At 41.6% G+C, this 127,090-nt stretch overlaps 6 protein-coding genes across 14 annotated transcripts in view; all 6 read right to left on the bottom strand.

Annotated features, from left to right (window-relative positions):
• LOC138624719 (ATP-dependent RNA helicase DHX15-like) overlaps window positions 1-14,009 on the bottom strand; it is a 24,588-nt gene extending 10,579 nt beyond the window's left edge. The window contains exons 1-6 of the mRNA XM_069705156.1: window positions 13,867-14,009; window positions 11,934-12,258; window positions 10,579-10,772; window positions 9,957-10,116; window positions 8,484-8,702; window positions 4,873-5,040 (exon numbers count right to left, since the gene is read on the bottom strand). Of these exons, the coding sequence (XP_069561257.1) occupies window positions 4,873-5,040; window positions 8,484-8,702; window positions 9,957-10,116; window positions 10,579-10,772; window positions 11,934-12,258; window positions 13,867-13,934 (1,134 nt within the window). The 5' untranslated portion in view covers window positions 13,935-14,009. The remainder of the gene's footprint in view (window positions 1-4,872; window positions 5,041-8,483; window positions 8,703-9,956; window positions 10,117-10,578; window positions 10,773-11,933; window positions 12,259-13,866) is intronic.
• Window positions 14,010-21,208: 7,199 nt separating this feature from the next.
• ccdc149a (coiled-coil domain containing 149a) lies at window positions 21,209-35,193 on the bottom strand. Of its 2 annotated transcripts, XM_069705157.1 has the most exons (13): window positions 34,989-35,193; window positions 33,917-34,078; window positions 33,646-33,684; window positions 32,840-32,947; window positions 32,573-32,689; window positions 30,523-30,695; window positions 28,588-28,660; window positions 28,345-28,429; window positions 27,469-27,613; window positions 27,107-27,183; window positions 26,420-26,452; window positions 23,390-23,494; window positions 21,209-22,429 (listed from the first exon to the last, which is right to left on the bottom strand). In XM_069705157.1, exons 1-13 carry the CDS (start codon window positions 35,037-35,039, stop codon window positions 21,870-21,872), a joined length of 1,728 nt encoding a protein of 575 aa, XP_069561258.1. In that variant the 5' UTR covers window positions 35,040-35,193; the 3' UTR covers window positions 21,209-21,869. The 2 variants fall into 2 exon arrangements, with proteins under 2 accessions (XP_069561258.1, XP_069561259.1); XM_069705158.1 differs by lacking the exon at window positions 26,420-26,452.
• Window positions 35,194-36,055: 862 nt separating this feature from the next.
• Window positions 36,056-41,084, bottom strand: LOC138624721 (uncharacterized). Of its 2 annotated transcripts, none has more exons than XM_069705159.1 (7): window positions 40,982-41,084; window positions 38,316-40,228; window positions 38,047-38,210; window positions 37,744-37,964; window positions 37,279-37,408; window positions 37,104-37,204; window positions 36,056-36,942 (listed from the first exon to the last, which is right to left on the bottom strand). In XM_069705159.1, exons 2-7 carry the CDS (start codon window positions 40,207-40,209, stop codon window positions 36,711-36,713), a joined length of 2,742 nt encoding a protein of 913 aa, XP_069561260.1. In that variant the 5' UTR covers window positions 40,210-40,228; window positions 40,982-41,084; the 3' UTR covers window positions 36,056-36,710. The 2 variants fall into 2 exon arrangements, with proteins under 2 accessions (XP_069561260.1, XP_069561262.1); XM_069705161.1 differs by having other exon boundaries at window positions 40,973-40,998.
• A 1,599-nt stretch (window positions 41,085-42,683) lies between these two features.
• lgi2a (leucine-rich repeat LGI family, member 2a) lies at window positions 42,684-48,324 on the bottom strand. Its single transcript, XM_069705162.1, has 8 exons — window positions 48,079-48,324; window positions 47,795-47,866; window positions 46,679-46,750; window positions 45,936-46,007; window positions 45,731-45,802; window positions 45,400-45,569; window positions 45,071-45,235; window positions 42,684-44,985 (listed from the first exon to the last, which is right to left on the bottom strand). The coding sequence occupies exons 1-8, from the start codon at window positions 48,255-48,257 to the stop codon at window positions 44,168-44,170; spliced, it is 1,620 nt and encodes a 539-aa protein (XP_069561263.1). The 5' UTR covers window positions 48,258-48,324; the 3' UTR covers window positions 42,684-44,167.
• A 3,815-nt stretch (window positions 48,325-52,139) lies between these two features.
• On the bottom strand, window positions 52,140-63,312 carry sepsecs (Sep (O-phosphoserine) tRNA:Sec (selenocysteine) tRNA synthase). 2 transcript variants are annotated; one of them, XM_069705163.1, is made up of 12 exons: window positions 63,049-63,312; window positions 62,101-62,216; window positions 61,848-62,002; window positions 60,505-60,623; window positions 60,008-60,166; window positions 59,565-59,718; window positions 59,296-59,398; window positions 58,975-59,104; window positions 57,994-58,085; window positions 55,923-56,016; window positions 55,692-55,782; window positions 52,140-53,144 (listed from the first exon to the last, which is right to left on the bottom strand). In XM_069705163.1, exons 2-12 carry the CDS (start codon window positions 62,212-62,214, stop codon window positions 52,898-52,900), a joined length of 1,458 nt encoding a protein of 485 aa, XP_069561264.1. In that variant the 5' UTR covers window positions 62,215-62,216; window positions 63,049-63,312; the 3' UTR covers window positions 52,140-52,897. The 2 variants fall into 2 exon arrangements, with proteins under 2 accessions (XP_069561264.1, XP_069561265.1); XM_069705164.1 differs by lacking the exon at window positions 63,049-63,312 and adding an exon at window positions 62,861-63,042.
• A 10,132-nt stretch (window positions 63,313-73,444) lies between these two features.
• Window positions 73,445-119,898, bottom strand: LOC138624725 (sodium/potassium/calcium exchanger 2-like). 6 transcript variants are annotated; one of them, XM_069705166.1, is made up of 12 exons: window positions 119,459-119,898; window positions 117,234-118,314; window positions 100,308-100,354; window positions 99,034-99,142; window positions 96,039-96,053; window positions 90,692-90,742; window positions 87,538-87,636; window positions 84,572-84,654; window positions 79,721-79,855; window positions 79,527-79,616; window positions 78,959-79,125; window positions 73,445-77,054 (listed from the first exon to the last, which is right to left on the bottom strand). In XM_069705166.1, the coding sequence occupies exons 2-12, from the start codon at window positions 118,135-118,137 to the stop codon at window positions 76,805-76,807; spliced, it is 1,950 nt and encodes a 649-aa protein (XP_069561267.1). In that variant the 5' UTR covers window positions 118,138-118,314; window positions 119,459-119,898; the 3' UTR covers window positions 73,445-76,804. The 6 variants fall into 6 exon arrangements, with proteins under 6 accessions (XP_069561267.1, XP_069561268.1, XP_069561266.1 ...); XM_069705167.1 differs by having other exon boundaries at window positions 100,308-100,346; window positions 117,235-118,317; XM_069705165.1 differs by having other exon boundaries at window positions 117,234-118,317.
• Between the last annotated feature and the right edge of the window lie 7,192 nt (window positions 119,899-127,090).

Raw genomic sequence — 127,090 nt, forward strand, 5'->3', positions numbered from 1 at the left:
ATAGTATTTCCATGGTTAGCCAGTCAATTATTAAGAGGAAGGCTGTGGCTCAGACGGTAGAGTGGGTTGCACACTAATCGGAAGGTTGGTGGTTCGATCCCCAGCTCCTCCTGTCCACATGCCTAAGTGTCCTTGAGCAAGACACTGAACCCTAAGTTGCTACCGATGGTGTACCATCGGTGTGTGAATGTGCTCCTGATGGCAGCACCTTGCATGGTGATCTGTCTCATTAGTGGGTGAATGGAAAAACTATGTAAAAGCACTTTGAGACCGAAAGGTGATAAAGCGCTATACAAGTACGGACCATTTATTGTGCAGCAGATTTGATTTGAAGTCACTGGCTTAGAGTTAAGGCATATTTAATGTGATAAAACTGTAATTAAGTAGCGAAACAACCACCACATCACAAGATGGATATATCATGTGTGATCAGGCTGTACTGTTCAATCATTATATTTCCAGAAATAGTGCACAGAGGAGTGTTGCAGTAAACCTTTTTCTAAGACCAGTGGGGGGGGGGGGAGACTGTGAACCGGCACCATATCCAACTCTCAGATCTTATTCTATCACAATTATCCCTGATGGCAAGTACGTCCATGAGAAATGACAGCTGAATCAAAGCAACAAAGATCTTAAAAAAATCAAATGAGTCACATCACCCTATGGGATTCTCGCTGTCAGCATGTACACAAACGGGGGCGAGGAGGGTAAGACAGATTTGCAGCTGCTCTCATGCGAACCTTGACCGCCGTTAGGGTGAGTTCTCCTTATATAACAGTGGAAAATGACTGCACAGAGAAACCCTTTAGATAAATCAAGGCACTTGAGACTGTGGCAGCTGGGTCGTGGCCCACTCTACTGGCAACTGCTACTCCAGTGTCATAGCTTAATATGTAAGTGGGTGTTTGGAAAAAATTACTCTCCACACTTTGAAATCTTTTTACTTGCTCAACATGTACCAAGACAGGAACAAGCTGGAGGCTGACCTGAGCAGTCGTGTGGTGGCGGCCGTCTGCTTTCTTGGTAAGTCGTTATCATAAAATGGCACGCACAAAACCAAACGGTTCTCTGTAGTCTTTGCTGATACAGGTCCACAGAACCAATTTTGCACACTTGACACACTTCTTTTGGAGCCATGCCTCTTCAGCTGTCTTCAAGCTGTGAGCCTTAGAGACTTTTAAATCCCACCTTTTAAGCGAGGATTTCTCTGCAGCCTGAGAATGCCTGGCTGTTTAGTTATTAATGTCAAAGAGCGCCTTTTTTCCCTCCCATTCAGCCGTTGACCTCAAGTAATTCACCTGTCCAGAGGCACATTCGCCTTTGTATTCATAGTCAAATGAAGAGGTGGCAATAAACGCAGGCATGAAACTGATCAGACAGCAGTATCTGGAAAATGTTTGGTTTGCTACACATGTAGTTCCTGGCTATTTTCATGTGACTGACATGTGTTACTTAATCGTGATAGACAACTAATAACAAAAGAGGCCCTCTAACTAACGGACCAACTGCCTAGTTTAAAAGGTAGAAAGTGCACTCGTAGTCTATTTGCGCGGCTGGAATTCAACACAACGTGACTATAATTTGTGACCACTATCATGGACTTGTTTGGTTTTCCAGTGTCTCCCTGCTTTGTAGATGCTAAATTTTAATTTCTAATAAATCCAAAGTTGAGGATATTTTGGGTCGACACTGCCAGTGGCGTCAAACATGAGTGGTCAAGTGGATGTGTCGCCGCATCAATGGAAAGATGATGATAACATGCGCAATGATAACCATTATTGTCTCATTTTATCTGTTACAAACAGGACAATTGGGGGCATTGGAATGAGTGGTTGGAAATGACCATGTGTACCAGAAGTGGAGGATATAACATAAGAACAAAAAGTGCAAGAAAGGATTTTGCAAATGAAACAACATCTATTCATCCTTTCATTATCTATACCCACTTTGCCCTGAACAGGGTCACAGGGGTGTTGGAGCCTATCCCAGCTGACCATGGGTGGAGGTGGGGTACATTTATACTAAAATAAATGATCACAATGCACATAGTTGAACAAACTGAAGTGACTTCACATTCTGGACAGAGCTTACATGATTTATAAAGCCATATATCTGAAACATCCCTGAAGAACCTCGTACCAAAGACGACGAGGTTGCTAAAAGTTAAGCTAATGGGAGGCCCCAGGTAATAACTCTGCTCAAGCAGTGGAAAAAGACAATCAGTGGCCTAAAGTTTTACAGGAGTCGCATCACTGTGAAACCAATTACCTACCGTGGCAGCCTGGAATTAAAGTAGCTGGCCGACAAAAGACCGATCAGGCCATCAGACTGTCTCATGACAGACACTGTATGCCAGCGACCAACATCCGAGCAAGGAATGAAAGGCATCGAATGCTTCAAAGTCCGGTTAAAAAAAATGGACCTGGGGAGGTTGCCATCGTCCTGCATGTTGAGACACAGTCAGTGCTCCAGCAGATGCCACACATGACACCCTCTCACATTTCATGATCATATGGGTGGCCTCATTGACTGCATTGATTCTGAAGGATTATCCGGGCTAGGGCCATTACACTGAACGCAGGCTGGCTCCTTCCAGTCTGTTGCTGCACTGGATAATCCTGGCTTCTTCATCAGTAATATCATTAGGGCATCATCTCTGCATGTTATTTCTGGGTTATTACCTGCAGGAGAGCAAGTACTATAGCTAACACAGGCCATCTTTTACATTCCCTGCCGGGGAAGCAAAGCCTTGTTGACAAAAAAAAAAAGCCTTCCCTTGACTGGGGAAAAGAACAACGTGCCGAAAGCGGCGTCGACGCAGCCACATACAAAGCTCGTTGAAATGGATACGCGGCAGGATCATAAGTGACATTTGAGGGAATATTCCAAACATGACAATGGTAACAACAATCCTAACACTCATCACAGCACATTTATTAAGAGACCATCTTCAAGACGCTGGAAAGCAGAGTGAGATTATTGTCTGCGTTTGCAATTAGTCAATTCCTGCCTTAGTTTTAAATGATGAAACTGTTCAAAAATGGAAGATCAGTGGCTTTTCTGCAGAAATAGAGCAATGACGAGCTAGTGCTTTATGTTAATTGAGCGGTACCTAATGCAGTCGTTAGCATGCATAGAGGCAGATGTGGCGAACTTTAATTCTTTTTCACTACTTCCTCTTGGGCTGCCTTTGATGACATCTCCACATTTTTCATTTGATGAGTCGTTCAGTCAGCCACTGAGGAGAAGCACATTTACTTCCAGCACGGCAACTTTAGATGCCACCTCAACCAATTCAACAAGCACCTGACAAATAGATCCGGAGGAAAAAGGGACATGAACTGTGTTGGTTTGAAGTTAAACGTGATTACCGGGTTAGCAGTTCAGACATCCACATCCACATTCACTACATACATACATATGTGTATGTGTGTGTATATATATATATATATATATACATATGTATATATATATATATATATATATATATATATATATATATATATACACACACACGCAGCCAAACAGGTGCCTTTGCTCAAATAATATTAAAGCCGCTCCCTTAGCAACCAGGGGCCTGTTTCATGTAAACATCTCTTTGAACAGCAGAGGCTAACACTGCCAATGATATTAGACCTTTTGAATCTTTTGATCTTATCCAACACTGAGTAATCACAATACTAAGAATGTTGAGCCTCTTAAGTCCATGCAGCACACATAGAGAGCCTGAAGAAAATATTACGCTTAAAGGAGCCGGATGTAGGATTTAGTGGCATCCAGTGGTGAGGTTGCAGATTGCGACCGTTTGGTTTGTCCTTTCTGGGCTACTGTATAAAAGACAGCACAAACAAAATGGCGTGCTTGGTGGAAGAGCACCCGCTCCCTGCGTAGATATGAAGGACTCACTCTATGAAAACGAAAACATAATGATTCTTAGTTTGATCCATGGAAATACAAACTTGAAGAGAGACCCACGTGGTGTGTCAAATATCACAAACAAAAACTAGGATCAAAAGCGTACGTATTCACATTCCAAGGATTCACCAAATCCCGGTTGAACCGAGCGTTTTCAAAAGTATCACGATATGTTTAACAGCCCATAAATATTTTCACTGCTCATATGTCAGCCTGATCTGCCTCAATTGGAGGGGTTGTAGCGACAAGTCATTCATCAACACCGTCCCCTATCAGATGTTCGGGGTGAATGTTTGCTCATTCACTGGCGTGATGATATTCTGATGTTCTGTCAGATCCCTGGCCAACAGTGTGACAGTGCAGGTGGTGCTGCTACTCTGCTGATGAGCCAGTCTGTATAAAAAAAACTGTCACACAAAGGAGAGTAACTCTTTCGCTTCTTTATCAAGAAGAAGATCATCCACTCCTTAAGAGATGAAGTGACTGAAGAAGATTGGACTATGTGTAGCAAGAAAAGTCCTGTATTTTTTGTTTTGGTCAGCTCATATTAAGTGCACCTTTTTCCCCATGGTTTCAGACAGAAGAGGTCTGAGGCCTCCTCTTTGAGTAGCGGAAGGGGCCTGTGCAAATGCAGTGGCGAGATAAAAAACGACTGAGAATCCAGTACTTTTCCTCAGGCTCAGAGGGCGTGAGTAATACCCCAGTTATAATTTAGAGCAGAGAATCACATGCTGACAAAAGCAGCATATGTTGTGTGAGTCAGTTCTGCACTAAAGCTGAGAAAGGGGAAAAAAGTTTCAGTCCCTACCTTCCAGCTCTCCTACTTCACCCACCTTATTCCCCATCTGGCCTTTCTGCACCAACCGCACTCAATTTCTCTTCACTTACCCTATCCCTCAAAGTCCCCGCTTCGACCCCCACCCCCTGAGTGTTTTTATAGCAAGCGGGCAGCTATACCTTCCTTCCGATGGCTCCGTTTGGTTTATTGGGCGGTGGTGGCTCAAAGATCCTCTGCTGCTGCTGCGGAGGCAGCGTGGAGTACAGTGGGATGATTTTGATGTCGCCGACATCCGGTCCCAGGTCGTCGACCTCCCTCTTGATTCGCTTGCAGGCTTCGTCGATTTCCTGCAAGATGGAAGCACGACAGTTAACCCGCAAACACGGAAATTCAAACGGGTTCCGAACAACATCTGGACAAACAATGGTGGCGAATCTGGATGATAGGGGAAGGCAAGAGGAGGCAGCCGGGGAAACCGTGGTTCCCTGCTACAGTACATTTGTTCTAACTATCGCTCCATCTGACGGAGGAAATTAAACCTGGACTGCAGTATGCTTTGCTGAGCTCCCTGTGGCTCTGTTGTCAAATGCAGCAATCATGGAAAACATGGACGCGCACGCTCGGAAGACAGACACACCGACACACACACACACACACGCAGCCAGACAGACTCAAACAGGGTTCATTATTCCACAGTGCAGTATTGTAGAGGGGAATGTGATATGAGACTGCAGCACTGATGCATAACCAGCGGCAAATCATGGCAGATCAGTTTAGTGAAGCTGAACATTCTAGAGCCGTCGGGCTGGCAGACAGACAAGACACAGGCGCTGAGCAGCGCCAGGAATAAGAAAGCACGATAGTGAGCACAGGGTTCGGGCTTATTCTCTAAAGGCCCATGAGAATACAACGTTAAATGTACTAAATATGCCTACATATTCCACAGGCCGGAGCGACACAGGGAAACTTGATTTATTTTCCACACTCTAAACATCTTCATTTCTTCCTCTATCTTGAAAGTTTGAAGTAGTTTGCGGTGTGGACCAAAACAACATACAAATGCTTTTCATTTGTAAGCAACTCCCATTTTCAGATTTTTCCTAACAATCATTTAATCTTTATGAAGCTGCAGTTACTATGTGTGTCACAGCCTGTGCTGTTGCACCACCTGCAGGCCCATGGGAGCAATGCAGAGACTTCTCAAAGTGTCACAATGAATGCCGCGATGAACAAGGCTCTCCGATTCCAAAACATTACTGTACGGCTGCTTACAGACATGAAATGAGCTCCACTGAGCTCTTCATGCATTCTTTTTTATCTTTGAGCCGGCCAACAAAATGGCTCATTGAACATTTTTGTTTACTTTAAAACATACTGGGCTTTGATTCGTTAAAGCATGACTAAAAGGGACTTAATATGAACCACTGTGTGAGGCCACACTTGCTTTGACATGAGAAGTACCACAGTGATGTTTCCTGTTTTCCTTCTGGACTGCAAATGCGCTATTAGCCCTGTTTGTCCCCTTGTTCATCGCATTAAGTCAAACCCTGCTGATGGCCATGTGCCTCTTAATCAACACACTGACAAGTGGAAAACGGTAAATCTGAATGGATTGGTAAAATTAGCCTCAGTATTAATAGCCTATCAAGCCTCTGGATGCAGCAGCTGCCATGGAGGAAAAAAATGGACCTCTTTGCCAAAGCGCTGGAAGCAAGCTGGCTGTCTGTCCCTTAGGGACATGAAGACAAAGTGTGTGTGTGTGTGTGTGTGTGTGTGTGTGTGTGTGTGTGTGTGTGTGTGTGTGTGTGTGTGTGTGTGTGTGTGTGTGTGTGTGTGTGTGCGTGCACACACATGGGGGCAGTTGGCCAGTGTTGGGAAACTGTCCACCACCTGCGACCCCAGAAGCAACAATCTACAGCCAAGCTAATAACCGACACATTTAGGCACTCCTCTTGACTAGCAAACAACCCCCCCCCCCCCCCCCCGCCAATCCTCATGTTTTGATGTTAGCTGCTGAGGGGGAAGCTTAAATATTAGGACTTATCTTTACTCGGCAGCTGTGATAAGTTTCGACTTTCTTGTTTGGAGTTGGTGCTTCAGTTCTATTTGTTTGTGGAAGCAAAATATCTTATGGAAGAACTGTGGAAGAGAGAGGAACACAGTCCTTCGCATTTACTTTCTTCTGTTCTAAATGAAACAGTCAGATAAAACGAGTCCATGGCTTTGCCATGCATCTGCCTCCCAATCATTAGTCTACATCAAAGTTGCTGGTAGACGGAAGAGGTTAAGAAGCGCTCGAGGGGCGTGCTGCTGCACCCTTTGAACAGACATCTTTGCCAGACCTACCACACATTACCTTCTTTAACCCAATTAGGAGGGGGTGATAATGAACTCACGGTGGGAGTGCTCTCAGTAATGCCTTAGCTTGACACAGTGCGGGGCGGGGGGTAGAATATAAATCAACAAATTACATCTAACTGCAAAAACACGTTGCCTGCAAAAAATCCCTGACTTTTTTTTACTTATTCACCGGATTGACTATCGGTGTTTCTGGCCATCCGAGCGGCTGGGATACCACTAAATCTAAAAATCAATTACTAGTCCTCATAGGAGACCACTTCAAACAGCATGCCCCCCCCCCATGACTTTATCCTGTTTGTAACAAGCTGCAGATCGATCCTGCTTTGGCAAATGAAAACTGACGTAGGTGGACCACAGTTAAGCTGGTGTCGAGTGACAAATAATTACTGCTAATAACCGACCCCGTCGCACGACATGATTGAGGAAGCCACAGTAACATGAGCTTATTGGTGTAATTGGTCGTGTGCAACAAAGGTGCGAATACTAAAATGAAGTTACATTTAGTTTACGAACACAAGTCATCACATGGGCTCCGGCACCATTTTGTCAAAGTGCCGAGAGAATAATCATAGCAGCACATGCACTCCTGGGTCCGACAGGCTTCTCCTGTCCAGTGATCAGGAGATTGAAACATTTGTTGGTGCTTTTCTGCGTGTGTCCACCCAGCTGTGACCGAATTCATCACTTTGGGCATGGACCCTGACCTCCATTACACATCAGTGGACAACATTTGCAGCGAGGGGGGAAAAAAATAATAAATGACTTAATTTCAGAGATTTGTGGGAAGGGCAGAATCTGGGTCACTCCACGTATTTTTTTTTTTTTTTTCCCCCTTTCCTCCCCCACTCGCTGTACAAATCCTGGTGGTTCCCCAACAGGCGCAGTCACGGCGTTACCATCTATCAACGTGAGGATTAATCATTTCCTGTGCAGAGAGTGCACGTGTGTGTCCTCATGACACTGCATGTGAGTAACTCATCTATGTAATTAGATTAATATACACAGTCTTAACTTTGGAGATGTAGAAACGATGAAATCAATTATTTGATCATTTACATTTTTATGGAGCACAAATACTAAACAGATTCATTGCTCTTCTCTGTTTCATTTAATAGTAAATTGACTGGATTTGTGTTTTGCACCGTTAGTGATAAAAAAAAAAAAAAACCTGACAATTTTCAGAAATTTTTAAGTCTAGACGATCAATAGAATAAATGACCAACGGATAAACAAAACAATAATTAGCTGCAGTGCCGCACAGCGCTGATGAATGTATCTCCAGAAATGATACAACCGTTTAAAAACATCAGCAAAGTTTCTGTTTACAACATCATGAACGTCGCTTTTTTCGAACACAAATAATCCTTTAAAAAAAAAAAAAAAAAAAAAAAAAAAAAAACATGCTCATTGTAAATCTGTGGAGTCGTACCTCTTGTCCGGTGAGGAAGAGCAAAGCGTCCCCTTCATCCTCCTCACACATGTGGATCTGCATCACAGTGCGGATGGCTGCCTCCAGATAGTCCCGCTCTGGTTCTGGCGTGTAGAAAATCTCCACGGGGTGCGTGCGTCCGGGGATGGTTAGCAGCGGGCAGCTGTCAAAGTACACCTGGAACTTCCCGGCGTCGAGCGTGGCGCTCATGACGATGACCTGAACGGAGAAGGGCACAGGAGAGGGAGTGAGGCGGAACAAGTCTGCGAGCTACAATGTGGTTGTAACAGAGGTGAACGGAAAGATAAAAAAATAAATAAAAGGAAAAAAAAAACCAGCAGCGTGTAAATGACCAGCTATTATGGGAGTGAGCACTCGAGTGAAGAAACAGTTAACATTTGATATGGCTTGATGATGATCGGGGATAAGGACACATGCTGAGTAAACAAGAGTGAAGAGTGCAAAACCCAACACAGGACGGATATTGCTATGAATTAGACTTCAGGACGAGGGCGCTGGCCAAAAACCCAAGATGGTGTCTATAATGCAGAACTTGGCATCCCGATCCGAGTCACTGACCTACACAAAGCTATGACAGTCCTTGTTCCTGATGTTGGGTACACAATGTTCTCTCCAGAGCCATTAGATAGAGTGCATTAGGATTCTGATGGGAAACACGTCTCCCATTTTCAATCGCAAACATTTTCAAGGGCCAGCGTCTCTGCATTTCGCTTTATGCTCTGCGAGACATCATAATTGCTCTTAATCAAGGCAAATTAAACTTTCAAATTTGGTAGGCGATAGGGATGAAGGAGATAGAGGAGTGTGGGTGGATGATCATTCCCAATAACCTAGACCTCATTTAACAGTCCGTGAACAACAATCTAACCTTTGATTCCACACTGACAAACAACTAGTTATTATCCATCTGCTTTATGAAAATGATGTCTGTCACACTCCAGCCTATAAAACTTCTGCCTGCCTGCCTGCCTGGTTCTCCCATCCACACCGACACGTTGCCGTTCTCCTCCTGGGTGACTGGCTTAAAATTGGGGATGACTTTGGGTGCAATCTCCACTGTCGCTGCGGTGCAGAATCGATGCGCATTTCGGAGCCTAACAGCAATATTTCTCTTCCCTCAACACATACACAGTTGTCAGACTTGGAGACACTGTCAGAAAAAAAAGTGACAGAAGAGAGGAGTGACAGAAGAGGAACACAAGCACTGGCTGTCACTAGATTTACCCTCAGGGAAAGTAATCTTTAGGGCTTGAACATTTGTTAAACAGGTATTTTGAGGAAACCAATGCAACTGCTAAAAAAGTGGCTCTGGACAGATAAAAACCATTTACATTTGCAAACTTACACTCCCTGTAAAATTAATCTACCCGCCGTCGACAGGATTGCGGGAGCTGATCTGGAAAGTAAGGCCACAAACGGTACTGAATCAACTCCCCACATTTCTTTTTTTACCTTCAGGTCAGACCTTTGGCGGACCACCTCCTTGAGGACCCCCATGAGAATGTCTGTGGCTAATGTGCGTTCGTGGGCCTCATCCAGGATGATGACACCGTAGCGCTCTAGGAGAGGATCGTTCATGGCCTCCCGCAGCAGCATTCCATCTGTCATGTACCTGGGTGAACCGAAGAGATGCAGACAACACTGTGAGAACAGGGATTCAGTATTTTTTTTTTTATCATCATGCACAATCGCATTATCTGAATAAAACCTCAAATTAAAGTACAAAATTCCCCCTAGAGGCATTTCCCTTTTCAAAGTGATCTGGGCAGGATTTTCTAAATACATTACTCTTACCCACCTGTAAGTCAGAATAAGAGCGAGATGAATTTCTAAAAATTCAAACACTCAATCACCAAGAATAAAACAATTTATTATTTACCCACCTCTGCAAACTGTTAATCAATGTCAGCTATTAAATATTACGTGTTATTTATTGCAAACACTGTCTATTATAACTTGTCCAAGGCTTGTTATCAACTTCTCTAAAGACAGGTGTAGGCTTTTATTAACTAAGTAAGGACCAACTTTGATTTAAAAAAAATAAAATTAAAAAATAAATAAATCTCCTTCTTACTTGAGCACAGTCTTGGCAGAGCTGCAGTCCTCAAACCTGATGGAGTAGCCCACCTCTTGGCCCAGCATGACATCCATCTCGTCCGCAACTCTCTGGGCGACGCTCATGGCCGCCACCCTCCTGGGCTGCGTGCAGGCCACTGCTCTCTTCGGGCCTGAAATTGCCCGCACCATGTCCACACACCACTGAGGGATCTGGAGGTCAGAAGCAGAAAAGGTCGGGCTTTGTTTGAACCAAAGAGTCACTATATATGTAGATTAACTAAAGTACCTGGTGCACAAGTCACATGCAGATATTCTACACACAATACGCTTTGCTGCGTCCTGTCAAACAATCATCGATAAAAGTCCAAATTTTCTTGCTCAAAAACAGAAGCAGCTTGAGAGTCTTACTTCCACTCTATTAATCTTACAGTCCGGATGACTGCCCTTTAGAGATGATTCAAATCTTACCAGTCGGTGAAATGTCAGCCAATCAGGAAGTACAAAAACAGCAGTGGCAGGTAAGGCTGAGATGAATATTTCAGAGACAGTAGTCAAATCTGTGATTAGTACTCGCAAGACCTGGCCCTAATCATCCCAACGCACTGGGTGGGATGCTCAGTCGGACTGCATGATTATCAGAATTAGGATTTGTATCAAGTCAATGCAAATGCAACATTCTTGATTAAAATTATGAAAAAACTCTCGTTCTTAATTGAAAATGAGAAAAAGCAATTCTTAAAAGATTATTATTAGTATGTCCTTTTTTTTTTTTTTTGCAGACATTTTTTGAAATACCATTAATCATTGAAGATGCATCACTGATTCCCTCAGAAGGCTATCTTTAAATATACATAAACAATAACCCTTTATCTCATTAAGCATGTGCTGTGTGTTTATGTAATGCTGACCACATATTGTTTATGTAGAAGTTAAAAAAAAAGAATAATGAATATAAGAAAATGCACTTGTTTTATTGGATCCTCATGGCAGAAAACACTGACGAGATTACACCACTTGATTTAAGAAGTATTTGGGAGATAGTGTATATTCATCTCAGAAGGAAGCCAAGCCTCAACCAGTGATTTACTGTAATCTTCTCTAATGCTAATTTAAAAAGGACAACCCAGCTCTTTCAAGGACTTCAAATAAACCCAACAAGGTTGATAACTGGGAATCAACTCCAGGAAAAAAACTGCTTAAAATGCATCAACTGTTCATTCCACCCTGCTTTTGAATGATATAATTACACCAATTTGAATCACTGAATTTTTAAGCTTTTATTCAGGTCGAAACATGTATTTTTTTTGGGGGGGGGGGGGGGCAAGCGTTCGCTGCTGTATTGCCAAATTGTGAAATACTCTGTCTTTCTACCTGCGTGGTCTTTCCAGAGCCCGTCTCTCCCACCAGCACAAAAGACTGGTTCCGCATCAGGATGTCGTTGAAGGTGTCTTTGTATTCCCAGACAGGCAGCTGCAGCCGCTTCTTCAGGATCTCGTAGAAGCGTGGCGTGTGGGGCAGGTTGGTGAAGGGGTTGATCTGCTGCTGTACGTGGGGTTGCTTAAGGAAGCCTAAACTGCCCACAGCTGGGTTGGTGGCCACCCCGGATGACCTTACATCTCGCTCCCTGTCACGGTCTCGATCCCGTTCACGGTCCCTGTCCCGCGACCGTTCATCACGGTCTCTGTCCCTGTCGCGCCTGCGAGAGAAAGACACGCGAGGTGAAGATTTGATGAGGCGCTGTCACGCGGAGTAAACCAATTTAGTTTCCAATGAGGCCGCAAAACACCATCAAGTGGATGCGGGCACAAAACTGGACAGGAAAGCCACAACATGGAACAAACCGTGCACAAAAGTTTGGCCGTGTCGAGTTCTTTTCTTAAAATCGCATGAAAAGGTTACTGCACATTTCTTTTTTTCACGGCAGCAAAACGCAGTCTAATCAAGTGTGGCATGCAAAGGTCGTGAATAAACTAATTGTCTGCCGCAATTTATTTTCTCCTAACGCAGAAAGATATATCCAGTGGCTTCAGAGCTGAATGTGAAGCATTTACGTCCCCGCATTAGCTGCAAAACGTTGCGCATAGTGCTGCCTATAATACATCCTCGAACTCGGGACTTTGCAGCCAACTATTGCATCGATGCTGGCGGCACGCGAGCCAAATGTATTAGACGGTGTGGGTTCATGACAAGGTGTGAAGGTCTCACTTTGGTACTACTACTGAAGTTGACTCCACATTAACAAGCCGGTGCAAACCCGCTTCTCCAAAGTCCAGAGCATTGACAAAACCAAACCAACGCAGTCAACCAGACATCTAGAGTCCCAAACCTAAATAGGCTCTTTTCTCCTGTCTCAGCCAAGGGCCAAGGACCCTGCATAATCTTGCAGCACCATTACTGATCAAAACTTTCGCTGCCCTATTCCAGCTCTGGGCTGCTCAGATCACTAAACCAGGATCCTTCGCAAATCCAAACAAGATTGCACAGGGCCTCATCCTTTTGGTATACTCTCCCTGAGTCTGTGATCAGCTTTAAAAATAAATAAATAAAAACAAAACTACTTTTTTCCCCCCATACTTGCCTTCCCTGCAACGGGGCTGTGAATATTTCATTTTATATTGCTATGTGTTGCGTAATTTTCTGCTTGTACACCCTGTGCAGTACTTTGTAACTTTAAAGAGGCGCTGTATAATTAAACTGTATTTATTTACTGATAAAAAAAATGGTTTAAATTACGCATGTGCGGCACAACTACAGGCAAAAAAAAAAAAAAAAAAAAATGTAGGTCTGAGACTGATGTTGTCAGATCTGTCAACGCAATCAACTCGTCCTTCCGGGTGCAAAATACACTTGCGCGCAAGCTTTGACTTTAAAAATCAAATATACATTTCCATGCGTATTTATTTCTCTCCGTGAGATCTTTTTTTTTTGCTTGTTTTTGTTTGTTTTTGTGTGTGTTGCTTGTGAAACGCTTCGACGCAGCAGCGTGTCGCGTTAGCCACGTGCAGCCCCCCGGAGTAGGCCGGTGGCGGAATAACTGTTTGCTCAAAAAGGGGGAGGTGGGGGCTCACCAAATTGCACAGCTTTTAACGTCTAACAGAAACCACGTGTAGCTTTAAATCAAATTATTAAAAAAAAAAAAAAACAAACGAGGGATCGGCGGGCGGTGTTGAACCTTAGCGGCGTGGCTGCGTGTAGCACGGCTAGCCTAGCATCGGGACAAAAACAAACAGCCAGTTACGGCAACCGAAAGCACCCGTAAAAACAGCTTCACGCTGCCGGGCGGGAGGAGGCCAACGTTACGTACCCGTCAGATGACCGCTTTTTACTCGACGAATAATCGTCACCCAAGTCTAAACGATGTCGCTTGGACATCTTGCCGCAAGTTATCTGTCCAAACGGGCAAGCTAATTAGTCCATGCGAGAGATCCTGCCCAAACCGTTAAAACACCGGGCAAAATGGCGACCGGAAGCTCTTACCTCATCGTCGTTATCCTTGACGACAAAAAAAAAAAAAAAAAAAAAAAAAACAATGGCTCGAAAGCCGCGATTTTTACAGCGAGAACCCGGCGAGCACGCTGCGCAGAAAAAAAAACCCGTCCCGACCTCAGTGGTGCCTGCACATACTGTCCGCCCGTGGAAGCCTGTAGCAATGGCTGCAAGACAGACACAATGCAGTGGTTTTCGGAGGAGGAGGAAGGAGGAAGGAGGGTGCAGGAGGTCCGCTGCGTCTCAGTCGAGTCGGGATGATGTGCCCGCCAAACAACACGCACACTCACTCACTGACACGCACACACACACCCCTTCAGCCTCGCCCCCTTCAGTCCTCCGAGCTTCTCCAGCTGCAGGGTCTGTGTTTACTCTCAAGCAATGAGCAACCCAGCTGACATTATTCAGTTGTTTAAAAAAAAAAAAAAAAAAAAAAATGCTAATAAGTGTGAACAGATCGGATATTCAGAGCATAAAGTTCTGTTTTGATGGTCCGTGTAGTGATGCTGAGACCCTAAATAACCCCGGTTAGTAGTGAAACTGCAGTATAAAGGTATTTGTACTTTACTTGAGTATTTCCATTTTATGCCAATTTATACTTCTGCTTCACTGAATCGTAGAGATAAATATTGTACCTTTTACTCCACTTACATTTGTTTGACAGGTTGAGTTAGTTTTTCATCCCCTTTCCGTCCAGTGAAAGCCACTCATCTTCAAATCTGCAGATTTTGAATTTGAATCTTTCTGATAAACTGAAGGATCAGATGCTCCTTTAAGGGTTGAAGGATGTTTTAGGCTACCGTAGCTCAAACTAACCATCAGTAAATGAAGTAGTTAAAAAAATAAGCACAACCTCAAGGAACAACAGCACTATAATGCACATTAAAGCAGCGGTAGCTTAATATAAATTCAAAAACATCATACGTAATGGTAAAACACTGACAGGGAGCATTTTACTGCATCGTGTCATCACATCACTTTTTTCTAAGTATCTCAGTTTAAATGTGATGAGTTTAACCTGCAATGTAAGCATACGCAATAAATACGGCAAACGCTGAATTGTTCTCTTCAAAATCCACAAATACATGCAAAATTATAATAACACTCGACATTAAATTGTTCAGGCCTTGATGAGGTTTCCGCGGTCGTATTCATTTGCTGCTCTCCCTCTTCACAATTTCATTTAATTTGAGAACTGCCTCCATCAGGATGTGTGTTGCCATATTGTCGCCCATGCTTTACCAAACAACTGATTGGCCTCATCAATATCCTGCTTCATCGGCCGCATACTACGAAACTAAACGGGTTGAATGAGTGTCTTTAACTACTTGTACTGGAGAGAAAAAGACAAGAAATTTAGGTTTAACTTCGAGGGTGAGCGGGCATGATGTCACACTTCAATATTTCTTACATTGTTTGAACGCCAAATGAGAGAAACAAGTCTTAGGTATTTTGTATTTATTGCATCTTCATATCTTATTTCAGTGCAAAGTTGTAGACGGGTAAATAGAGAGGACTTCCTCTGGCAGCGGTTAAGTTGTTACACTTGATTATCAACAAATAAAAACACAACTACTTTATTATAAATATAGATTTTTTTTTTTTTAGAAAATTGAAAACTAAATTCAACATCAGTGAAGAGCTCAAAACAACAAAAATGAATCTGTAAACAACTACAAACAACATCCATGATTGACTAACCAGACTCATCTCTGGAGTTTCCCACTTTCTTCCCTTTCTTCTGAATCAGACTTTTGCTAAATTGTGCCTTATTCTTTTCCATTTCTGGTAGCTGCTTCTCGAGCGTGTCAATTAGAATTACGGTTTTGTAACCGCTATCAGTGATGAGCATGGAAATGTTTTACTTACAGACGAGTCTAAGATCCTTCTTTCAACCTCTAGAATTATAAAGTGATGAATAATCTGTCACAGAAGACAATCATCGCCATTGACACAGGTAATTACACAGCCTGGACGTTGCTAACAAGCTGCATAATAGCGAATGGTTCATTGCTTATAGCTGCAGATTGATGGTGGTGGTTAAGAAAAAAAATCAGCGTTACAACAAAGTATTAATTCTCTAATATTCGAGGATAATTCAAACTACTTGGAATTTTCCACCTTGTTGTCGGTCTACCTTTCACAGGCCGTTAAAGAACCAGCCAGCTGTGTATGAAATAGCTCTGGCAAACAGAGCTGGCAGCGAGAGTACGGGGACAGAATTGAAAATATGACCTAGAAAGGATGTTTTTATGCACCTATTTTATAAAATATTGGAAATGAGGTGGATTAATGGGAACAGCGCCAGGGGTCCCAGGGGTCATGAGGCCCTCGGGTCAGATTTGAGCCTCTGTTTGAAGGGACTGTTAATATTTCCAATTAGAAAGTCACAAAGTTCAGTTAAAAGAGGTAGTGATTTACATGTTTGCTGCCTGATAAGAGACTTTTAATATCGTGTATCTGGCAACCAAATCCAATCCGATATTTTCTTTTTAAATTACCTTCATATCAGAGCTGAACAGAATACCGACGCTACCGTTACTTTCCATCCAAACACAGAAGCTGACGCACAAAATGACCACAGAGACTCAAAATGAAGACAAAAACATGCAAAGCAACTCCAAAGAGGTGGTTGAAGAACTATAAAAAGAATACACAGAGGCCAGCCCAACCTGAAGAGACACCAAACAACTATACATAAAATGACTACAAAAGACTACAAAGACATGCAAATTAATAATTTGTATCTTAATTAATTATTGTGTTGTGCCTTTAAATTTTACGTTTGTTTTTTTTCTATTTAAATTTGAGTTACTGCTTCCCTGTGCCTCTCAGGTCATGTGGTTCCACTGCATTAGTATGTATCTGGAGTAAGCGCACACATTTTCGCTGCAGTTTGTGGGTTTGCATAATGTGCTAATATTGTATTACCAAGAAGTTTTAACAAGTCTCTTGGCTATCATTGAAATGGTATAAGGGTACGGCATTTCATAAACTTGGACAACAGTGAATTAAGTGTGCTTGGCATGGACGCTGGGGGGGTGGTTGAAGGAAAATATGCAAATGATTTGGAAAACTTTCAAATGATTCAAAATCATAGATGTGGAGCTGAGAGAATTTAATGGCAAAAGCCACCTATTTAGACAGTTACAACCTGAGGAACTGGTCTGGATATTGATATTGGAAGCGGGACATTTTGAAAGTTATTTGCAAAGTTAATGTTTACTGTAATAATACAGCGTTTTTAAAGTTATTTTTTTTACTGGTTACTGGTTGGTCATTTTAATCATAGACTGCTTAGAAGCTGCTCCCCTGAAACACTATAATAAAACCCAGACATCTACAGACAAGTGCTTTATAAACAGGTTGAACCAGGTGGTTATCTACAGTGGGTGATAGTAGAGGGTAACAATGTATGACAAAAAACTGCCTGTCACTCGAACTTTGATGAAATACCTTCCTTCCCTGAATAAATGTGTTCAATATTATACCAGTGTACTCTTTTTAGTTTGTAGCAGTTTGCCAGGAAAATGCTCTTTAAAACTGAATGAAATTAAGATAGAAACATGACAATTCTGTCGAACAGAACTATGATGAAATGCTGTAAAGTGTACATACCTCCCACACTAATGTAACCAAAATAAAGGAAGTTGGTTCAGAAAGTACGCAGACCCTTTTCTTTTTGTACACTTTGTGTTGTAGAATGAATTTTAAATGACCATAATGTATGTTTTTGCATTTGGATCTAAAGGTTTAAAACTTTTCAACTATCCACTGAGGATATATTTATATGTACATCAGGGAATTTAATATTTTTTAAGACAGAAACTTTCTGACTTTAATGTCAAAATATTGCCATGCTGAATGTTTTTTTGGAATTGCCAAATTACTGTGAAATTTGAGTCAACATAATTAAGGATTACCTCAACAGCCTGACGTCCAGAACAAGTTCAGTCCAACCCCGATGCCCCTGCTGGTTAGGAACAGTCGCATCTGCAGCTGGTGCCCCATCACTGATATCACATCACTGGGTCCTGTCAGCTCTTATCACACTGGCCCACCATCTCCTATCTTAATAGCGATCTGACTGTATGGTGTGGCTACGTGCTGACCCCCAGCGTAGCCTTTCTGCTTATCGGAGGTCCACAAGCTCTCGCTCCTCCAACATCCTGCGAGTTTGCCTGCCTTGCTTCCCAGCGGGACCTTGGGAGCCATGTTGTTGTTGTTGTTGTTGTTGTTGCTGCTGCTGCTACTGCTGCTGCTGCAGTCAGTTTCAGTTTTGCCATGAGGAAATCTGAAAACTACAGAGGTTGATCGCAGGGAGCAAAGAACTACAGGCAGCAGGGCAGGCAGTACTGTAATGAAATTTCTAAATTAATATGAGGACTGATGGGAGTTGAGGCATTTTTTTTTTAAAAAAAATCTTTGCTTACATAATTTGATTGACTATTAAAGCACAAGCCAGGTTTAAGTTTCAATCAAGGAGCAGTATGGAAAACAATTATTTACTTTATTACAGACATTTTGATGAGAAGATTGATAACACTCTCATACTTGCCAAGTAAAAATGTTAGAATTAACTCCACATGAAACAAGTAGGAAAAAGATGACTGACATATTTGTCCTGTCCTTTTTTTTTCCTTTCTTTCTTCTTTTATCTCAGATAATAACAGCCTTGTCAGCAACAGAGCAGAAAGTTGCACTCCTCAAATCGCAGCAGCGGGGGAGCAAACCTGCCTGGCTCTGCGAACTTGAGTGTCTCAGAGGCCCAATGTGATATAAAACTCAGGTAAGCGTAAACAACAAAAAAAAAAGAGAGGTGAGTGAACGGCGCGTGGATCATGAGGGCACTGATCATCACTGGTAGGGGGTAACTGGTTGGTATAGTAATTAACCCTGCTGAGTGGTTGTCCTGGAAACTGCTGGCTGCAAATGCCCCCATCCATCAAACTTCTGCAGGACCTAGAGATGATGGGGTGTCAAACTCCCCTACATCCAGCGGCCCCTTGGCTCCCTGCTCACACTTATTAGAGGTGGTGAGCACCGCTGTGTCCCGGCTGGCGTCTCCAACCATTCATGCTCCGGTGTGTGGGATAAGTGGGGGGGGGGGGGGGGGCCTCGGGAACAGAACAAAGCCAGTAAATACTCAGATAGGATTAGCGCCATATATAATATGATACAACCCAATCTCAACGTCTAAAAACATGAAAGGGTAGCAGATAAGTACAAAGCTACAAACATCACAGGCAGCCATGCACCCACATACAAATGATTCCTCCCTTGATCTTTCTTTCAGACACAAATATACAAATGCAAACACACACCTGAGTGATTCAGGCATCACGGGGCCAATCCACACTTCGCCACGCGCATATTTTTGCTTGCCCTCCAGTGGGGGATGTCGCTGTCACAGATAAGGGGCTAAGATTCGTTTTTTTGGCAAGGGCTAGGTGCTGGTACAGTAGCCCCATTTTTATCTGTAGTGGTGACGATTGGCTACGACAACTCTCAGCAAAAACAGGCCAATGAAATCCTGACGGGTAACGGTCAAAGGGGCGACGTCGCTGCTGAATCTTGACGTGTCGATGGTTTGTGCGGTTATGTGAGGTTAATCCCAGTCATCATAAGTGAACCATCAATACACTTGCAGACTATTTTGTCCTGAATACCAGCACCCGATCCTTAAACCTGAAAATCTGTTATGACCTGCCCAGGCAGGGTTTTGAAGGCAGATATCTCAGTATTTGAGTATGTAGGACACCAATAATACATAAAATGCCTCATAAATATTGATCAGGATCCCATATTTAATATTTAGTTGAAAGTGACATTTCATGAAGAATATGTCAGTCTATTTTACACGTCTACCCTGCCGAACCAGCTCACATCTGCATTCTTTCTTTTCCAACACGTGCAAAGCTAAAAGCTCTTTTCCTTAAGGCATTCATATGCATGCAAACAATCAAAAAGTGGTCAACGACTTTATGGCGAACTTAACGGCAAGCTCGCATCATCTTGTAAATTCATTAGTTCCGTTTCCATCTGGTTAATGAACTTAAAACAACAACTAAAAAAGGCCTGCTGCAGTGTGCCAGATCAGCTGGCTGGCACCGGGCCGACTCTGGGTACACATCATGGATCCCGAGCTCGAATTCTTTCTCTCTTCTCGCCTCTATTTCGTATCAGAGATTAAAAATAGCAAGTGGCCTTCTGCAGAATAAGCAGTTCATGGATTCTGGCTTTGACGCTGTGTTTGCCTGGAGAGGCCAGCTGTCACCTGCATGCAGGAAGAGTCGGCCTCACCACTGATTCTCAATACACACTGGGATCTGGACTTTGGCTGCAAGACAAAACGGGTGTGTTTGCGCATCCATTTTATAGTGCTGGAAAACTTCTGGTTTCTACAACTTTGTTTTTTAAGTTATAAAATCACAGAGACGCTTGCTGTGCACATGTTGGGATACTTAGCTGGAAAGAAAATACTTTGGACACAAAAAAACCAATATAAAGTCACAGGCAGACATCCAATATATAAATGTGACGAATTGGTAATGCGATTGATACGTAAATATGAATATTTCTATCATTTTAAACACCTCAGGTAAGATTTGAAATGCCACAACAATTCCCACACGTCAAATCTATCAATCAGAAAAATATTAGAGCTGCTGCATTTACAATCAATAAGAACCTTGTTAGTATCAAAATTAATATCAAAAAACTGAATGTGTGGAAGCTGTTCCACCAAGTTCATGGAGTCAGTGGTTCCCAACCTGAAGTCAGAGCTATCTGAAGCCCTGCCACATGAACTCAAGAACTCCTTCATCATCACAACCCAAACATTTCAACTGACATTAAGCTTTTTTTTTTTTTTTTAAACATTCTTAATTGCATTAAACTGAATATCGTCAGTCGTGTTCTCGTACAATGTTGAAGTTGGTTTGGTCAAGTTTTAATTTGTACGACAGCTACTTGGACTGGCATGAGCTGCATTTTTATCTACAGCGTAATAGTTTGTCCATGACTGTTAGCCATCTTTTAAGACACTATATGGATACATAGTGGAATATTTTCGGATTTTTCAAATAAGCTAAACTACTGCGTACTCTTCCCCGGTCCGATTATCCTGGCTGTGGAAGATAAGTGATGACCAACAATGCTGCAGGTTTATGCATCTATATTTATAAATATCAGTAAGTATTTCCACATACAGCATAAGGCACATGTAGTCCCATACAAATATTAACTGTTAAATTAGGAAGAAGAAAAAAAAAATTGACTGATTAGTAAAATTCAGCCATCGCTGAATAGACATCAAAAGAACTTCGGCTATGAAGGTTATTAATTCACAAGTATTTACAACACATTCATTACAAGCCAATTTAGAATCCCTTTAAGAGTCCCAATATTATGCAGCACTGAGTTTATTGGCATCCCTCAGGAAGAAGAAGAAAGCAAACAATTGGGATTATCTTATCGCGGGGGAGAAGAAGGGAATATGGGGCACAGGAATTGATGTTGCCCATATGTGTTATTTTCCGAGCTGAATTCTTCCTGTAGGGCATGCGACGCCATTGATTTCAAGATTTTTCTGTTCCTGCGTAGCAACAACCTTGTCTCGATTCAAAATGCACCTCGGGCTTTGTCAACAGTGGCTGAAAAAGTGTTTTCGCTCCGTTTTATTGACAAGAACAGAGCTGCTCGGTGGAGAAGACGGCCGGCGAGAAGTGGCGATGTAGAGGGATGATTAATGCAATCATCAATAACAACGACAAGGACCAGGATTCAAATAAGCTTCTCAAATCTTTCATTGACGTTACATCATGCCAAATTGTCACTCTGACAGGTGTCACTCGGTGCAGATCGACAATGAATGTCCCACTCGCCTGTGCTCGACACCTCCAAGGCCTGGCTCTTTGGAATGGACACCGAGGCTTCTTCGTGTTCAGATACATGATTAGACTCATCGTCCTGGGACTCACAAGGCAGGTGACCCACCTCTAAATGACTGACACAGGCTCGTTCAATTGAAAGCCATTGAAGGTCTGATTCAGTGGGCGGGACATCCAGCGCCAGGACCGCCTCTTCTCCTTCCTCCACCGTGGAACCCAGTTCTTCATCCTCAACCCCTTCGACCTCTTGCCCCGCCTCTTCCACCGGACTCCGCCCCTCCTCCGGCTCTACGGCGGCGGAATCGTCCGACGGGGTCACCGTTTCTCCCGCTCTCCTGTCAATCCCATTTGTCTCGACCCCGTCAAGAGGCTCCAGGCTGTCGAGCGGTGCAGGTGTGTCGTCCCTGCTGACGCCATCTGTGCCAAGGTCACTGCCAACGGCGCGGCGTTCCCAAGATGATTCATGTGAACTTCTGTCGCCTGACCGAACTGGGAGAGGGAAGATGAGATGAACGGTCATTTTAATTTCTCACTTGAAAATATTTTTGCCTCATTCTGCTCTGGCGGTGTAGTGCGATAAGACAGACGCCTGGAAGACCAAAACAAGTCTTCTGCAATTCCTGCAGCAATGATTCCTAGGACGGCTGGTTAGGGCTGCAACAAACCAGTATTTTCACAATTATTATTTTCATAAATTAATAACTAATAATGAAATTCAAATACAGGCTGTTAAAGCCTGTCTTCAATGCAAGCAAAACCAAAATAACAGTATGTAAGGAATGAACACAGCCTTGTTGATCCTCCCAGAAAAACTTTCCTCTTTTAGAGTTGGATCCCTGTGTCAACGTAGAAAGTTATTTCAATTACTTATGTGACTGAAGTGCTTCCATGGCAACAGGCTAAATATAGCAGCAGTGCCCCAGACAAGGGGACGCAAGACAAGTGTGACGCCCTGCATCTCGGCAATAGCAACAGCTTAGTTCTGCTTCTTCGCCAAAATATGCTCTCACTTTGGGGATTACTGACCCATATTTGTGGATGTGCAGGCAAAAAGGTTAAAGACTGCACACAGAGTCCCAGCCACCTATCCACACACACACACACGCAAAAAACACGCAAGAAGAAAGCAACATTACTTGAAGTGGCATCCATATTTATAGTCCCCCGCCACCCCCCCCCAACCCTCTTTCAAAGAGAACACGGCAGAAGTTTCTGAATGTCAGTGGGCGAGAATTTGCTTCACATTTACAAAATGCCATGGCATTTGGGCAGCTTGCACCAATGAGAAGCAGAGAGGAGTGGAAGCGGGAAGGGGAAGGACTTGGGTTAAACATGGAAGATAGAAAGGAGCGTTTCGCACGTCGTGGCTAATTGCAGTGTTTATGCCGTTAGCGGTGGGGGCTCTTATCAATGGCTGGAGAAGCCAGCTACACACAATTGCACACTCACCTTTGGGCGGCCGCACTTTGGGCTGCATGTTTAGCCGGGATGTGGCGCGTGTTGGATGGAGCTCCGGTTGCAGGTTGTCATTCGGTGCGATACCGTCTCGTGTCCCTGGAAGACCAGCAACAGGGAAGAGACGCTCCCGGTTACTTTCACGTCCAAACGACAAGAAAAAAAACAAAGTAAGTGGTGAAAGGAGTTTTTTTTTTTTTTTTTTTTTTTTTTTGGAGGGGGGGTGTTGGTTTCGGATGGAGCACATGGACGGTGGCGCGCTGCGTGTGCTTTCACACGGCGCACAAACATCCATGCACGTATGCGTTGCAGTGCTCACAGGAAGAGGCTTCAGCTCCCTGTCATCTGTCTTCATTAGTGATGGCTGCACGCCTCTTAGGCTGACACCATATGCTACTTGTAGGAGACTGTGCACTATAAACCAGACATCACAAATATAAACACACACACACACACACACACACACACACACACACACACACACACACACACACACACACACACACACACTATATGCACATGAGCACAGAAGCCTCAAAGTGTGCAGCCTTTGCCTTCACAGAGAGCCTGTGGATAGGCAAAACTTGGCATGTTTCGCCGACCATTCAAGTGTGCGGCACGAAAACAAACAGAAGAATGAGAAAATGGATGACTGGCTGACACAATGCATGAGAATCATGAATGGTGAACGGGGACCATATTGTTAGGAATGCAGTCCATATTGTTATGGATGCTCAGTGTTTACACTGATGGGAGAGTGATGGGGGGGGGGGGTTCGGGGCTGATGAAAGTCTGCAGCTTCTACACGGCAGCTGGGTGAATCAAGAGAAGTAAACTGTTGTCTAAAAAGTTCCTTTAATTATTTCACAGGTATAGAGCTTTCAATCATTATGTTTGCTTTCGTCTCAAATCCTGTTAAGAGTTTTTTTAACGGCGTGACTGAACGTCACCGCTTTGGTCCAAACTGAAATACCTCAACAACGCTGGGTTGGATTTCCATCAAACTTAACACAAACATTCACGGGGCACGATTGAGTTCAGCTAAACCAATTTGTTTTTTTTTTTAGCTCAGAAAGACAATAATGTCCACAACAACCCAAAACAATGATCAGCTGTGAATGGATATGACTGATGATTGTCAAGTCTGTCAAGATGATATGTATTTTGTTATTTCTTTAAAAGTTGTGTTATCAGACAGCTGTCAAACGACGAGGCAGTCAGCGGTTCCGGAGCTTTAAGACTGTGCTACTTAATTTAAACACACTATTCTTGTGCCGAGTTTTGCAGACTGCCTTTTTTAAGATCAATAATAGGGTGTTGCTGGTTATCACATATGCAGAGGACCCAGACTGAGCACAGCAGTTGTGTCTCCAGGAGTCAGCCGGCACTCGGGAGGTACCGGCATCTTGTTTTAAACCTTACTGAGGGCCTTCTCCCTGTCTCTCTGAAGCACATACAACATGCTGTACACGCACATACGCAGGAATAATAACAGACTATTCTACATGATGTGACACCCCAACACAGCAGATCGTAAACTCTACATCACAAATAAGGAGACAAAAACATACATATCTGTCAAACCTACACTGGGATGCAGCGCTGACAGGAAATGCCTTCCTCTAAACTGGAAAAAAGTCTGTCAACACACCAAATCAGAGCTATAAGGGAGCACGCTGTATCCACCTCTGTCTTTTTCAATAGCTGATGCACACTGACAGCCTTTCACTTGTAATGTAACATTTCAGCTTGCACTCGTTCAGCGTGAGGGTTGGGGGTGGGGGTTGGGGTGGGGGGTGGACCGGCGGAACGTGGAGATCCATCAATCACAACTTTATCTGACTCACTGCATCGATGTCATTGTTATTGTTTTTGGCTCTCTCTCATCCGTAGACAATGTAGTCACCTCCAGTGTTCTCCGGGCCTCAAGTAGGCAGCCAAGGCCCTCCATCCTATCCTGTTTGCCTTTAATATCCATCAGCCCAACTTCATATCACATCAAGGCCACAGACGCTCACATCTCTCTCTATATCTCTGTCTCCCTAACTGTGGTGGACAGCGTGGTCGTCAGGCACTCTGGGCCCTCGCCTACAAATTCCCTAATAACGGCACATTCCCCTAAATGTGTTTGTAATGTGGGCAATCATTTTCAGTAATGGATGCTTGTCAGTTTTATGGCGGAGAGAATGACGGTCTCATGACAGGGCACCTCCATCCAGCCGCAGCCCCACCACCTTTCGGTCTGGTTCATAGACGGCACAACATCTCCCTCCAGTGGGGATCAGGGGGAACTGTTTTCTGGTTGAACTGCCCTGTCTCCTGGTTCCAGACTGTAAATATAGTTTTGGGATACTAGCCTTGATTACATTTTGGTGAAAGAAAATTGTGTTGTGTTTTTTGGAGTAAAATTTGGCTTAATTTTAAGGAGCATTTCTACACTGTCTGACATAATGAAAATAGGATCTTTGAGAGCATATTTTACTCGTCATATTCCCCTTCTGCTCCCATTTTCACCCTCATCCTGAAATAAAGCTTTAATTCAACCCAGGTTCCTCAAAAATGAGAAGAAAGCCAATTTTCTTCGGTGTCTTCAGTTTACGACATACAGGATATCAGTCTATAATAAGACAGCCTTCAGTCTTCTTATGATTTGAATTCTTTCCAGTGAGAATCAGAACATAATTTTAAATTGTCAAATTAGCAGTAATCTGCTGCCCTAAAAAGCTCTCTGCTGTCCTTGAAACATGCCTCAAAGTCAACATGGAGAAGAAAAAAAAAAAAAAAAATCTTTTAAAATCTAAGACAGGCCCACTGCATCAAACGGATCATCAGTGTGTGATACTCAGGCAACCTGATTCAGTCAATGGTATCATGAACAGACACATGAGCTGGTGGTCAATGGAGTCGACACATTGTAAACTGTGGGCATGAGGTGACATGTTTTCTGGGCTTCTGCCCAGATTTGTCCTGGCATGACACAGTACAGGGCATGGATGGGCTAAGTGGGGCAGAAGGAATACATACTCCCAATTCCCACGGATACGTGGTAGGTCAAGCCTGAGACGCAGCCAGAGAGGAGAGAAAGACACACCGTTATGAACAGAAAACCTCATTAATGTGTTAAAAATGTGTTACCAAATTACCAGATGACTACCAAAATAAATTACAGATCTCCTGGTAAGATTTTTCACTTATAAAGATACGCAATTTCTGTGTTAGTTTTATTTTGAAACATATAACATTGACTGTATGCGCGCACACGCAGACACGCATACGGTCATGTTTGCTCATGGTGTGGTGCAGATTCCAGGTTCTCTGTTGAGGCCTTTTACAGTTGTGTTAACACCAACAGGTCATGTTCAGTTGGATGCATACAGAGGTTGAGACTGATGCATTATTTTTCACTCTAACATTGGGAAGTTATTGATCACGTGTAATTATTTGTGGGTTAGTAACTACCTGAAAACAAATGGTGGGTATAAAATGTAACCCCTTTACGCTAATTCTGCATTTACATTTAGAAATTATGCACAGAAAAAAAACGTATTTAATCTAAAGATAAAAATTGTGAATGACTGTTGCTGTACTACTCTGGTATTGTTTAATAACTGAACTGAGCTTGATATTTGATTAAATAATGGAGAGATCAGTTTAGGACGTCAGGAAGGAGACTGCAATGTGGAACAGTTAAGCCGTTTTGTTTCGACTCACCTGGAAGACTCCATAATCCTGAAACCTCCAAGGTCTTCAGCTTCCGTTCCAAATCTGCAACTCTGTTTCCCAGGATCCTGCAGACCAAGTAAGAAAGTCAAGTTTTTTCAGACTTGCGTGTGTGTGTGTGTGTGTGTGTGTGTGTGTGTGTGTGTGTGTGTGTGTGTGTGTGTGTGTGTGTGTGTGTGTGTGTTCATGTGTCACAGTTCAGTGTTTGCCTTTGAGGAGGAGGACTCTAACAACAGGTAGACAAACATTCAAAGTGTGTCAGGTGTTTGAAGTTCGGAGGTGAAACAGGAGTTGATGCAGTCCGTGGAGGAGCAGGCGAGGGCTCCTCTCACATCACTGTACCCTCTCATTACCTGTTGGTGTGCCTCTGGTGCTGGATGACCAGATTCTTCTCATGGATGGTCTCCAGCAGAGCAGTTGCCAGGGACTTGAGGTCAGAGATGGACTGAGGCGTGGCCGGCAGGCTGCAGCCCTGCTCTTCCAGAAGCATCTCCTGGACTAAAAAGGAGAAGAAAAGAAGGGTGGGGAGGAGAAAAAGACGAGTGAAGCAGACAAATGACAGAGCGGTACTAAGAGAATAGATGGACAAAATGACAAAAAAAAAAGTGGGAGAAAGATATATTTACTAGAAGCAAGATGTGTGTGATGAAAATGTGACCTCGTATTACTAAAGATATGTAGGTGCTAACCCACAGCCTGCCAATAACGCATCACTAAAATGTACACAAAAGTTAAAAATAGATCCCAGCGAACAGGGTGTTATAACAGGAGAGGGGGAAAACAGCATGACAAGAGCACGACAGAGATGGAGAGTTAGAAACAGCTGTCTACTAGGTGACACTCGCCTAACTTTAACTCCAGAACCCACTGTGCTGCTTCTGCCAGCTACTGTCAGTCATCATGGCAGGCTCATTTCCCTGCCAGTGGTGCTTTCTACCACTCAGAATACAATTAGGAACCCAGCTGGTGTCCGGGCGCTGGCTTGAAGGATCGGCAAAAAACAGAAATCATTAAATAATGCAGTGAGTCACGGCCAGAAACTAAGAAGCTGATTTGTTATACTGAAGACAGACAATCGGTTATCGAGTGCATCTGATCACAAAGCATTTGCAATCTAAAGAACCGAGGCGACAGACAGTATTTTACTGTCTTTCTTCAGTTGCCAGATCAGCTGCTCAGACATCTATTTCGTTTAAAGCGAATTCAAAGTGATCAATTTGTGTTTTCACCTTGTTTGGCTGAGAGGACTCCAGTCAGGGGACTGCTGTTTAATTTCCCATATGTGCTAGAGTTTTTCCGCCTCTCCAGGGCCGTCTGTGGGGAGAGAAAAACAAGAGACTGAAGCTCATCCTACCAGGCTTGATGGGCATTGTGATTAAAAGCAGCTTCCTTTACTTCAAGTGCATTTATAATGAAAGTGCACTATGAAATACAATTACATCAAAGCCTCAAAATCAGTTTTACATTTATACCTTGTACTTCATGATGTTTGATTTCAGCAGGTTCACCTCCTCTTGTAGTTGGCTGAAACGGTCATGCAAATACCTACAGTGACAGTGATTAAAACGCAACCAGTGGATGAAGCACGTCGGACATGATAGAGGAGGTGAACATTACATGCAAAACATGACGCTTTGTTTTAAGCTGAAGCTCAGAGAATGGTTAGTCGGAGTGAGACACATTGAATCAACTTTAAAATAAGTGGACATGTGCAACAGTCACACATTTGAGTATTTATTTAATGTTTATTTGGACAGAGGCAAGTATGTAGCATAAACCAATGCACACACACTGCAGCATTTATAGCCTGAGCTAATTTGCAATGCACGCCTCGTGTTCATATTAAGGCAGAAAATATCAATTACCGAAGTTATTTGTTTAGAAAATTCCTCCACCACTAAAACACCGTACTGAGCTTTATTTACGAGTTTGTAATCTTAGTAAATGTCCAAAATTGTTAAAACACGATTTCACTTTCTTACCTAGCACCAGCAAAATGTACACGTCTGGAGGTGACGTTCCATTGTCAAACTCGGATAACTTATCATGCAACCAGTCCACAAACGATAGTGGACTTACTGTAAATGAGCCTTTAGTATGTTCAGATTTTTTTAATGCATTAAAAAATGTGCAAACATTGTGAACGTTAAAGTTCATATAAACAGCAACTGTTAAAAATAAACCTTTGAAATGATTTCAGCCGAGCTATGTTATTCCCATGTGAATAAATATGTATGGCTCTGTTTTCCCAAATGTCCCTTAATCATAATTTATCAATTTCGTTTGTCCTTGATGAGAGCTCTGCACATTCAGGTCAATATCTTTACCAGCTTCCATGTGGTCGTCACATGGGTGGTTTTCAGTCAACAGGTGAGATTGGTCAGAGGTTCCTTGCCTTATCAATGCAGATGGGTCCATTAGTAGTGTAGTAGTAGTAGTAGTAGTAGTGAATAGCTGTATTCAATTACTGTACAAGAGCATATTATGGCAATAACTGCTTAATTAAGTAAAGAGAAATGACAGTCCATCATTACTATAAGACACGAAGGTCAGTCGGTCTGAAAAATTTCAAGAACTTTGAAAGTTTCTTTAAGTGCATTTGCAAAAACCATCAAACGCTGGGATGAAACTGGCTCTCATGAGGACCGCCCCAGGAAAGGAAGAGTTACCTCTGCTGCAGAGAAGTTCATTAGAGCTCCCAGCCACAGAAATGGCCAATTAACGGCACCTCAGATTAGAGCCCACATCAGTGCTTCCCAGAGTTCAACGAGCAGTGTTCAGGGCAGAGTGGAGACAGACTCGGGCCCTCATAGTCTAATTGCTGCACAATAACTCCTACTGAGGGAGAAAAGTAATAAGAAAAGAATTGCTTAGGCCACACACAAAAAAAGGAATGGACACTAGATCAGGGAAACCTGTACTTTGGTCTCATCCTGCTGCAACATCTGATTTGCGTTTTCTCAACGGCACGATGAGCCAAAAAACACACCTCCTGGCTATTTAAGGGCTGTGTGAGAAGAACAGTGATGGAGTGCTGCCTCAGATGAACTCCACAATCACTCGACTAAAACTCAGCAAAGATAGTTTGAGTTGGACCGCAGAGTAAAGGAAAAGCAGCCTACAAGTGTTCTGAATGTGTGGGAACGTCTTCCTGACGGAGGCGACGACTTCATGAATCTGGCTGAGAAAATGAGAACTGTGCAAAGCTGTTATCAAAGCAAATTCTGAATGTATTTACTTCCTAAATATCAAATGTGTTCTAGTATTGTTCAAAACTGCGAAACACAATTCTGCAGGCGAGCTTGTAGCCCGGAGAGACGGAGAACTAGAGGTAGATTATGTTTGAAATAATGTGTCAAATGACGGTGATTCGGTCCACTAGATTTCTCCCTCTGCAGCGCACTCACCTGTTCTCCATGCAAAGTGCGTCCACATCAATGATGCGTGCCTCGCGGTTCCCCAAAATGTGGTTGAGCTCCACATTCAGCCTGTCAGCTTTCTCTTTGAACACGTTGCGTTCCGCCTTCACGTCCTGCAGCTCGTCTGTCAGGGCCTTCACGTTGTGCTCCATCTCCTCCATCTAGCGAAACAAAACAAAAAGCCACCCGGGTAAAAAAAAAAAAAAATGCTTGTATTAAAAGCCGCTAAAAGGTTTGAGTGGCAGAGATATTTTAAAGCTTTGTTCACTGAATTCGCATTTGCTGAGAGTGCACACACTGTTTTTAGCCATCAGCAATTTCGGAGCTCGAAACTGTGACGCGCCGTGTGCTGTTTTCAACTGAGTAGCTCCCGGTGTAGAGGACACAAGTGAAGTGCCTTCCTCAAGAACTCCCTCAACTTCAACGTTAATCTCCTCAGTCTCCGTAAAAAGCAGGTTGACATGATCAACCTCATGATGGCAGTATTTACTGCTCTGTACACTAAATATGCAAGTAAAATGCAAGTTTTAGGCATTTAAGGTAAAGGGAGGATTTCTTCAAAAACATTAGTTTTGTATTCATCAAGTAATTTCATACAAAATGTAGTCAACTGAAAAAGTACTGAAGGGGAAGGAAGTGACAGTTGTCGTGGTTTGAGAGTATTTGCGTTTTCTGTTTGGTGCAGTGGGTTTGAGAGTAAAGTAAGACGTGCCCCTGATGCACAATGTGAATTAACTGTATAATCAGCTACTGACGGTACTTTTTTTTTTTTTTTTTTTAAGATGATGAATTTATCTCTGTATCATTAGTCTCTCTTTGACCAACTAGCACCGGGAACTATGGAGACACAGGAAAGCTTCATTTGCCCACTCATTTTATAGTTTCTGCCACATTTGAAAAACTCTGAAGACGAATACAATCATTTAAAAAAGATGAATTTACATATATGCGTAAACAACAACAGTCACCGCATTGTTCTTTCTATTTACTATCGCATGACTAATGTTTGGATGGATGCAATGAGCGGATATAAAAAAAAAAAAAAAAAAAAAAAAGGCTGACAAGTGGAAAGTGAGACGAAACTGAATGAAATCTCAAGAGTGTCTCTAAATTAGTGACAATCTGCTGCTCGTTACTGGTTTCTGCTGAAGAATATAAAAGAAATGAAACAAAACACGTTTTGTCTTTTTGAATCACCAGCTACGAGTTTAAATCGCCACTCCTCCTTTTTTGTTGTTCCTGCTTTCAGTTCATTCACAACACGTCTTCTGCTTATCCCGCTCCTTTTGTTCTAGTCGGGAGTAACATGTCACCCTTATTGCCAACTAGTGTTTGCTTCTTGTGTGAATGAAGCTGTGTACGAGTTGCAGCACCGACCAGGTTTGTGTCTGTGGTGTTCAGTGAGTTGAGGAACAACGGAAACTTAAAAAAAAAGACTGTGTTTTTGATTCTCTATGAATCAAGTAGACTAGTAAATAAAATAAAAATGCAACCACCACAGTATTAATTTAACAATTGAAGGCTTGTGCAAGATGTCCCATGTCGTGCACACGGTGACCATTCTTGGATTATGTTTCTGGACCAATTAGTCGTCTGCAGTGTTTTTAGTTTTCTAGTATCTGTTTAGCTCACTTGGAACCTGGACAATGGAGATACCAAAAAAAACTTTCCAGGTACTATCCTCAACTTTTGCCTGATGAAAAACCAAAAAGTAGAGTAGAATCTAGTCGAGTTGAGCAGGATCAAGCAATGGAAAAGCAAGCTTTTGTGACAGTAGTTCCTCTGTCAGAGGAACTCGATTTAGTCGAGGGTTTCTTCAGGTGAAGTGTCGATTTAGTTCCTAGAATCCTTCCTTTCCTGAAAAGTTGCAGTATTCTAGTACAAACATGGTGAATCTGGAAAATCTTTTTGTCTTTGGTTCTGAGAGGCTAAAATAAAAAATTAACATAGCTGAAAGCTGAAATAAACGGAAGATTCACTGTCAATAGCAGGTGTGTAAACAGTGATAAAAGTGTTTTAAGGTAAGAAATGCGTCAACCTGTAGTCCTGCTCTCTCTAGCTGGCAAACCAGATCCTCACGTTCATGTGCAGCGAAGTGACGCACCCCGACCTCTTCATCCCCCAGCCTCTGTCGAGTAATGGTCATCCTCAGGAGCTGCAAGAAAGACGTGTTAAATTCACTGCTCCTCCCAAACATATTTAGTCATGAACTGGATTAAGTACCGCCACACTAAATCTGTTATAGGAGTGGTATTTAAACTATGTATAAGCGTGTGTGTGGTGCTGCTGGTGGTGGTAACAGTACCTTGTTATCTCCGTGGGCCTCTGAAAGCCTCTGACTGAGCTCCTTCATCTCCTCAGCAAGCTGCCTCGCTCGTTCTCTGGAGTCCCTCAACAGCTGAGCCAGGTTCACCTGAGGAGCAAGTGGAGCAGAAGTGTGAATGAGTGACTGACAAACAGCTTGTGCCGGGACACTTGATCACAGAGAAGGTCCAAATCCCTTCTTTGACAATGGGTGCCAGTGGAAACTTGAAAGTCTTAACAAAACGGATACAAAAATAAAGTATAATACGGTCATTTATTATATAATCAGGGACACATAAGAGCTGTCAGAAAATACAATTCTAAATTAAAACAGCATTACAAAAACCTCTGTTTTTCCAATCCTAATCATATTCCTTGCACATTAGTGTGCATGTCAACATTATCCTTTTCACAACACTGCTGTTTTGCTGATGTTTGACTTCTTTTTACAGCAGCTAGATGCTCAGTTCTGACTGTCGCAGTGTCCCTGGAAGCACCACCAAGCAGAACTTAGAGGAAGGATACAAGACACATCCGCCGTAGCTATGATTATCTGCTATTCTCAACTAACAAACTAAAAAAAATGGGGGGGGGGGGGGGGGGGGGGGGGGGGGGGGGGGGGGGGGGGGGGGGGGGGGGGGGGGGGGGGGGGGGGGGGGGGGGGGGGGGGGGGGGGGGGGGGGGGGGGGGGGGGGGGGAGAGACAAGCGCAACCATGAAATCATGAAATTTACACTAACAAAACACAGGTAGACACTTGTAGTATTAGTGGCAGAAAGAAAAGTCCTTAAAATCAACATCTGCTTACTTGATTGCGTTTTTCTGGAGGCAGAGAGGGGTCACCATCCTGAAACATCAAGGAAAGACATGATTAATACGTGCTTTATCCTCAAATGCAACTGTACTGTGCATCAGAGTACAAATAGCACACGTTGTTTGAAAAATGATTCCAACATGTTGGAGCAGGCCTCCACTTTTTTTTTTTTTTCCGTAATTATTCTTTTGTTGGTGCCTGTAAAATAGATAATACTACCCATATTCACAAGAAAGGTATCACCTTGAAGGTGTGAACCACTCACAATGAGCTCCCGGTACTTCTTCTTGAGTCCCTGGTGGCGCTCTCGCAGCTGGTTGGCCATCAACTTGTACTGGTCTCGCTCCTGCTGACAGGTGTCCAGCTCTTTAGACAGAATGAGCAGGGCCTCTTTCTTACTCTCCAGCTTGCGTTTACAAACCAGAAACTACAACAAACAAAGCACAGAAGACAGCGGGTGTTAGGAGATGCATTGCTGTGGACAGAGTTGACTGCAGGTCATGCAGCTCTCTGTGTGTCAATAAAACATCCTTCTATCATAAAATCTGCTGCACTGTGAAGCTTTTTTTTTTTTTCCCCTGTATTTATGATCTATTCTGTGAAATTACTTGACTGTACAAATGACCACCAAACCTGTCCAGTTGCTTGCAGGTGGAAAAACACACAAGAACTAAGTGTAGATAAGGCACAGCAGAAGGAACAGCCTTAACAGCTGTCACACCAGCTCATAACCAAATCAAACAGCAGCTGCTGTCATGGAGCTGAATGTGCATTAATAGAGTTGTAAAGTTAATGTGTGGTCTGCAGCTGAGGCAAATAACGATTATTTTCACTGTCGATGAATATGAATTACTTTCTCGTGTGTTTGCCTTTAATATGTCTGACATTTTGAGTAATTTCACGAGGCATTAATGTTGCATTTCTGCAAAATCCAAAGGCTGTTTGTTAGAAATGTTCCGCACACAGTGCTAATTACATTAAGCTTCGAGGCTTGCATGACGTCAACTCCAAAATAAAGCCATATCGAGGAAAACTTTAAATGCATTTCTCAAATAATGTTAACAGGTAAATGCGGGCCCACAGGTGGGTCACACCTTCGCCGGGCGGAGTACCACCGGAGGGAGGAGGGCACGCGCATTTCCAACCCGAGTCGGATGACATCGGCCCGAGCAAATGAGCCAACTTAACGTCGTCAATGAGGTGGTATTAATATATATTTTGAAGTCGACTTTGAAACGGCTCCTGGTTCCCGAAGCTCGTTCCATATGGACCGGGGAAGCGTCATAAAACCCCTCCGTCTCTGCAGCAGCTCCTCGCGGTCTTCGCCTCTCACTTACCTCGCTGACGAGCCCCTGCCAGTCCCCCTCGCTCCTCTTGGAAGGCTGCATTATTCGAAATATTTGATTAAAATGTCAGGATACAGCCTTCCCACTCCGCCTCCGCCTGAGCTCTCCCTCTCCCTCTCCTCCTCCTCCTCCTCCGTTTGTTTATACTGCAACGTCACTTTAGTTTTTTTGGTTTTTTTTTTGGCCTCTGATGTCAAGTCGCGTGGACGGAAAATAGAAACAGGAAACAACTTCCGGTACATCATCGAAAATATATATATCTTTTTTTTGTTATAGAAAATAAACCTTGAGCACGTATTGTCCTTGAAATTTTAAAAGATTATATATATATGAAACGCTTGGCAGCGTATATAATTCGGAGATAAAAAACCTGCAGTGTCACTGGAATAACACCGAGCAAAACGGAAATCGGTTCCTTCACAATAAAAGCGCAGTCTGTGACTAAATGTGACGACGTGGGCATATTTTTAGAGAATAAACCAGACATTTAAATAAAATGCAAATTTCATCAAAATATGCTCTTTCTACTTTTACTTTAGTTTGTTTAGCTTTAACATAAATATACTACCCTCATTTGTCACTTTGTATGAGCAAAGAGCTTTTCTTACTATCTTATTTTTACAGATGTATTTAGATATTTAAGATTAAACATATCATGTATTAAGAACATAAAACACAAAAAAGATAATCTGGAGAAAAAAATATGTATTCAATAATATATTGCAAATTTGCAATACTATTAACTGATATTAATTCATTAATTATTAATGTAATTAAATGCTAGAGGCTTGTAACGCCATTCCAATCTTTACACCTCTTACAATTTAGTGCAAAGATCTTTTATGATTTCTGTGTGATGAAGAGGTTTGTAAAGTTTGCATTCAACAGAAAATAAGTTATATATTTAGGTATATTTAATTCCTTTGCAATCTTTCTGTAAGGTCATGACAGGTAATGGAACATGAGAAGAACCAGCTCTGTTTTCTGAGAAAGAAATCACCATAAGATTTATTTTATTTCTTTTCCTTTTCATATAATGTAGTGATATCATTGAATAATAATGGAACATAAAACATTTTACTATGATGAAATAACTCTAGTGGTAAATGATAACAGCAGTAAAAATGAACACAATCAAAAGCAGGAGAAATTATCCTTAATTCTTGTTAATGTCAGCATATTTTTAGGTAACCTAATATCAATGGACCAGTGTGTGAAAAGATTACAATTTTGTCACAGACAGTGGTACAGTTGTTCAGCTGTGCATGATAATGTTTGTTTTTATCATATGCCCTGTGAGTAATAATGAGTCCTCCGGTATACATCTTTACCTACTTAAATCTAATACAGCAGGCAAACATGATTGAGCACCCGGTGACAGTGGTTTCACCCAGTACGACTGTAACATTGCCTCACTCAGAGGAGTGCACCATTGGACTTAAATGGCAGAGATGCGCACTCCCCAAATGCACTTCAAGTTATTGTGTACAACACATTTCAAACTTTATAGGCTTATTTCACAGAAGACACTTTGATATCATAGAAGGAAAAACACAGATGTAAAGCATAAAAGATGGCTGAGCTCCATTTAGCTGCTTTGGCGCCAAAGTCCTGGTATTGTAAGTGCTTAAATATAAAAAAGGCATGGTTAATATTATTGTTAACTTCAGCACTACAGCTGCTTGTTCCCTGACTTCTTTTAAGACTCTGCTATTATTTCATAGGTCCCTTCAAGTCAGTGGGTTGAGACTCTTGAACTGGGACACCCAGATCCTCCTCAGCATTTGTTGATAGCATTGCAAAGGTGCTGCTGATGTCTTCTCTTTGAAACATTTCCTTCAACGGCGTCTCTAAATTCCACCCTCGGGTTTTGGCAAACTTGTAAATACATCCAAAGAGATCAGGAAATAATGCCATTACATCAACTTGGGCTGCATCCTTAAGACTGCAAACGAGAGGGAAACATTTTTTACTGAATAGCAAGTTAGTGCTTTGCACAGTAAGTGATCAGAAAATTACAATTCAACTTTCAAGTCCTAGATACACGATTTAAATCATATTATCTGCTCTTTGTACCAGTTAGAGAGATTTTTGATTTAAACTTACTAGTGTTCATGTAGGTTGCGTATAAAGCGCAGTAATCCCAGTGTGTTTTCAGGGTAGGCTTTTTTCTTTCCATCCATCCTCTGGACCAACTCTGCTGGAAACTGCAACACAACGAAAAACCTTTGTCACAAAATGGAATTGACGAATACATAAATTACTGGGATGATGCAGTCACCTTATTTTTCCATTGCTGGAAGGATCCATCTCCGGCACATTTTTCTAGCGAGCTGATCAGTTCCTCGTCAGCCTTTCGACAGTTTACAATCTCCTCCTTCTTTCCAACATTTTTCAAGTATTCAACTTGCCTGAAAAAATTTACAAAATAAACTGAATTTTTGTTTTTGTTTTTTGTGAAACTAAATTAAAAATGATTTCTCAGCATGATAAAGCAGTATGAGTGTTACTAATGCAGACAAGTTTAAAAGCTCAAGAAATGAATATAAAAGTGTTATCAACGTCGCAAATGTTAGCACGCCTGGTTCGTCCTGGATGATATCTGAGTTCCAGTCAGCATTAGCAGCCCTCACAATGCTTTATACAGAGCTGAATTGAAACCAGAGCTTCCAGATTCTGTTCTAGTGGTAAGAAAAGCAATCAATCAATCAATCAATCAATAATAAATCAAGTGTGTCTTTCTTACTTTCGACAAGACCAGAAGAAGGGATGACTCAAGCATTGTTCGACTGTAGGTCTGCTCCTGGGTTCTTGATTGATCATCCACTCGACGAGATCCTTTGCCACCACATCTTGAATGTGATCCAAACGGTACTTCCCAAAGTGAATGTTGTACTCACATTCAAAGGATTTGCCGAAGGGATGTTGTCCTCCAGACAGGATATAATAAATCAGCATCCCTGCCACCTTAAAAATGAACACACCAATTTGATTAGTTTACGTGTTTTCACCAACATATCAATTCAGTTTGAGTGGCAGAATAACTAACCTGGATATCCGTGTTTGACTTGTACGGTATAACAGAGTCTGATTCTAAAGTCTCTCTGGCCATCCAGCATTTCGTTCCTGCGCCGGCAGTGCGCAAAGTTGTTTGTCCTTTGAGTAACCGCCTACTTATGCCAAAATCAGATAATCTTGCCTTCCCGTTAACACCTGCAAGACAAAACATGTAGAACATCTCATGAAACAATGTTTGGCCCTTTACTGAATTTCAGAGAATAAATTCAGTCGTTTCAAAGTATTTGTAAGTTGTCTTACCAATCAAAACGTTCTGTGGTTTGAGATCTCGGTGAAGAATCTGAGGGTTTCTACAGTGAAGCACCTTTAAACTGTCAAGGACTTGGAAGACGAGATTCTTCATCATCTGTGGATCGCAATCATTCTTGCTGATGTATTCTTCCAAGGTGTATTCGCAAAGTTCAAGACAAAGATATCCAAAGTTTTTATCTTCTGCGGCGTCAACATATCGAACAATAGATGGATGGTAAAGCTCTGGAAGTCGCAAGATTCCTTCCTCGTTCTTCAGCTCTTTATAGTTGCTTTGAGACATTCTCTTGATTGCAACTTCCGTGCCATCATCTCTCAGCCCCAAGAAGACTTCAGTGCCATCGCTTCCCTTCGCAATGCGGAATTCTGCATCATTCACATAAATAATGCTTTTAATTCTGGTTTTTTTACTTTCATCGGTGCCAACAAGCTTCTCGAGTTTTTCCTTCCACCTCTTGCTGATTTGTAGCCAAGTCTGCATTCCTGTTGATTTGATGCTGTTGAATGGCTTCACATTTGAAGTTGATTCCACAACAGGAAGTGTTGTGGAAACTTCATCATTTGGATCTTCCTGCGACTCTGACTTTTTCTTCTTCTTCTTGCTGGATTCAGGTACGGTCGTAGTTCTCTCACTTTCTGAGCTCGGCTTGCTGAAATAATCTTTCAGATGTCCGAGCGTGTCTTTCAGCTTTTCATTCATTTTCATACCTGCAAACATCAGTATGTCCTCGGGCACTGAACTTATCCCGAATACTGGAAAGAGGTAAGCTGCATGTTCTACTGAGACCAAGTTTCCAAATATGCCGTATGTGTAGACCCTGATGTCAGAGGAGTACAGCTCATTCACAAAAGGACCAACTGTTATGTAGAACTTCTCCATAAAGTTGGAGTCCCATTCATTTTTGCCTTTTGTCTTCTGCGTTATGACATACAGTGTTTGCAGAACTGCTAACACAATATCAGGTCTCTCTTTTGAGCAAAGCCGTTTCAGAAGTGGAGGAATTATAGCCAGAGCTTGATCATTTGGTATGTCTCCCATTGTGCAGAAAACTGCATTTAAACTATCGACTGTCCTTTTTACTTCCGCCTCAGGAATGTGTGGAAAGCGACTGACTGCACCCGCAATGTAGGTTTTCAAATTCTCGTCTTCCTTTAGCCATTTAATGCTTCCCTGTCTGTATTTTTCTTCATCTGGTCCAGCAACAGTAAAAAAAATTTCAATCATGGTCAGATGGGTTTGAGGATCCTCCAGTAACATGTGACTGTTAAAAATTCTGAACACTTCTTCAGATGATTTTTTGCAAATAGCAATTTCCAAATCTAAGAAATATTGGAGTTTGGAGCAGTGTTCATCTCCTTTGGATGCAAAGTTATGAATCATCTGAGCTATTTTTTCATTGTAAAATGAATGCTCAGGATGATTTGGAGGTAACAATGTTACCAGTGCACCAGCAGAGAGGAGCATTTTCACGATATCCTCCCTGTCATTGACGGCTGCAGTTTGCACCGGTGTGACTATTTGTGCTTCCATGGGAATCGATCCATTTGGATCAGCTTTTGCTTCGAGCAGTTTCTCCACAAAACTAACTGGTGCTTTGGACAGTGTGGCATAATGCAAAGGTGAAAGCCCTTTTTGGGAAAAAAAATTTGGGTCCACTCCCTGACTCAGAAGGTACGTAAAAATAACACTGTTGTGATTTACAACAGCAGCAATCAGAGGGGTTATATAATCACCCCACTTTCTGCAGGGGTAAACTGCATTAATGTTGCTATCTTTTAATAATATCTTGAGCTTCTTGAAGTTTTTGTTAACTATACACAGTATTACAGGATGTGTCTCTGTCGGTGGGGAGAATTTCAGTTCAAACCTTGTGATGATATTCATTTTCTCTTCTTCAAATTACCTGTCAGGAGACAAAGTTATGATGTTATTGTTACAGAGTTTGGAGCCATTTTAAACTTTAGACAACTAATCCAAAATCTATTATTGGAGTTGAAGCTGAAGGGTTAATTGTGTTTATTTTGTTTTCAATACACATTCAATAGTTACTATGTACAACTCCAGTAATTTACATCCCCCACAGCCAAATACTGGCATGTATGTATAAATGAAAACATAAAAACTCTCCATTATTTATTGTATTTGCTGAGAAGAGTCTCAAGGAGTTGAACAATTTAATTTGGACACAAAAACAGTCAAGTGAACAACTGGTTGCAAACACTAACGTCATGTTTTTCTATGATTTGCCACACCTTGCCCTCGACGTTAGAATTTCAACTTCCTGGTTTATGCAGGTTACCCAACATCAAGCGGTTCATACTTGTGCTACAAAAAGACATAAAACCCAGTGCCGTTTTCTGTACGACGCTGATAAAACCGAACCCAAATCGCGAGAAATGGGAAACTCTTTCTAAAAATGGAGACAAAATATGACGCAACACCAGCTGATCCAAGATTTCAAACTTCAAACGTCGATTATGGATTTGGATGATTGGCGGGCGAAACCGTGTTCCATTAAATCGGTTAAAAATTAGAATAAAGTATCAGAAAGTCTCCATGCGTGTGCTTTTCCTCAGAAAGCACATCGATTATTTTCCAATCCAGTTGTAAGGGAAATGTTCTATGGTAGGATATTAAAAGAAATCACCGAACTCACAGCACCGAAGTTGAGTCTCCGCTGCATCATAAACTCATGAAAACTCAGCTGTGCTTCTTCCGTATGTCTGTCACTGCCTCTTCTCTTTCTTTCTTTGTCAATTCTTCATGCTCCTCCCATTTACATGTCCCGTACACTCCTATTGTGGACCGTCAAGTGTCTTTCGATACCATTTTGCCCTCAGTTTTGCTTTCCAGGCTACCTGCAGTAGAGACTACCTTCCCTTGTGTTGTGTGTACGCAACCTGAAAAGAATGGGAAGTGTAGTAATGGTCTTTCACCAACTCTGTTCTGTTGGGAGAAAAAAACAAAAACATTCAGTCTTATCAACTTAAAATGAACAACAGTCAGATATAAGACAGAAAAGTACAAAGTGCTCTGTCGTCAAGACAACAGGAGCTAGTAAAAGATAATATTATGTATATTAATAGAAGACTATAAACAATTTTATGTAGAGTTAATAAATTAATAGTTTAATAATTAAGGTTTAGGCTACATATAATTTGTTTTTTGTTTTTGTACCTTGTAGAAAGCACCACAAGCAATTTGATGTGTATAAATGCAAATAACCTGCAAATGATTTTATGATATAATAATGGACTTGTCTCTATAGTTGTATTGCTGTATCTCACAAGATTGTATTATTGAGATTAGAAAATGACATTCAGATAAAAGGAACTGCACTGGGTTGGTTTAAATTCCATCTATCAGATCGATTTAAATTTGTTTATTTCCACAATGACTGGTCCAGGCATCTAAAAGTTAGACGTGCAATGGCACAAAGTTCAGTGCTAGGTACGATCCTGGGGTGAAACATTTTGCTCAGTGTCAGAAAGCTCTATTAATCGCAGGTCATAGGTCCTACAGCAGGACGATAACCCAAAACATAGCTGCTAAAATCATCCAAGAATGGTCAAGAACAAAACATTGGACTTCTCTGAAATGGCCTTCCATGCGCCCTCATCTGAATCCTATCAAACCTCGATGGAAGGGGTTGAAATATGCAGTCTGGAGAAGTCATCCTTCAAACTTGAGACAGCTGGAACAATTTGCTTGGGAAGAGTGGACCAAACTACCTGCTGACAGGTGCAGAAGTCTCACTGACACAAACAGAAGTCCCTTGTTTGGAGTGATTGCCTCTGAAGTTGGTGCAACCAAATATTAAAGGTCCTATCATTTTCATGGGGTGGAGGAAGGAGGAAGGTGGAAAATGGGGGGAGGAAGAGGGCTACTGCGGTCCAGCCGCTTCCTCTTTGTCGCTCTTGTCGTCGTTGTACTTCCTCCTGCACATCCAGCCAAAGATGCACAGCATGTTCTCCCCTGTTCTTTCTTCTTCTGCTTTGCTGCTTTCGTTTCTTTCTCCTTCTCCTCTTTGACCTTCTTTTTAAGTTCCCATTGAATCCCATCATCAACATCTAAAGAGCTGAAACATGCAGTTTGGAGAAGGTACCATTCAAACTTGAGGCAGCAGGATCAGTTTGCTTGGGAAGAGTGGACCAAACTACCTTCTGACAGGTGCAGAAGTCTCACTGAGAACATGCAGAAATCATTTGTTTCCAGTGATTGCCTCTGAAGTTTGTGCAACAAAATATTAAAGGTCGCATAATTTTCATTTGTTTTCATTAGCAAATGTTAACATGTTAAAACAAGTGATTATTAGAGGGAGAAAAATTATGTTTGACATAGAACAATAATCCTTCTCATGAATTTTTACACATTTATTTTGATACTCAACTGATAAAACTTACAGGATATTTTAAGAGTAACATTCAATATGCTTCAAACTAAATCATACAAAAGAATTGTAAAGCTTGCATATACCATTGGTTTTTTTTTAAATTTATTTATTTGCAATGCCATTCACTTAATAGAAGCACTTTTAGACTTCTTTTGGTTTTTCTAAAAAGAATTTGGCAAACAGCCTTTTTTTATGTCATGCTCTTGCAAGCTGCATTAACATTGGATTTTTGTAAGTAAGTGCAAAGATCAGGTTCAGAACAGGTAGTGGCATTGCAATCCTTGTTTTATGTACATTTTGTAGCTCGTTGTCAACATTCAGTATTTTCCAAAGAACAGAATGAAAGACTGAAAAAGCCTCTCAACTAGAGTAAGTATATTTACAGACACATTTAGTTTCCTTCATTTTTTTGGACAAACAAATGATGCCCTCTTATCAAATGTATTTATTTGAGGCCAACTGTGAGGAGCCTATTTAGTAAAGAAAAGTTGAATGATGTCATGAGCCCAACAACTGTGGTTTTTTTTTTTTTTTTTTTTTCAAACTTGAAAGTAGGTTAAATTTCCCTGACATTACCTAAAGACAGGTCCTTTCCATTAAATCGATAAAGAGAGCTTGTACGTACTTTGCCACTTAAAGTACCTCTAATCTAAAAGATGTATCTAAATGGGGATTCTCCATTCATGTGGGTTTGTCAAATATCCAGTCCTGAATATTTCTGTTCCAGCAACAACAAACTTTTTTTTCACTGTATGCTTTGTAATCTAGAGCACCTACGGTAACATTTTCCACTAAACAACTACACTCTAACCCAGAAAGTTGAATCAGTTCTTCTGGACCCAAACTACACTCTACGATCTCAGCTATGATAGTTAAAGGTTTGTGCTTTCAAGACATTCCCTGTATTGAAAAAGCAGAGGGGTGCGATACTTTATCACGACCAGACGGAGGCACTGTGGGCCCACCAGAACACAAAACCCCAGCGCTGATAAGGCAACTTACTGTACATTACCAGAGGGTCTGAGGACAAGAGGTAAGTGGCAAACAAACCTGCTGCATCCTCAGTCGCCCCCACGAGAGTCCTAATGAATTAGTTTGGGGGTATAAAACTAGTAGCACAGGGGTATTAAACAGAAAAGCTACATATCCAAATAGATCAAATCATATATTTTTAATTTTACCTTCAGGAATGTCAGTTTGATTTTTTTTTTGGAGAATACCAGCAGTCTTTGTGAAATGGTTGTACCTCTGAAAGTGTGAGAACCCATGAGAACAGGTAGTAGGACAAGGCCATTGAGAAATAGACAAAACACTACTTGAACCAACTCTAAACTATGTTGGACTTGATATTTAACAGTTCATAAAGTCTGGTCCTTTCTTTTCCCTTCACAAATGTATCTTTGTAGTGGAAGACATTTGATTGCAAGAGGGACAATAAGGCACAGCCCCTCACAAGCTCAGATCAATGATGATGTGCTCAAAGATCTGTGTGTTACCCTTGAAACTAGAGGAAAAAATGAAGTCCCTGCGGTCAGTGGAAACCACGGTGAAGGAGCGCGGCGCTTGGATGTACACCTCCTTGAAGCGTTCAAAGAGTTTGTTCTCATCGTCCCACAGGTAGATCTGTGAGAAGGTGTAATCACTTCCCAGAGCCAGGTAGTAACGGTCTTTGAAAGAGAACGGCTGGAGAATCATGGAGCCTCTTGAGGGCAAAGCCTGGATCTCTGCAAACTGTTTGGCACCCCAACGTAGAACTTTGGAGTCCCCAATATAGCGAGTCATAGCCAGGTAGAGTTCCTCCTTGATCCGGAAGTGTTTCACAGCTACTACATCCTCCATGTTGGGGATCTCGCCCTGCAGGACGAACTTCTGGTTGCTCCGACTCCACTGGTAAATCACAGGAACCTGTGAGCGGCTCGCCAAAATCAGGTGGGCCTTCCCGTCCAAGTCCAAGAACTCTGCATCCGTGTCGCGGTACCACTCATGCAGCGACTGGTAGGAGTAGAAGCCGTTATCGTTCCATTTGTAGAGGGTGGACAGGCCGGCTTTCGAGCTGTCAGCAATCACAAAAAACCAGTCCGAGCCAATCTGGAACACCTCAATGTCGTTGGGCTTGGAGATCTTGGACACCTCGATGTCCTGGAACTTACTGAACCTGCTTTGGTCCTCATCAAACTTGTAAATGTGGGAACCACCAAAGAGTTGAGCCACAATGACAAACACTTCGTTCTGGATGACAACGGACTTGCACCCTACAATGGACTGACCTGGGGAGCAGGGAAACAAACCAATGACATGAGAGTGAAACTCAACCAGGGTATTATGAGAAGGTTTGTTCAGACATTGCCTTACCTGTGATATTATCATAAGTCCTGAAGTTCATTTCTATGTGGTCCCATTGGAAAACCATACAGCTCTCTGTGCTGGGAGCAGCAATCGTCACATACACATCATTCTTATAGCTGAATGTGTCAACGGACAAAGACTCGGATGCCACAGACTGATGGATGGTGAAATCTGTTGAAAGGTACATCATGAATTTCACAGACTGATAAAATTCTCAAAAATAAAGCCACATCAGCAGAACAACCTTTACACTTCCTAGAAGGACCCAGCTGAGTTTCCTGCTACTGACGTCAGCTCGACTTGAGATAAGGCCAGCTGGCTCAGGCGTTTCTCACCCGTTGACATGCACTCGTTGTGCAGGCTGGTCATATCATTGAGTCGCTTGTCCTTCATGTCCTCCGGTCCAACACACACGACATCCGACACTGTGGCATTGGTGCTCTTCAACCACATCATAAGCCACTTGGCTCTGCAGTCGCACTCAAAGGCATTACCGCGCAGGTCCCTGCAGAGAAGGAGCACTGTATGTCACTGCTAGAAAACAGAGTAGGCAAACTAAAAAGCACTTGAGGAGGAAAAAAAAAGAAGCGGTTAGTTCTTGATAAAGAAGAAGAAAACAAGGAACATTCAATTATTTTCCCAATGCTTTAACAGCGACAAACTTACAGCTCAATCAGTGAGTCCAGGTCGATGAAGAGGTCCCTGGGCAAGGCTTTGATGTTGTTGTTTGCCAAAGACCTCGAAACAACCACAGTGAATGAACACAGCAAACATTACCGAGCAAGATAATTATAATTCCAATGCAAAAAAAATTTTTAAACGGTGATTCATGTGAAGAGGTAATATATATTTTGCTGTTTTTGGAACTTACAAGTGAGTCAAGTCCCTGAGTCCTCTGAAGGAATATTTAGAAGCAATCTCTATCTTATTACTCTCAATGAACCTGTAGAAGAAAAAAAACAGTGAATTTTGTGATATTTTGCCAACTTGTGTATGAACTAAAAGAATGCAAAAAAAGTAACTGCAGATTTGATAATCAACTTCTATATTTTAATAATTAGACATTATAATAAACATTTTTTTTAACATAAATAGGGCTTCACAATCCTACAGTGCCTCTCAGAAGCTATTAGACAAATAGTCATACACATACTATGAACTTAAAAAGTACCAGTTTACGTCAATGGGGAAGGAAAATGATCAAGCCACCCTCTCTGTTCATGATACTAATCAGTAAGCTTTGTGAGGTTGTTTTTGTAACAACAATGTAACTGCTGCCACATCTTCACATCAGTTTTGGCACAATTACTTCAAGATTGGTTTGCTCTTTGTTTGTAGTGTTATTTACAAGGTTTTGGTCAGAATATGTGTATATACTGTGCTGGTGAGTGAAAAGATGAGCCAAGATTCTTTGCTGGTAGATATGGAACCACTAGAGGGCATGTGGTCGAGACTTCCCTGCCACATTCACTTTCTCAAAGTGTCAGCATGCAACCACATAACCTCATGGTCAGAGGACTATTCTGTTATGTTAGAAAGCAATAATTAATACTTCACCCACGCTGTCATAAACATATTTGTCTTTGTACTACTTTTATAAAAAAAAAAACTTACAGGTACTCCAGATGTGGAAGGCCTGAAAATGCATCATCCTTTATAGTTGTGAGAGAATTGGAATTCAAAAGCCTGCAATGAATATGAAAACATATATGAACAAAACTGCTCGCCTCAACGATTTAAACACCATTTAATGCTTCAATCTGAAAGATAGAACAGATTCAATTTCTCAGATTGCGATTTAGGTTAGTACACAGAAAACACAATCACTTTAGTGACCAAAAAAAGAGACAAATGCTCTGAGCTCAACTCCTGTTCAAATCCAGAGTTGAATTAGTTATTATATCACCATATTTTATGGCCTCTACTGTCATTTCAATGAACTGTCCAACTGAAAAATGCCAATAAAAGCACATCTTACTAAATAAACTTTAGTGAAAAATAGTGTTCCCTGTCAAACAGTGGAGGAAACCATGGAGTCCTCAACTGTACCGAGATATAACAGCTCAGATATCAAGATATAACACATGTATAAGACAACTGTAAAAAGTCTATTTTAAGGGTACTGGCCCCAAAAAAGGGACCAAAATACTGTATATATCTAACTGTAAATCTTTGTGGGGTATGACATTGGTGAAATGCTCTGCATGTCTGCCACGCCTTTGTTTATGCTGACATCACAGCTGTCACTGGTGGAGTAACAAAGTAGATTGATGGCCTCTGGTCAGGACAGTGTGGGGCAGCACTGAACGTTCATTTCCATTATTTATTTCCAGGTGTCCAAGCCATTTTAAAGCCTTCCCTGCTATACAGCTTTAACATGCACTAACACATGAAGAAGGTGCATTACTGTATGCGTATGATGCACAACAAAAAGTTAGTCACTAGACATGCAAGCTTTCTGCTATTGTATACCCACAGCACAGCTTATCATTTATGTATAGCCTAATAAGTGTTTTGTTCTGTAACTGTCAGATCTCTGCCACTATCAGGCTGCAGACTGATGCATCTGTCATTAACATTAAAGACCAATTTAAGTTTTGAAAGTCGCCATTTTAAAATATGTTATGAAATCTGTCTGCATGTATTTTTTTTTCCCTAATCAGAGCCTTTACAATAAGGTGACGTCAAACCATTACATATAATCAGAAGAGGCAGTTAAAGTGTTCTTACAGTAGCTGGAGAGATGGCATGTGAGAAAACATTGCCTCTTTGACTTCAGTGAAAGTCCCATTGACGATACTCCTGAAAGAACCAAGCAGAAAAAAATAATATGCTGAAAAGTGATCAATCAGGGAACGCAGCACAAAATAACGACTGCATTGCCTTTGAATATCAGCTCTTATTTGGCCATTATAAAAGACTGAAACTTAAGAAGCCATAGTGCTGCATATGAGACGTGCATGCAGTGGGTAAAACATATTGTTCCTTAAAAAAACATCATACAGGGTACTCACAAGGAATTGATGTCGTTGGGGGTAATCCTCGGGATATAGGAGTACCCGACGCAAATTATAGACTCCTTGGAGCAGCTGCATGCTGAAGGACATCGGAAAATCTTTTTCAAATGAGCCGGTTGAGACAGGCAGCACAGCGACACAGAAAACAATGCCCAAATCTTGAGAGTTGGCAGCATCTTTCCTGCCGGGCTTGCATGTGTGAGGTTTGCGGAGAGCACCGATCGAGGCAGATGGCACCGCGCGTTTACACCCTGCACCATGAAATGCTGCACTGGCTCCCTGACATCAGCAAATCAGCTGCAGCTCCCCTCCGTCCACTTTAATTATTTATTAAGTCCGGGCTCCAGTCGGATAACTGTTGGTTAAACAACCATGCACCACACATCGAAAAAGAAACACGACATTTTTACGTAGCTCGAGGCTGCCACGGCCAATCTGGTGACCCGTACGTTTCATATACACTTAAGTGTTGCTTTCAAAGAAGCACTTCAAATCACGAACACGGTAATTTTTGGACATAGGTGGCATATATCGTTATGTAATGTCATACTGTTGGCATATTAACAGCATGTTGTTAATAACGCGTTTATAGATTACAAAAAAAAACAAAAAAACATGTCGAATGCAAGTTATACACACGCCTTGATATTTCTGGCAGTGTTTTACGATTCTGGGCTGTTCAGGCGATTTAGAATCAAATAGGCTACATCATATGAAAGTGCCTTTGTGCAGTCAAAGCGTTTGACTGAGACGTGGGAAGTTATATAATGTCACACTTGAATTTCTGACACGCACTCGAGCTATAGATTACCCCTCCTTCGTACAGGAGCTCACAGGCGCATAACTGCAGCACCATGGACAGCGCCTCTGTGCTGCTCACACCGCAGACAGAGCGCCTGAATATGCAGACGAACTCCACAGCGTCCAGTGATGTGGAAAAGTGAGCACATCACAGGGAAATGGTCCGGCCGTTTCGACATGTTGAGGCAAGCAAACGATCGATCCTCTCCGATGCAGTGCCTATTAATGACAGCGATAGATTATGCTCAAACAAATGACGCATACCATTTACATTTGGAAGTCATTATCATATTTTAGATACATAAAAAAATACAGATCGGCCACATGAAAAAAGTAATTTATCACAAGGTCATGTCCATAAAATCAGAATCATGGATTCCACATTAGATGCCAATGATCAGAACCTCCTTAGGGAGTAACAGGTGGAACCCATCTTATCTAAACCTCTAACATCTAAAGCCTGCTCGTCTCTTTGCGATTTAAGTGTGTGGTGTCATCATGCCAAGTTCTAAAGCGCGCTCTCTCAGGCCTTTAGAACAAAGGTTGATGATGCCTGTGAGTCTGGCGAGGGATCATGAATTATTCCACTGCAAGGAAAATCATCTACAAGTGGTGTAGATTTAAAACAACTGCCAATCTGTCCAGGATTGGCTGCCCTATCAAATTAAAGACCAAGAGCAGATCGTCGAGTGCTAAAGGAAGTCTCAAAAAACCCTCAAATTTCATCACGAGAACTCAAGGCAACACTTTGGTGTCAAAGTGCCCGAGTCTACAATCAGAAAGCAACGACACAAATTTGACCTGCATAGAGCCAAACTATAGTTTTCCAAGTAACATATTCCTTTTGGAATAATGTGGTCCGGACAATCAAAGACAGAGTTGTTTGGCCACAGTAGCAGTAAACATGTTGGACGCAGTCTAATGACAGATTTTCACGGGGTGAATGTCATAAAGCACAGTGGTGGAAGTGTCATGATTTGGAGCTACTTCGCTGCCTTGGGGACCGTGAATTCTACAACATTTATGGGAGTTCTTGAAGATCATGTGAGGCCACCTGTCCGAAAGTTGACTGGAGTGGACCTGTCAACAGGATAATGACGCAAAGCACACAGTAAATCCTCCAAAGAATGTCTCAAAGAGAAGAAATGGAGGGTTATTGAACTGCCTAGTCAAAACCAAGATTTGAATCATGTTCAAATGTTGGTGAAACAGGCAGCACATGCAAGGAAACCCTTAAAAATCTTGCACCTGAATGAATTCTGCAAACTGATGTCAGAGACTGTTGGACAATTATGCAAATTGTCTACACTGAGCTGTATCTGCAATATTAAGCTTCCAAGGCCAAGAAGCTACTTAGCTTTTCACTGATTAATATTATATCTGCTGATATTTTTGTTGAATATAAACCAATGTGACCCTTTTTGTGCCACTCTGGCACTCAATCATCACCGAGCTCTTCTTGGCAGTTGCTGAGAGCCCAAATTGAAGGACCATTTGTCATGCAGCAACATCCCTAGGGTACTTATACTTATGATTGAGTGTGTGGAGTACAGATTCAGGTGGAATACTTTTCAAAAGAGTCTATTTTGGTAAAGACGGATGAAGGTAAACAATCATTTGAGTCGAAGGGAAACAAGAAATCATTTTGCACTGATTATTTAGTTGGTTTCAGCAAAAAAAGACAATCTACTGCCTTATGTAAGGTTCTCCATTGAAGCCCTTGTCTGATTTACACACTGCTGCAGACTTGGTCAATAGAAGGGGTCCTTTATAACTGTCCAATACAAAAAAAAAAGTCAGACGCTCTTGATTTCCCACGGCAACTCTGCAACATCAGCAAAAGATGGGAAACACAAAAAACTGGTGACAAGTGAAGGAGAGAGGAGAAAAAGAATAAAGAAAGGACAGGAAAACATTTCATTAACGGTTCAGCATACTGTTCATAAATCAAATGTACCGTACCACATTCAGAAAAAGTCATTACAACCATTACCAGCCGATCAGTTCTTAATTCTGGCTGAAGCTGATGAGGTGCAACATTTGCTGCACTCAAAAGAAAACAGCAGTGATAAAATAGCTCTTTTGTGAAAGCCACCTCTGCTTTTCAGAGTGCTGCATTGTACCGGCGCTGTCACAGTGCACAGTGTTTTTCCACTATGTTTTGTTAATGGTTCAGTACAGCTGGGGAACAGTGAAAGTGTGCTGATACAGCATCCCCATCCGAGTCCAGCCCACATTCAAAGGCTGCTGGGTGGATTGGTTCTGCTCTTACTTATTTTTTATTTTTTTTAAACACATGTATTCTGACCTGCATTACTAATTGCAGTTGAAAAACCAACATGTGCTGACTATTCATTACTGGACCCAAGCACACCTGGACCCAAGCACAGACGCTTTCAGTTCTGATCCATGCTTAGATGTTTGAATGTCAGAAAGATGCTCCACGCTTTTCAAAGAGCAATCAACCTTGATAATGCACAGAAGATGAAGCGGTGGGCGCAGGATGAAATTGGACAGTGCAATATCGAAATATAGATTAGTCATCAGTCAGAGGCCTTAGTAGGAGTCCATTTTATGCCTTAGGGCACTACCTGCACTGCTTCTTAATGACTGAGATAGGAGAGCAAAGGGAATAAGACAAAAGACTTTAAAAAAAAAACTAAAAAAAAAAACTGCTTAAATGTGCCAAAAAGACTTGTGATTAAAATTGAATTCCCCGGTGAAGCCCTGACTGTAATTCAAATTCATCCAATGCTGTACAGCAAAAACACAGTATAACTACAGATATCTTAATCTGTTAATGCTGCATGCGGTACTGGTTTCCATCGAGAAAGATGGTGAAAGTTTCCTTCACGAACCACAGGAGTGATCTATGTTCGGTGTACTTCATTGATCATCCGCTCCTTGTGTTCTGTTACAGAGCCTGAAAATAAATGAGCTGATGCAATATACAAGGGTTCACGTGGAGTAAATGGCTCGGCAGCATTCGGATCACATTGCAACACACTGCAGAAGACATGGTACAACATACTACATCATGAAGCTATATTGTTTCATATAGCAATGATTGGTATGCCGCATGTACTCCAAAAACAGAAAGCACATTCGGACTGTATGTCTACCTCATTTGGGCCATAAAGAGGAATCAATAGGGGTTTTCAAACTGTGATTGGCTAGTATATCCAGTATTTCATCCTGTGATTGCCCTGTGAAGGTATTAGGTGGCTTTAATTGAGAAAGATGACGCTCCAAAAGAATTATGTAAATGGTTATCCATTATTTATTTTGCAAAAAGGCCTTCAAACCATACAACAATTTGTTTGTTCCTCCCTTTAAATACGACACACAGGAATGTTTCCTGAATTAGCCCCCGTCATTAGGTTCAGGCACGAAATCCACTTGGTTAGAAATAGATCATAATTTGGGTTAATATTGACTGAAACCATTAAAATGACTTCTTTAAAGTTTTGCAACCTTTATTGTCATGGCAACAGCAAATGCGGTTTTAAAACCCCGTCTCAAGTCCACTGTTGTATAAAACCATCCGCCAGACCCTCCTCTTCCAAATAAGGACACACTCAAAATAAACAGAAGTCATTTGAATTAGATTGTTGCTATTTAAACATTAACACAACTTTTTCAACATATATATTGAACAAAGCATCAACGGTTTTTTCAGACACTTTGGTCTAACTCGAGATGAGTGGTTAATAACCACATGTGCCTTAGAATAATATATGCAGGTTTTCACCTTTCAATATTTACTAATTAGCATTTGACAGAAGAAGGAATTAATTCGTGGCATCCGTTTGTGTCATTTCGGTTTGTAATGAACACCTGCACACAGTTTCAACGCCACCTGGCACCAGTCATTGGCCTTCTTACGGTGTCTGGATTAATAATCTACCAGAAAGTGCCATCAAAACACGTACCCACAGTCCAAACCAGGTAAGAAGCAAGTGCAGAAGGCAGCGGGTCAACCTTTGCCTGTTTAAACTTCCATATTCCAGGTCAGTCATTCTCCAGCAGCGATCTCCTGGTTTGACGGAGGTACCGGGGAGCTACTTTTCTGCGCACTCCCCTCTTTCTTCAGCATCTTCAGGCATTTGTCGAGCCTTTTGATGCACAGAGTCACATCGTCTCGAGTGATTCCCACAGCTGAGGCAGCATTGAGGTAAGGCCACGGGTACGACTCGGAATGTGACATGAATCCGCGGAAGGTGTGTCCGCCTATGGTCTGCTCCTTGTCCAGCGGTATTACCCTGGAAACACGGGTGAAAACAAGGATAATGTTGTATAATAATGGGTTTCAAATGTGCCGGAGAGAAAATGGAATGAATTATTTCACAATTGTAAGCTGGCTGAGACACAAGATATTCACTTGACAAACAAGGACTTACTTTGTACTTTCAGGTAGCAATGAGAAGTTATTTGTGATAAAGGCAGGACTCTGCTAGTTTATTTAAAAGGATTTATTAGCTGCCTTATTTACTCAATGTAACAACGTAAAACTAAGTATTAAGAAATAAGTTCTCCATTAATTAGCACATACCCATTTTTTTTTTCATGTAGAAGCAGCCCCATAGCCACAACTCTGCCCCTCTGTAACAGTCTACTCCACCATTGTGGTTCATATTAAAGCGTTACATGCATATATTTTTTCAGGAACACATAAAATAATGTCTAATTTCACTGTAAATATTACGTTTGTTTTTTTTAAAACACACAACTTGTTAGCATCAAATATTTACCACATCAAGCAGTCAAGTCCAACATTCATGTCTTTTAGCTCTGTTTTAGTCTTTGGTTCCTATGAGAGCTCCTGCAATCTGCCGGGTAGATTGCGATCTCCCGGTTGGTCCGCACCATCTCCTGGGGAGCTAATGTCCTTAGCTGCTAAACGCTCGAACTACATTCACCAGGTAGTTGCTGACTTTGTTTTTCAGTGGGTTCATCCCTGAGCACCCTGTTATATACATACAAGTAGTCATAGGATTCATTGTTAACATTATTGATTATAACAGCTTTAAAAGGGCAACTTCCAATTATTTTCTAAATAAAAGATCATGTGAGATACCTACATTTTTAATAGCCTATTCTTTTCTATTGGTCCATGTCCAAGATCACCTGACAGTCCAACAAAGCCTGCTGGTGTCTCAGACAAAAGGTGTTAACAAACTGAACACAGCTCTTCTGGTTGTAAGACCTCCCACGTGGACACTTTAATCTTTCTGCTGCCTCACATAACTTCCCTTTTCAACAAACCACTCTCAATGTAGGAATCTCACAAATTCACAAATGTAGAGCTGTGATTGTGAAAGTAATGTTTCGCGCAGTGGACCAACATAACTATTACACACTTTGTTGTGAGACTGGGCTATGTAATCCAACCAGGTAATCAGATCTGTCACAACAACACTTAGAAACATGTTTACTGCAGCATTTCACTTTCACAGATCCTTAGAGGAAAGGTACACCTTGTAAGTGAGCTGCTGCTGTTTCTTGGGTTCCCAAAGTTAAAAGCTTAATTCTGCAGTGTACTGTAAATTGTGTTTATTAAAGCCTTTAGCTCAGAGAGTAGAGAAGACCAACATGAGGCAGTGCCACACTATCAATATACTGCAACCTGAAAGTGTTTCAGAGGTGGATCCGAAGGGAAAAACTGGTTTTAAAAGGGTCAATCTCTGCAGTGCTGTAAACAACCCTCAGGCCTATCAAATTTGGCAAATTTTACAGCTGTCAGCAGCGTTTAGACTCACTTTAATGTGAAATCAATGACTGGCTACCTACAAGGACTACGTGTATGAGAGGGACCATTATGGAAGAGAGATACATAGTAATAAGATGGAGATATCTATTCATCTGTTCTGCTGCGAAAGAGAATAGCTCGTTGCTGATGTGAAGAAGAAAAAAAGCCAGCTTCGTTGCACAGTACTCATGTTTAGCACTGAGAATCCTTCAATTAATAAAAGTGCAATGTACACTGCAGCAAATTATGAAGATTAATGCGTGTCTTTGAAGCGTAAACTGTAGAAGTCAATGCCTCTCATCAAGTATGCCACAGAGATAACAGAGTAAATCATCTGAGCAAGTGCTACGTTCTGACCTTGGAGAAATGTTCACTTGGAAGAACGAAAGGGGAAGGGAGGCAGGAAGCTGTTTCTTTTATGCGTTTTTTTTTAATTAATTAATTTTAAAAAAAAAAAATTTTTTTATGCAATTGAAGCAGGAGTGCATTCAAATCTGAACAAAAAAATAATCCTGACAGAATGACCCAAATAAATCATTCATTCTGAATATTTTAAATATTTAGATGGGTTTGCATGCTTGGTTGAAAACTATTAAAGGGAAAAACAGAAAAACAAAAGAAAAATTCTGTATTTACGTGGACATGAGCACCCGACGCAGAAGGCTAAAGATCAAAATTGACCAATCCTCCTCCTGCTACTGCTGAGAAAGAAAAAGACTTCCAGTGGGAGATAAAACATGATGGTCAAGGCTACGTCAGAGTTTGTCCCTGCTGTCCTGCTTTTAAATTAGGAGGTGGCTCCGATAAGATGAGCTGTCTAATCTTCTTAAGTAGTTTCCGCTCCACCGTATTCAGCACATCCATCTGCCCGATTGCTGATTTCCACCAGATATTTTGTTTAGTAAATCACAGCACGTGCTCTCATATCAGAGGATGTGGACAAACCCATTTTTGACTTTTGCCCTCATCTTTCCACCTACACAGACACACTCCCTGTTATTTTCCCTCTCGATCCATTTCCAGGCCAGATTATCGCCACGCCCTTTCAACGGTTTCATACCTCGCTCCTGACACTTGTCGGGTGAACAACATGGAGCCGAGCTGAGTCACGGCCTTGTCACTCCCGGCCTGGAGACCATCTAAGGACATGGCTGTAGGAGAGGGGAGCCACACCCAACACACAGAAAGGAACAAATTCAAGGTCATAAAGATGACTTTTGCCACATGAAATGAACGAAAATACTCCTTAGTGTGAGGACATGCTGGTTTGTAATCATCACTTTGATCTTACCCAGTGAAATGGGGTTGTGTGGAGTGTGAAGCAATTTCTCCCCGTGTGCAGACGCCAGACTCTTCAGCTCCTGAGCCAGGAACAAATAAATCTCCTGCAGGCCACGCAGACACAGACAAGAGGCATGAGGAGACAGAACAAGAAAGGGCAGGGGGCCATACAGAGGAGCTATAAATAGCAGCACAATGCTCCTATTGCACACTGCCACAGTCTTATTTTAACAGCAGCCTTGGTTTTATTGCTAATCAAGCAAATCTACCCACAAGCAGCACCCCCCTCCCCCTCCCAACACACACACACACACACACACACACACACACACACACACACACACACACACACACACACACACACACACACACACACACACACAGCACGAGTGTGTTTCCCTCCGAGCTTCATTTCAAGCAAAATGCTGGCTTCCTGTTGCTCTCCGGCTCAGATCTTTGTTTGGCTAATGCCAAACAAAGATCCACCTCTGGGATCAATTAGAGAGGCAGGGGAAGAGGAAGTCATGCTTTTAAGATGAGATTTTGACATCCACGTGTTTCAAATATGCTGACAAAGCGTTTAGCTCAGAGTCTCAAAGCAGTGTGTGGAGGACTGAGTCAGGGCGAAGGGGGTTCAGGAGGCAGATGTTATGAGCTCAGGTCAGCCGGGCAAGCTGCACAGCAACAACAAATCGCAGGGTCTTTGTTGCTGGCTACTAGTGCAAGATTCCCCAGTGAAACGCTGCAAATTAAAGGATCTGCTCTCTGCAACAGTGGGTGGGTTTGTTGTGTGTGTGTGTGTGTGTGTGTGTGTCAGCATACTCTGCTGACTCATACTTTCCCAGTTTGAAAGCATCAATAAGGAAAATATCTTCTCTGTCAAGAGTCAAACACAAACAGCATTTCAATGATGTCAAGTGTCTCTAAGTGTCCCTTGTTCTCTAATAACAAAGGGGAACTCTACCAGCCCACACGAGGAGGGCTGCAGTTGGTGGGGCGAGTGCGTGGCTACGACACTGCAGACAATAAGTTAGTGTGTGTGATGAGTAGAAGAAAACAAAATCACATCATCCATTGCTGCTTTTCAATATATAGATATTTTAAACTGGATGGTATATGAGGCTGGAAATGAACCTCAACAGATGAAATGTCTGAATTATTGAAAGCTTGTGACCCCAGGAGAGATGTGAGCAACTCAGTTTTGCAGACACTATGGAAAAACAGGTACTGTACATTAATTATGCATATAGGTGGACCAAGAGAAATCAATAAGCACTGATGGTGTCGGGTCATGCGGGAGGTCACAGGAATTTCCTCGATGTATATTTCTGCAACAGAATGGGTTTTAGGCTGACAGCATTTTGGGCATTGCGCAGCATCTCCATTTTTAGACACGAGCTCTTTACGTCGTTTCTAATATGTGACTACAGCCTCACAAATACAGAATGTAGGAAACCAAGATGTAATCCATCCGAGGTCATTTCTGAAAATAAAACCCCCTTCTCTGCTTTTGACATTTTGCTTATTTTTCAGTCTTCCCGTGGTTTAAACAGCAAGAGAAAAACAGATTTAGTCCTGTACATTTATGGTACAGCAGTTCAGAGGTGTGGGAATGCTGCAGTGCCTACCATCTAAAGAGGGGGATGCTGCATTGTGAGCAACGCAGCCTTTAAAGCAGGGAGCCACCAGGGGATGTTTTCTCAAACTTCTGGATCAATTTGATCTTCCTGGAGCTACACTCCTCCCTCCACAAAGCTCATCGCTCGCTCAAATCCAAAGACCCCATCCTCAGGTGAAGCACAGGGCTACGCACACACAAGCACAACGCGAGACCCACTGCAACTCAACACAACTTATATAAGGTGCTCTTGCCATTTTTAGGAGGAAGATGTTGATATAGCACGCATGAGAGACATATTCAGACCGACTCTAAAGCGTTACGGACACTGCTGCAGTGCTTTTCTACTGATCCATGTTGTTCTAATCACATCACTCCGAGAACATCCAGCACATATCACAAACCTACCTCCAGTACGTGACTATTTTTAGCCTCATAAAAGGTGACGTGTGCATGCTCTCACCTTTCTTTCTGACAGATATTTCTTATAGCCGCTGGCTCCCAGAGTGAGAAGGGTGATGAGGACGTCAAGGGAAGGCGAAGCCGATGCTCGCCCTGGACACAGAAGGCAAGAAGTGACTTTGTTATGCAGCTTAAAAAAAAAAAAACAGTCTGCTACGTTTAAACTGAATTAGAGGTGAATATCCACTGCATATTTATACAACAATAAAATAAGGGAGTGTTTTATCATCTGTAAAGGGGAAGCCTTTACTGGTATCAGATTTCTCTGAGTGTGTATGATGACTTCAGCTCAGAAATGGCCTGACCATAAAGAAACTTTGAAACTGTATAGCCATAGATGACGGCAAGGAGATCAAATTTGAGCCCAGTGAAGTATCAAAAGATGGCTCGGATTTCTTGGTGTCAGATTCTCCGTTTTGTTTACTCATTCATTCAGATCGTTCTTGATTTAAAGGATCAGTCTGATATGTTACATATTTGTTTTTCTATTGTCATTAGCTTGCATTAAAAGACCAAACACTTGATTCTACTAATGAATATTAAGCCTGATACAGTGTCATCAGCAGTGTTGGCGCTAAATTGTTATTAAAAATGTTTTAAATCACATCAGTGTGACACACAGTGATTACTGAGTGACATTTTCCTTCATTAGTAGTCACCACAAAAAAACACCTTATTTTTTTTGTTTTGTTTGACCAACGATGGCTGACCAGGACTGGTGAACATACTGTCGGTGTATCGTTACAACATGTTTATTCTTTATTGCTTTCCGTCATTCTGTCAAAAATGTGTTGCTAGAATACAGTGAAGCCCAGTAAACATTTACAGTGGTTACATTTATATATCAGGAAACACAGGAAAGATGCATTTATGCACACATACAAAATCTGTACATGTACACCAATCCAACTGACCACTATTTTATCAGTCACCTCTTAAATGTCATTTTACATCACTCGGCTTCAGCACTGTAAACTCTCACCTGGGTACATCTTGCTTATCTCCTCTATGAAGGACTCTTCAAAACCTGCAATTATGGCACCACCTACTGGAACCATGAAGTTCTTGTCCAAGCTCTGCACAAAGGCATCGATTCTTCCCACACGAGCCCCCTGACGAAAGACGGTCCAAGAAAAGATTTAAGTCTCCAGCATGTCCGTCACCAGGGACAAAATGAAGCCGCTTATACATCATATGTTTGTATTCAGAGGGGAGCTCCAGTTCAAACTAGTTCAAACTACCACATGCAACTGCAAGTGAAAAAGTGAAAGTACTCTACTACTATGGGATGAGTGGCAGCTACCTGTTGTATAAGGTGCATGCATTTGGACGACTGTACTCCGTATGCATTGTTAACGATGTGGGGGATGTTATATTTGGCACACATGACTGCCAGCTCCTCAAGTCTGCAAGACAGTACAACAAATACATTTAAAAATGGAGCCAAAGTAAGCAGCTTACATCATCTCTATTTTAAAAGAAATGTAAAAGTAATTTAAATCACTGCCATGATTGATAATCCTCATGTGACATCGAGTGAAGTCTGAGGACACGAATGAAAGCTCCCGTTACCTGTCGGGGACCCGCGGGGCGAAGCAGGACGTCGTCGAATGAACACACAGGATGTTCTCAGCTCCGAGCTCCTCGATCTTGTGTTCAACTGCTTCCAGGTCCGTCCTCAACTCATCGCCCTCGAGAACATTCTCCACCACCACAGGTTCAAAGCCTGATGAAACAGTCAGTTGGTTTCTATGAGGAAGGAACACACCTCGAACAAGCACAGCGACGCTGCATGGGTGGATTCATTTGCAAAGGACAACAGGAAGTGAAAAAGATTCCGTCCGTCAGTTCATAATTAAATCTGATCAATAAAGACACTTCACATGGTTCTATTGAAAACTTCTGAGTGAAACATTCCCATCAATACTGAGGCTCTAGTGTTTCAAAACACCAGTCTGGTCTGTGAACAGGAAGCACGGCTGACAGGACACTGGATATTTTTGTCACATCATCACCTGCTGTGATCATAGATTTGAAACAGGACTTCTGGTCGATGCGAGGCCAAATGATGTAGCGAGCCTTGGGTCTCCTGTGACGGAGGGTCAGGAAGCACAGAGTCAAGCTCATTCCCGTTGCCATGGGAACCACGAAGCAGCTCGCCACGCTCCGGACACCTGTAATCCAGAAGGAACAGAGAATGCCGAGAGTTTAGGGAGGGTACCGCATGAGCACAAACGCCCTCGGCAGGCGAGTCCTGGTGAGGTGGCTGGCTGGTCCCACTTTTGTCGCTCGTCATTCCCCTGCTCTTTCCCCAAAATGGCTTTTTGTCTACACTGTACTTGTTTAATAAAGGTAAAGGCCCCCAAATCCTTGAGATTCCTATTTTTTTGTTTTTCTTCTATTTCTTCAACAGTTTAGTAGCTACAAAGTAAACATTACAACATAATTTTGCACAAATACAGAACGTTCTTGGGAAGTGAAAACCCCGGTTGACTGAGAAAAACGTACACACCTGCAAGCTTCAGGATGTCCAGCACCACGGAGTTGGTGAGCTTGTTCAGCAGACTGGATCCAGCAGCTTTAGGCTGAATAGCAGCGATGTCACCTGACCGACCTATACCATGGATCAACCTACACAAAACAGCTGTATGTCACAACAGGAACTGTTCAACAACTTGTTAAGACGATGTCAAGTGTGCTCATCTCATTTCACTGTGTCAAGATGTACATGCTGAGATTTATAACAAGAATATGTGGAGAGCCCGACAGATACATCAGGATGGATGGTTTTAGCTCAACAGTCCGCATTTCTGTCAGGCAGTAACTAACAAGACAATCGGGGCGTTTGAAGTAACTCGGAAACACTTCAGCCGTTACTGTACAGTCTGTCCTCCAATTTAGTGCTTTGACAAGTTAGACAAATATTTCTGCTGCAGAATATCAAACTCAGAAGATTCAGTATGTTGCACAGAACAAATCTCAAGCTCACGGTGAGTTAGAGTTGCGGTGCAGCTTAGTTCACATCACGTGAGCAGTATTAAACACAGAAATTTAGTAATAATAATAATAATACATGATGACCTTAATGGTATTCTATCATTTCAATCTCGTAACATTTGTTTTGGGGGGGGAGTTTACACGGACCAAAGAAAGTGATTTCCAGTCTTTATGTGCCGTTTTGTTTGTAGTTTATTTAAACAGAATGTAGTTGTAAAAAATGAATATAAACATACAAAATTAGCTGTAGCATTGCATGAGTCCTGTCTGAACCGTGTGCTCTACCCCCACCTGTGCTCACCTTTTCCTGTGACCTACATACACTAACACACACACACACACACACACACACACACACACACACACACACACACACACACACACACACACCTACCTGAGCATCTTAGTACTGCCACCGGGTGTCTAAAAATAACATTAAATAAAATATCTAACAAAGTAATAGCCAAAGCCAACAATAAACATAAATAGCTCCAGCAAAGACAACTGAGCCATCTCCATGACAACAAAGAAAACTCCATCTGCTGATTGAGTTTGCACGATGGACCTAAAAGCTCCAATAAAAGCTTGTAAGTGGACCTTGAGTTCTATTTTTCTTTGTCAAACTGTTTTCAAGCTCAAGGCAGCAATTCTACGCGCAAGTACGTATATTTCGGCTCTCATAATTTAAGAACCAAATTAACGGGAACACGCAGGTGTACCCGGGAGAACTATTTATAAAACATCCTCAATTTACAACACTTTAATATCCACGTCCTCCTCACTAATCCAACACCGACCAGGCTCTAATGGTTGAATAGCCGACGTTGTACGAGACGTGAGAAAATGACAAATATGTACCTGTAATGTCGTCTTGCCACGAGGCCGGACGCCACCCGGCCCTCCCTCTCTCCGACGCCACAGTTCCCGAGGAAGTTATTGCTGTCCATCACGGCCAGCTCGTTCAGGAAGAGCTCGACGGTGCTCTCGCTCCATCCTTCCTCTGGACACTTTCCCTGCAACGTGTACAGCGTGAAAAAGAAGACGCGTCCGCCGTGACCTGGAATAATAATAAAAAAAATAAAAAAAAAACGAACACGGCTATTGACCTTACCTGCTCCAGTAAGTGTCTGATGAGCTGCTCGTGACCACGCCGTGCCTGAGACCCCTGTCGAATGTAGGAGGGCGAAACTATCTTCTCACTCAGGGTGAAGTTTTCACTGTTCATCTCTGTGAAACACACAGCTTCGTGTCAACATGTCACAAGCAGCGCAGACAGAAACTTCACATACGGTAGTTTGTCCACAGAAGAGTTCAAACGTGTTCATTGTTCCAACAAAACAAAAAACAAAAACCCACTTTTTGAAGTAAATTTCAGCAGATTTACATGAGACAATGAGCCCTCTTCAAATGTGACTTTTTTTTTATGAACTTAAACAATAATAAAAAAAATTAAAAAAAAAAAAACTTGTTTTGTGACATGCAAAAGTATGGGCAGCGTACTTTCTTGTTAGCAACCCTCTTTATTTCTGCAACCTTCTGTTCTTCTTCATCCACTCATCCCTCCAGCTCGGAGACATTTCCAGGCTGTCTTGCACACACGCCATGTTTAAGATCTCCCTTGTGATTATCAATGATAATGTTGACGTGAGGGGACTGTGAGGGCCACTTCAAAGACTTCCAGTTTGCATATTAAGAAGTAGTTCACGGTAGAATTTGAGGATCATTGTCCTGCTGCAGAAGCTTTTGAAATTAAACTTAAGAAAAATATTGAGAAACTTTTCAACATCTGTCATCACATATTTCACTTCATTTGAAATGTGTGCGTGTTTAACAGCCTGAGAGGTTTCACATATAAAGATGCTTTTCGTTACCTTATGGGAAACGTAGCACCGGGTGTGTTTGAAGCTTCACCCACACTGGGGGACAAAGACACCCGGATATCGTCAGGTAAGTGTCAGAAATAAACGTAGGCGTCACTGACGCAGCAGTTTCTGCCTTCTCACTGCAGAGAAGCAGAGAAAAACAACGTCGTGTTACACCAGCGGGGAAACAAACTCACCAGCTGCAGAAGTTGTAAATCAAACGTTGCTCTGAAGAAGTGAGCGGGAAGCCAGGTCACACTTTTGGCTGCTAAAATCTAAGCGAATGTTTCCGCGGTGTCGACACCGGACAGCTTTTAACATGGCCGCTTTGGCAGACGACGGTGCATCTTCTTATTTCACGGCTCTCCCGAAAAACTGTTCAAGTGTTTCAGTCAAACCACCTCTGAACGTAACTGAACCACAGACATGCAGACAGGCAAGCTGCAGGACAAGGCAGCATGGAAGCAGAAGGCTTTGGGGACACGACTTGCGTGACGCAGTCACATGACCTCCGAGCGCTGATCACGTGACCAACGTTTTACGTCAGAGAAGGAAAACGGGTCAACTGAACTCAACTAAACGTTTTTTTTTTTTTTGTTTTTTTTGGTAAAAGATTATCGTCACTTACAGCTGCGGGAAATAAATTAACCTACATTTTTAAACTGTTCATATTTTTAAAACTACCAGAAACTTGCTCAAATAAATCAGGAAGCATTATTTAATATAGCACTATATAATATTAAAATATTGTTTGTATTGTTGTAATATTGTTCTTTTTTTTATAGTTTCTATTTATTAGAAAGAAGAAAAAAAAACCAGAAGTGTTTTGAAACAGTTTATTAATAAGTTGATGTTATATTTAATAAACACTCAGTTTCATTTAATTGGACAATCACATAGTCTTACACACATGTTATTGGAAAGATTTCACATGACAACCCTTTCATTTGAGCTCTGGAATTTATTAGAATTATTTGCAATATTAGATGAATGAGTGACAAGGCTGCATTACCCTCTTTTACATAATGGGATAATATTGGGACAAGCAAAAAAATCCAAGCACAAATGGCCTTAGTAAGCAAAAAAATAAACAAATAAATGTATCATGTGTATGCAATGCATAAATGTTCTCCATTCAAAATAAGTAAATACCAAAATAAAAATTAACATCATGCAGAATTACCCCTTTCAGGCTGTTATGTAGCCTATGTTCCATACAGCCTACTTCGATTGAGATCACTGATACCTTTATGTGCAACATTTTAAAGTTGAAATTAGCCAAGATGGAGCAATTTTATTTAAAATTCTATATAATCCTGGGTACTTAAATGTGAGTGCACCTTAATTTATAAATTATATTATTTATAAACTTTGAACTTTATAAAGTAGCCTCATATTTATTCAAAACAGAAATGGTAACACAAGGTGTCAAATAAATGTGTCGTGAAAAGTACATTTTTATCTGACATGCAAAAAAGGATAAATTACTGATATAAAGTAACTGAAAACTGTCCCAAAGTGCAATGCTTGAGTAAATGTACTTAGGCTATTGCTTTCCATTACTGATAAAGGGACATATTGAACATGTTCGAACAAAAAAAAAAAGCCTCGTATTTTGCACCTGATATTAGTTCAAATTAATAAATATCTAATAAATTAATAAATAGATCTCACAGGTATGCAAACATTTTTAAATATGAATACTAGTGTTCCATCAGAAAAAAAGTATGCATAACAAAATAAACTTTAAGAACTGATTTTGTTTGAGATACACACAAATATATGTGTGGGTGTATGTATCTATTGTATATACACTGTTAGCCTATATTTACTGTTAAAAAAAGGTTGTGTTTATATATATATATATGGGTATTTATGTATATTTATGTATATGTTATGTGTGTTTATATATGTGTGTATATATACACACACACACACACACACACACACACACACACACACACACACACACACACACACACACACACACACACACACACACACACAGATATCTCATCTTAAAAAGACAGAATTGTTTTTTTAACAGAACATTTAACATCATCATACAAAGGATTTCAAATGGTCAGTAGGCTGATATGCACAAATTAAACCAGAGCAGAAAGTATAAGACAATATATTTGGCGGTAGGTTTTTCAGAGTAAAAGAAAAAAGTTATTTGTACAAGGAATATTTGAAAGAAAACTCCTCAGGGTTTTTGCTGCAAAGGGGAGAGAAAGATGGCAATTTGATGGCATAGCAGGGCTCTCAATTCAACAGCTATGCCAACATCTTGCCTTCCTTCCTGGACCCGTGTTCAAAGGATGGTTTCCCAGTCCATTCACAAACTCGGGTAGCTACAGGCTCACCTCCATCCAGGGGTAAAGGTTGCTAAGATTAAAAATATAGATGTTTAACTTTAGACTTTTAAAAGCAGCAAAAGGTTGGGTGGCTGTATCAGAAAGCGCACGCTCTACGTCGGTCTAACAGGTTTATAATGAATGATTTGATCTTTTTTTTTTTTAAATCTTAGAATAACTTCTAAATCACGGTGTAACATTTCTAAATATGATATTTGGCTTTTATGATCCGATAAACAATGTAATAACGAACAGAAACCCACATTCAGACTATAACATGGCGTAAACAGGAATTGAAAAACATAAGGGTTCGAGGAGTGAAAACAAAGTACCGAGAGGAAGCAAGCAGACAGTCGGCCTGTTACCTCCTGTCCTCATGCCTCTCTGCCCTTTGGGTTCATCATCACATCTACCTGTCGCTGCGTGTCAAACAGAGATCCACACGCCCGGCTCGGTCCACGGTCGGCGTTGGGATCCTTGTGTCCTGTGCGGCACCAGGCGTAAGAAAAGTCAATTTAGGGCCGAGGGTGGAAGAAGATAAGTCTTCCCTTCGCCGCCCAATCCTGTAGTGGATGACTATCGTACTTATCTGCGGTGTGTGGTGGTTTTTTTTTTTTAAGGGTTGGCGGGGCAGCTCTGGCGTGGCTTCCGGAACCTTTGCGCCCTGACGAGGAATGAATCCCGTTGGCCTAATTTAGAAGGAGGACAACCTTCCAAAGGCCAATGACTGGTCTGTGAAGAAATCCAACCAAACCTGTCCGGATTAAAGAATCTCCCAAAAATCCCCGAAGAAATTATTCAGTAAAATGATGCAACAAGTTCAAAATATATCACACAAATTTGTGTAAACAGTCTACAGACGAGGAACTTTGGGATGTTACTGGAAGGAACATGCCACGACACTTAAATATAAATTGGGCTTGCTGATACACACAAAATAAATTGCAGGATCTCGTCCAGTAATGAATCACCCAGAATGATTCAAAAACCGTCTAGACCAGAAAGTGCTGGCCATCGACAGGAAACACAGGGCTGTGTGAGAAACCCCTTTCTGACCATGAACTATTACCTCCTCCCTCCAAGCAGTGTGTGGATGTAGCTCTCAGGAGGTCCTTTATTACTCAGCATATATACAGATAGAATTGATGACCATTTTCTTTTTTTCTTGTCCTTTGCCTTTTTTCCTTGGATAAGAAGATGATCACAGAATTACAGCTGTCGTAGAGAAGTGAATCATGATGGGGAACAATCACCAGCCAGCAAAAAAAACAACCATCTGTGTCCCTCCACCACAAGCGGAAAGCACTTTTGATAAAATCACAGTCCTAAAGTTTAGATGCTTGAGTGCTCTACTTGAATATTTCCATTAGATATTACTTTATACTTCTGCTTCACAGATTTTTTTTTTTTTTTTTGGAGAGAAATGACTCCTTTACATTCCTATAGATCCCGTTTTTAAAAGAAATTTTGATGAGCATAAGAGTAAACCAGTCCTTTCGAGTTGAATGAATACAAAAACCATCTGTGGCACCTTTTTACGTTTCAAGCGTGTGTGAGTTGTTAAAGAGACATTTGTGAGATAGTATAACTTAAAAACTGAGTCAGAGGTAAATTTATTTCCAGTGTTTCACGTGAAAAGAAAAAGGACATGGAATGTTTCTCGCTTCCTCCTCATTAATCATTTCACATCCCCTCAGATTTGTCGGCTGACTCTTCACAGGGAGCTCGGCCAATGGGTTGGGTTGTACATGACTGTAGAGGAAGCTAAAACACCACCTTAGCTATTTGTAATGTATGATCATGTAATATGGACCATAGGGCCTCATAGGCACTATTTTTCTGCAGGGCAAGAACTTTTGCTTTTCATATTTGAATTACATTTTGCTGCTAAATCTTCGGGTTTTCAATGCAGGGCTTTTTCCTGTGTTAATACTTCATTCACCTCAGCCCTCTACAGATGCTGAACAGACCATCCAGCTTTATTTGTCCTTCTATCTCAGCTACACACAAACTAAACAATGATGGCAGGTTTGTTGCTCAGTTTCAGTTATTGGGAAAGAACACTTAGCTCTACGTCACTGATCACGTTTTTTGAAGTCAAGTTAACGTACCAAGTCAACGTAACATCGAGGCTGATGAGCAAGACGCAATTGTCTTTTCAAACAATTTGACAATCCCTCAGTTGACATTTGCACATTTGGCATTGATGACTCACTTCCAAAGGTGCCGACTCCAGCCACACCTGTTAACTCCCACAGAGCAAATACTTTCAAGTAAAAAGACAATTGGAGGACCTGTCACGGTTGATGTTTCCATTACGTACAGAATGCATTTGTTTATCATGGTAACCGCACTGTAAATACAAATTGTAGGTTGCAATGTGAAGAATTTTAATTTGTCCCAACAGATAGGCCCATTAAGGTGAAGCTGTTTTAGACTAACATTGAAATGGTTATATGAGATCTTCACTACCAGTGCAAGAATAACAGGAATTACAAAGTATATACTTGTCAAAACACGGCATTGTAATCGGATATCAGATGCCATCACTGAAAAAAAACACGTAAAACATGTAGCCACAGTCATGTGCCACGCATTATGAACACTAAAGCACGTTTGAAACTTTGTCAAATTAATTACTGAGCAGTCAGAAGTCATAAAGGTAATAGTAACAGCTGGGTATCATAAATTGGATATTCCAGGACAGATGTTCTCATACATGATCTAAAACAAATGGGAATCAAGCAGAAATATTTTTCATGAGAAAAAGACGGAACTTCCAACAACAAATATGGAATCAACATTGAGATACGAGCCAGTCATATAACACATAAGACACATATTGTAAACATACACTTGTGAGGAACCCTCTGTATTCAGGGGATTGTGACCTTGCCCATTACAGATTGTGATTTCAGAAATATGTCTCAGTAGAAACTGAATTTAATTAATTTATATTTGAATTTGAATTGCGCAACTTGAAATTGAATTTTTTTTTTTTTTTTTGAGTTTCAATAAACTCGAAACGGAATGATCAATTTAGCATTTGAATGAATTTGGTCTGAAATTCAGTTCATGAAATTCAAATTCAGTTCGTGTCTCAAACATCCGGGGTCTTTGAGGAAGAACCATCGAGTGCAGATATACAGAGCTTCCGTTCACAGCCCTGCGCCCCGCTGCGTTCTCCCCTGATAGTGGTAGTGGGTCATTAAAGCACTCCAACACAACATCGATGCAGGCTGCTGGACCTGAGAAGCGCGGCATTGATATTAAAGCGTGCTGTTTCTTTGCACTCTTTGCAGTTGCTTCGTTGGAGACGTGGCGACTTTTCACTGCAAGCCGTTTGTTTATCTGGGGAAAAAAAAAAATAATAAAAAAAATAGTTCACAAATGTTAAGGGAACTTGCTGTACTTTCTCCTTATTTGGTGGTTTTCCACAGCTTGTGACTCAGTTTAAAAATCTCACAATGACATAGCAATGCTGGTCAACTTGCATGGGCATTATTATGCATCATTTTCCCTGCGTTGCTAATTAAAACTCTCAGACGCTCCCCGAGCTGAATCACACGGCCACATGTGCAGCAGTTACAACTCCGATCAACACAGTCCCTGCTGTGAGTCATCGTACGGTCTCACGTCCACTGAGGCCCCTTTTTTATTTTTATTATTTTTTTTAAGAGTCATGAAAATAACTCCCGACATGATCCCCCACCCCCCCAATCTAAACAGGGCAGTTTTGGTGATGACTCGCCTGCGTCTGAGATATTTTGAAGCTACTCTCTCCCTCTGTAGCCAAAGTCTCCCTCAAGACAAGCCTCTGCTGCCGCGCTCGTAACAGCATCAAAGTGAGTGTGCTGGTTCGGTCTGCAGCCTCTCCTCTGAGACCAATCTTGCTGAGTCAAATGCAAGCACACCCTGTAACAGCGAGCAGATGAAGTCACTGGGCAAAGTCTGGCCGATAGTAAACGGGACAGGCCGCCCTCTGTGCTACTAACCTTGTCCTCAGAGCATGTGGAGTTTATTAACTGCTGGGAAGTGAGCGACCGAGTGAATGTCGTGAAATGTGAATGGAAACGGAAAATCCCCACAGATGTGATTTGCCTTTTTTTTGTTTTTTTTGTTTTTTGACTGTCTTTTTACAGGCTTGTTTACAGATTCATCAGGTAATTAGCACTATATATATATATATATATATATATATGGTGCTAAATGTAAAGTGCTTTTGGGTCCACATTTTTGAAGTTTTTCTTGGTTAAATTTACAACAACTGACCATATGATATGAACTGACACTGGTGGCAGGACTTTCAAAACAGCACGATTCGTATTATAATACAGATTTTTTTTTCATGGCAGTGTTTTGCTTGAAACGTTCCATTAAAATTTGAATGTTGGTTATTTCAACCTGTTCGTCATTTTTTTTTTTTTTTTTTACATTAAGTTAATCTCATTCACATTAATGTCTGCAGAAAGATGTGATTCATAACCACGCGCCTACATCCAGTTTTAGTCAAGGAACTTAGGAGCTTTAGCTCTAGCTCAAGTGTAAATATTTTGATGAAATGTTCTTTTAACATTTATCACCAATTTATCATAAAAATCCTTCACAGGCCCATTAATTCTATTTTCAATACTGATTTTTGCTTCTATCTTTAAAGTGTAAATGGTTATTTTGCCACATAAAATGCCACTTCTGATTTTGTTTTATATGTTACTATACTAGTATATAACTATACTATTTATTTAATATAAATATTATGCTGTCTCCCTAAAGCCTTTGACAGTATCCATGAACCCACCAATCAAATGCATCTAACTGTGACTTCCAGCTAAGCTTTAAAAAGCTCTTGTTTCCATGAGTTCAGCAGACTACCCATGGCATCATGTCTTTCAAGCCAAAGTGTCATGTATATCCATAATTTTTTGTTGTTGAAATTGTCATGGCTGCAGTCAAAAAAGTGCTGCAAGGATTAAACCAATTGCTCTCCTGGGGAACGCTGATGATTTATCTTTTTACACACTCAAATTTAAGTGCAAATTATTTGTGGAAATGACCTCGGTGATGATTCGGCTTGACTCACCGCAGCTGCTGCAATGGATGCAGAATCAGTTTCCAGAGAAAGGTGTAGGAGGAATCGCTAAAGAAAATATGGGAATACCTGGCAGATATGAGCTTCTGCGGAAAGATAACTGAAAAGTCATGTAAACAAACAGATTCCTGTGTAGTTGTGGTGGGTGGGGGGTCTGAGGTTTGCCAGTCCAATTTAATTCTTAAAAATGAGCTTTGAATATCAGTGTGACGAATCAGCCTGTGGGGAACCGATAAAAACACTTTTCTTTGGCAGGTTAGCACGAACCAACGGGGGAATTTCGGTTTCCTGGTAATTATTACAAAACAAACAGTACTTTGACATGTCTCACCATAAAAATGTAATACCATTACTTTGTGGAATCTCATGCATGTCTTATCAAGTTTAGAAAACAAAAAGCTGGTGCAATCGCACCTCTTTTTTGAAATCAGTATCTCACCAGAAACTGTATGTTTGTGCCGATGGACTGTTTTTTTTGTTTTTTTTAATGTCTTATCACATGCAACCCTGGTTGGGCTTACAGGATGGCCTAAAAGCAGTATAGGGCTTGCCCGGGTTTTCACATTTTTGCCTCAAGATGCCAGTTGTGAATCAGATGTTGTGTGAATGATGAACACAAAACAAGTGTATTTTTCATCCACAAAGGCCAATTTCATACACACGGAGACTGTATCCACTCCATATTGGAAATCCTCCTCTTTATACCTCTCACAACACAAATCCTCATAGCAATGCTTTCGTAAACACAAATTAAGGTTTTACCAGATGGAATTAACAAGGTGGTCAAAGAAACAGGAGTTTGATTCAGGGTGCATCTGTCTCCAGTTAAACTGAACTGGAAGAGAAATTAGAGTAAAAAGAACTATGAGTCAAATTCTATAGAAAGACAAAAGTGATGTAATTCAGTAAAAACCTTTTCACCCTTCTGTTGTCCTCGGGTCAAAATGACCCGCAGCTGTGTTCAACCAAGTTCTATTTTATTTCTATATTTTTATATTTTTTGGGATCATTGGTCATCATTCTTTAAAGAAACCCTCACAGCCTCCTTGTCACCAACGATCCCCAAAAAATATGAAAATAAAATAGAACTTGGTTGAACACAGCTGCGGGACATTTTGACCCGAGGACAACACAAGGGTTAAACTGCTGGAGGAGAGTTTTGGGTGGGTGTACTATCGGGACTGCATCAGTGATGATTGCACCATTAGAGCGGTTAGTCACATGGAGGCTTCAGGGTTTGAACATGAGAGGGCGCCATATTCCACAGCTTTTGCTGAAACACACAGGATGGCACCACATGAGGAGTGAAGTAAAGCAAATCACTGCTCCTGTATAAAAGATGAAACACTGTTTGGTGTACACCCCTGGTCCTCCTCCCCTTCTTTTACAGTGTGGATTTGAGATATTTATTGAAGCCGCTTTCACACAAAAGTGTCGGTGAAAATCATGTTTTTCATTGCAGCGGAATTGAAGGAAAGATTATTCTCGGCGAGTATTCACAGAGACAACTTGAATTTATCCTCACTTCCTTCATAGGAACTGAAAGGCAGCAGCACGCAATGAAGAAATCAAGGAAGCTTGCAGGTTGACAAACAATGGGGTGCATTCTTTTACCAGCTGCAGGAAGCGTTTGGAGCCTTGTGTCAAATTCAAATTCCTGAAGCACATTTTTAAGTGACTTCGCACTGATGGCAGGTAATGCGAGTGTATGTACTGTACATATGGGCCAACAGTCATGTGACTTTTTCATCATGTTTGAACAAGTTAGCATTTAAACCTCTTTGAAACAGTGCATACAAATAAAGGTGATTCAAATAAATGACATCAAATTGTTATGTAGTCATTGTCATTTAATAAATAAAAAAAAACAACCAGATCAGTCAAAAAGTAAGTACATGCCTAAATTTGCCACTCCTTCAAAACCATAAAATTTTAATCAGGCATTCTGGTTTATATAACAATGATTACATCCTCCTTCGGGGGTGACGGGTGGAACCTGTCTTTTTAAAACCTCTGACATCGAGGATCTGCTGTTCTCTTTGCTGCTACAGTGTATGGTGTCATCATGCCAAGCTCTAAACAGCTCTCGAAGGCCCTCAGCCTTCTACTGTGAGAAAATAATTTACAAGTGGCATAGATTTTCAACAGCTTTCAGTTTTACTGGCCACTGCAGCAAATTCAGCCCAAGAACCCCAACATTTCGTCGTGGGATCTGCAGGTAGCACTTTGGTGTCACACTGCAATTAAAAAGACATGAGACACATTTCTCCTGCATGGAAGGCGAGACAGAAATAAGAACTTCAGAGCAAAACTGAAGTTTGCCAATGAAAGTATTGGCAAAGAGCAGGCTTTTTAGAGTACTGTGCTCTGGACAATCAAAGATAGAGTTGTTTTGCCACAGTGGCAGTGGACATGTTTAGCACAAACAAAAGGCCGAACCTCATACCCGTCGTGAAGAACGGTGGCGGAAGTGTTGTGGTTTGGAGCAGCTTCGCTGCCTCGTTGATTGCAGTTTGCTGTCTGGGATTCAAGAATGAACTCTGCATCATATCAAAGAGTGCTTGAAGATAATATGAGATACTATGAGACAGCACAATGATCCCAAGAATGCAGAAAATGTTCCAAATAATGGATCAAAAAGGAGAAATTGAGGGTCATGAAGTGGCCGAGTCAAAGGCCAGATTTGAATCCCATTGAAATGATGCTACAACAGGCAGTTCATGCAAGAAAACCTTCAAACATATGGCAACTGAAGGAATTTCACAAGGAAGAGTGGTCAAAAATTTCAGCAAACCAATGCCAGAGTTAGTTCCTCTAAAATGGGGAAAAAAAGCCACTGACACCAGGGGTGTACTCACTTTTCCACTGAAGAATATTACATCTATAGACACTTTTTAAAAATAATTTATTAAAAAAGTAAACTTTTCTTATGGTGTCATTAAAGTACATCAACTTTATTTGGAGGCAAAGAGAAAAAAAACATTTGCTTGTTCAAATATGTAAAAAAAAAAGCCAATAATTTTCATGGGATGTACTTATTCTTTCCACACATAAGAAAATGAGCTTTCAAAATAATTACTGGCAATCATAATCATATGCGATTTAATGCTGAAGCTTCTCACAAATGTATGACGACCAAACACACCGTTGCATATTTGAATTAGCATCTTTATTTGTTTTTATTATATACTTTGTGTTTTTACATAAAGAGACATATTTCTTTTACACATATAGATTATATGGTTAATTTGTATCTGTATATATGTACACCTTAAATAAATCTTACATTAACACCAAGAAAATAAAACATTTACAGTGCAAGAATGTTCCTTAGTGGTCAACTTTGACGGTTTCCCCCGGGTAAACCACAATCAATGCCAAGCTCACGTGCTAAACCGCTTTGATATATATATTTTTGGTTTAATTGTTTCTTGAAATTTGTTGTCTTGACAAGAGGGGTGTTGTTGGCATTCTTGCCTGCAGTTAGACGAGATTGATACCAGTATCATTTCACCCGCAAATACCTAACTTTAAATAAGCAGAAAAAGTGGCAACGAGATAACGGTTAGCTTATTTTTGACCCCACATAACCCACAACTTGTCTTTTTTTTTTACACTTTGTTTTTGTGTGCTGATTAAACAAATGACATATAACATCTTTTTTTTAGTGAGTAGCTGGAACCCTTTGGACCTTTTGACAGAGTCAGGCTAGCAAGTTTTGAGCCAAGCTCACCTTCTGCTTCATATTTAGGCGACTGCACGGGTATGAGAATGGTCACCAACGTCTCGTCTAACTCTCGACAAACAACTGCATGCGCCAAAATGTCAAAGTATTCTTTTAAAATAAAGGTTGAGAAGAAGCCAGAGGTGTGGTGGTCACATTAACGAGGGTGTGGTGGTCCTCTGAAGGAAGAGTTTAATGGCAAATGTGCACAGGAGGATTTCACAAAGTACATGACTCATCGCAGAGGCCATAAATTGACGCTTCGAATCTGGGTGGTGGAAATGTTCAAGAAAATCGAATATATGAGAACACACCACACATACCAGTATGGTTGATGCAGGCTTTCCAGTTTTGTTTTTCCGGTGCATTTGCCGCCCGTGTCAAATGTCAGAAACCGGCATCACCGAGTTCTACATTTCTTGAATCAGATGGGGCATTATGGTATTAAAAGCCCTAATTTTCTTAACAGGAAATGAACAGGCATGTTTACAGTGTAATGTATGCTAATCAGATGTGGAGAGGCCTAAAAATAAATGCTCCTGTTGTTTTTGTTCAATAATAGTATGATACTAAAGGGCCACCAGCTTACTGTACCTATGTCCTTTTCCATCCACTTTTACAAAAACTAAAATAAATACAAGTGAAGTAAAGTACATGTGTGAACCACTTGGTTCTTGCAAAAAACAGGTGTTCATATTTACAAAGTAAAACCAATGAGTTCTTGGTGTTTCTCTCTGACTGGGTGCATAAAAGTGAATGTATATAGTTGGTCTAAGCTCAGCTGTACAGTCAGTGGGTAACCAGCCCAAATTCCTCACATGCATTTTTCCTCACACATTCAGAGAATCTATTTACTATTATTTTACAGTTTACTCCTACTAAGCTGCTGTACAGAGGCTGTGTTGAGGTAAAGCAGGTGCTTCTGGCCAGCTCTAACAGGAAGGGGTTCGCTTCAGGAGAGATGGGTCGCCCACTTTACGTCGTGGGGTTCGGGACCACGTCGGACAGAGGACAGCGGGAGACAGACGCATGGGTGGGGTGGGGGGTGGGGAGTTCTCAACGACGACACACGCAATATTGCTGTTTAAGTCTGTGATTTCCACATTCTATGTAGCGTAAAGACAGATTGTGATTATGATTTCTTTTTTCCAGTATAAAACACAGATTGGTGTATATTTATTTGCAGTTAGGTGCAAAATACTGGTAGTATAACCTCTATTCATAGATAAATTTAAGGAATGGTCATTGTGTGATGACTCCGAATGCAGTTTGCACACATGCACACAAAAGCACCTTTGATTAGAAAAGAAATTGCACAAGTTTGATAGATATCATTGACCATACATGTTGACATTTTCTACATAGAGACCGAGCACTGGTTTGCATTAAGATGTTATGAAACATGTTTGAAAAAGTACATTTTGGTTGAGTGGTATTATTAACCTCCAAGTGTATATTCTTTTCTTTTTTGTTTTACATGCAATTGACTCCTCGAAACTTCTACCCGAGGAGCTTGACTAGCCGGTGATTTGAGCCCAGTTCTACTGTGAACAAAGCACTACACATTGACTAATCTAAATCAACCATGACGCTTAAACACTGTAAAGTTTTTTCAAATGTATTATTTCGACATTGACTTTGTTATGGAACTTTAATGAGCCTAAGTACTCATGCTTCCCCCCCCCACCCCACCCCACCCCACCAAGATATTGAAGGCTAGCATATATTTTGAGAGGCTAAGCTTCAGTTAGGCTTTTTTTTTCTTGCCTTTTGTCAGTCGGTGCATGTGAAGCATGGAAAGTTCTGTACAATCAGAACGTGCGTTTAGTGGCAAAAAGAGAAAACGGAGCAGATCGTCAAGATGACTCTAACTAATGCTGCTACAGTATATCTAATGCTACTTCTAATATTTCATGAAAATGAATCCAAAAATTAAAAAAGGAGACTCCTATGAAGAAACATTCGGTGCTGAAAAATGACATCTGGCAGGGAAGAGGGGAAGCTCTGGCTCATCATTCAGACTGAGCACAGATGAAATTGCAAAAAAAAAAAAAAAAAAAAAAGAGAATACCAAAGAAGTTCGTCTGCCCAGCGAGAGTGTCCCTTGTTGCTCAGGTGCAAAGCTCACAAGAGTCTTTTCACTCAGTATCCTCCGACAGGAAGCACGTTTGGAACAAAATATTCATCCACACAGTCTGCCATTTCTTCATCCATTTCTTCGTCCACATCAGCTGTCCTCTCCTGGCGACGGCGTCTTAAGTCTCTTGAACAGGCGTGTGCGATTAAATGTGTTCACAATTCCAGCTCAGTCACTCCACTTGTTATTCAGAGTTCCTGTTTGTTTTTGTTCCCCCAAAGTTCACAGGTCATTCTCCTCAACCTGCCAGGCGTAGTCTTGATTCCAGCTCATCTAGTGAAACTAATGGCATGCATAATACCTTTATATTTGGCATACACCCCCCCTCCTCACCTGCCAGTGAAATAATAATAAATAAAAATCCACTCAGGTTAGGGCTATGCTAAACCAGCCAAGCCAAAGTCTTGTGCCCTTGTTGGTTCTCTACCCCTCCCCGCCACCACCTGCTCCCTGAAAATATAAGTAGATTCCATATTTCTTCATATTTTTATATTACTCTCTTCTACAGTTCCTCTTCTTCTTCTTCTATTATTCCTGGTGTAAAGGATCACAAGGGTCAGGTGAGAGCAACAGCAGACGAGAAGGATGGTTGTGATTGGTGGTTGGGGTGGTGATGACGAAGAGGAAGTAGGTCCTTAGAAGGTCCTCAGACGGACACCGGACAGGTTATGACCTTGTCCTCCAGCATGACGCTGACCACCAGGAAGACGAAGTACAACATGAACATGATGAAGCCGAGCAGCTTGCTCATGCGCCACTTGCAGGCGGCGATGGAGATGATGACGAAGAGGAGCATGAGGAAGAGGAGCACGATGGCACAGAAGAGGCCGTTGGAGCTGACTTGCACCGGACTCATGTCGTTGAATATGGACCACATGAGCCAGGGGAACGGCAGTCTGCAAGTACACAAACACAAGTCACAATATTTTCTTTTACAAACCCACAAGAGGAGCGACGAAAAGTCAAGGGAACATTTCCGGATTTTGGTGCAGATAGACCCTTTAAAAGACACATGTCATACCTTAATTCAGTCATCTACCAATTCATGGTCCATGTAATTGGATTAAACACTTGTTTAGGTTTCAGGTTTTTGAGACAAACGTGGTTTAAAACGATACCCTGACAAACAAAACACGACGAGGAAGGAGGTTTGTTGAGAGACAATCTTTCTGGTAAAAACTTGTTTTCCTTGTTGATATCAGGTCGGTCAAAATCAGTTTTGTTTATGAGTAAAAAAACAAACAAATTTAACATCAACTTAGCAGGAGTGGAAAATCTTGTTTTTGCTAATTTACAGTGGCTTTGTTTCTCGTCATGTAAGGGCATGTATAGCTGTATAATAAGCTCTGACAGTGACCAAAGCTCTCACCTTCTTCTGCCTATTCAACAGCCTGCTATGTAAATGGTAAAAAATGCCTTTAACTTGCTTCAGTGCTGTATGAATAGATGACCAGTCATGTGTGTAAGACACATGGCAATGCACACACATCGCACTTCTGGAATGAACGTTGCACGATGTCTCATACTCACAAACCTGAATACCTCAAAATAAAATAGATTTAGGTCAATACCCAGAAATACCAAGGCAACATGACAAACTTCACACACTTCCAAAGCACCCTGTGACCACATGCAGCATCACTGATGGGTGTGGTCAGAGGTGCAAACACGACACGGTGAAACACTGCTTTATTTTTTTTTTTTAACCTATATTACTCTTTACAGAAAAAATGACCAAAAAAAAAAGATTTATCCATTAAACCAAACACAGTGTCATGTGAAGGAATAAGGAATTACGGCCATTTTACATGTAAAACTCTGGTATGTGTGCATCATCAGTTGGTTCTCTAACAATTGTAATTCATCCATCGTTACACCTAAAAAAAACAAGTGTAAATTTATTAATCTGCAGTGTTTAACAGGGTTATCAGCAACGAGGCATTTGAAATGCATTCAAGGAAGTGGACTCAACCTGAAATCTCAGCATATTTCAGCCTTCTTCTCTCAACATCCTGTAATTACTTTGGCAAGTTTTCACTGCGAGGTTTGACATAATTTCCATCATTGTCATTTCCAACAGTTTTTCAGGCTTTCATTACACCCTGAGCATAAGAGAAAAGTGCAAAGCCATTTTACTCAGGCCCTGACACTGAGGAAGGATTACTGTATTACAAAATCATATCAAATCAAACGGGACATTTTATTTGCAAGGTAAATTAGTTTCTTGCTAAGCTTATTTCCACCGGTAAAACAGATTAAAACACTACAAGAAACTAATCATGTTTCAAAAATTATTACGTGGTATATTGTAAAATATAGTTAACTGAAAACTGTAATTACTTGTAGGATAAAACAAAACAAACACCTTTATGAGCTCAGTCTGACATCCCGATGATGAACCTGCAGTGGACTCACTTTCTGTGGCTGTTTCTCAAAATGCTGCTTCATTTATCAGCAAGCAAACGATTAAAATAGTAGCTAGCATGTGACACAACAATATTAAATAATTTTGAATGCTGCCAAACCAGGAACGTTTGTCTCATCTGCTTTCCTCATGATAGTTTACTTTTTTATTGGAACAAAGTTGACCAGAAGTCCTCAGAATTAGCACGTCAGCGCAGCCCGAAAAACTCTTTTAAGGACGACCACCCATCTAAAGGAGGGGAATATTAAACTTTCAGAACAATATCAGAAGCTTTGATATTGTTTAAAATACAAAAAAAAAAAAAGTACTTCTTTTCTGCGTCACCTCAAAGCTACAGTAAATACAGTCAACTCAGACGTTGCACATGTGCCGTACCCAACAGTAATGTCAAAGATGTTGGAGCCCACGGAGCTGGATACAGCCATGTCACCCAGCCCCTTGCGTGCCACGATAACACTGGTGATGAGGTCAGGGATGGAGGTTCCAGCTGCTAATATAGTCAGGCCCATAATCTCCTCTGTAATCCCAATGGTATCTCCAACCTGTAAAAAGAAAGAAAGAAAGGAAAAAAAAGAAAAAGAAAACTAAGCTGTGGAGTAAGTACAACCTAATCTTTTGTTCCGGCTATTTTTAATTTTCTCGTGATGCTTCGGAACCGATCGAGGTGACAAAACTGGAGCTTTGACGATTTCTTTGTTTTGAACGAGACATCTGAAATTATTTAGGAGTGGGTGGATTATGGGACACAGTTTCATTATTCATACCAAGGATGGGAAATGGAGAGAACAGATGACTGGATCTTACTTTTGTTTCTTGGACGAGGATTATACTTGCTGCATATGAGGATGTTATTATGTTGTTGGGATCTGATGATCACATAACATCCCGCTCTTTTTACAATGTCATAGCCTGCAAAGTAAACAAGTCTGTGAGACGCGTGTACCTGATGAGCCCACCACACCATTAGGTAGGAGAATGCTGCGATCCAGCAGATGGCACCCAGGAATGTGATGGGGAAGAACTTCTTTGACGACTGAAGGGGAAAGAAAAAGGTAATTCAGCAGCAAGCACACACACAAAAGGACTCTACCACATAAAACTGAGGAACATTCTTGTTCCAAATGTTTCGCCACACACCGTTTTCCTGACGTCAGGCAGCGTTAGCCACAGGGGGAGGACAATAGGTATGATTAAGAGGTAGGTGAGGCGCTTGCGGTTGGATTCGGGCCAGGACAGGCTCAGAGGCTGGTCCTCTTCTTCCTCATCCTCAGCCTGAGAAGGGGAAATAGAGGGCATTAAGAATTCATCAGTATGGCCATTACTCCTCGAAACATGCACTTTTGTATATTTTTGGTCTGTTTTGCCATGTTTGGGTGTCACATTTGATTTAGCACTTGGAAATAAGTATAAGATGAATAAGAGGATAAACATAAATGGATAAATTCATTACAATCCAAGTGTCGTCTTTAGTGTAATACATTATCTCATCGGGATACACCTCTTGCAGTACGCTTGCTACACAACAACTTCAAGATGGACGGGACATCACAGAGGACTGCAGGACCTGGATGTACACGTGTCTTTGCTCTATGGGGACTTTAGGACAGAGGAGCCCGACGACTGTGATTTGGGAAATTGCCCTGAGCGTGAAGGGCTCCGTCTCACCAGTCATCAGGGCCTCATCACCGCCGACTGCTGATGGTGGCTGCACCGGCAGAACCCTGGGGTCTGATTGGACCTGTCACTGGAAATGCCAAGTGAGCCAAAGACCTCAATGCTTCAAATAAGCAGTCACCGTGTGAAAATGACACATAACTAAAGCACTGAAGTCAAAGTAGGCAAGAAGGAAAACTATGTCATCTTTTCATTTAGCTCAAAGTCATTGTGGTACTTGTAGACTGTAATAGTACGACAACAAAGCCTTTAGAGAGCAGAAAGATGTCTTGGCCCCTTCGTATCCAATTATACACATTGATAAGGAGCCATGGGCACCAGCGGAGAACAGGTCCACACATGCAGATCTGACTGCAACAGAGATGGCCTCAGATTTGCCTCATTCCCTTGTGAGAATGACGTTAGCAAGGTGCGCAAAAACAGTCAAACAGTCAGGCCTTATGCACGTCACGAAAAACGTCACAGATGCTGAAAACATTTGTTCTACAGTAAATTATCGTTTTCTTTGAGTCTTAACAGATTCAGCCAGGTCAGCTAAGAATGCCCACAGAGTGAGGCAGAAATCTTTAAAGATGGCTACTACACGAATCGTGAATCATATGGCGCTTATCCTGCTGACAGCTACTGCTGCTGAGTATTGCCTGGTAACCTTGGTAATCAGAGCTGACAAACAAAAGGCAGTGCTTGCATCACTTATGCTCAGCATTCGGATTTCTGCTCCTCTCCATATCCAGATGGCTGCATTGTTGTCCGTTAAAAGGCCTCAAACCGAAAACCTGAGGCTTTGTGAAGATCAATTCTGAACCACATCCATTGCGCAAGATGCAGAGAGGTGAGACATTTACTATGTATATTCTGCTGCCTTTGCAATATAGCAATAAAATCTTCTATCAACAGTGCACATAACATTGCTGTTTGCCTCGCAGCTCTTTCATGGAGGTTACCGTTTCTGGCTGACGCTGCTCACCATGAATGTGTCATTTGTCTATTTAGGATTTGCTTTCCTTGCTTTGTATGCTGAAGTACCCTGCAGAGCTGGTGCTCCTGACTCTAACTCGATTCCCAAATGCCAGCCCCTTGGGGGCTTTTCCTGCCCTGTGGTGCCTCAGTTGGTAACACTGCCAACTCTGTGCTTAAAGGCACTGACTTTTATAAGGCACCGTAGAGCTGCAGGGGGAGGTGTGACATTTTGCTAGTTTTTTTTTTTTCTTCCATGCTCTGGTACTTGGTGTGAGGCAAGAAGCTACAAGAGTTGAGATGGTCGGAAGAAACGTGTCGTCACATTTGCACAGCAGCAGTGAGGCTGCAGAGTGGATGTGTTTACGTTACTTTGTGGATTTGATCAAAGAATGGACCAAAAAGCAGCTGTCTAACTGCAATAAAAAAAAGAATTAAAAAAAAAGTCTTCTCTCCAGCATGACACGAAAAACACACAAGTTTCCAATGTTTACCACATGTTGCAACATATGACAACATGGAGAAAATATGTTTTCACATGGGAATCTACATGGGCATCATAGATTACACAATGAACTTGTCCCAAAACCACGTTTCCCAAAAATACATGTTTCACATGTGCATAATCACATGTGTAAGTGGTCACGAGTTATTGCACATGTGAAATTCGTGTGGGTTTTTCTGTAAGGGCAGAATGCACATAAGTTCGACACTTTATTTATGGAAGAAAACCTCAAATGTATTGTGTCTTTTTTTTTCTTCACATCTCTTAAAACCTCAGACTCTACACTCGGTTCTTTTAACTGTTTGACTATTTTTCTGACAGCAGTGTCCCATTTTTCACATGAAACAGTCATCTTCATGGATGCACCACTGTAACAGCTGCTGTGAATGTTTTTTTGTGGCACAGAGGCCCCATCTGGATCTGAACTGCTCATTCTATTTGGCGAAAGGAAAAGCACGTGGCTCCTTAAATCAGATGTTACTTCCATCCTGAAACCCATAAACACATGACACACACAATGTCTTTTTATAAATCAGTTTAGTTGTGACAGAATAGGTAGGATGAATCATAAGATCCTGTGGTTTTGATTTTCTTTGGTATGTTATTTAAGGGAAGTGATTACAGCAGCTTTACGATCTCATAAATATTCAAAATGGTCGTTGTTGAAAGCAGAAAATTCGGAATGTGATTTTACAGAAAGACAAATTGCTGTGAGTCATAGCCGGGATGTGTTCACCGTTCATTATCAAGAAATAGTAATCACAAAATTAGCACTAGATGAACACACACTATGCATATATACTATCTAACGTTGCCATTATTTCTGCCGTTTCAGTAAAAATGTGCATGTATGATACGTTTTGTCAGCAAGGCTCTCAAGCGTTCTATCAGGAAATTGTGCTAAACGTTTGCTAGACATTTTAATTTGACCTTAACACTCCCCCCTTTCCTCAGAAAAGGCATCCAGGAGGAATTGAACAATTAGTATGATGGGGCCTCTGGCAGCGTATGAAGGTGTGAGGTGTTTCCAGCTACTTCCTGGCTGACACAGACAGGTGCACTGTAGGACAGACTTCTAAAAATAGCAACATGCCAATAAGCATCCAGGTATTTCAAATTTAGTGAATCAGCACCAGGAAAAAGGTGTTTCTATTTTCCATCTACCAGGTTTTCTGCCTTCGCATCACATCAACCACAATCTCGTAATTTTTTGGAATCAAAAATTTGGATGTGACTCTAAAAACTGTATGAAAGAGGCTATTTATAGTCTACTGTATCTTACCTAGCAGGAAATCTGTGTGTAAAATGTTCTTTTTTTTTTAGTTCCAATAACAGTATCGTAGGACAGTATTATTCATAGACTGGGCTTTGATTCAACGAGGGATCGTGACAGATCCTCAACCTATTGCGGAGACAATTGTATGTAAAGCAGATGGTCACATGACAGTTTATATCGCAGAGCATTTACATACCTAAAGAACAGCCTCTGAAGTAAAATGTTAAGCCTAGAGAAAAATTACTGGGAAAGTGTGAGCGGAAAGCAAAAAAAAACATTTCAATACCAACACTAGTGAGGTAATATTTAGGTGTGTCAGCAAATTAAATTCAGTTTTTGATACTATTTATGGCTGCCATTTATTGTATTTACTCTCTTCTGTTACCTCTTTAAGCGGTTTGTTTACATTGTCAGTGGCACCTGTCATTCCTGGATGGATTCAAGCGGTTTGAACACGTGACGCAAGAAGCAACGAACTGGAAGGAAGTCACTTTTCTGAATTCGCTCAACCACATAATCTGGAAATACATTTGTGTTTAACTACAGTAATGTATAAAAAAAAAAACATAAGTAGCATGAGTTAGTTGTAAGTATTAGTATTATTAAGATGTTGTACCAGAGGTCACATGAGCAAGAACTGAATTCATAAGGATTATAACTATAAAAACCTGAGCGATTAATCTCCATGTGTTATGCTACGAAAGCAAATTATACATTTGCAATCCTTTGTTCATTTTCAAAATCTAAATCACATTTTTCAGCCCAAAAACCAAAATGAAAGTCACCATGTGTAAAAAGATGATAGTCGTGTCCGGTTTGTCTTGGGGTTTTTCTTGGTCATGACAACAGAAAGGGTAAAAATCCAGCAGGATGACCGACACACCCGTCTCCTCTGTCTGCTGTACGACTTTGAATCACCGCCGACTTGCCCCAGGACCGTCTGCTGGCCTGGCGAGTCGCCGCATCCCAGCATCATCGTTCATGCCAGCACGACAACTGCAGGTGCCATTCTGAACCTGGCTCTGTGTCACAGACACTGTGTGTTTGTGTGTGTGTGTGTGTGTGTGTGTGTGTGTGTGTGTGTGTGTGTGTGTGTGTGTGTGTGTGTGTGTGTGTGTGTGTGTGTGTGTGTGTGTGTGTGTGTGTGTGTGTGTTGAGGCATGTGTGTGAGTGTGTTCATTTCGAGCACCCAGCGGTGGGGAGCAGCAGGTGAATGAGGAGTGTGATTACAGAACTCAGTGGGAGGAGGTGGGTCGTTGGCAGGTCTGGCTGAAGATGGAGGAACTCGCCCGAGTGCACGCTGGGAAATTATCAGCAGTAGTGACCTGTGCCATAGTCGGTGCAACCTTTTGCATCAATCACACTCATGGTGGAACACAGACACGGATGAGAGGCATAAAATATTCATAAATGCCGCTCTAACTTTGATATCCGTCTCACAGGTTTGTCGCTTTTTCATACCTCGACCCAGTTATTTGAACAGCAGATGAAATGGTATCAACTGCAGCTTTTTTTTCCACATGCTGCAGTTGTGTGTGTGTGTGTGTGTGTGTGTGTGTGTCCTGAGATTTCTTACCGTCTCCCCCTCCTGCCCTGCAGTTCCATTCATGGGTGGGGTCACCTCTACTTCCACGCTGGAGCTGTTAGGAAGGTTCTTATCTGTGGGAAGATTCAAGAATAATTCAAACGAGAAGCTTTGGAAAGACAAGAGAGTATTAGCTGTTGTGATGTGGAGCCAGCCATTACCACTCTCAACCTTTCAAACTCTGCCAAACGCTTAACCGCATTTCATGGTGTATTGTTATATTTAGATTAACCCACCCAACAATATATACAGCTGTACAAATTAGATCCACCTGCACAAGATACAGCATTAACATGCTGCTTATACAGTAGACTTATAAAATGCCATTTTTACTTTTGATATTTACAGTAGTCCATTTGTGTGTATTGCTGTTTCAGTACTTTTACCCACGTAAGCTTTTAAAATACAGGCAATCGCTAACAGTTACATATTTTTACATTGTTGTACTGCTGCATTTATTTAAACCTGCTGCGCAGAGCTTTTGTTCTTCTGCCAGTGAGAGTATCCACAAAAACACTGTCCAATGTGCTTACGTCATTAGCTGCGCTGTATTTGACTTTGATGCTGCTGTTGCAGCTACAGAAACGGTGAATAAATTGTTTTGAGTGTCACAAACCTGTGAAATGACTTCATATGTTTCCCTATCAGCATTTTATCTATTCAGTACAGTAAAGTCTGGAAAATCGACAAGAGTTGCACGATTGAGTTATTTTATCCCCATTCAAGTTAGCATATGGCTAAACCAGAAGTTGGCTGGCTCGGCCGGCAGAAGTCTTCATTATCAACTTCATTCAGTATTATGTGGAATCATTTGGCAAAGGCTTGAATGTGATTGATGCTCATTTTATATGTAAAAGTCCGACACTATAGGTTTACAGTAAACTAATAAAATAATTGCAAAAATAATAAACTACTATAGACATTTTTATCAAGCAGGAACCAGAGTAGTTTCTCTTTTTTGCTTGGTAAATTAACTAAATAATTTCAGCACTAATTTATTGGCTGGATGTTACCGAGTCTGTGCTAGTGGGATATGACTAATATTAGTATCTTAATGACACTATTACAACACAGTAATACAAGAAACCCATTATACTATGCAGTAGTTGTAATTATTATTTATATTTTAGGTGGAAAGAAATATGACAAACCTAAATAAAAATGTCATACATGCATGGAGAGTTGTTGTCATATGAAATATGGTGATCTAAAAGTAAAGCAGCGCTCTGTGCATCAACATGTATGGGCATGTCTGAGGCTCATATCTTTCCTCATCATTTCGTGGTGGCTGGTATGGCTTCATTTCATTTGAGGCCAGACTTACTTAACAACCCTTATTAGAATACAAAGAGCCGTAAGCCATGTAATCGGATGATAAAACTATAATTGCTGTGGAAATTGATTTAATCCAAGTATGGTTGTGACACAATTAGAGAGATTCTCAGATAGATCAGATAGTGACTTGATACCGCGACGGTCCAACAGATGACCTCACTGCCTCGCTTCGATGCTGTGATATCACAGATAAAAATGGGATATGAGCGCCTCATACTGATACTGGCAGTAAATATTTTTGTATTAGACTAAACTTTCCAGACACGTGAGGCCTGATAAGTAAAGTATGCTGTGACGACTACCAGTCATGAATCCCGATTAAGAGGGTAATATGTTAATGCGGCGCAGTTAGCATAATTTTGCCTTGTTGATCAACATCCACGTCTCTCTTTGATTCTGCTGCTTCTGACTACATTGTGGCCATGAAAAGCGCTTCCTCTGGCCTCCCGTCTATTCTTTGGTCCTGTGCTCTTTGAAGTGAAAAACACAAATAAATTACACTTGGCAGTGACTGTGATTGATTTAAATACTGCTCGAAGACAACACTTGCAATCAATTTGGCAGTTCTTGATAATGTCATGCTTGTTTAACATCAGATGTGACGCTCATTAAATGATTTTAATTCCAAATTCTAATAAGAAATAGAAGTCATATTTAGTTGGATGGCAGTTTCAGCAACAAAAAACGGATTTTTAGAAATATCCATCCATCCATCTTTGAGCTCCACCCGCTTGTCCTTGAAGGTCATTGAGGGATGGAGCATTTCCCAGCTGACAATGGACAAGTTTTGTGGATAATCAGGTAACACATAATTAGAGGAATAGTTTGACATTTGGGGAAACATGACATTGATACCCACTCATGTTTGAACCGTAGACGGTATATAAAAGAGGACATAGCTCCCGGGCCTGAAAAGTTACACCAATGCTAAGTGCCTTAAAGTGCATTACCACCAAGGGCAACGCAGGGCAGGCTCTAAAAAACTTCTGGGTCCATAAACTTTCATTCTAATTCTCTCATGAACGAGTCAATAATTTTTTCGATAAGTCGTAATGGTTTCATTAGTGAAACACATTCCTTCTGATCAGTGTTCTGGCGGTCCATCTGAAAATAATTCTGTAATTAATTATATATTAGGCCTTAAAGAGCCATATATGGGGGGGATGTCTAATTTGATTGATGGGCCTGGGGTGTGGTCAGGTTTCCGCTATAGGTGGGTGAGTGTAGTTTAGAGGATTGTGGCTCAGAACATTCAGAGAGGCATTCTGGCCTGCATACCGGATGCGATTAGGTCATCCTGGTATTTTGAAATACTGCATTTGACATACCATGTATTGGGCCGTACTAAATATTTTTCTGGCATACTAAAAAGTATGGTAGTATGTATTATAATGCACAGGTGGTCACTTCTGGCTCAAAAAAACAACATGGTGATGGCTGAAATTCTGAACTCGAAGCTTCAAAATGGCAGTTCACAAAGTGGCTCCAGTTTTATATTCACTGTACGAATACAAAAAAAGGTATGAATCTTCCATTCAATTTACAGCAAGGAAGCTGATAAATATATTTCCCAAAATGTGAAACTATTCCCCTCATCTGAGGAATATCAAAGAGCTTCATACCTGAACGGCTTGCTACTCCGTTGGCCTTCTCACTGTCCTCCACTTGGCATTTCTTTTTAGCAATCTTGTGAAGAATGGAGGCCTTCTCTCGAAATTTACCTGAAAAAAGGAAAACAGAATAGAAAAGAAAAAAAAAACAACAACGACAGTGGTTAAACATGGAACAACGCGCTGCAAACCGCAGCATCTTCAAAGCCTCTCGACCAAATCCCAGTCACAGCGCCTTCGTTGTCACCTCTGACCCCAGATGGGTCACATTTCCAAAGCACAGTACAAAAAGGGCGGCGGCTTTACACCATACTGCCGTTGGAACAACACTGAGTCAATATGACATAGCATATCATATACTGATGATCCTGCAATGTCCCGGTCCTTGGCTGAGGCAAAGACGGGGAGAGAATCTCTTGTGAAAAGATCTGCCTTCAGGAGGTCAGACTGGGATCGTTTCAGATCAAAAACTCACAAGAGATGTCACAGGCCAGCAGGGAACTACAAGCAAACAAAGATTTAGCTGGGGACAGCAGATCAAAAAGAACAAATTTACAGGTTTAAGACATTGTGTCTGATTTTATCATTAGTTTATCTGTTTTATTTTAGCTTGTGAATAAATCAAATACTGTAGCCTGTGCTAGTTGGAGAATTTGGGTAGATGTACAAAAAAAAAAAAAAAAAAATTACAGGTCAATATACTTTTGCTGATAACATTTATTGATTCCATAAATCCATTCATAATGGAAAAACGATGCGGTGACGCAGTCGACTCTAACCAAACCATGACCTTGCAGCTTACATAATCAGAGTTCCCTCTTGTTATTGCAAACAGCGGCTCACGCAAAGCACTTCTGCCCATGTTGTAACGACTGGCTGCTGGCTGGCGGAACAACGACTTTCCATGATACCAAACGTCTCACACACAAAGAAAAAAAATATAGTACAAAGACAAGAAGATATATAAATCCAGATGCTGTAATTTTCTTTGAAACTTGTCATATTAGAAGTTTTTCATCCAGCGTGTTCTTTTGCTGCAGACCCTACTCAGCATCATGAATCTCAGTGCTGTCATGTATCCATTTTCACTTTCCCTGACCTCCTGTGCGTGTCTGTCTTTGCATGTGTGTCCACCTAATTGCAATCAATGCAATTTTTTTTTTTTTGTCCTTTTACGAGGGCATGGCTGATTTGTCAGTGCTTGACACAGTGACGCGTCAATACGTACTCCACCCAGCCATGTCAACAATGTCTGTGACCTTCTGGCAAAATCATTAACCACCCCAAGTCACTGCCGGCCTTGACTCCTGCCTCCTCTATCGCGCTCTACGTTTCTCCACCACTTCTGTTTTCCTCACTGGTACGTCTCTAGCAAACACCATCTTGTTCTCACTTTGTCTTCTTGTTGTTTGGCAACAGCCCCTCCCTTCTCTTCCTCCTTTTTTTTTTTTTTTTTTTTTTACACATACATACATACACATGCACACAAAAGATACACACCCACACACACACACACACACACACACACACACACACACACACACACACACACACACACACACACACACACACACACACACACACACACACACACACACACAGTTTACGGCACTTTTTCACAAGGCGGCGTCACACATTCCTCTGCCTTGACATCACTCACCTTAGCCGGTCAATGTTTGTTGGTTGTGTGTGCGGTGTGCGCATATGCGTGTGTTCATTTATGCAAATGTGGGTGACGGATCATCTTCATCAGGTCTCTGCTTGGGTGTACAAGTAGCCGGGGTGGGCTTTCTGCGGTATGTATTCGAAAGAAAATTAATTCATGATGAAGAAACCCACTCTGCCATGAGGTTTCAGGGCTAACTGTGAAAACACTTTGACAAAGACCTACAAAAACAGAGAGAAGGTACTACAGAAGCAGTAAAGTTGAAAAGTGCAAAGTTTAAAATTGTCTGCCTGGCATGAAATCAAATGGATTTCACTCGATCCTCCAGCTGGTTAACTCTAGCAAGAGTTTACTTTCTTTTTTCCCCTCAGATGCGAGTGCATTTAGCCTCTATCTTGCTTTGTTATGGGGAATATTAAATGGCTTTCAGTGGAAATGACATATTTCTATGTCATAATAAGTCTTTAAAGGAATGTGTATAGCTTCAAATGATGTTGAGCTCTAAAGGCAAAGAAAAAAAAATCGCAGCTAACAGTTCCTTAAAAGGTGGATGAAAGTGAGCACAAACACAAAAAACAAAGCCGATTATATACATTTAGTTAAATTATTTGGTATTAAAAACATATCACGGTCTTGATTATATGACTGGCCTTAATTTGTGTCATGTAAGAACCATTTTCTTTTTTCCTGTGAGGTCCATTTATGGAGCACACATCGTCAGAACCTCACAGCTTGTGTCAGGATGAAGTCTGCAGAGTCTTCAAGAATAACTAAGTCCAGCCCTTCCCGAGCCGTCTTACACAGCCGCTCATTTTCCCTGTCAGCTCTGGCTGTTACGCAACCGCTGGGTGGATGAGTCACTCCAGTTTGCCAAATTCAGCAACGAACGTCTTAGGTGTGTGCACCCGCTGCTGGTGCAAGTAGAACCTCCGAGTGAGCGCTGAGGCGTGAATGATGCATTTCTCAGCAACGCAGATGGGTAACAGGGGCAATGAAATAAAGGAAATGAAAAAGGAAACTTTGTGTCTTGTGTTTCCTGAATGTCGGAGAGGCGGTGGTGCGCTGTTCTTGTCTGTGTGGTTTTACCCAGCTGGCATAATAAGTGTCTTCAAATTCTCAAAGTATCAAACAGAAGCAACTTCTGGATTTCTTCAAAATATCTAATAAATAAAAATCCATAAAAACAGTACACACAGAAACACACGATATGTATGTACATATTCTCTGGGCAGAAATCAAAAAGAAGCCAAAAACTAAAAATGACAACAAAAAGTAAATGTTTAAAAATGGCATGGCCACTATGATTTGCACTTTTGTCAGTGAAATCTCAGAGAGGTCGTCAAAATTAAAAGCAAAACTGTGCAAACTGTGTGTCACAAGCAAACAACAACCAAAAAAAAAAAATGGGGCTTGAGGTGCGGTTGGAGATGGAGAAAAAACCAAGAGGGATGACAGAAGCCGACTCAAAAAAAATCAAGTAGTGAAAACTTTCGGGCTTACCTTCCTCAGTCATTGAGTGATAATATTTTAGTTTCCCATAAGTCCCAAGCTCTACAACATCACAGCAAAAGACAAGGGTAAGGCAACGAACACACAGAGAAAAGGAAAAGAGTGAACAAGACAGAACAAGACAGGTCCGCTGCTTCTACGTACATCACATACTGTACAAACACTCACACAGGCAGACAAGGAGTGACATCCAGAAAGAAAAAGTCTCTCTGAGTCATCGCTGCATAAGTGCAAAACAAAGCAAGGCTTGAATTGCAGGTGAAATACATTAAAGTCTTACAGTAACTCTGCTAATGGTACAGGTTGAACGGCGATTAGAGAAGATTTGCGAGAAAAGAGAGGGGAAAGGGTAAATCAATACGCCACCATTAAAAAATAATCAGGTTCATATTGGAAAACAAACAGAACAGAAAAGTCAGAAGAGAATATACTGGGTCAACATGCAACAAAAAGATGAGTCCTCCTCTCCTCTGCACGCAAGCTTATTCAAGGGCTTGATGATTCGGCATTTTATTCCCACAATGAAACTCAAACAATTAATTTGATTCCCTTACTGTAGCAGTTCTTCTTGTCACAGTAAATAGACGGTCAGCACATCTGCATGATGAATTCGCCGGGAATTCAAACCTGCAGCAACAACTGAACGTGAGGCAGCAGAACATGGGACACCGGAGCACGGACCTCTGCCGCCCACGCTGCACTTTGTCTTGGAAAAAGTCGCTCACAGCTCAGAGCTCTTCCAATGAATTACTGATGGAGTGACGACTCACTTTTAAAACACGGGTTTTCTCCAACGAGAGGTTTTGTCTGTGTGCTACAAATATGATTACACAATATGGCAGGTTGTTGTAACATAATGAGTGAGTGTGTATTACACTGCATAGCGACAGACAAAGAAACAGACAGAAAGACGGACGGACAGTCGGAAAGACAAAGAAACAGACAGACAGAGTGACAGACGGACAAAGAGATAGAGATATACAGAGAGACAACATGCACACACACACACACACACACACACACACACACACACACACACACACACACACACACACACACACACACACACACACACACACACACACACACACACGCACGCACGTACGTACGTACAATAAAATAATGTTTGAGGCACTTTGGGTGTTTACATTTATATCATTCCCACAATAAACATCTGCTAATACACAACAGACAAACATACAGGCGCAGTCATACAGAACTATGTTCAGCGACAACAAGAACAAGGAGTCCTTCATCATAAGGCTCCCACAGAGTCGTTATATTGACATCACAGTCTGTCTGGGATGAATATAATGAGACACACGCAAATGAGACAGCCTGAATACACAGAGGAACTGCAGCAAGTTCTCCAAGATGCTTCGAACAACCAACCTGCCGAGTAACTTGAAGTTTATGGAACTATCAAAGTAATAGTTTCTATTAAAATGTTCTGGTCGTTATAGCTGGTAAAGTCACAGTCATCACTTCAGTATGTGCTGAGTGTACGGACCTCATTGACAACATGGAGCCATTAGACCAAATCATTAGGGAGGATAATCTTGTTGGTGGAGTACCAAGAGGCTGTTTTGAACTCAGTAAATCTGTATTTTTTTTATTTGCTACACACACTGGAATAATCAAACAAACTTTATTTGAATCACTACTGCATATCAAATGAAGAATTTAACAGTCAAGATCTCTCTTTTTATACCTCTGATATTGTGCTATACTGCCTGTCAATGTTTTTTTTTTTTTTTTTTAAATCTTACTATTAACTGTACTAAGCTGCCATTTTTGGCCTCTTGTAAAAGAGCTCAAGAGATTCCCTGGTTAAATAAAAGTTAAGCAAATTGAATGTTTTTTTTACATTTTTTTTATTTGAGAAAACTGATCCCTTAACTCTGTCCACAAGTACAGATTTCTATTTTGTACATAGTAGGTGTATAGTACCATAAGCACAATGCACGCCCACACCCACATCCCTCAGACTAATATCCAACTCTGTCCAACAGTGGGCGACCACTCTGCTCGCATGCGAGAGGATTATGGTGCAAATCTCATGCCAAATGTGAGACTTGGCAGCCCTAAAAACACAGTCTAATGAGCTGAAAACACATCTCATTGCAGAATGTCTCGCTCATCTGCAGCACTCCCAGACAAGTGCCTCAATCCCATATGATTAGACGATTTTGGTTTGGAGTGCTCTCCTACGGCAAGGCCGGCCTCTAAACCGAGGCTGCTCTGAGGGCAATTATCCCGAGGCACAATCACTGCCTGCACAGCCGTCTGCTGCCCTCTGCAACCGGAGCGAGAGAGAGAGAGAGAGAGGGAGTGATGCTTGTTGTTGTTTACCGAGGGACCTCTTGTCCTTGTGGTGTGACCTCTAAACCTCTGGTGAGCCATGTGTGAGTACGTACGTGCGTGTGCATGTCCGCTCTCTGTCTGCTGGGGGTTGGGGTGTCAGGGAAATTCAGAGTCTGTGCAAAAGCAAAAAGGCTTTTAACATTGATTCTTTCACCCACCCGGTGCAGGGTGGCTCGGAGGGCGCGGGCGGGAGGGGGTTGCGACACGTGTGTGTGAGTGTGTGAGAGTGAGCGATCGTGGTGTCGGAGGGATAATGGGTTGACAGACGCTGGTTGGCTCGTCGCAGTTACATAACACACCGGAGGTGTGATTATCTATCAAAACAACATTAAGGGCAGCGAGGCTTTAAGGCCACAGTTGCTTGATACGATGGGGGTCACGGTGCACAATCAAATATATAAAGGAATAGAATAAAGTTGTGATAAATACGCTTCTGTGCTTTCTTGCTGAGAGTTAGATGAACGGGGAAACAGTGACTGTCTGAAGGTTCAAAATGCCACCCAACAGTACGTCAGGCACCTTGTTTGTTTAATCCAAACAGATTGAAGGGTAAAAATTACAATCTGTAATTTTATGGGGGGGGGGGGGGGGGTTATGTGTTGTGTGTGTGACTTCACAACGGATTATCTGACAACTCCAAAAAAAAGCTAAATATGAAGTGTTCAAAGCAAAAATGTACATTTTGTTACCTTTGAACAGATGCAGGTGAACCAATTCCCCCCGTTTCTAGGTTTTATGCGAAGCTAAGCTAACAGGCTGCTAGTTGCAGCTTCCTGTTTCGGGAACAAAAGAGAGCGATGTCAGCCGCCTCATCTAAAGCCTCTTCAAAGAAGCTAATGAGTATGTTTCACAAAAACTTGAATTATTCGTTTCAAAGATAAGAACTTAATTATCAGGTAAATATATTTTAGAAATATTTCGACAGTATATGAAACAAGACATCATTAATGTCTCATTATATTAAAAATACAGAATAATAGCTATTCTTTTTTTTCAATACATCTGCTACCATTTTAAACACTTACATAACATTGTTGTGGTGTTAAATATAATCTGTTGCTAAAATGTTGTAAATTGGCACAAAAAACACCCAAAAGTAAAATATAAATATGTTATATCGGAATAAATGGAAAATATATTTCCGTTGCCTGAGGGGGGGGGGGTCAGTGACAGTGAGTTCATTATCGAACCATGCGATCAATGGAGCCCCAGGTCACCACACAGTCAGCACTGCTGTGGGGGGGGGGGGGCAGCAGTGTGGGCTAGACTGGAAATGTTGGCTGGATGAACACTGAACAATTGTTAAAATACTTGAAAGTTGTCACAGACACTAATGTAATTTGGATTTCCTTTTTTACTTTGTTGTCTCCTCATAAGCTTATTGATTTCATTCTGGGTGGGTCTGAACAGACGTAAACCTAATTTTCTGGCAGACTTCCTTCCTGCATCAAAAACAGACAATAAGCCACGCCCTCTTTAGTCTCACCAGTTTACCCAAAAATCAGTCTCTCTCCCAGTATGTGTGTATAATGGTTTACCCAAATGACCTTGCACACACAAAGGCTGTTTTCCACTGGTTCCGTCTGCGACTCCTCCGAAGCCTTGGAAGGACTTTTGTGTGACCCTTGCTCAATACCTCTTTCCCGTCTATCTGAGCGAGCTAAAGATCAGCAGGAAAGCAACCGAAGAGATTGATGCTCCGAGGCGCCATATTAATGTGGCTCACACAGCGGTGCGGATATGTAAGGAGGAGGGAAAAGTCAGATATTTGAAATTTAAAAAAAACAACTCAATATGGTCGATTGTTGCAAAAAATCAAAAAAAAAAAAGCACAAAGGGTAATCAGTTTCCCACTACTATACTGTTTGTTTATTGCCCGTTTCCTTCCATAATGAGGTCAACTTCAGCCTCGGATGTGCACAGACTCACCACCAGATTTCAGATCTCGTGGTGATAAATCTTATTGAAGGGCCTGAGTCAAAGGCATGCACGCAGCCTGCATTCAGAGTGCTGTTTTGGGCTGCTTGTTTCAGCCATCCGCTGAGGGCTCAGATAGTCGAGTGAGAGCCACTCTGCACAGCTCCCTCCCAATCTCTCTGTGTAGTTCAATATTTGATGCCACTCCTAAGTGATATTGTTTGTAGCTCCGCACTGATGGAAAAAGAGATGCGGGCACTTGTGCCTGGAACTCACTGTACCGGTCTATTATAAAGTTCACGCCGATGAAAAACATGCAGGTTTAGTGGTCTATTATTAAACTGGGGAACTTTAACAAGAACCAGAAAGCTGTTGTTCTTTAACAAAATTAAAATGCTAAATACAGGAATTAAAAGGAGCATGAATCCATAACAGTTTGGTGGGAACAGCTAATTAAAAGTCTGTAAAAGGAAACAAACGTCAGTCTATAATTGCTCTGTCAAGCTCGTATCGACTCTGAGATCTGACGAAGGGGGCGTAAGGAGGGCTGAGAAAACAGCTGACAACTTTTCTCCCTCCTCCCAGCAGTTCATGAACTCAGCACAAATGAGGACACAAGACTCCATCTCCTTCTCACAACATGATCAGCTCCAGTCTCACAAACCGTGGAGACGAATGTTGACGGGAAAACCCAAACCACTCATTCTGGGCCTCTACCTGTGTTACAGAGAAGAGTCATACAAATGCTCAAACTAACAGGAATTCATAAGAGGAGAGAGAGGGGACAGTGGGGGGAAAACAATGCAGAAATGGTCACAGAGGGTTTCCAGGGAAAATGCATCCACAGAAGAGAATGAGATACTGGAAAGAGAGAGAGCGTTTGCGAGGATGGACAATACAGAGTTGACATACAGCACGGCGGCGCTCGGGAGATGTATACATAGGGGACACTTTGGGCAAGAGAGCCTCCAGGCTGTTGGAATGAGAACAAACAGACTTTTGTTTTTGGAGTAAGGGGAGGGGGGAGGTGGATACAGAAATTAGAGGAGTAACTCACCAGAGTCAGCAAATTCTGAACGGACAGTCAAAGAAAGAGAAATAGGAAGACAAACAGAGACAAGATAAATCCAGGTGATATTTAGTTGGATTGCAAACAGTTCATCATTGATAGGTATTATTCCAAGCAGAGAAATGTACGTTAAAGGTGAAATTAAAAGGAGTCAGTAGCACTTTATTTATGCAAGGAAATTACTGAAATGATTTAAACTCAAAGGAATAATTTGATGTTTTGAGAAACAGACTTTGCTGCACAGAGTCAGGTGAGAAGATGAGTACCACTCTCGTTGGTCAGCTAAGCATTAAAATGGGGCAAGAAAATGTCAGCTTAGCTTAGTTTAGCACAAAGAATGACAGCTTTGGTGCAAAATAAAAAATAAAGAAAATCACTCACTGAATCATGTTGTATGTGAGGGGATTTATCTTCTAATCTGACTCCAGGTAACAGAGTGAATATTCATATTTCCCAAAATGACAGACACACATGCATCCCCACACGCACACGCGCACACGCACACGCACACGCACACACACACACACACACACACACACACACACACACACACACACAGTCGAAGCATCCAGCAACATGAGCAGGGTTTTTCCTGCATGTCAAATTGCCAAATGCCAGTTTTGTGCCGCTGTAACCAAAGTCTGACCTGGTCTGTAGTAACTAAACTCACATGCTGTGGAGGTACAAGGTGAAGAAACCACAAATCAAAATCATAACAACAAATTTAAGTTGTCTGGTCAGTCACAACACACATCAAATGGTGGAGGAGGAGGAGGGGGGCTAAAAAGTGAAGAGTCAGTGTGTTTAAGCCAGGAAAAAGCGTATAGACACACTCACCCAAATATACACACACACACACACACACACACACACACACACACACACACACACACACACACACACACACACACACACACACACACACACACACACACACACACACACACATACAACTAACTAACCCCACTCTAAAAGCCTAACAAGTAAAATCTAACCAGCACTGGCTAAAGCAAGCTCAGACTTTCCCTCAGTGCGGACAACTTATTTTGAGAAATGCCTATGAAAAATGTATGGCTGGAGTCCTGCCAGCTCCCTGCGGCCCTGCTGAGCTACAGTTTGAGCCTGAGAGCACGCAAAAACAAGCAGCACAGCCTCCATCTTTGATGGATGCACCTGTTCGTCTCTCTCCACGCTGCGAGCTCACCAACAAAACGCTCCTTTGCATTAATGATATCAGTAAACGTGCAGCTGTCTGAACGGGGCCAACCTTTATTTGGGCCCCTACAGTAATGCAGCCGATGACTTGATTCAGCACTCGAAACAAATAAGGCATCTGACGAGCGCATTTTAAAATGCAGTCAGGACTAATGTCGTTGTTACATGCTCATGAGAGGAGGAGAAAACTTTCCAATGTGCTACAAACGTCAGCTGATCTGAATGTATTATTTTGAAGCCCCATAGTGTTGCCTTTGTTCTTTCCAGTAATTAATTCACTCCTCGTGTCATGTCACACTGTAGTAGTTGTTTCAGTGCATTCATTTCCACTCATTAGTTTGCCAGAAGACACATCAGTCAAATGTGGTGCAAATCTGCTGCATTCATTTCACACTCAAGCAGAATTTGTCCTTTTGACCATTTTGAATTCACATAAAAGAAACAACAAGCATTTCTTAACACATAGAGACTTCATGAATATTTAGATGTGACTGAGACCACAACATCAGAAATCATCAGGAGAACATGTTAGATGTGATTAAATGGCAGAGCGGCAGGGTGGAGTATGTTGAACCCTCTCGTGTACATATGTACGAGACTCACACTCCCCCAGCACGCTATGATTTATATTTTAATCACCGAGATGGAAAGATGAATACACCCAGAGACGGGACACCTTGGATTCGGTGTACAACAGAGATTTGATGTATGTTAATGTGTACTTTAAGGCCTGTCTTGGCACAGCTTGTTAATCTTTTCTAAGCTGACTAATTCTAGTTTTGGTTTTCAAGGAAAGTGAAGTCATTTCAGAGAAAGCTGAAATGAGTCACGACAGAGGAGACATCTGCTAATGCCATCACCGAAGAGGGGAAATATTTAGTCTGACCATTGTTTTATGTTTATAAGTGTCCCATATATGTTATTTTGTCTTGTAGTGATTTTGAAGCTTACTATCAAACAACAAACTGATATCAATTACTATAAAAGCTAAAAGAAAAAGGGGAGTGAATATGACATCATCTGTAGAATAACAGAATAACATTAATATTCGTTTTTTAGGATTAGAATTCATCACATTATAAAATACTCCTTCCACATCCCATTCAAAGACCAAAGCTAAATATAGATAGTCGAATGAGAAATTCCTCAAACCCTCCTCAGACCCCTGCTGCCTGTTTTACTCTCTACAAACATGGATTTTTTTTATTTTTTTTATTTCCCTTAATCTTTTCCAGGGTGTGTAGAGAAATGGGATGACACTGCACCTCCCCCGGCGTATTAACATATTCATCCGCCGCGCCGAGCACTGACACTGCCGTTTTACATTTCCTTCGGCTAAGCTAATGACCTTCATCTTGGATTAAAGGGAAACGATCTTCCACTTCAAACTCGTCTCATGTTAACTGTTTTTAAAAAGGGGATCGATTCAGTCTCTGCATACAACACAGGGACTCCAAAAGTGTTTCTAAGGTCACGGTGGAGCTTCTGGATTTGACGGGTTACATTGGGTGCTTGTATACATTGTCATTTGGAGTGTGAACTATTTGTTGCTGGAAACGTGAATTCAACAGTTGCCTTGCGGTGATGGTTGTACATTTTTAGTTACATCCATTTTGAGACACAAAAAGAGGATTTGGACCAATGCAAGAGAAAAAGACAGGAATAATGAGTTTTAGGTGAGTTTAACCTGAAAATGACAAATGAAAATGGACAATAATATAAAAAAAAGAAGAAGATATGACACTTGTTTTCTGTGTGACTGTCTTACCTTCACTTAAAGGGTCCAACGTGTGAATCATCAGCTGGAAAATGCTGTTCCTCATCAGGCTGTTATGCAGGGAGGCGGAGCTACCTCCCCTTTGTAGGCGGGGCCTGTTCTGTGAGAGGAGAGGCAAGGTGTCAGTCCAATAACCCACTGCTGATGTGATGGGAATCTTTCAGTGCTTTACTCCTAGTATACCAAATACTCTTAAAGCATATGGCTCACTCTATGTAATGTAAGCACGTCACTAAAGCTATTTCTAATCCAAGCTTAGGAAAGTAAATGCAGGAAAAAAAACATGCTGGGTTAAAAGCTCATTTAGTTTCACATTAGAGTGAAGGATGATTTTAGGCACCTGTGCTTTGATTGTTGTGAATTTACATCATTTTAAGCACAGAAAGAAGGATTCATGTTACTGCATCAATTTGGTTCCTGAATATATGATGCTCCACCACCTTCAATTATGCTCCTGGTTGGAATATGATTCCCTAATCCTCTTTTCCATAAAAACCCCTCAGCGGAGCCTGCAACCCAGTAAAAAAAAATAAATCTTAAAGTACCGCGGCTTCTTAAAAATAAGCCCCATGGGTTGAGACAAGCATTCACGGTTTCAGTGGCATTTGAGTTCCTTCTCCCAAAAACAAGCCTCGTCAAGGTCACGCCAGGCAGATGAGGCTGAACTTGAAAACTGTGGGAAATTAGGCGGAGCCGCAGGTGGCAGCCGTTGGGCGTGTGTCCGCCTTCGGCTGCTCGCAGGTGACAAGTAGGCACAGGGGGGGTGTCAGGTGCTAATTCACAGGCCCATATGGGTGTGAGCGGGAGGCGAGGGAGACACGTAGACTGGCAGGGCTCGTGTCAGGTCTCTGCAGAGGTGAGGCTTCCCGATATGACCCCGAAGAATCTCCTTCTGGCGCTCTGCTTCCTTGTACATTGTGAATGAAAGCTAAACACTCGACGATACACTGCACTTTTCTTGAACTATACAAGCGTCACAAGAGTTTCGGGTTTTCAAAACGCATGCTCCTTCCTCAATTGCCTTTTTGCATGCTGCATACAAACGCAAAGAAAGGGGCTTTAGAAAACAAGACGGAGCAAGTCTCGGCCTACAGGGAGGCCTGAAGGTTAGAGATAACAGTACACGTGTCTTGTTCACAGTGTGGTGGGAAGAAACACAACTCACGCTAATACATCTACACAGAAACAGGAACAAACACACAAGCAGACGGGGGTTGGGGGGTGGGGGGAGTGGGGGGGGGGAGTGTCAATCAGACAAGACCTACCGACAACTTGCCGTCATCCTCCAGCGCCCCAGGACTTGCCTTCTCATCCAACACAAAGAGAAGAAGAAGTAAAAGGTGGGGGGGAGAGAGAAAGAGAAAACAGGAGATAGATGTGAAGCATGCCGCACAAAACAACGCGGACGAAATGAGAAGACGATAGAGTAAAGACATTAAAGCACAATAACAGTGATGACGGTGACTGACTGTGATGTAAGTAGACAAGACTTGAGGAACAGATTCCTCCCCACTGACGTGTCTGCCTACTGCGTCAGTCGCAAGCTGAGCAGGATTAGGTTGTGTCTTGCTTTAAATTCCTCGAAATTCATTCAAAAATGTCATTTAAATTTGATGTCAGGAATTTCTTTGTACATATTGCAAGAGTACGGTTGTGGTGAAGAGGTCCAAAAAAAAAAAGAAAAAAAGAAACACTCACTGTCAGTCGAGCTGTGAAATATTTAATACTCTGACATTTTGTGAAATACATTAATTCACTTTCTTGCCAAGTGAGGCGAGAAGGAAGAGAGTGATACTACGATGTCTCCGTGGTAAATATGGAGCCGGTAATCTGTAGCATAAGGACTGGAAGCTAACGGCTGTGTCCACACGTAGCAGAGGTAACAAACTCAACCGTCTGTTTGTTCAATCTGTAGACAACTGAGGTGTAAAGAAGTTAAGAGGTTGCAGCTCTTAATTTACTGCACAGTTATGAGAGGGTGGACTTGATCTTCTCGTCGAACTCTCAGCAAGAAAGCACATAAGTGTATCTTGCCAGTTTTTGAAAGTGGTAAGTTTGCCTGCGAGAACGTGCCAGATCATGCCAAAGAGACTCCAGTCCTTCAGCCATCATTCTCAGCAGGCCTTTTTGGCATCCACAGTGCTGTAACACAGATTATTTCTGCAACAAAAAGCTTTTCACCACCAACCGCCTGACTGAACTGCACTCATTTCATCTCCAAAAAAAACGCGCGCGAGATAACAGTCGCTTCAAGGCCTCTGTTTCTGACTGCAAGGGAAAAAAAACACAAAGCTTTTGTTCAGATCTTAGTATATATCAAGGCTTTGTATTGCTGCCTACACAGTTTCAAACAGACATGTGTAGACTGTGGAGGCACTAGTGTGTGATAAGGCACCCAGTGCAAAATGGAATTCAGAAACTGATCCGGTACAGATCTCGTGAGCGTTTAAAAATGCACACAAATATAGAAGTTTTTAAGACAACTCAGTATTTTAGTTGCATGCTTAATAATGACGCTTCATTGCATCGATTATTAAATCCTTTGATAACAGGAAGGAGGAGTGTGGTGTTAACTCTATGTGGACGTCAGCATTTGTCTCAGCAGATTTCTAGACTGAAAAAAATTAAGAAAATTAAACTGTTTATGTCTTCTTTGGTTGATAACACATTTATGAACTTTTAAATGAAGTTGCCTCCTTAAATTAAATAACTTTTACTCTCAAACTTGTTCTGTTTGGAGTAAAATCCCCGCTGCAGGCATTGTGTATGTCAGTACCCGCAGTGTCCCACTGTTTCTGTTTAACAGCCTTTAATTTACCATTTATTAGCTTTGCCTCTGTATAGCTACAGAATAATTACAGAAATGAGAAGGCTGAAATTAAACGTTTGTCAAAAAATGAAGCAGAAATTGAGCTAATCTTGAGGTTTTCCAGAGCTATTCAACTATAACCTCCTATCATATCTTCAGGGTGATTCCCTGCATACTCCCGTGTCATTATTCTATTTTCCTCCCTAGCACTGTCCTCAAAGGCAAGTCAGGAGGGTTAGGAGAGGGGCAGGTGAATGTGCCAGATAGAGATTATGCCATGGGTCGCTCATTAAGCCAGTGTTAAATATTATGACTAATAATCACGTAGGGAGATTAGTATGTTCTCTGGAGTTTTTGTGTTCTCTAATACCAGCAGCTCTGCCTCCTAGTTCTTACGTAATGTCACATCAGGATCATTCTTGGAAGCGGATCAGCCGAGGGAGATAAATGTCCCTCTGCAGCCATGTGCGTGTAACCCTGTGTTACGGGGAATTATCGATGAAAAGTGTGACATTATGCAAAAATACTTCCGCTTTCAGCGCTCAAATTGCCCGCAGCTTAAAGCGGGGACTTTCGGAGGAATCTGAGCGGAGCTGGTGGATCGCTGAAAGCAGAGCCGGAAGTCCTGACTCTGCAACGTCGGCGGCGGTTTATAGGTCTTCTCGTGTGCAATCCAAGAGCACAAAAACAGTCTATTTCTGGAGGAATTTGATTTGCATTTTCTTTATGCTTCGACATCCGAGCCAAATTACACAGGAGAATAATGGCTTTTATTACAACTCTTTCTAGTTTGATTAAATCCATCCCATCTGTGTTTGATCCTTTGAATCCCTAATATACTCCTTATAGATACACTACAAAGTGTAATAACAAAAACCAGCAGTACATTTCATCAATCGTATGAGCCACTTTCCATAATTTCCTGAGTTGTTATACATGTTCAGGGATTCTGATAAGTACCGCACTCAGTGAATCATCTCATGACTACAGTGAGTAAACTCTACAGGGACACTCCTGAGTGCGACATGGAAACTGTGACAGTATCCACAAACCCGCTTGCAGCTTAACCTGTGGCCAAATATAACAAAATTGAAATAATTTGGCAGCTAACACCCTCTTTACACTCTCTTGGTATAAATTGAACAAAGAAGTTTCGAAAACAAGCTGCTGACAACAAGCAGTTTGTACATTTGTAAGCTGGAGAAGTGTGGGCTAGCTTTCCCCCCCCCCCCCAACTGCCAGTCTTTATGCTAAGCTAAGCTAAGACGCTGCAGCTTTAAGTGACAGAATTATTGTGCAGACTTGAGAGTGTCGTCAAACTTTTCATCAAACTTCTGTTTAAACTTCAAGCAAGAAAACAAACGCTATAAATGACACAAATGCCCAAACGGGCCCTTTTCTACGTATTTAAATCTGTGCCAGGGGCCCAACAGTGACATTACAGCAACTCTGACGTGAGAAATCCTGAGGATGACGCAGCCGGTCGAACTGCAGTAAATGCGAACATACTGGAAACAAAAGCAGATGAGAGGTATTGTGTTCAGACCTGTGAAAATGAGACTGCCCGGCCTGCTGAGCAAACCTGAAAAGCGAACTCTTGCACAGCTCCAGGCATTTTGCCCGCACGTGCTTACAGTAGGCAGCCTGTCTGTCAGAGCATGACAGAACACCCTTCGAGATTTGTCCATCTAGATTCATCGTGTTAAAGCTAAACTGTTGATCAGCACGACTGAGCAGCATCTCTCTCTCTCTCTCTCTCTCCCCCACCCACCCGTTTTGCCTGGAGACGATAATGATGATCTTCAAGGAAAGAAGAGAAAAGATGCACAACAAGTCAAGAAGCCATCCACTTGCTAATTAGTAACCCCTTCATTTTTCTAACAAGCAGAACTAATTACAGGAGCTGCCACTGCCCTGATTTCCCACAAGGCACTGCTCAACAGGACTAAGCTAAAATTGCTTCCGCTTACCCCCCCCCGCACACACACACACACACACCCCTCAGCCCCATCTCCCAATCAGACAGGCTCTTGGGAGACAAACAGGGTAACAAAAAGTGCTGTGTCATTTTTTTTGCAAGTGAGCGTAATCAACCAAAGCGGGGTTTGATCAGACGCGAGGGCTTTTTGTCCTCTTCCCGACAGTTTTCCATGTGCTCGTAGTGAACTGTAAAGGCAGTTTTTGTGTGAAACAATAATTTTCCTAAAGTGATTTTTCCACCAGAGTGCAATACAAGGTTTTGGCTGAGTAAATACAAGGTGTGGGATAATGACCTCGTGCAAGCCTGATCAAATGTGTGGTTTTGTTGTTCATCATCAGATCAGAGCTGCTTCTTGATCTGAACCTGATTCTTTGTTTATCAGACTGAAGAAAACGTTGAACAAAAGTTTCTTCAATCATTCTGCATTTATTTTTACGCAGCACGACGGTGCTGCTGCTGCTGCAGCACCCTCAGCCTCAGATGTATCAGCTGCCCTCTCCTCTTTACCTGAATGCAGTCTTTTTGATCTCATCTTTTCTTTAGGTTTCGATGTTTACTGCTCTTATTGTGTTGGCACTTCCTGATGTTTCCCAGTTTTACAAAGAGATGTGACCACAACGCCAGACTCTCTCTTTGGTACTTATCTAAATCTGGCCGCCTTTAGGCAACTGGGCAGTCAGGGAGAAACAGGTCTGTACTCTAACAACCGCGGTACTTTCCATCCTTCTCAGTATCACTGTTTACACCCCTCCACTGATGACATACGTTTCTGTACGTCAATGAAAGGCATGAAAACGAAGAATTTCATTTTCTTGTCTCTCTTTTACTGTCACAATTTCCCAGTATGGATGTGTTCCGCGCAGGAAACTTGAATAATTTAACATGCTGTGAAAAGTCCAGCTATATATACACACAGATATCATCAGAGTTGCTACTGGCTGAATAGACAGAATCACCAGAAACTGATCTGGAGAGACATCTGGCAGTATTTGTCAAATGAAACCAAGAAACAGGACTGCGCTGCTTCACCTGGGTTCTGAGATCACTGTCAGTGTCATGAGTGAACTCTCCTTTAAAATGACAGGAGTTCAATATAGTGGTAAACATGCTTTCCCTGCAACCTGGCCTACTTTTCCCAAACTTAATCTGAATCCTGGTACATGTAGGTGCAGTGGGACAGGCTGTGTGATTGTCATTTCTTTATGGCAACAGATGCAGCTAAATGATTTGGTTTTGGTTTTTTTGTCTTATTTTAAAACAATAGTTATGGTATTATTCAATAATTTGCAGAAAAATCCTTAAAATACCCGTGCCAACAATGCCTCAGTCCATAGTCTGTACTTTATGCATATTCTTTTGCCCATCTGTGGCATTTAACCCGACTATAAATCAATTCATTCCCTCTTATAAAAACGGACTCTAAAAGGTATTTTTTTAGAAGGCTGTTTAGTTTTGTAAAGCAGCTGCGCCGTGTAGTTTTTAGCAAACATTATTCAAACAGGAGTAAAGACCGGATTTATGAGGGCCTATTTTTAGCTGTGGATTAATACACATTTACTGCTCTAGTGAAAATCACAACAGCAGGGCGGTGTTTGCGGGATCGCCTGAGAACAAACTGCAGTGCCTGTGAACACTGTAATGAAGGAACATGTCCACCAGTAAACCAGTGGGACTCGCTGATGCCTTTTCATCATTTTTGGACAACGGTGGAGCTCTAAAGCACGGAGGAACGAGCTGCAGTATATCAGGCTCTGGCTACTCAGGGAGTTCCTGTTAGTGGGAAAAAATTAATGACTGATTTACTCGTCGGATGTTTTGAAATTAACAATATCGCCAGACTTTTGTTTTGTATTTCAACACTAAGCCGACATCATCAGGCAGCAACTATTATTTTATTGCACCTCATCCACTCACAATACTGACCACTGACCTGCTTTGTTGCACCGTCAGCAGACAGTCACGGCCCATCTGAGGCAAAGCAAAGGCAGAGCCTGATGCATCATTCGTCCGTCAGTGACGGCCATAACAAGTGTCAACCCTCAACAGCGGAGGAGAGGCAGTCAGCAGATTCACAGAGCCCGAGAGCATTTTCTAATTAGCTCATTAGTGACTGTCTGATTGCAATCACTTCAGTTTTAAGAGTTTACTCTCTGAAATTTGGTTTGAAATCCTCTGCGGTTATCTGTGTGATCTCAGGTCTGCCTGCAGCTGCTCTTTGCGCGACACAGACATCCTCGCCCTGGATTTCACAAATTACGGGTATTACACAAACTGCGACTCTCAGAGCTGATGTAATGTTGAGCTGCTGCAGCTTAGCGCGGCTGATGTTTGAGGGTCAAAAATCCCCCCGAGAAAGGAGTTAAATTTGAGGCTCGGCAACCTCCGACCATATGCAAGGTTTCTGTCTCGTGCGTGTCATTTCATACACCCATGAGATAGGGATCTCGGTGCCCTTCACCTGACGCTTTTACAGTGCAGTTACATGATCTAATTCAAACCCGCTTTCAAAAATAGCCCTTGATCAATAAGGCTTTCAGTTTCTTGCAAGCCTCGATGTTTCACCTTCAGGCTCTCCCCTCAGAAAAAAACACTGCGCTCTCTCATTTCACATTTTCAAGAACTGCTTCACCTGCAGCAGACGCCCGCGTATCTAAATCTAGATATATGTTCGCTTGACCTTTATGACCTTCAGCTACTGACTTGCACAGAGCCACATGAGTGAAAATAATCACGTGTACAAAAATATACTGATATTAAATCAATAGCCGAGATCCTAAAACAAAATCAGCTCACTGATGGCCTGAGCAATTGGTAGCTTCAGAAGCTAAAGCCCAAACACAGTACAAATCAAATAGCAATGGCCTCCTATGAAGACAGCAGTTAAAGCTGCAGCCAGAGCGATTCAACCTGTCGAGGTCACATCAGAATACAAACTCCCTAAAGACAAGCAGCTTCATGAGGCGGGCCTACGGAGATACACTCCTCTGTGCGGGCCATAAAATAAGGCGGCTTTCAACGATCTCTGTCCCTGCCGGCTCCACGGCGATAGATTAAATAAAACCTCTATCCGTGTAGCTGATCTGACAGAGCAGGAAATCACAGACACTTTCACGGTAAGTAATGTTGAGCCTCGTGTGACTTCGAAATACGTCAAAAAAGGAATGTACAAAAAAATAAGCAGCGTGTGAGACTCATTTCTCCACTGCTGAGTCTTTTATTTTTTGTTGATTTACAAAGTACCGAGTGGCCCTCGATGCAAAGAGTGAATGTAAAAATAGACACCACCACATTTAACAAGAACAGAAAATGAGAGCTTAAAGGTGAGGCTAAAAGAAAGGAGATGAAAGGCAGCACTGCAGTCAAAGTACTTGAAGTATGTCGATGACCAGTGAGGTGGAGCTGTCCGTGGTGCTGCACACCAAAGCCTGAACAGATGCCCAGCTTGTACATATTCTCTGTGATGAGCTGCAGCTAGTTTGGATTTACATTTACTCACTTCAATTTTTTTAAACGTGGGATGTAAGGAGTTGCCAACTTGCGCTTTACCACGAGTGATGAGGGCTGAATGAGACGAAGGAAAGCGCCAGTGACCTGCTGTACCAATTCTTTAAAAAAAAAAAAAAAAAATGTATGCTAACCTAAAAGATAGTTTTGAAAGAATATGTCTCGCACTGCAATAAAAAAAATAAAAAAAATAAAGTTTGTAAGTAAAAACATATGGACGGGCAACAAAATGATCTGGATTGCAAACAAACGTTATTACTCTTTATTGTGTCACGAAAAGTTCTGATTGTGAATCAGACCTCTTTGTTTGAGAGTCAAAAACTTATGTTTACAGGTTGAATTGGACGTAATGGACCAGGTCTAGACTTTCTATTGGTGAGTTTGACTTGAATCCACAGCATAACTACACACACAGAATTCCCTCGACCTCGTTGTAAACACTTGACAGGAAAGGGCTTTGGTCAGTTCAAGAAAGATTGCTAATTTAATTGAAATGCTTTTAAATGTAGCAGCATGATTACCACTATTTAACCATTTATAATATTACGAGCCTACCACTAGGAATTGGCATATGTCACTGAAGGGACACTGACAACATGAAATGTGAATAATTCTAAAAAGCATTTCAATAGAAAAGACCAATATAATGCACTAACCTCCATGTAGCTCAACACAGTTCTCTCCAGTCAAATGTTTACAATGAGATCGAGGATGTGTGTGTGTGTGTGTGTGTGTGTGTGTGTGTGTGTGTGTGTGTGTGTGTGTGTGTGTGTGTGTGTGTGTGTGTGTGTGTGTGTGTGGCCAGGCTGTGGCTCCAAGTCAAACCCACCAATAGAAACTCTTGTCTCCCACATCAACGTAAATTCTGCTCATTATGTCCAACTTGCAAAAAAAAAACACATCGAGAGGCTTTTTAAGCAAAGTTGTCAAGTGTGTGACTAAAACCACTAAAACTGCAAGCAATACTTTCTTTGTAATCCAAATTAAAAAAAAATCTCAGTTCATATGATTTTGCTTACAAACTCGATTATTTATTGCCTTTGCGAGATCTATGCTTTCAAAACGGTCTTTTTTGCTTCTATTAAAAAAAAACAAAAAAAAACACAAAACTAACATACAAACATGGCCTTTGTTCACCACATATACCAAGCCTTCTTCTTTCTCACCCCCACCAGCTCTCAAACAATTAATTTTAAACTTCACCACCTGAATCAAACTTCCCACCTGCTACCCATGATCAAAACAGTCACTACAATATTCTGACAGTCAACTAGTGGACTCAAATAATCGTTTGTGTTATATGTGACTCTGAGAGAAATGTTTGTGCAGACATTAATAGGGAAGCTTTTAGTTTCAGGGGTCATGTCCATATTTCTTTTGTCTCTATAAACATCGTTAAACTGGATTCATAATGGCTTTAGTTCGCATGTGTCATCTTTTTAAGACAATAATAATGATCTTCAATGGTCTACTTTTTTTTAAGGAAACTAGATTATGCTTTTGATAATTACACAGACACTGTAATGAGTGACAGGGTGACCTTCAAACCATTAACAACACTGAAGAGGCGGTGAAGAGCCACTGTACGCTCCGATGAGAAGGAAGGGGGGAGCCACACAGTACAATTTCCAATTCAAGGCGACGTAAAAAGCAGCCAAGACAGCACCTGTGTGGCTAATGAGAACTTTGGCTTGCACAATTATTATCATTGAATGCAATTAAATTGAAATTGGACAAAAGTAGGGCGCTGGCGAGGCTGCCAGGAGAACCTGTAGAATAATTGTAGAAAATGGAAGCGAAATGGTGAAAGAAGGAAATCTGACAATAGCCCTCCGCTCGAGCTTTCTGTAACTTGACACTGTATGTTGTGATCGGTCAGTTACTTTATTCTGAGCGATATCTTTTTCTCTATTGACAATAAGGAAAAACCTCCAAAACAGGAAAACTAATTACTGGCTCGACAGCAGTGCTCGGCCCTCTCCCCCTCCTCAGACAAGAAGCCACAGCTGGAACCGATGATAAAACTTGGAACTCTTCATCGTCGTGGGGACATCAAAGTCGGAGGCTTTCTATTTTTACATTGTTTGGACTCTGGCTCTGTTGTCGCTGGCTGCGCACAAGTACGAAAACAATTCTGTTTCTCTTCCGATAACATGCATGCTTGTAGAGGTGTGCATGACACTACTGGTTGTATAACACACACAAAAAAGACAGCCAGCAGGAAAACTTCACTTGTGAAATGTGGGCATAAAAAAAAAAAAAAATCAATAAGAGAGATGTATTTTTCTGTAACTTTCTGACATGTTAAACCATGCTTCGGTGTTGCTGCTTCTACCTGAATCTCTGTAACCTTGGGACTGCACGCAACACACTAAAACATCAGTCCATTCAGTTTAAACCAAGGTCACTTCTACAACTTTCCTTTTGAAGGATACAAACCTGAATACTCTCCCTGCTTTCATAGAAATATATTGTGCAACTGAAGGACGAGGGCATGAAGTCAGCACCACAAAAATACATTTTGTATGTATTTTTAAAGTTTAATCAGAAAAGCCCAAACCTATGCATGCTTATGATGAAGAGTGGGGTTGTACGAAACATACTTTTACTGTAATTAAAAATGGGTATTTCAACAGGATTTCCTAGAAATTTGCCTGACAAAGCTGCTTTTTATATCCATTCAAGCCCAAAGAGGAAATAATGAAACAGATGTAGTTTATAATTTGGTATGAGCTCAGCAGTGCACATCCAGTTTTTACTGACAATTAGCCTATCATCTGTCATAATGGAAGATAATCCCATGAACACGTCACACACAACTAAGATAAACGAGAGATGCAATTCATGCAGAGCAGTTTGGTATTAGTGCATGAGGTGGAAGTTCACTTGGATTGGAGTGGATAAAAATGAAAAATAGCCCAATGAGCGGCGTGAAACAACTGCCTTTTATATGCGTGATTATACAGAAGGTGTGCAGCATCATCGTCGACATGTACAGCGCTGGTGCCCGAATGTCCAAATCCACAGGGAGGGAACACAAACAGTCTGCTCCCTCCACACAACCCCCTTTGTAACTGATCTTTGAAGCACATCCTGATGGAAGATCTCGCCTCTGTGACGCTATTTATAGCTTGGTAATGCATCAGAGGTCGCCCCTTCTATCTCAGCAGAACCAACATCTGCCTCGATACACACTGGCTTATCCAACATTGATGATAGCAGACTTCGAATAGCATAGTTTGATGCAGAATCTTAGACAATCTGCAGAGTCTATTCATTTCGACAAGTATGGAGACGTTCGTCCTGCTTTTTTCTTTTTTTTTTTTGACAGAGAGTTCTCTGTTACTTATCACTCATTTCATTGTCTCATTTTCATACTGTCATCACACTCATGAGGAATTAATTTAATGCCTGTAGCGTGATAACATGTAGCCTTTATTACACATTGCACGATGATATCAACTGCTCAGCTACTAGTTGTTCAATTGTTTTTGATGTCATGTCAGACGTCGGCTCGCTCCGCCTTTAAAAAGCTTTCATTATTGTTATTGTCAAACACAGACTTTCGGTGTGTCACTATGCTCATAACAAGTGTGTCTCCGCTGTCTTTCATAAAACCATCTGGCACAAAGTGCTGGCTAATCTGATCTGCCGAAGTCAGTATTTTCAAAAGCAGCCAGTCAGTCCATCAGCCAAACAATGAGAGAGGCCACAAGATAACAAGATAAGTCTGGCTAGCCTGGTGAGGTGGTCCTGGGGAGGGGGCGGGGAGGTGGGGTTTACGGATGATGAAAGACCCGTCTAATGCCATGTGCAGCCAGAGCACGCCTGCAACGTTGTTCCGCATAAAGATGACTTCATACCATCTGAGGGCTAAACTGACCTCTTTAAAAGATGTTTTCAAATGGTAAAATCAATCACAACAGCTGCATAAAGAAATTAAAGTTACAAATAGAATTGGAAAAAAATTATACTTTTCTTTCTCTCGCTGTGGAGTTTGTTTGAGATGTCAGCATTGACTGGCTTGGCTTACTGGGCTGTTTTTTTTTTTTTTTTTGGGGGGGGGGGGTTTGCACACTGAAAGAAAAAGAAAAAGGGCCGGACAAATGATTGCTTCAGTGGGACACCATCAGCATGCAAGGGCAACTCGAGTGCACAAACATTTGTTGCTTTACCAGTGGAAAATGACAAAAGCAGAGAAAAGCACTCCTCCATCTTGTGCTGCCATGATGATCCAAGATTGTGAGCCTGAAGAAGGAGCCGTTATTTCTATTGTGATCTCAAACTGTGTCTGTACACTGTGCGAGATGCGCTCAGGTGGAGCGGAAAAGGCATCAGGCTTTTGGGTGGCCTCCTTTGGCCCCTACTGCACATACTGAGTGACCCGACGTTCTGGAACCAGATGTGTCCGTGGACTCGAGTTGACTCTGTCACATGAAGTGACCGACCGCACCGCCAGAATAAGAAGCTTGGCTGTAACAGAACGTGCAACAATTAAGAGCAGCGATACGGTAAAAGGGTGTTTTCTGTGACCTATGAAACTTTGTAGCTGGCAGGGCAGCAATGCGGCCATTGGGCCTCGTTCACTAATATGTGCGTAGAAATGTTCTTACTTTGCGCACGCAAAATCATGATTGATGACACGTGCGTACCGGCCAATTCTGTTCTGACCACCTTGCGTATGTTAGTGAATCAGAATCATTCTAAATTGCAATTAGCATACTGCCACACCCCCATTTCTCCAATATAAATATAAATAAATATACTGCAACCAAACTAGGAGTAGGCGGGGCTGGGATATGATCACGATATTATTGTTGATACCATAAAATATTTGGTTATTCATTTCAAATAGGTGTTATAGCATCATGTGTCATCATAAATGTAAGTTTGTCTTTAAATATTCAGTAAAACCGAAGGTAGTGGTTGGTTGAACATCTGATCTTCTGTAACCAAAACAATTCCTGATGTCGCTCTCCTTTTTGGAACTAACTCTTTCAGCCATGCTTACTGTTGCTGCGCATAGGTTACACACCTAAAGTATGTTGCACAAGGGTGCCGGATTGATTTCCGAAGTAGGGCGATCAAAACTTGTGCGCTTGCGTGTCTGCAGCTTAACATAATTTTGATTGGCCCTGGTACAAATCGTTTTTTGGGCCCCTTCCCTCAGCAGGGAGTAAGGCCATTGGATAAACACATTAGCAGTAGCCAGCATGCCTGTCTACTTATTAACTATTGAGATTAAAGCAACCAAATTAAATAAGTAAAAGTGATGAGTGTAAACAATGTTGTTGTTTTTGTTTAAATACAGTTTGGGAATTTTTTTCATATGGAAAAATAAAGTTAGCCTACGTCAAAACAGCTATGACTCAAAACGATAAGGGCACAAAGTGGGAAGGTGGTATATGTGGGTATAAAAGTATAAACCAGTTGAAACCAGATTGGTGAACGATTGTTTAATTGAAATAAATTGTGTCGACAGACCGGCGTCACGGTACCGTCATGCATCTATGAATCACCAAGGTCGCAGAGGACAACACTCACGTTCTTGGCAGATTCAGCATCGGGCAGAGATTAGTGAAGCTCTGCTCGGCTGACACGTGCCATGTGCGACGTTAATGAACATTGATTGCATTTGGTGGGTAAAATTGTGTCCCTTCAGATTTATTAACCTGCTTTACCTCTTGCCCAAGAGTGGACGAATTCGATCAAAAAGGGGGACGCAATGATCCGTGACAAGAAAGGAATGTGGAACGGGGGCAGAAAGTGTGGGGGCCCTTGACGTCACAGTTATGTCACGTAATGGTGTGACATCCTTACGTCAAAAAAGTACCAACATTGCTGGTATGATGATATAAAGTTCCTTTAATAACAATTCAAATTGTAGCGATATTACTGAGTGATAAGATGCGACACAAACACAACAAATACTAACGCCTCAAAAATTCTCAATATGAACAATATTTCCAACTTCAGAAAGGTAGAATTTCTTGCGGTGATATTGCACTGGATTAAATTACACTGCAATGTATTTATCGACCGAGTGCCGAGTCTCGTGCATCATCTGAAGTCCTGATGAAATCCGTATTTAACAATGAAAATAATAATTCTGATAAACTGTTATTTAGTGTCATCTCTGTCTTCTAAACTGATTTAAAATAATAGATAAAAGCTGTCATCTGCTAATCACCCCCCCAAAAATGCTGCTTCTAAACAGAAAGCAGAAACATAAAAAGTGGGTGACAGCATGTAAAAACACAGCCAGTCCGCATCCCAACTCGCTGGGCAAGTGCCCTTCTTGTGAGATTAACAAGCAGCTAAGCACTCATTAAGTAAACAAAGGTATTAGGCACCAATCAGGCCAGAATGAAAGGAAAATGCTTCCTTCCAACATCTGCTTGGGTTAAAGATGGACGACACTGAAGCATGATTATATGATTTCACAATGTGAGTTAGAGAGCTTTTAAATCAGTTGTTGTGACATCAAGGGAACAAATGTATTTGAAATGGTTATTTTGGTGATAAAAATCAATGAAAGCTTTTGCCATTTTTGAGAGACATAGTCACCAATGTTGAAGCTACTGTTGACAATAATGTAATTTTAACAATGGATTACATCATCTCTTACTTAGTGACAACCCCAAAGGCATTTTGTTTTGATTTTATGGCCTTCCTCTTCACCGTTTTGGTTCACTTTCATCAGCACTGATTGCAGCAACGGTAGACGTCTGACTGACACAATCTGTCCACCACTGGACATCAGACACACAAAAATAGTGACCAACAACATAGTCAACAAAGTGGTGCATTTAACTGCTGAAGAGACAGACACTTCTCTCAGGTGGTGGTGGAAAGAAAACCACAACTAAATGGACTAAATGGAGAATACAGCTTGTGTTGATTGACCCCAATGAGCCAAAAGGTATCAGTTCCAGGCAGTCATATTAACTAGAAGACATTTTTTTTCCTACCTCTCAGTATGGTGCAAGGCTATTTTTTTAGTAGAAGAAACTGGAGTTCATTTTTGTTTTGTTCATTGAGTTCAGTGCATTTCCACAACCAATATCAGCCGAGTGGAGAGAGTGTGAAACCGTCCATATGCGGTCTCCACCCAAACAATGCGATGTCTTGAACTTGCTACAAACAAAAGCTTCTGCTGTCCTATTTTGTGGAAGTGGAAGTGCATAGTGCTGTCGATCATTATATTTGTGTTAACTGGATTGAGAGATTATTGCAGATTGCTTTTCAATGACGCTGTTCAACTGCTGATAAAACAATAGCTTAAGTAGACCAAGCAGCCACTGCATGGAACTGAGATCTGAAAGCTGTGTTTGGGTTGTATTAATAATGCTAGACCTCAGCCCACAGGTTAAAAGACAAAAAAAAAAAACCATCCTATGACACCTCTGATTTGTCCAAATGATCAAAATGCAAGCCCTGCTTTCTCCATTATACTCACTGCCTGGGAGCGAACACATTATTTTCTAGAAAATAAGAGAAACAAAGCCATCTATTTCTGTGTTACCGGGAGCAGAATAAACGAGTGAGATAAAAGAAACTTTTCACGTCAAAAACAAAATAAAAAGAAAAGGCAGCAGAGGCAGTTATCTAATGCGATGAAAGGCGGCAGTCACAGATACAAAACTGACGGATGACTTCTAAATACAGAACATCACCCTGCCGTCTACGTGAACCTCAGAATCTAATTTTTCATGGTATTTATAGCAAACATACGCTGTTACTGGCAAACTACCAATTACCAGCCGAGCAGCCCCATAACACCACCTCTCCTCTGCTGCTGCCTGCCTGTGTTTCGGTCTATGGCAGCAATGTAACACACAACATTGACGTCCCGATATCATAACGCATGTAATAGTCTCAGGGAAGCCCATTTTAATCAAGTGTTTAGTTCAAGGACACGGCGTAAAACGACACTAGCGTCCTCACACCTGCTCTGCTGTATGGAGGACACATTGGAACACATTCACCACAATGAAATGATTCACTTCATAAAAGTTGGTGTCATATTTTATCTGACATTTTTATGAAATATCTCTGGAATTCTAGTCCTTGCCCTCCTGTGTCACTCTGCTTCGCTCGTGTGAACTCACACATATTCACAAACGCACACACACACACACACACACACGCCAGCGAATATCAATTAACTCTCAAAATAACACTTGTGTCTTGAAATACACATGTCCCCAAAGTGTCAAAGCTTGATTAAAAACTGTGTTTAGATGATTATATTCTAATAATATTTGTTCCTTTGTAGCTCTATTAACCCTGACCAGGCTACAAATGAAAAAAAGAGGTTACCTGGCAACCTATATCTAAAGTAAAGTAACAGCTTTAGATGGTCATTTTGAACATCTTTAATTCATGTTTTTTTTAATGAGGATGCTGGGAAGTGGAGCCACGGTTTTGTTACCCACAAAGCCAGAGAGAGGAGAAGCTAAATCTGCTGTGAGCGACTGGAAGATGAGACGTGATGGCGGGGTTTTAATCGACTCATCTGTCTTGCGCAATTTTTTTCCTCCATCAAAAGTTGTTTTCCAGCAGACACCCATGCACGCTTCTCCTGGCCAAAGTACCCAGAATTCATTGCAGTTCAAGGTCACCTGAGTCTTCTCTGGCACTCAGCCCGTGCACCACAGTTCTCACTCTCTTCTTGCACATAAACCCTGAACCAAATGACTATAGCATATAAAGCATACAAGTACAGACAATGATAATGTACATGTTTACTTTCAAACAAAGGTGCATTCGTTTTAGCATTTTGGTTTACACACACTGCACAGCAAATGCTGCTATTGGCTTCCTTGAGAGTTTTTGTCTACATTGTGTAACCTGCTGTTTAAATATCCTTTATGTACTCAGAATAAATCCCGATTTAATGAAAGCTTTACAGTACAACTTTCTAAAAATTTCATTTTCATCTCATGTCACAAAGAAATCTAAATCCGTCCGGATAATCTCTACACCGGTATCAAATTGCACTGCAGTGTCTTTTGCCCTCAAGTGTCATTGACGGGGTGAATGTTAGGTGAAGTGACGCAATGATTTCTACTATTTTTGTCTGCAGAGTATTTGCTATTAATGCCTTTGAGCAAGGAGTGAAATATTACGCTGACTGACTGTATGTGAAGAACTTCCACTTAAAGCAAATATGAAGAGAAGCACGGGACAAACGCACAAATCCTGTACTTGGTTCACCTCGAATTTTATATGCCAACAATTTAAATACAGTGTTTATGTCGGGAATCTTTAACTGGGCGGAAAAAAATATCTCCTGAGATTTTCCAAGGGATTTGTTTGTCAGACTGGGACACAATTTGTAAAGCTTAACCCAGAATTACACATTTGACTCTGTTTCATTAATCCCACAGTGGAATACTGTATGTCAGCCCTGCACAGCAGCGTCGAGTGAATGGTATTAATGTACGATGGTCAGTTTAGCAGCTAAAAGTACTCCACACTTTATGCCCAATATGTTTCTGTTATTTTGAAGTAATGAGTGTACGATATAAGCCAACACAGCATATGTTTGGAAGCAGCTGTTCCATATTGAGTGATCTAAGAGTGCTGCACATCTGAGAGACACTGGTTCTATTTGAAAATAGTCACTTGGGTTGATGAGAACCAAAAGAAAAAAAAGATGCATGTAATTAAGAACATGTCGCTACGAATAAACTGGTTTGAGGTTCAAGTGAAACCGTTATCAAAGCAAGTCATTAGAACGAGAAACCAGCTGTATGAAGTGTTTCAAATGGGATGAGTGTGTAACCAGAGGAGACATCGAAGGTCATTTCTATCAGCCAAAAACTCATTACTGCACATACTGCAACGTCTTTAATGTTTTGAAACTTCATATAAAACTATATGTTCAACTCACCTTGGGCTGTACCTCTACTTCCACCACTTGGTTCTTGTTCATGCAGCCTTTGACAAAGCCCTCCATTGTGCTGTTGCACTTCATGAAGATAACGTAGGCGCCGTAGGCGGACAGCAGCGTGATACTTTCCCACATGGAGATGATGTTATCCAGGAAGAAGATGATGAGCATGATCAGATCCATGATATAGAAGGACACGTCACGAAAGAGCGGCCACCAGGTCAAGTTGAGGATCTCCTTGGAGAAGATTGCACACATCCCGATGACGAAGAGGATGTTAAAGACGGCCGAGCCCACGATGGTCCCGATGCCCACGTTGCTGTGCGAGATGAAGACTCCAATGATGGAGGTGAAGAGCTCCGGGGCCGAGCCGCCTGCCGCCATGAAAGTGGCGCCCGCTACGTCATCTGAAATGGTCAGTTTCTCTGTGATGACTGTCAGTGCTGGGACGAAGAACTCGTCGCACACGATGGCCAAGGCAATGAACATGTAGATCATGCCAAACATGTGGAGAGCCACGGCTCCTTGGCGCCTCTCCTCGCGGGTAAAAAGGTCTCGTGGGTACTCCCCATGGCTCTCGTTGCTATCTGCTGTGGATTTCATGGCTATCGGCATGTCAGCTGACACATTGGGGTCCCACTTGTTTTGGGTGAAAAGTAGAGTCCTGTGTGGGGCCGACTGGTGGAGGCTCTCCTGGGGGAGCGCCGGCTCACGCACCCCCCCTGAGCTCCAGGTCAAGGCACTGAAGGAGACAGCACTGAAGGCCACCAGGCTGAAGACGAACCCTAAGATCCGAACGGGCCGCAGCTTTTTTCGCAGACACCGACGGCCCGTCTGCTTCCAGGTGGGACCCAATGTGGGTCTTCGCTCTAGAGCATCCATGCAAGGTTGATCTGAACCCATGTCTGTGTGCAGCTCTTGGGTGTCCTCACTCTCAATTGGTCGGTAGGAAGAGGGGAGAGTGGGCAGCGGCGATTATCGGAGACAGTGCATGGTGCTGTCTTCAGTTTCAAACGAGCTTAAAAGATTGTAGGAGCTTTCCAGGGTCTGGTTTGCCAAATGATGTCTTCATATTAGCCTCTACTGGACAGTGTTGAAAGAACGAAGAAATACATTAATTACTGGACCAAAAAAAAAAAAAAAATCAGAGTAAAATTGCCAATGAAACACGATACATTTTTTATTTATTTTTTAAAGTGATTAATACTGTGTGCACAAGGTTTATTTTGGTTTGGATTAATTAGTCTAGTGACGAGAGGCAAAATGCAGATTTCATTTTTGACCTTTAAATAAATAAAAACAATTAAAAAAAAAAAACTACTAAATCAGTGTTGCTGTGGAAGACTTGGCTATAAACCAATCTATTCCAGACCAAGAAAACACCACATGAAGACATTAAGAAAATGATATCCAAGAATTAAAGTCTCATGCACATTATTCAGCCTAAAATGGATATTTAATGCATAACATTGGTTTTAAAAGCATCCCGTGATTTAACTGTTGTCCCCTCACACTACACTGAAATAAATGCCAGCATTTATGAAGGAAAAATAAATCCAAAAACGTATAAGTTTAAACATTTAAATGTAATTTTGTTGTGATGGTGGTAGTTTTGTAGCCTAAGCAGACAACCCCTGAATTAACCCCTGAATTAACAGAAATCTCAAGTAGGCTAAATGAATGTAAACCACAAGATACGCAAACAGACGGAAAAAAAAAACTTGGGACGCAGAAAGGCGATATACTGACTGATCCCGATTTAACCATTTTATATTTGTGCCAACTTGTGGTGAGAAATCTTGAGATGCACCTGCAAATATGAGGACATGTGAAGGCCGACGGTTTACGGACATCACTTGGCTGCGGTCAGTCACAGACGGTAAACGGTGCGACGCTGCTGCTCAGGTAAAAGCAGATGAAGAAGAAAAAAAACAACAACAAAAAACGCGCATCCTGTCCTGTTTGACTTTTCACCGATGCTGCCTTCAAAGCTGAACGCCTTCGCCTGACATGCCAGCAACACTGACAACTCTCTCTCTCCCCCCTCCACCCCCTCCCATCCCCCCTTGTCTGCCCTTCAATAAAGCATTCGCCCTTTCAGCTGTATCCTCACCCCCCAACAAACGGCTACCCGTCATCCCCGAGCAAAACAGCCCCAAACATGAGTTGCTCCTGGCGAGGCGCATGACGCGTGGAGAGCCTCGCACACCGTGTCATGCCTTACCTTTGACGGAGGCGAGGAAACAGCCGCACGGCAACAGCAGCAGGTTGGAATTAGGAAATCCTCTCCGGTGCCCTCTTGCTCTCATTGAACAACAAAAAAAAAAAAAAAAAGATGTGACCGGTCTCCGCTCTCCGACGGGAGAGGAGGAGCTTTGGAGAGGAGAGAGAGAGGGGGGGGACAAAACCCTGCTCTTCCAAACAAGCTCCACTCTCCCTCACAACAGCAGCAGCAGCAGCATCCGCTTCTCTCGTATGAGAGAAGAAGAAAAAAAAAAATCACCCAGTCGAAAATACCTTGCTAATGTAGCAGAACACTGCGCTGGGATGGGCTGACCACGTGAACCGGCTGGTTTATTAATAAAGCCAGGTAAGCGGCAGACGGCGCATCCCTCCCCTCTCGTCTGACGCGGCGGGGGCTTTGGTGATGTTTCATTTGAAGGAAGGAGTTGCCGTGGTTACACAGAAAAGGCAATATTTCCACACATTTTCTTATTTTCATTCCTCTGGTGGCGGAACAGGTGGATGTGCCTCAGCTCAGTGGGGGGGGGGGATGTATGCGCATGCTTTGGGTCATTTCAAGGTGACATGCGCTGTGGTGTCATGTGCAACCAAAAGGTGCAGCATTATTGATTATTTTTGTCACATAAAATACATCCTTACACCGAGTAGGTTTGATTATGAAGGGTTTTTTTTAAACATAAGGGGAGATTTGCATGTTGGGTTTCTTCCCATAACATCTTTACTTGGCTTAGCATACGGACTGGAGACGGGTGCGAGCTGCTGTCCCAAAGTAAGAAAATACCAGCAAGCCTATTCCTTTTTTCTGTTATAGACAAAGTGTAAAAATGATGATTTGTGTGTTGACACAGGGTTGTGCGCTAGACCTTTTGGAGTAAGCTGTACCACAAATACATTTTTGCACTTCAGATTTTGTCGGAAATTAAGAAGTCCTATTTCTTTACAGTTTTTAGTATCTTAAAGTGCCAGAATAATCATTTAAAAAGGTCAAACACGCGTTATTGCTTCATCTGTGAATATGTCAGCCCATGTCCACTGTTCTTCTGACATAATAACCATCATCCTTTCAGGACCCCCCCCCCCCCCCCCAAGGTTGCCATGTTTCCCCCTTCGTGTCAAACAAAAATTCCCCACCAACCCACTTAGCACCAGGCGACGGGCCAAAGCCTGTTCGATAGGCAGGGACATGCAATCTTTACGCAGTGTGACAAAGTATGTGTGACACTAATGGCTGGGTGCTGTATAATAAATCATGATTCACTGACCTCATTGATTGCCCCTTCTCTTCTCCTCTCCTCTCCTCTCCTCTCCTCTCCTCTCCTCTCCTCTCCTCTCCTCTCCTCTCCAGCTGCTTCTTGTTACCCAACAGGGGACAAAGAGGCTAAAAGCATTGACTTGAGTTACGTCACATTATCAATAGTCTGATGTTTTGTGACCATTTAGGTTCATATCAGTACATGGCGCTAAATTAGCTGATCAGAACGTACTAGGTATTTAAAAGAGCTCTCTCATTGTCCCCCTGATAAATAATTCAAAGGCAGATCTTAAATTTCTTTTATCAAACAGTTTCTTAAAGCCATGTTTTCACTTTTTTTTTTTTTTGTAATACCAGACAGATATGAGAATGTTATCTTTTTTTTTTAATCTAACTTTTGACAACAACAAAAAAAGCATACATGCATATTTCCGAAGGAAAAGTTCAGCAAAATGTCAAAGCTGTTCCGCCCTCATAAAATGCCTTTAGAAGGCCTGCAAGTGAGATGCTGTCAAACTCCAAAGTGCAGAAGACCAATCAGTCACTTGCGCGAATGAGTTTGATTGCTTCCCTCCCTCGATAAAGCAGTGGTGTTCATACTGGAGCTGTCGCCACTGGGCTTCAACCCGTCCCAACACAGTTTTCCAAGAGTACAAACTGCCTCCCTGTGCTGTGAACTGGATTAAAACTCAGATTTGATTCGCGAATGAACACGCAAGTAAGCTACATGATCGATCAGATGGTGGGGGATAACAAGGCTGGGCTGCTGGGTAAAGGCTTTGTCACCAAACCATCTGTCAATTTTGGGTCGTTAAAAGGAAATTCCACTGATTTTTTACTAATGAAGTTTATTTGTCACTCTTTCAGCCTGTGAGAACAGTTGTATCATGTCTGCTGTGACTCCAGGAGGAGTTTTTACAAAATTTGAGACAAATGACCTGGATGATGTCGCAGTTAGGTCATCAGCGTATCTCGCCATGAGGTTGAGACTTGACATTTTTAACAGAGCAAGCTTGAGGTGTAAAAAAAAAAGAAGTGGGTATTTAGGAGGTTAGGAGTAGGATTGGGAGTGACTCACCCTGGAAGACTAAACATGATTATGCTTTTGGTCTCGATTACTCTTTAAAACCAAAAATCTGTCACTTGTACTCTGACCTTTACGGATTGTAAAAGTCAAACTGGGGTCCAATTTCAAGTGGTTTGACTTAAGCTGGTCTCGTGTTTGAGTGACAGTAACTCATGAAGCCAGTTTAAATTGTGACTGGATGACACAAAAGGGCTGTCACGAGAGCAAACAGGTTTTCTTTTTTTAAATAAGTTTAGCTGTATGAGCATCTGGTCCGTACACATGATAAAGTCCCCCTCTGAGCCTGTAAACACCCCCCCTCCCCTCCCCTCAGCTCTTGAAATTTAGATCTGTCGATATTTTTGCCTATCAAATGAGATCCCATCCAAGTCGTCAGCTCTTTTTCAACAATGGTCCCACAGTGCACACACAAGCCTGTCCTCTCCGCCACAGCGCCGACCGCTCCTGATCTGGCGGCATTTCCAGCCTAAAAGTGATGACTGGTCACAGGGTCATGTGGGGGGGGGGTTGGCAGTTGTTTTGATTTGTCTGAAATCTGTGCTGCGACAAAAACAACAGAAAATGTCCATGCTGGCCCTGCCCCCCACCCGGCCCACCCTCACTTTGGCCCGGTAGCTAAATCCGAGCCTTTGTGTCCCACATAGTTGTATGGATTTGTCAGCAATGGGGCAGGGGGCAGTGGGGGATAGATAGGGTGATGATAACCAAGCAAGTTTTTTTTTCCGGTGAGGAGGGAAGTACGATCGACTGAGGCAAAGTATTGAATTAGCCCCATTGAAAAAGTCATTTTTATTAATCAGTCACACAAAGCTTTTAGGTCTCGTTGAGGAGGAAAGCAGTGAAATTGGAGTCCCAATATAAGCGTTTTCTAAGACACTTGCTCCAGATTAGATGTTGAAAGCCTCATGTTAGCAACCCCCCGAATATCACCACCACCAGCACTAATACATCTGCACAAAGAGGCTTGGACAGACCACCTGCCCGTCAGGAAAACACAGTCAGCTCAACAAAATGGGCCGAGGCACCAATGAGATGCTCAGATACTAAATAGTCAATCAATGAAACTCTTGAAAACAGCTGAGTAAATATTTCCCAAAAGACAAGTGGTCTGTCTTGACTTTATTACACGAAAAACAAGATCCGATGATAAAGTGGGAGGAACCATTTCAGGTGTTTCAGGGTTTGGATTGGAATATTCATTTTAGCAGCAGTAGTGCTAAAGAGATTAACCAATTGATAATCCACAGGCAGGTCTGATCACTAAGTGCTGGACCTGATTGGATACAATCACACAGTGAAAGTAAGACCCCGTTTTCACTGGAGATTGTTATCATTTAGTGCAGTTGGGATTTTATGGAGGTCATGAGTTCAAACCCCTATAATTTTGAAATATTCAAGCTGAACATTTTTTTTTTAATGTTTCCAGATATACATCATTTAACTAACTGGACTTTTAATGTTGTATTATTTTATTATATTGTGTTATTAAGTTAATTAACAGCACACATCTGTATGACTCAGAGGTTTCCTTCTAATGGTCTTATTTGATTTCTGACCCTTTTTTTTTTTTACTCTAAATTGTTGCTCAGTGATTTGGGCATTTCTAGACTTCTATTCGGCTAAAATGGGCCAATTTCAGGACATTATGCCCAAACGTTTTGTTAACATCCCTTTGACGCCTCTTGAGTTGAAGAGTCAGCGGCTATTGGCAACTCTGTGAGGCTGTACATTGATACCAACATCAGCATCCCAGCTGTGTGAGCAACGCTACAGCTCGTGCTACTAAGTGTGAATGTGTACTAAATGTCATCCAGTAGTTTCAGTCTGAAACACATTGCATTGTAAAAAAAACCTGCTACATGTAACTTTAAGTTGTGAAAATGTGTAAAATGGAAACGTGTGGACTCGATGGTACCTACTGCCCTGAGCGTGTTCATCAGTTGTGATACACTAACTTCAATCACAAGTGAAACTGCGGTCTGCTTCCAAATTTAAAAAAAAAGTTGACTTTTTAACCTGCTTTGATTACAACAGTCACAACAATCAACATTTAAATAGCAGAAACTATTTTTTCCATCAACTGTCAGTACTCTTTTAGGTATTATTATATTTCAGCCAGAATAAGTTTGAGTGTTCACAGGGGTATATTAAGAAGCTAATCTTGGAGGATTTATGCCTTTTATCATTTATATCATTGTACTAAAAAACACAGAAGACCTCACATCATCATTTTACTCTTGACTGCATGCTGTTACCATATTGTGTATTTAAGAAGAATACATTGCCTAGAATACATGTCTGTGATCAGAGTCATGAGGTGAGCTGAAGCAAAGATGCAATCAAGCTTTGCCTTTTGTGACCTTATAGTATTTAACCACTGCACGACAACGCTGCCGAAGGACAAACGGGACAAGAGAGTCCTATTGATCCGCTCCTTCCATCCCTTATTTCACTTTACTAAAAGCAGGAGGGACAGCACGTGCAGTGTGTCCTCATGACCTTTTTGAATATGCCGCTTCATTTTGAATGGCTTCACATCCCTGAGCATCTGATCACCGTTACCAAGCACGATATGGGCGATTTAGTGTGACGGTTTCAAGGTTCAAGCAAACAACAACCTGACACTGCAGCATATTTTTCTTTGGCTGTTATCCGTCATTGAGAAGGGGCACGGCATTGATACAGGATGTGTCCTGCATTATAAGGTTAATCTTTATGTCAACAGCCCCACAGATGGGCGGACCTGCTGGGCAGCAAGGATGAGGTTTTTGGGGCTTGGAGGGAAAAGGAAGTTGGGAAATTATAGCTGCCTGTCTGGTTATGACAAGTAGGAGGGAGAAATGAGTGAGCTTGGGCAAAATCCAGACAACTGAAAAAAAAAAGTCAAAAAATGTTTCATGCTCTGATGTCATTAGGAAGGCGAAGGCAGAGCTGTAATCCTATTTTAATCGCAGTGGATTTATTAAACAGGAGCAGCAGGTTTAAATCTCAGCAGATTACACAGAAGGCCCAAGGAGATGTGGAGAGAGGGGGTCGGCTTGCGTAATCAAGTGCACTTAAGGTGATATGGTTCATCTTTGACCAGCAGCCCGGACTGATTGACAGGGAGGGGACCCGGGTGGCAGGGGCGTCATCAAAATCTAACGAGTAAAATCCTCTCAGATGATCTAACCATCATGAATTTATTGATATTTGTTTGGATTAGCATCTAAATTAACATTGACATTCTGACTTTTAGAATAATTACTTCGGGCAAAATGAAGACAGACTGCCTGCAGATGTTACTAATTATTTGTGTGTGTGTGTGTGTGTGTGTGTGTGTGTGTGTGTGTGTGTGTGTGTGTGTGTGTGTGTGTGTGTGTGTGTGTGTGTGTGTGTGTGTGTGTGTGTGTCCCTTGGAGTCGGTGCAAATCTTCTTGGCACCCTTCGTGAAAGACCGCGATTCTCGTGATGAACGGGTCAATCCCAAATCACATCACATCTGGACTTAATCAAATCAGTGCCTTAACAGATCATGTAGAACATGCTTTGACCTTCAGGGGGTCACCATCGGTAGAAAGTTTTTAATCAACAAAAACAATAGCAGTCTATGTGTAAGGGGAGGGGGGTGGGGAGAAGCGGTATTTACACATTCATAAAAAAAATTCTTGGAAAGAATGACCAAATCTTGCAGCTTATTTTTGTAATTTACTGGAAAATACTTTTTCATTTAAGTCAAACACATTTGGGAATTGTCAGTCTACAGTCTCTCAAAAAACAACAACCAAAAAAAGAGACTGGCACAAGTTAATATTCCACTTGATTAGAATTTTTTAAAATATTTTCTTAGTTTACCTGTTAAAAAAAAATAAAAAATGTATTTCCTGGTTCAATAATTAATCTCCAAAGACAGTGCAAAATAACGAATTTATCACCGTCAAAAACCAAGTCCCGCCAGTAGGGAATTCAAAGTTAAGCACTAAACTAGACTACACTGTTAAGAGCCTTGTGTTGTCCCTGAACTTTGCCTTTGCCAAATGCTTCATCTAAAAGAATGCAAGCTCTCCACCTGTTGGCGGAGCTTGGCAAGTGTCTTGCTTGTGACACAGCACCTCTTTGACAGGGAGCCATTTTGAGCCATTTCTCTCATCTTTGGAGGGACAGTGTGTTTGGTGCCTTTTCTTCTACCTGGATATTGTCTTTCAGCTTCAACGGCATATGCCGTTTGTGTTGTTTAACTGCATTGATAAACCTTTATTGAGATTTTTAAGGGGTGGGGATTTGGAGCAGTCAAAAAAAAGTTTCCAATTTTGGTTTGAATTTCTTGCAACTATTATTGCTTACTAATTATGTTCGAGTAAACCTGCATTGTTATTTTTCTTTACTTAAATTTGTTTACATATTTATAGTAAAAAATAAGCATTTTATTTAAATAAATAAAGAATAATCTTTGTTTTTGTAAGATTTGGAATATGCTTAAAATACTTTCACAGAGAATAATACCAATCATGGGTTTTGCAATGCAATCCTATGGGACTAAGCATAAAGAAACTTTTTTTTTTTTTTTTTTTTTTTTTTTAGCAAACTCAGTTCAACAACAAAGCTCCCCTGTTCTTTATGACGTAAAACCAGTTGGTTTTGAGTGTGCATTTATGTCTGCCAGACAGCTGCAGGATTCTTCACAAGTCAGACAACACAAATTACAGCAACTGCCTTCAGGCTTATCTTTACACTCTATTTGTGTCGGTACGTCTATAAATGTGTGAGAATCTCAATGCAATTTGACATTTGTTTCCGGGTGACAATATTTAAAAGGTTAACTTGCTACTCACAACAGCACCATGCATCCAGCCCATAGTCAGGTATCTACCGCCATCTGGTGGGTATTCAGTGTACCTGTCTTGATATTGTAAATAAAAAATAAATAAATATACAGTGAAAAAAAGAAAGAAGTATAAAGTAAAAATGTCGACTGTAAAAACGATGACTGTGAAAACAGTATATTGCTCCTGGCTTGTAGATACGGGAGGGTCGCCAAAAGGTTCTCTCCATAGGATTTTGTTCAGGAAAACATTTTGGCTTGTAGAGCAGGGGGAACACAGGTGAAACTGATTACAGTAATTGCACACGTGTGCTTTTCCTGCTCTGACATGTCGAACTGTGCAGTGAAAAGGGAACAGATATTTAAATGACACAACCCTGAAATCTATTGTGTTACTTTATTACATATTGGGTGGCAGTTTAATTTCAGTTGAATTGTGTTAAATGAAAAAGTTATTTTATCTAATTTTTTT

This window comes from Brachyistius frenatus, unplaced genomic scaffold (genome assembly GCF_029030835.1).
Source record: "Brachyistius frenatus isolate BFR_SWC_R1_liver_20210118 unplaced genomic scaffold, ASM2903083v1 Contig_54, whole genome shotgun sequence".
NCBI lineage: Eukaryota > Metazoa > Chordata > Actinopteri > Embiotocidae > Brachyistius > Brachyistius frenatus.

What these genes read in the sequence shown, in the direction of transcription:
- ccdc149a (XM_069705157.1), bottom strand. Translation starts at nt 35,039, where the DNA reads ATGCAGCCTTCCAAGAGGAGCGAGGGGGACTGGCAGGGGCTCGTCAGC. An exon ending in AGAAGTACCGGGAGCTCATT is followed by an intron (nt 33,685 to 33,916) that starts GTGAGTGGTTCA and finishes TTGATGTTTCAG; the next exon opens with GATGGTGACCCCTCTCTGCC. An exon ending in CTCCAGAAAAACGCAATCAA is followed by an intron (nt 32,948 to 33,645) that starts GTAAGCAGATGT and finishes CTTGCTCCTCAG; the next exon opens with GTGAACCTGGCTCAGCTGTT.
- LOC138624721 (XM_069705159.1), bottom strand. Translation starts at nt 40,209, where the DNA reads ATGAATATCATCACAAGGTTTGAACTGAAATTCTCCCCACCGACAGAG. An exon ending in ACCACAGAACGTTTTGATTG is followed by an intron (nt 38,211 to 38,315) that starts GTAAGACAACTT and finishes TTTGTCTTGCAG; the next exon opens with GTGTTAACGGGAAGGCAAGA. An exon ending in TCCAGCAATGGAAAAATAAG is followed by an intron (nt 37,205 to 37,278) that starts GTGACTGCATCA and finishes GTTGTGTTGCAG; the next exon opens with TTTCCAGCAGAGTTGGTCCA.
- lgi2a (XM_069705162.1), bottom strand. Translation starts at nt 48,257, where the DNA reads ATGCTGCCAACTCTCAAGATTTGGGCATTGTTTTCTGTGTCGCTGTGC. An exon ending in CTCAGGGACTTGACTCACTT is followed by an intron (nt 45,803 to 45,935) that starts GTAAGTTCCAAA and finishes GGTTGTTTCGAG; the next exon opens with GTCTTTGGCAAACAACAACA. An exon ending in CTGGACTCACTGATTGAGCT is followed by an intron (nt 45,570 to 45,730) that starts GTAAGTTTGTCG and finishes CCTTCTCTGCAG; the next exon opens with GGACCTGCGCGGTAATGCCT.
- sepsecs (XM_069705163.1), bottom strand. Translation starts at nt 62,214, where the DNA reads ATGAACAGTGAAAACTTCACCCTGAGTGAGAAGATAGTTTCGCCCTCC. An exon ending in TCAGACACTTACTGGAGCAG is followed by an intron (nt 62,003 to 62,100) that starts GTAAGGTCAATA and finishes TACACGTTGCAG; the next exon opens with GGAAAGTGTCCAGAGGAAGG. An exon ending in GCCCCGCGGGTCCCCGACAG is followed by an intron (nt 59,399 to 59,564) that starts GTAACGGGAGCT and finishes ACTGTCTTGCAG; the next exon opens with ACTTGAGGAGCTGGCAGTCA.
- LOC138624725 (XM_069705166.1), bottom strand. Translation starts at nt 118,137, where the DNA reads ATGGGTTCAGATCAACCTTGCATGGATGCTCTAGAGCGAAGACCCACA. An exon ending in TGCCTGACGTCAGGAAAACG is followed by an intron (nt 79,617 to 79,720) that starts GTGTGTGGCGAA and finishes TTTCCCCTTCAG; the next exon opens with TCGTCAAAGAAGTTCTTCCC. An exon ending in TGGTGTGGTGGGCTCATCAG is followed by an intron (nt 79,126 to 79,526) that starts GTACACGCGTCT and finishes TTCTTTTTACAG; the next exon opens with GTTGGAGATACCATTGGGAT.